Here is a 144,179-nt window from a genome sequence, read left to right as displayed (position 1 = left end):
CAATTGGAGCGGCACTTGACTTGAAATTTTGAAAGCCTAACTTGCTTGAAGAAGCTGATCCATGAGGGTTATTTGATGTAGAGGTATATGCTTTCACACTTTTTTTGTTAATCGGTGGAAGTTCCACTTTAGCTTTACCTTTGTCTGCAATTTTTCTTTGATTCTAGTGACTCGTGCAACTCTGAATCTAGAATTAACGGTACCTGTAATTGTTGTTGGCTACCTCTTGGAGAAGAGAGTATGAGCATATTATCTTCTTTCCAAGCCTTGTGTTGATCTAGCCATTGATTTCCAAGGATGACATCTGCAAGCATTTCCTTTGAAGGCTTCACCTGCTCTTCATGATTTTGGATGCTAAGGGTAGCAACCATTTCTTTTTTACTTGTATGAAACCTCGCATTTTTCTGCTATCATGTTTGCATGGAGTGATCTGGAGGATCCTTTGGATGTTCTCTGCAACCACATTGTATCTTGATTCTTTATCCAGTAGAGCATTGCATCTGACACTTGCTCCTTTTATACTGCTGAGAACTATAGCTATTCTCATTGTTGGTTCTATTGAAGGTCTTTGTATTTGTTTTGCTTTTTTCATGGTCTCATCTTGATCTTATTGTGTCTCTATGGAGAGTAGCTTGAGACTTTGTGTTCCAATCTGGCTTGCACCAGCTGATTCGATTGGCACTGTCTAATTGATCTTTGGACTTCCTATTTCTTCGTGTTTGTTTTCAACCTTATTCTTCTTAAGTTTTGGCTTTGGTGGCATTCTTTTCTCGATAGCTATCGTGGTTACTTTTTGCTCTATTTGATCTACACTTGCTATTGCTCGATTTGCTTTAAGCTCTTCTGTAGTTTTGTTTGAGGGAGATGAATCATCTTCAATAAGCTTTTCTTTGGCATCGGTCTCCATCTTAACTATGCTCGAGGACTTTGTGCTATCATCAGCGGGTGACCAGTCTTGGTCTCCATTCTTTGTTGTCTTTGAAGATTGCATCTTCATTGAACTCTGTATCTCGTGGACTTTTTGGACCATTGGCATTCCCATTATGATGTCGTCTAGAATGTCCTTTGCTATGATCACATGAAATTGAGATATGATGATCTATGGACTTACTTCAATGGTGGTGGAGATGATTCCCCAAAATTCTGCTTGTTTGTTTCCTGATATTCTCACAAATTCAAGAGCATCTTCTAGTTGTGGTTGACCACATCTTTTCCAAGTGCGAAAGGACATGAGGTTCTTATCTAACTGAAAATCTAGCTTTACTTCTTTTGACAACTTTTCTTCATTCTCACCAACAATGTTTCACTTGATCATCTCAGGATTTCTTTCTTTATTGACTACTTTTGTTGTGACAGTGTCCTTTGGTTGAGCTTTATCTGCATCTTCTTTGCTTTGATCACTTGCTTCAATTGACGTTGGCTCGTTTTGTTGTAATACCGCACCTTTTTCTTGAAATTGTTGAGCATTGTGTGCCTGCATTTCAGTAACTTTTGATCTTAGAAGATCCACTGCACTTTCTGGCAAAATTTGTCTCTTCGGAGGAGATTTTGGTGGTGACCTTTGTATATCTTTTTGGACTTTCGCTTTTCTTGATCTTGATTTTTATGTCAGCTGTTCTGGCAACTTGAGGTTGGCATCGTCTTCAGATAGTCTTTGACTTCAGTCGTGCCATCCACATGGGTTTGTACAAGGTCAGGATCTTGCTCATATTTGTTACCATGTGCATCTTGATATGTATATGCGAGCTTGGTCTCAAGCAACTGTTTGAACAGTATGGGATTTCTCGGCTTTTGACTTTGACTTGTGGAGATCAACTCAAACTTTTGTCCCTGATGATCTTCATAGCAGAAATTTTTTGCAAATTTTGATGGTTTGTGGGTCAATGAAAAACTTCCAACAACCATATGATCTTCCAATGGTTTTTGCTTTGAAGGGGTCTGTTGGCTAGAAGTTATTGGGATTCTAACTGGTGTAGCATTTTTTGGTACTAGAGCTGAGCTTGATGAATTTGCCGCTCCCCCCTTCCTAGGGTGATGACTATAGCCTGCTTCATTGTGAGAGCTCAGAATTGTTTGCCTATGGTTGAGTCTCACCTTTTGGAATTGTGAAGCTACACTTTGGGTAGCACTGTTGATGTTTGGAATCTATAAACCTTCTACATAGTTTTCTATGTATCTCCATGAAACATGACAAATTATTCCCCAAGTCAAGCTGTAGATAGCATTATCTTTACCCTGATATTGTTTATCCCATGGGTCTCCTATGATATGATCTTCTGTGGTTTCAGGACCCAAGGCATCATAGATGCTAGACTCTCATCTATATCTATGACTGTTTTGGTCAAAGTATATGCTCGTTTGGTCACAATATCGAAGCTTGATTTCTAAAGGAGGAGAATTTGTCTCTGAACAGATTTTTGGGTTCACTCGGGTAATATCCTTCACCTCTAGAGAGGATGGGCTATAATAGATTCTTTCCTCTGAAATGAACCATCCTTTCTGATCTATCACTGGACACACTTCTATGAGCTGGTATGTGGGCCATTCAAACATTAGTTGATCCTTTTTGTACAGTTTCCCTTTTTGGTCTACATAGTGTGCATATGAATTATGGGTACCATACAAAGCTAGCATCATTCTGTTTGATGTGTCTCTTAGACTCGTGAATGATTGCACACTTGTGATAGTGGATGCTGAATCATTTGCAAACCTAACAGTCTTTTCACCATTTGGTGATATCTCGACACCTTTACTAAAATTATGCAAGAATTTGTTGTTCAAAGAATCAATTTTAAGCTTTTCACGTGCCTGTGCATCTTTATGCTGATTTTGAACTTGCAGTGTTTTGAATTGTGCTTCTAATGGTAATGCAGAATCATTTGATTGCATTAAAAGTGACAAGTTAAATGCACTTACATCAAGATCCGCATCTCCAATCTGCAATGTACCTTGCTTAGTGGTTGATGTGTCCTTGTTGTCTGGGTTTCTTGGACAATCTTCAGAAAAATGTCCACCTTTTTGTCCACAATCTGGGCAATACACCATGAATGGTGGTATTTCATTTGGTTCTGTCATGTCAAGCTCTACTTGAGAAGTTTCTGCTTCTATGTTGGCCAAGTTGTCGGCATCTTCTTTTCAAACGCTAAGCATCAAGTTGTAGAATGCTCCATCTTGACCTTTGTATCGTCTTTGGCTCGATTCTTCAATTAGATTGGATTCAATTGGTTGATCTATTGGATCTTTCATTTTTGGTTCTCAATTATAGATCTGACCACTATAGTCCCTGTACAATGACCCTGAATGCATATGCACTAACTGTATGTTTTTCTGGCTTGTGCAGATTTCTAGATAAACAATTGGGTTGACTATCTGAACTTCTATGTGCACTTCATCTTTGAGCTTGCAATACTTGGCTCCACTGAAGTCTGTGAACATCTGGGAGTTCTCTAAATCTCGCTTTACTCTGATCAATAAGATCTTTGCTCTTGTGTTTCTTTTGCTGCTCATTAGATATCTATGGCCTTCTGAATCTGCATATAAGACTTTATCTCCATTGTATCCATATAGTTGTAAAATCTGCTCTGTTGTACTTGTACTTGTGTTACCACTGCTAATCGCTTGCTCTATTGTACTTGAACTCTCATGAGTCCATGTCCGGTTCTGTAAAAGCCGTCTCCTAGCAGATTTTGGTATTGATTAGGAAAAAACAAATTTTGGGTTTGATAAGACTGATTTTGCCAAAGTACTTTTGGCAATTGATTTCTCTTAAACTGACAAGAGTTGAGTAACTCTAGCTCAAAAGTGTCAGAATTGATTGCAGCCTTTGAAATGATGAAAATCTAGGTCTTGAATAACCTAACCTACAAATTAGATTGTTATCCTTTTTTTCCACTTGACTTGAATTCAGCTCTTATCAAGCTCCCAATACTTTACGTGCAACCTGGTTCTTCAATCTGATCTAAGTGAGTCAGCAATTGAGATTTCCAAATTCTATCCTTGCAAGGAGGTAAAGGACTAATCTGCAACTTGAAACTGAGTTAACAGGTACCAATTTAGATCCAATGGAACCCAAAATTGACCGGTGGACTTGTATTATGTTGTTCTAGCACTGTACAAGCTCAAAAGTCCAAAATCTTGTTTCTGGGGCTCAAAAGTAAATAATCTCGCTCATTTACTTTCCTTAGTTTCTACACTTTTTAGGCTTGTTTTGCCAAGTAATTACCTTGTCTCTGGACAAGTTTGGTTGAGTTTGATCAAGGTTTGTCCAAGTTATCAATTGTTTAGTGTCCGTAGACTCTGATTCCAAGAATCTGGCTTAAGTCTCAATTTTGTGATCCAAATTTCACCAAATTTGATTTGTGGAGTCTACTTGATGTGCTTGACCCTGTGGTATATTCGGTTGTAAAAAATTTCTCAATTATGGAGCAAATGTAACTAATCACAATTATTTACTACTAGGATTTGTTTTTAAAAAAAATTACTTTTTTTAAAATTTAATTTTTTTAAATAATTTTTTGCATAATTCTGGTCAACTGAGCATGTACACTTCTTTAACACATCAATATAAGTCTATCAGTCAAGTTTCACTGAATTTGAACAAGATTTACTAAGTCACACTCAACTTCTTGAGAATTAGTACAAATTTCAGTTTCTGTCAAGTTTTTGGCCTGTTTTGTGATCTAAACTCTATGAGCCTTCACAAAAGATGTTTGTAATCATGCATAGAGTCTTTGATATCAACCTTGATCAGTTTTGAGCCAAAAGTAAATAATCGTGATTATTTACTTTTGACCGAAATGAACAATTTTTTCAACTTTTTCAATGGATAGTCTTTTTATGATCTATTTTGAGCCTCTGAGTCAAGTCAAAACTTAATTTAAATAAATTTCATCAAGTTAGACACAATTTCTCAACAATCAGTACAAATTTCAGTTTTTGTCAAGTTTTTCGCATGATTTGTGATCCAAACTCTATGAGCCTTCACAAAAGATATTTGTAATCATGCATAGAGTTTCTGGTATCAACCTTGATCAGTTTTGAGCCAAAATTAAATAATCACGATTATTTACTTTTGACATAAAATAGATAATTTTTTCAGTTTTTTTAGTGACAGTATTTTTATGATCTATTTTGAGCCTCTGAGTCAAGTTAAAACTTAATTTGAACAAGATTTGTTCAAGTTATCAACAATTTTTTGTCCGCAGACTCGGTTTTCAAGAATTTGGCTTATGTTTGAATTTTGTGATCCAAATTTCATTAAAAAAAATTGATTTGTGTGGTCTACATGTATGCTTGACCTTGTGGTATACTCAAATGTGCAAGATTGTCAATTTTTGAAGCAGATGTAAATAATCGCGATTATTTACTCCAGCTAAAGTTTTGCAAGTTTTTGTCCCAATCTTGACACAGATCTATTAAGGAACTCAGCTTAAGGTCTCTAGCAAAGTTTCATCAAGTTTGGACGATTTTTGGTCAAATGGTCATCAATTTTCTGTTCGCAGACTGAAGTTGCAAATTTGGTCACAATCTTCAATCCAATGATCCAAATCTTACCAAATTTGATTTGTGGGATTATTACAACATGGTAAAACTAGTGGTATGCTAACTTAGTAAAAAAAGTTGAAAAATGGGGCAGATGTAAATAATCGCGACAGTTTACAACTCGCAACTTTTTGCATCTTTTTGGTCAAGTGATCATGTACACATGTTTATCACATTAATATAAGCCTATGAATCAAATTTAATCAAGTTTGGATAATGTTTTTCCAAATTTACACTCAAGTTTAAAAAAGTTAGTACAACCTTTAGTTTTTACCCAGTTTTTTGTTAGTTTGGTGATCCAAATCTTTTGTGCCTTTACAAAAGTTGTTTGTACACATGTAATGAGTCACTAGTATGAACCTTAGTATGAACCGCCATTATTTACTTTTGGCCCAAAATGAACACGTTTTTGACCTTTTTCACTACACAGTCTTTTCATGAGCTATTTTAAGCCTATGAATCAAGCCAAAACTTAATTTGTCCTAAAATGTCAAGGAAAAGCAAACAAGCTAAGTTTTGGCAAGCTCTTAAAAATTTTACATCAAAGTGTCCTTGAGCTTACCCACTGGTTCAGACACCTTTTAAGCTTACTCTCCAGTCAGATTGAGTGGTTTGGAGTCTTTTCGTGCTATTTCTAACCATAAACCTAAAATTCTGCAACTTCCAATAACAACTCACAATGATTCTTTTAGAGAGAGCAATGTTTTGAAATCCATCTTGGATCCTACTTACCCTACTGCTAGATTCTCATACAATGGATTTGTGGAAAGTGTCCACAAATACAAGTTTTCTTGTTTTTTATGGTTTCCTAAGCATTGATCTTAAGACTTGTCTCGTCTATCAATCATTCTCAAAATCCTACTCTATCTCTACAATCCTACTATTCTAAAGGCACTCGAGAAGTACGATTACTTCCAAGCTACCTCTACACAGCAAAAGACGACAATCTTAAGCTATGCAGTTTCTAAAAAGAAAGTTTTATTCTAGGTGAACCTAGAGGAAGTTAATGCATAACTACACAAGACACTCGTGTTTTCCCTAGTTTAGGTCTATTCATCCCCAACAACGGCGCTAAATGTGGGACACATGTCTAACCTCACCATCGTATCTTATTGCAGTATTAACGAGAACCACGACTAAATTGTCAATCCATGGGACGAAGCTAACTCGACTAGTGCATAGAGGCTACAAGAGGCTATCAATCTCTCAGAAAACAACTAACAACTTGCATCTAACTCAAGCTACAGTCAAGTGACTGAAATCACCAAAAGCCAATCGCTCATCGGTAAACAAATCCCATCCGTTACAGCATCAAATGACATCCAAACGTAATGAAACTTCTAGGGCATGTTTATAAGACCTAAGCACACATGGTTATGGTCTCAAACCCCACTTTAGGTCAAATTTCAAAATTGTGATTATTCACAGCAGTGGAGTTTTGACTTAGTAGTTTTCGACCCAGAATGCATCTAAATGCTTAGCAATGATGCCCCAATATCCCACCTATCCTTAGTTTTTTATTTGAAAGTGTAAATTCCTAGTTATGATGAAATTAAGCCGCGGGTCGGCGATACCAAAAGCTACGAAATACCATGATGTGTTCACGTCAATGCGTAGAGCACTTACCTGCGTTTGCAATGCAACAAACGCGACTGCAATGTGACAACTGGGAAGGGAGTAGGAAGCACCAGAAGAAGAGGAGTGAGCTCCATTAGCTCATGGTGTGTATTTCATTATCCAAAACTCGATTAAAACTTTACAAAGATTGCTTTTATACTTTAGCCAAGGTTTAAAATGTGTAATGTCTAGCACCCAAGTCCTTTGAGGATCCACACTTATTGTATTTGCAACCCAGGTACACTAAGTGACCTGTGCTCTACTCTTGGGACTCTTATTAACACTGTAACATGTTACAATTATCACAATGACTAAATAAATCGGGAAATTACAATACATGGCCATTTTGGAAATATGTGAAAAGCGTGTAGCTCCAATCTTCACTGCTTCTTCATATTCATCTTCGATGTGCATTCATAAGGATTTGATCTTTAGAGCTCCTGTTAACTGACATCGACGTTGTTAAACAGGTAGTTTTCTACATTTGAGAGTGATAGATTTTCTAGTGCAAGAGATGGTTTCATTCTATAGGTTCACTTCTTAAGGTTGACACCCTCAAAAGAGTCTCCGTGCCCCATCTGAGTCACTTCCCTGAGTATTGATAGTATACTAGTTCTAGATAGCTATGTTACAGACGTCTGTCATGGTGACCCACTAACATTGTCATCATTGCGAAGGATAGTGATCCATAGGTGGTGAGTGACCTAGTCGTAGCTTTTACTTTAGAGCACTTTGATTTTGATTCCCATTCTATTTACACTTTAGCAGTCATGCAGCTAGAGTCGGGGTTTAGTGTTGGTAGAGGTTAGGAGTTGGGGACTTGCTAGATCTATTCTTGAGAGGTATTGGGAGTTGTGAGTGAGATACAAAAGCATTTCATCCTGTATTGTCTTAAATGCTTTGAAAATATTGTTCTATCATCCGTTTTTCTTTCAATTTGGCACCATTTGTTGATTTTTGTTCATAGGATTCATTTTAGTACTTGAAGTAGGTTAAGTAGCAACCAAAATCATCAAATTGAGCTGCAAAGATAAAGGATTTTGTTTTTCAAAACCAAATTTGGATAGTTGAGACCATAAAATTTAAAATTTTAAAAAATTTGATGGTAAGAACTCAAAAGCTGATACAATCCCAAAAATAAGTGCTAAAAGGGGTAAACTAAGCCAAGGAAAAGATTTGAAAAGTTTTAAGTCCTTTTGTGTAGGAACAAGGATCATGATCCATGACCCCATGTGACATTTTGACTAGAAACTGATACTATTCGGTCCAATGAGGTTCTAGACTAGTGGATATACAATTTTGGTAAAAAATTGGCACATAAAACTCATCCAAATCAAGAAGTTGAGAAAACTATTAAATTCCTTAAAATTTGACCAAATAATTGGGATGTTTGACTTTTTGGAATCCAAACTCAAAAATAAATGAAAATCTAACCTCTATAAGGTGCAACTCACTAAATTTCATGGATCGTGATCCATGACTCCCTTAATCACATGAAGTAGAGATTTGAGCAGTGAGTAGCTGACAACATTTGGGACAACATTTATAAAGGTCATCATAGCACAAAACAAACAAAAGTTGACCAAATCAGCAAAAGAGCAACTACAAGTCAAAAAACCGCAAGGCAAATACAAAAATTTTCTTTCGATCAACAAAAAAGTTTTTCAAATCCAAAAACAAATGGTGAGGTGGACTCCTTAAACTACAAGTAATCACAATCACAATCCATGCTCCCTTGTTAAATTTTTGGATAAAGAGTATACAACCTTGTAGCATAGACCAATACAAACAAACTATCCAAAGCAAGGGTATCAAAAAACTTCAAGAAGTGGGTCAAAATAAGGCAAGAGCCTTTCAAGACAAAAAAACTCTTAAAAGAATTGGAAAATGATTTTTGGGTGATCTAAAGTGACTCAAACCACATAAAAAAACTGGGAATGATTTTTCGGTGATCTAAAGTGACTCAAACCACATAAAAACCACATAGCAAGGTTCAAGGAACAATGAGAGACCTATATGCCAAGTTTCAGTAAATGTTGACACTGAGGTACGAGAGTGAGCCCAAACTCATACCAAAGGTACCACCAGTCCTAGAAACATAGTGGAATTTTCAGATTTTAATTTAAATTTGATTTGTTCATATTGCAAGCAAAAGAAGATTTTGTGTCGAAAGTACGATAAATTTTTTATTTGAGCAGATTTTAACTAACAAAATGGATGTAGACTTTATAGCATACCAAGTGATTTTGGTACAAGTTGTGGAATCAGAGTTTGCAACTTAATTTTCTATTGATTGGAAGGTTGGATGCACCATAAAATGTAACAAGTCAGCATTTTGAAAGCGTAATTTTCTTGATATATTTGCAATTAGACAAGTTATATCTAAATAGAATTCCTATTGTTAGAGACCATTCAAGTCATATTTGAACATAAGGGAGTATCAATCAAGAAACTTTACCGACCTTAGAGCCAATTTTGGAGGAAATTCTTTCTAATACTTCTTTGGAGAGATCTTATGCCTATATGGCAGAGGAATCCAAAAGTGTGAGTTTCAAGGAGGAAACCAGAATGGGAGCAAGACCATTCCAAACAACACCAAATATGAAACTTTTGCACCTACAATACCGGTTTGAAAATGAAGATACTGATCTATCTACAAAGACAATATGGATCATCACTGTGTGAAAATAGAAGAGAGGTCTAGTGAGCTTAAGCTCATAGTACCCGTAGATTATAGTGGTGATTGATGCTTTGACAAGGAAGAAAACATCTATTTAGTTGTGCACAATCCCTTAATTGTGGACAAGTGGTGTTTGATAGGGACAAAGGAAAAGGTTGATAATGAGCATGAGGAAAAGCTGTTGAAGCTGGACATTCTGAGTGCAAAGCTTAGATACCTAAATGTGGCTACCCGAGTTAACACTGGAAATATACATGTGGGATTGTAGAAGTAGGATAACAAAAAGTAAATTCTCTATTACAAGTGTGATCAACCCAATATGAGAGAGTTAATAGAGGAAAAATGATTGTATTTGTTCATGTATGAAGTTTAGAGAGATACTCTGGTGATCATGCTAGACAAGTAAGATCAAAGATACTTTGTAGTAAGCCATAAAGAGCGTGAGGGATATACGTACTTTGGGAAACCACTCCACTAGTACTATGTCACCCCCATCATGCATAGATCAACTGTCTCTGAAATAACAAGACCAAAAACTACAAGAGTGAGCCCTCCAATGACCCAAGTGGAAGACTCCTTTAGTCAATTGCAATTTTTCAAACCTATGGTGGGAATGGGATTTTGCTAACTAGGGTGGAGTGAAAGAGAAACATTGTTCACACAAGTGAGTGTTTGGTGGATAGATCATCACTCAAGAAAATTAGGTTCCAAGATCAATAAACTTGGACTCATAAACAAGATCTTGAGTATTTGCTAAGCCATCACAAGCTCACCATAAATAGGGAGATGTAATGAGGAACGTCCGATCGCCGGTACGCAAGCAAGCAAAGCCACTGGACGGAGCGTTTGGAGACCTGTTGATGGTGGTGGACAAACCTAGGCCTTGTAATTGCAGATGAGCATGGAAACAAACCTGATGATGAAGCCTAATGCTAATTATCTTTGTAATTAGCTAAGAGAGTAGTGGACCAAGGGAATCAAACCCAAGGACATGCTCACACTATCTAATGGATGCTATTTAGTCATAAGGTATGCAAGAAAGAGAAGAAGATAAAATGCCAAAAGGTCCTAATGATGATTAGAAGATGCTAATCACACTAACATAGCAATAACCCTAGCTAGCACACCATAGCTCTGATACCACTTGATGGGAATGGGATTGTTGTTGTGAAATTTTGCTTCCATGAAGGGAAAGAGAGCAGAAAAATGCAAAATAAACTTCTTTGAAGGCTATGTATTTATTGATTAGTGGTCAAGGCTTGATAAGAAGCCAATTTTAAGCTAAAAGTGTGCCATATGCGACTTAAAAGGGACAAAAATTTCCTTGCTAATGCTAAAAGAGAGTATTCTTGAAATGGTCATAGCTGGAATTTTGTTGATTGGAATTTTAGTACTTGAAGTGCTCTATAGGCTTGTCAATCAGAGCTACCGATACGAAGTTATGTCAGTTTGAAGTTTGAGTTTGATCGCAGACCCGTAGCCAATTTGGGAAGCAGTTGATGAAGGGTCAAAGTTGACATAAATGCATGGTCTTGAAGTGCTCAGTTGGACGAGCGTGCTGGACTTTTCATGTTGTCAATCAAAGTTTTGGTTGTCAAGATATTGCTAGTTTAAGTTTCACTAGGGACCAATTCTATACCACTTTGGTCGCCTTGGTCAGTTCGTCATGTGGGAGTTTTGAGCTTCAACCATGGAATATAGAAGAATAAGTGCTCAAGGAGTATCTTGTTTAGAATTTTATCTCTTGTAATACATTGATAGATGGTGTTTGTTGGGTTTCAGGCTCGTGGCCAGTTATGGCTGGGCAAGTGACCGCCCACTTATTCTTTTTGTCATAAAGATAATAAGGAGGAGAGAGTGGATTACTCTTTCATGTTCCACCGAGAAACTGTGTACTTTTGCATCCCCTACCCCCTTCTCCTTCCCTCTCTTGAACTCTCCATCCGTGCACATCAAGTGGTATCAAAGCACAGGCAGTACCAGCATCCCCCCTACCCACGTGCGCGGAGACCTCAATTGAGCCATGGAAATGGAGCTGTGTAGGGAATAGGGGATTTTTTGAAGCCGATAGTATAAGGAATTCAAGGAGCAATTGAGTACAGAGTTTGGAACTGAGGAGAATGCAAGAAAGGTTGGGGCAGGTCAACACCAAGGCAGATAATCAAAAAAGGGAAGCAAAGGGTCGACAGTGGACAAAGTAGAGCTCGTGAGCTACAGAAAGTGAGTAAAAGGCAAGCTTGGAATTATAGGAGGTGTAATGAGAGCATCCAACAAATTAGTGCTGGGAGCTTGGAAGAGAGAGAGAGAGAGAGAGAGAGAGAGAGAGAGAGAGAGAGAGAGAGAGAGAGAGAGAGAGAGAGAGAGAGCCTGGGGATAAGCAAATCAAGTAGGTCCATGAGCGACAGAGCACAAAAGCAACATTGAGCAAGATGCACTTGGGAATAAGAAGGCAGAGAAGTATATTGATAGCTTCTTTCTCCCTTTGCTTGCAGACACACCCTTGCTCATTCTCTTGCTCTTCATGTTTTGCAGCTCATCAGATTGTTTAACCGATAGAGCCAATAATCAATTTTTTTTCTATAATTTAAAGATCACACATAACTTATGTGTGTGCAAGAGTGCACTCCCATCGATCAAATCAACCATTTCCTGACTCCTTTTCCCTGACTCTTACCAAGCCCTTGAGTACCTCGCTCAACAACACCTCAACTTCTCGACCGCGCTTACACCCTGATAGCTTGAGTAGAGAGATCGACCTTGAGAGACAAAGACAGAGAGCGAGCTTGAGAGAGCATGTGAGAGAGACAGAGTGAGCGAGTGAGAGTGGAGCAAGTTTTGTGATACCATATAGAAAGGTTCTATTATGTTAGGGCATGCTATGGTTCAAATCCCATCCGATTTGGTCAAGCTGGTAGGCCCCTATGGTCAGTTTTAGGTCGTAGGTCTTCGTGTACTGCTCGGTTTCTAGGGTTTTTTCTAAGGCTTTAGACTAGCTACCGGCAGTAAAAAATGGATCATTGTCGAGTAAAGAACATACCCTTCATGTCTCGTGTGAGATGGCATTGAAAATGGTCAATTGTGGACTCCGGAAATGTCGCGCGAAAGAGGCCGAAATCTCTCTCTGCAAAGGCTCCAAGTGGAAATGAGGTGGTTTTAGCCTACCATGAATATCTATACCCGAACTCCCCAAACCAAATTTCCCCAGATTCATCCATTAGTCCTACTAGGCCGTGAAATCTATGTTAGATTAAAAAATTTCCTTGATCGGATTCATGTAGCTCATTCTGCAAGAATTTTGCAAAAGTAGGCTTGGCCGCCTAATTTAAGCTTCCCGCTTCCATCTTTTGATTTCATTGGAAATTTTTGTGATTTTCCGACTTTTCTTTTTGAACACCATCATGTCTTCCATTTTTCCATCTGAGCTTCCCTGCTATTTATTATTAATTTTGACTTGTTTATTTACAAAAATCAAAGAAAATAGCAAAATGCTCTAAAAAAGTAAAGTAAAAATCCAATAATTAAGAAAATTCCTTGAAAAACACAGTTTTATTGTTTTTTTGTTGGATTTCTCTATTTTTAAGCCTCGTTATCAACAAAAAAGATGAAAAATACCCAAAAAATGACTTTTTTAATGATTTTCTGATAGTATATACACTATTTACACTCATCGGAAGATATTATTAGTGAATTTTCCCTTGATGATGAATTATAAGAGCATTATTAGGTAATTTTGCAAAAAATCACACGTTAACATCAATCTTTTTCCTCCCTCTTCAAACAATGCCCTTAATTATTAGTACTTAGTGCCCTTCCACCCCTCCTAGATGGCGTACTCCGGGATGACTGTATGCATGGGTTGAACAATTGTGTCTATGCATAGCCATGGTTGGCTCTACCATGATATGAAGATCAATGAAATTCAAATCAATATGCTAAGCAAGAGTTGGGTCTTGAGTAATTAACTCAAGGGTTTTGGATGTTGAGGTTTGTTGCTGATGTCTTCCAAAGAACAAATCTTGTAGCTTTTGTGCTCTCTGTTTGATTGTACCATCAGGGTGCTTTAGCACTCTGATTGCTTGAGCTGGTGGTAGCACTTTCGACTGTTGTCCAGTTTTTTCTCTCCATTGGTAGATCGGTCAGCTTGGTGCTGCATGGTGTGGTGGAGTCTGTTGAGACTTAACTTGCCATTGCTTGATTGTTTTTGCGGGTTGTGGAGAAGATAAGTCCTCCTTTTTCTTCCAAACCATTTTCATGTTTGGTTCCTTGATCGGAGATGCTCGTCTCTGTGTTTGAACCCTTGTAACCTTCTTTTGTTTCGTCGGTGAAGTTTTAGGCACCCAGATCTTAATCGGTTTATCCTTAAGCTGTGCTTTTGGTACCCAAATTTTCCTGACTCCTTGCATGCTACATGTAGCATTTGATTGTCAAGGGGATGGAGAAGATTGACTTTGTGGATTGGTCTGTTGATTGCTTCTTTTCCATTCCTCCTTGCTTGGTGCAATTGGAACAATGAGTTGCCCTCCTTTAAGTGATAGCTTTGGTTGATTCGTATCCCAATCTGATACTGCTTTGTATGTACGCATCCAGGGAATTCCAAGAATCATCGTCTCATTCATGTGTTCATTTGGGAAGCATACAAACTGATGAGGACATGAACATCCATGTACTATCACGTTCAAGTTGACTACTCCCAATGTTGGAGTTGGGTTCTTGTTGCATCCTTTGATTATCGCTATTCCTGCCGTCAATGCTTGACTTGTTGCCTTCTTGTATGTGGAATAACTAACTGCATTTACTCTAGCTCCTGTGTCAACCAAAGCATTGGTTCTATGATTGCTGAGTTGTACCTTGATGGGCTGGTCCATTTAATCTAACCAGTCATCATCTGTTGCAACTATGTCTTTAGGTAATTCCCATTGTCGATCATCTATTTCCAAAGTGTTGATGGGAATCATTATCTGTTGATTCTTGAGAGCAGATTTCTGCTTGAGTACACGAAGCCTAGCTTCCTCTTGAGCTTCATCAATAACCTGCTATCGTTTGATCTTCCTTTGTTTGGCTGCATGCATTCTCTCTAGCAATTCATTGGTTAGTGGAAGTTGTATTTCTTTAAACAACTTCCACTAATCCACTTAGCCATTGGTTCACCATCTAGGGTGGACAATTTTACTGCTCCACTTGGAGATATGTCTTCAATGAAAAATGGTCCGTTTCCCTTTTTCTTAAACTTGGGAATGTGTTTCTTAAGGGAATAGACAAGAACTAAGTCCCCTTTCTTGAAGATTTTTGTGATTAAGTGGGAATCAAAAAACTGTTTTTGTTTACGCTTTTGTGCATAGATATGAGCTACAGCAGTTAGACTTTGCTCGTCTAGGTTTTCCAAATCTTCAAGTCTTTCTGACAATTCATGTCCAGTCCACTCAAGATTATGTGCTACCCTTAATGTCGGCAATAGAAATTCTATTGGCAGTATGGCATCAAGGCCATAAACAAGGTTAAAGGGTGTAGCATTTAGAGTTGTTTTGAATGAAACTCGATAAGACCATAGAGCAACATGGAGATTCATTTTCCAGTCTGTCCTTCCTGAACTAACCACTTTAGTCAGCACCGAGCTAAGAATTTTATTCACATGCTTAGCTTGTCCGTTTGCTTGTGGGTGATAGGGAGCTAATTTGTTATGGATGACCATAAACTCATTAAGAAAATACTCTATCACCTCATTGAGGAAATGAGTTCCCCGATCATCACTGACAATCTCTATTGACAGTCCATATCTTGTGAATACATACTCATATAAGAATGCAGCAGTGGTTCTGGCATCATTCTTTTGAGTTGCTTTAGCCTCGGCCCACTTGGTCAAATAGTATGTAGCTACAATGATATATTGAGCTTGGGTTCTATAAGCAGGTGGCTGTATCGGTCCAGCGTAATCTATACCCCATTTTGCAAAGGCTCTAGTCCCCATCATTGGTCTTAAGGTCATTCTATCTACTCGTGTTGGTATTTTTGCTCATTGACAAGCATCACATCTTCGAACATATTCTTTGGCATCTGCAAAAAGTGTTGGCCACCATATGCTTGCCATCAAGATTGTTCTTACGGTGGTCTCACTAGAAAAGTGACCTCCGGCTAATCCAGCATGTGCTTGTTCTATAATCGGAATATAATCGTTTTCATTTGCACAAAAACGTAAATGTTGATCTTTACCTCTCCAATACAATTGGTTCCCAATAAGAGCATAGTCTCTTGCTTCAGTTTTAATTGCTCTTTGATGGCGCTTGCTCATAACCTCAGGAAAATGTTCAACTCAATAAGTAAGTAACCAAATAATTACTCCACTTAGGAATAGGTGACATTTGAAACAATACTACATGAGGAATGGGTGTTTGTTTTTGACATTGAGGGAAATCTTTTACAAAAGATCTAGCATCTCTTCTCATAGTCAACCAAAATACTCCAAGTCTCAAGATTCGTTGCATAGTTTGGTCTTCCGCAAAGTGAAATCCTGCTATGGTAACATGTGCTTGAATTAGGTACTGGTCTTTTTCTTCAGGGTTAATGCATAAGAGCAATATCCCGTCTCGATTTTTGTACAGCCTTTCAGCTAGTAATTAATACATAGTCAATTGATTGATTAATCCGATTGTGATAGGAAGTGGTATTTGTGAATCCACTTGAGCTATTGTCATCAATGACACAATGTTTTTCGACCATCTAGGTATCATTTCCACGAAGAACAAATAGGAATTTGGTAAATCATCGTCTACCCCTTTAGGTGATTCCCCTGAAACAATCCTTGACAAATGATCTGCTCATTGATGTGTAGTGCCTTTTTTTACAACCACAGTGAAATCAAATTCAAGAAGAATGATGAACCATCTCACTTCACTCCCTGTGTTGCATGGCTTGTTGACCAAATACAACAAACCTTGGTGTTCCACAAAGAACACAAACTTGTTGGCTAATAGGTAATGTCTATACTTTTTAAGGCATACATCATTCCTAGTCCTTCTCTTTCGGTGGTGGTGTAGTTCTTTTTTGCCATGTTCAATTGTCGGCTAGCATAAGAAATAGGAAAGTCAATTTTCCCATCTCCCGGTTGAGCTAGTATACAACCGATAGAAAAATTAGAAGCATCTACATGTACGTGGAATACCTTATCCCAATCTGGTGCTTTAAATATTGGAGATGAGGTGAGAGATTGCTTAAGCTTCATGAAGGATTCTTCACATGCCTCGGTTAATTCAAAGTGCGTAATCAAGCTATACATGGGTTTTGCAATTATAACGTACATGTAGATGAACCATCGGCAATATCTACAATGTCCCATGAAGGCTTGTACCCCTTGACTGTTGTTGGTCTAAGAAAATCAGCAATGAAATGAATCTTCTCAATATTAGTAGCTATGCCATTTTTAGACACTATATGTGCAAGAATTTTTCCTTGTCTTCCCATGAATGTGCACTTTTCAGGATTTAAGCAAATCCTATAAAGTCTAAATTTTTTTAATACCTTTTTGAGGTGTTCAAAATGATCAGCCTGGATTGATGAATATATGTATAGATCATCCATATATACTTCTAAGAATTTCTTAAGATATTCTTTGAAAGTATGGCTCATCAACCTTTGAAATGTGGTTGGAGCATTAGTTAACCCAAAAAACGGAATAACCCAATAAGCAAATATACCCCACTCTGTTGCAAAAGTAGTTTTATGTTGATCTTTTGGGTCAACCAAAAGTTGATTGTATCCAAAAACTCCGTCTAAGAAGCTGTAATCTTCTTTTCTTGCAACTCGCTCTAAAACATGCTCAGTTATCGGAAGAGAAAAATTGTCTCTAATGGTAGCTACATTCACCTTTTTGAGATTAACACACACTCATAATTTCCCATTCTTCTTGGGTACTACAACAATTGGAGACACCCAATCTGTGTGTTCAATTTTATAAATGAACTTGTCTTTTTTTAGTTTTTCAATCTCTTCTTTTATCTTCCTGGCAAATGTTTTTTTAACGTGTATGGTCTTTGTCTACTTGGTTTTGCGTCATCTCTCATGGGTATAGTATGTTGACAGATTTCTGGATCAACACCCTTGAGATCCTTGTAAGACCAAGCGAAGATACCTCCGTATTCCTTTAACAATCTCAGCAAAGCTTTTCTTCTTCTTCTGTTAGGTCATTCGCAATGTAAGAAGGTCTAGGCTCTTCTCCTAGTTCAGCCAAGTCTACTCTTTTATCGTTTTCAGGCCCTTTGTAAGATTCGGCTTGTTTTTGTAGTTTCCTAACAGGTTGTTCAATTATGATTTTCCGATCTTGGAGAGTATACTTTTTGATGTAATGGGATGGATGGAACATGCATTACATCCTTACCATCCTCTTCCATGGTTTCCATTTCGGTTGTGTATATCTCCTTTAGAGCTTTTTTCAACTCTTGATATTTCTTTTTCTGCTTCACTCTGTTCATGAGTGGTTTCTTATCCCGAGATTTTTCTTGGATACCCTTCCTTGTTTTTCTCGATGTCTGAGACATTTTTGAGTTGTTGTTTGAAGAATATCTGCCAGTTATTTTGTCCTTGACACAATCATTAGCATCTATCTGCATCAGGAACTGTGTTTTACTGGAGAATGATGGCATAGGTTGTGTTATCACAATTTTGGTGTCTTTCTTTTGTCTATACCACTTTTGTCTTCTTGATTTCTGGTTTGGAAAGTCAAAAAAAAATTCCTCCCCTCCCTTTAAGAGTAACTTAGCTCTCCTATGCTCTTTTTGTGACCCCAAATCCTCTGAGGTAGCTAAGTGTTAATCTAACTCATTAGTTGTGTCTAATAGAGATCTGAAAAGACTTGTTGAGCTTTCATTAAGTCCTTGGGTTCCTTATCTTAGTTTTCAATGTTGAGGATTGAAATCATTTGAATGGGAATTATGTTGTAGCCATCCTCATTGCAAAATTGAGTAGGCATAGACATATTCACACATACATCCATTGTCGCTAAAATTTGAGTCCACTTGAATGGCTCAAATAAATGCTCTCGAAAGGGTTCAGGTATGTAGGCTTCGTCTGTGAAGTCCCTTTCTGGGATAAATTCTTCTCGTCTTAAGCTTCCGTTTTTTGAAGCTCCACGCATCCAAATAGGAGTGTCTTTGTTTAAACAGGATGGGAATTTAGTTTCAGCTGAGGAGACTGAATCAAACTCTTGGATGGGTGTTTTCAAGACATCTCTATAAGTGTGATATTTTAAATTGACTCTTGTTATAGATCCCACTTGCTTCAAGTACAGATAGTTGTTTTCCCAATCTTGGATAAGTTGTACCTATCGCATGAAAGGTCTTCCCAATATGATTTCATAGTTGAACTTTTTTCCAAAGTTTACTATAGCAAATGTGTGTCGATATTCAATTCCATAGGAATTCACTATCACTTTTTCAAGCAACCCTAAAGGTCTCTCAATGTGTCCGTCAGCCAACTGCAATTTCATTCAAGTTTGTCTGATGGCTGGTTATTCCTAGGATTCCTATACTACTTTAGTGGCTATGGCTATGCCAGCTCCACTATCCAGTATTGCCATGGTTTCAATGTCATTATATTTCCCTGGGAGGGTGGTATTTCCTTCTTTCCCTTTATAATATTCTCCGACTTTGTTTATGGGAACTGATCAAATCTCTTTGTTTTCCATTTCAATTTTCAATTTTTCTAAATTCGTAGAGATTAACCCCATTATCCCCACCTTCTCTAGGGTTTTCTGTAAATCATTCCACAAGTATGGTCTGAGTTTCAACAGTTCTCCCAAGGTAAGAGTGCATTGGATGGGTGTAGACATGATCGAATGAATGTTGTCTACTTCTAGGGTCTGTTCAGCTCTTTTTACTTGAGTGGTCTTGCACACAATGGATTCATCTTCATTATCTCCCAAGTAAGATGGTAATGTTTTCAATGTCAATGGTTTTGACATTCCTGAAGCTTCCAATCTGCAATCCTCGTACAAGGATTGTAAATCCATGTTCATATCAGAAGGTAGGTTATCCAACTAGACTTCCTCTATAAGAGATGACTTTAAAGTTAGGCTCCCATCATTGATCTCTCTCACGTTTTCCCATAAGTGTCCTATCGAATGGAATTCCGCCTAAAGCATCTTCCCTATCCAACACTATAAGCTCTGGTTCATTTGTTTCAAGGTGGGGTTCCACCACCACATCGGATTTTGCTTCTGTTTCTTCTACCGCAAGCTCTTCAGGTTTTACAATACTTTCAAGCTTGGGTTTTGCAATACTTTCAAGCTCTTCAGGTTTTTCAATACTTTCAATCTTGGGTTTTTGTTTTTCCAGCATTTCTTGCGTGATTCTTACCAAATTTTGATAAGATTCCAGCTTAGCTTCTTCCATGTCTGGAGATGGATAGTTTTTCCACTTGTCTTTTATGTTTTGGCATGCTTTAAGTCGTGCTTGGTAGGCTTCCAAGGTAGCATTAATAGGCTCAAAACTTTTATCGATCAGAATGGATCCTCCAAATTTCACGATTGTTTCCTTGAATTCACTGCCAGTTTTTTCCAACTTGTCCTAGGCTAGCATTTTTGCTTTCTCTTTGATTTTAACCCGTTGTTTTTGTTTTGTCATCTGTATCTTCTGCTTCTGCTTCTTTTGATTCTCTGAGAAGAAACTTTCATGTTCTCCGAATCATCAGAGAAGTTGTGTTTCTTTTTCTTTGCCTCGGCTCTAGTGATTACCTTGATTGGAAAAATCCGTTCACTGTCTGATGAGCTACTAGGCATCACTTGGACTACATTTAATACGGTTTTACCTTGGGTTCAAAGGATTTTTTGGACAATCTTCCGAAAGTGTCCTCCTTTTTTGCAACATTGTATGCAATAGGCTTCAATTGGAGGTTTTTGTTTGGCTCTGGACATTTGTTTTTACAATGGTCATCAGCACCACAGTTATGACAAATTCCTATTCTAGGCTTCATCATGGGTCTTCCCATGGGAGGTCTGACACCTTGATTAGCTACACAATACACTGTTGCGAGCTCTGGTGGACATAAGTCACAGTTTCTTCCATTGGTGGTGGATGTGGATTATACCAATCTCCCTCTACCATTATTGTAGATGGACTAGGATCTGCATAGGATGTAACAGACACTAATGCTTGTTCATCTATGACTCCTTCAGAGTGCATGTATTTACAGGCACTGCATTATGTCCTAGATATGGAGGTTGTTGTCCCAACACAGGTTGAGGTCTTTCCATACCCATTGGTGGTGTTTGAGAATGGGCCATATTAGGCTGATATCTGTACATGGGTTGTCCTTGTGGCCTCATGAGCATGTACTGAACATTCCCATCATACTTTGGTCTGAAGTAGCACTCGTGGGTCTCATGGTTGGTCCATTTACCCTTGATTTCACACTATTTTTGTAGCCTAATTGGTTTTCCTTGTAAAGGTATTCCTTGTCTTGGTCCTCTCATAGGTGCATTTTGCATATTGTTCATCATGCCGTTCATCCTTTTTAGAATATCTTCTATAGCTAAGAGTGGTACCACAGCAACCCTTCCCACTTGTGCTAGTTTTGTGGATGCTGTTTTCTCACTTTGGTTATCCTTAGAGACATCTTCTTCGTTGAAAATTTTGCAATTGTCTCCTACGTCAATAGCATCAGATACACAAGCTTCTATGGTTGTATGCTTTTTACTATAGAGTATAGCATAAAGCTCTTTGTTTAGCAGTCCCTCCAGAAACAAAGATACAAGTTGTTCTTCTACAGGTATCTCCATCTCTGGGCATCTGGCAATGTATTGTTTCATTTGAGTTTCACAATCCCTAATAGTCTCACTATGTTTCTATTTAAAGCTGTAGATTTGAGCTACCGTATTATGTTTGATCTCCGTTTTGAAACAAGAAGCTACAAATCCTTGAGCTAATGTGTTCAAGTTCATGATTGACCTTGGTGGAATGTTTTGGAACCATGTCAAATATTTTCCTTCTAATGTCATTCCAAACCCCTCGAATTGAGTATGGAAATTGAATATACACTCTACTCTTAGCACTTGCTTAAAGCTTACTAGGGGTCGTATGGATCCCGTGATCCACTGTATTTTCTGACCCATTTCTCAAAATCAACTGGTCTGAAGCGTCTGTTTGGTTCAACTCCAGGTCTTTTGGGAATTGGTCCTGTTTTGAGTCCTTCAAACCAGTCTGTTGGAAATAGTGACTCATGTAGCCCTGGACTGGCCTTAGTTTCATCCGGTTTTCTACGTGATGAGATGGTTTTTGGTTTCTTCACATTACTCTCAGATGATCTCTCATGGTGTTCATCCCTTGGAATTGTTTTTGGTCCTTGCCCTAATATCCAATCCCAAATGGAATACCCTTGGTATTTGGTTTGTTCTACCTCCTCAAGAGTCATCATAAAAAAGTTGTTGTTATAACAATCCCTAAATAGGTAGGCTAGTAGGTCTACTGATCCCTTATCTTTGATGTTGAAGAGATAGATGATCTTCATGGCCGTTAATTGTCCTGGTTTGGCATGAGAAGTCCACAAAAGATCTTTTATGTTTCTATCTTCCCGACAATAGACTCCGATCCTAGGATTATCCGTACTAAGCTGTCTCAAGGCTTCAAGTCTACTTGATCATATCCCTCGAATTCTAAAGTTGGTGGTCCTTCTTCATACACAGGATTATGGTGTTTACTTCTAACCCCCATTTTTCTATCATGTCAAGGTTTTTGACTTCTAAATACTGAGTTCCATTTTGATCCATGTACATTTTTCCTCGTTTGTTTACCCTAACCTCTTCCTCGAACTCAATACTATGGTCATCAATGCGAATAGCGTACTCCTCGTTAGGGTCCAAGTAAACCTGGGCTCCATGATGTTTAGTCTTGTAAAATGATAGTATATGCGTATAGCGCACTATCGTTTCAGTCTTCGAGTGAGTCGAGTAAGAAGACAAGGAATTTCCTTGATTCACGCTTTCTTCGGTGGATACTCTACTGGAGGTTTCTCAGAGTATGTCCTGATTTCCTAGACCAGATCTAAGGTTCATATAGACTTATGAAGCCCTGGATAGAGTACTCACCTTTGAATTGACTTTCGTCAATTTCCACTTGATTCGATTGCAACTTCTCACAAGCCATTGACTCATCATCTGCAACCTAATTCCTGTACAAATTTGATCAAGTTAGCTATTATTTTATAAAGACAATAGAGTTTTTGCTAGCTCTTATAATTGGTCTTTGTGTATCACTTTAAATCGAACTATGAGAGTCAAAAATTTGACTTTCAGATTAGACTTTAGCAAAAATCAAAGGTTTGATCTGCAACCTGAAAACTAAGTGTACATGTATCAATTCTGATCCGATTGAACCCAAAATTGCCCTGTGGCTTTATGTTATGTTGGTCTATCACTGCATAAGTTCAAAAGTAAAAAATGATGTCTCTGGATAGCAAAAGTAAATAATCGTGATTATTTACTTTTGTTAGTTTTTTTCACTTTCTTGATTGGTTTGGCAAGTATACAACTTGTTAAAATCTTTGGAGAAGTTTCAACAAGTTTGGACAAATTTGGATCAAGTTTATCAACTATTTGGTATCCGCAGACTCTGATTTCGAGAATCTAGCTTAAGTCTCACTTTTGGGATCAGATTTCACCAAAATTGATTTGTGAGGTCTACTTGATATGGTTGACCTTGTGATGCACTCAAATTTTCAAAATCATCAAGTTTTGAAACAGATGTAAATAATCGCGATTATTTACTCCAGGTAGATTTTTGCAAGTGTTTGCCCCAACTTTGACACAGATCTGTTAAGCACCTTAAGTTAAGGTCACTAGCCAAGTTTCATCAAGTTTGGAAAATTTTTGATCAAATGGTCATCAATTATCTGTCCACAAACTAACTTTGCAATTTTAGTCACAAATTTCACTCCAGTGGTCCAAATCTTACCAAATTTGGTTTGTGGGCTTATTACAACCTAATGAAGCTAGTGGTATGTAGACTTGGTCAAAAAAATTGAAAAATAGGGAAAATGTAAATAATCGCAATTATTTACTTCTGACAAATTTTTACAATTTTTTGGTCAACTGAGCATATACACATGTTTATCACATCAAGATAAACCTATGAATCAAATTTCAACAATTTTGAATAAATTTTCCTCAATTTATACTCAAGATTCAAAAATTCAATACAAACTTTAGTTTTTACCCAGTTTTTTGCCACTTTAGTGATCGAAATCTCTTGGGCCTGTACAAAAGTTGGTTGTACACATGCAATGAGTCAATGGTATGAACCTTGGCCAATTTAGAGTAGAAAGTTAATAATCGCGATTATAAACTTTAGGCTTGAAATGAGCATTTTTTTGCAATTTTCCCAAGGACAGTCTTTATATGAGCTATTTTAAGACTATGAATCAAGTCAAAACTTAATTTGGCCTAAAATGTCAAGAAGAAGTAAATAATCTGAGTTTTGGCCAACTCTTGAAATTTTTTACCTTGAAGTGTCTTTTAGCTTACCAACTGGTTCAGACAACTCTTATGCTTACTCTCCAGACGGATTGAGTGGATTTGAGTCTTTTCAAGCTATTTCTAGCCGTAGACCTGAAATTCTGCAACTCCCAATAACAACTCACTCTTGATTCTTTCAGAGAGAGCAATAATCTAAAATCCACCTCAGATCCTACTTACCCTATTCCTAGATTCTCATGCAATGGGGTTGTGGAAAGTGTCCACAAACACTTGTTTTCTTGTGTTTTTTATGTTTTTCAAAGTCTTGATTTTAAGACTTGTCTTATTTACCAATCATTCTCCAATCCTAATCTAAATCTACAATCCTATATTCCTAAAGGTACTTAGCAAGTACGATTACTTCCAAGCTATCTCTACACAGCAAAATACGACAATCTTAAGCTATGCGGTTTCTAAACAAAAGTTTTGAACTCTAGGTGAACCTAGAGGAAGTTAAAGGACAACTACACAAGACACTCATGTTTTTCCTCAGTTTAGGTCTCTTTGGTCCCCGAGAGTGGTGCCAAATGTGGGACGCATGTCTAACCTCACCATCCTATCTTATTGCAGTATTATCGAGAACCACGATTAATTTGTCAAACCATGGGACAAAGCTGACCTGACTAGTGCACAGAGGCTACAAGAGGTTGTCAATCTCTCAGAAAACAACTAACAACTCGCATCTAAGTCAAGCTACACTCAAGTGAGTGAAATCACAAAAAGCCAATCGCTCATCGGCAAGCAAATCATATCTTACAACATCAAATGACATCCAAACATAACGAAGCTTCTAAGACAAGTTTATAAGACCTAAGCACACATGCCAAAGGTCTCAAACCCCACTTTAGGTCAATTTCCAAAATCACGATTATTAACAGCAGTGGATTTTTGACCTAGTCGTTTTTGACCCATAATGCATCTAAATGCTTAGCAATGATACCCCAATACCCCGCCTATGCTTAGTTTTTGATTTAAAAGTGTAAATTCCTATTTATAATGAAATTAGGGCGCGGGTTGGCAACGCCAAAAGCTACGAAATACTATGAATGGCTTACGTCAATGCGTAGAGCTCTTACCTGCGGTTGCAATGCAACAAACACAAATCGAATGTGACAACCAGAGAGGGAGTAGGAAGCACAAGAAGGAGAGAAGTGAGCGCCGTTAGCTCACAATGTGTATTTCTTATCCAAGAACTTACAAAAATTGGCTTTTATACCTTTGCCAAGGTTTTTGGGTAGTCAAAACTAATAATCTGAGTTCTACCAAAGTTGGGAAATGGTTGGCTGATACAACCTGGAAGTTTGTAGCCCCGGCTCATTAATTACAGAGTTTATCTGAGAGAATAAGAGTTATAATATTCTCGGTTCATCAAAATAATAAATGTTCTACAAAGACAACTCTGAAAAATGGTGTCCGTATTAGCTTGCTGCTAACAAATACAATAGTGAAGACCATAGATATGTTAAGGAATGTGATGAGTTTGATGAAGCTTACAAAAGGATTGTGGTTTTCTAGAAGGACAAGAAGATTCACCATAGGAAAACAAGTGAAATGCTCCGCTTGAACTTTGGTAGAGGTGGCATGAAAAGAAATACAGCATAATGTTGCTCTTGTGGAAGTAGCTACATATGGGTTGCAAGTTTGCGAAAACGGAGATGATGATGATGCAGGTGCAAAGGACCAGTTCTGGCCTTATGCTTTGAAGAAATCAAAAGTAGGTAAGGTAGCTTATGGAAAATTATGGCAAGTAGAGAATTCATTTTAAACAACCACAAGGGGAATTGATCTAGTGAATTCCCTCTTAGTATATGCATTTATTGCTAACTCTCAAGATAATGGAGGCTATGGTGGAAGAAAAGCAAAAAAGGGATGAAGAAGTTGTAGGGACATAAAAAATGGCAACGAGATCTGAGAACAAGAAAGAGGAAGGGCCTTCTCCCCTGAAGTGGTTATGGAGGAGGGACCCAAGGACAAAAAGCAAGGTAAGCCCAGGGACCCTCATATAAACTTAAATTTGATATTGGATTGGATACAGATCTAAATAAAGTTTTTGTAGGGCACATCCTAAATAGTAAAGTGGAGCTCACATTGGGTGATATTTTGGGAATTTCCAAATGCAAGTTCCATGAGGAGATCATTGATATTATCAAGATGAAGCGGCATATACCAAGTGTGAAAGGGAGAGAATCAGTTAAGAGAGACACATTGAAGCAATTCTAGATGATTATGAAGAAGACTTTGAAGATCTTGAAGATGGAGAGTTGAGGCATGTGGTGGTTTCAAACCTGATTGTACGTGAGGTAAGGCATGTTTATTTTAGCGATGAGGAAGAGAATGAAATTATACCCAGAATTCACTTTTCAAGGACTCATTGGGCAAGGGCACCAACTGAAATTGTTGTGAAGCTTGACGACATTGAAGAATCTGTGTTAGCACTAATAGATCATGGATCAGAGATAAATTTGATGACAAAAAGATTGCACAAAAATGGGAAATGACCTATTGATGTAGACCACAATTGGCGACTTGAGATTCCAACATGCTTCAAAGCGACCTCTATGGTGCATGTGCAAATGTTAAGGTAACTATAGGGGATGTCTATGATGAGAAAAACTTGTTTATACTGGAGCATTCCTCCTACCCACTAATTTTGGGACAGCCCTACATTATGGTTGTGTGGATGGAGACCAAGGTGCTAGATGATGGCTCAGCCTATGCTAGGGTTCTGAGCCAAGATGGTAAGAAAGCAGTTCAATTTTTTATTGTAGGTGTTGACCATGCCAGAAACAAAGATAGTTTACGTGATCATCCATTGTAGAGATACGCAAGGAGTTTAAAGAACACATGTTTGCACTGGATTTTCTTGAAGTGCCACTATAAAGCGGGACTATGGTGGTACAAGTGAGGAGAAGTTATCGCAAAGAGAAGCTTTCTCTTCAGGGTTTTTGGGGTTTACATATGAAGGTTCAATATCTTACAAGAAATTTAATGATTTTCCAGAGTGGGAGAAGTAGTATGTTTCAAGTATCCAAAGTGAATTGCAGGGATATGGTGTGCTTGAATCAAAGGATGTGATTTTAGGGAACTTTGAAGAGGTATCTTATGTAGATACTATGTGAGAGCTTGAGGAGATCAGGAAATATAACTTACAAAGTGAAACTAAAGTAGTAAGGTCCACTCAATGGACATGCTTGAAGAGCTGGGAATATATGAGGCACTTATGCATATTGAGGATGATTCAAGTAAAGTGAGGGAATCACATGTAGAGACGGAGTACAAGATTGTTGCAAAGAAAGGGAGACTAGTGGCTACACCTCTACCAAAAGGAAGTGATGGGGTGATCAAAGAAGCTTCTTGACATCTTATGCTTAGGAATCCTAAGAACATTGGGCATAAATTCACTAAGGAGACATTGGAGCAGCTGAAGATTGGAGAAGATGGTTTCCTCAGCAAAGTGGAAATCAAGTGCTTTCAAGGTATGCTCCAAAAACAGAGTAAAACTTTTGCTTTTGAGCCAAGTAAGATTGGATGTGTGGATTCAAGTGTTGATTCACCTATGGGTATATTCATTGTTCCTCAGATGCCATGGTGTTTATGTCCCATTCCAGTTCCTAAATCTCACTTGCCAAAGCTTATCAATTTTCTTAATGAGAAGATACAAATGGAAATTTGGAGCCATCATGTGTGCCATAATCTAATCAATGGTTCATTGTCTCAAAGAAAATGGTACGTTAAGGTTCATTCAAGATATGCAGTCGGTTAATAAGGTAACAATCTGCAATGTGGGTACTGGCCCAATTGTGGATGAATTTGTTGAGGCCTTTGCAGGTGGATCTATTTACTCCATGGATGATCTTTATTATGGATATGATCGTTTCCAGTTGGCTTTGGAGAGCAAGGATCTTACTACAATGCGTACTCTGCCACAGGGTGCTACTAATTCTATAACTCATATGATGAACACAATGAATAAGGTATTAAGGGACTTTATCACTCGTGTTACTATTCTTTTCATTGATGATCTACCTATTAAAGATTGTGAAGAAGGATCCAAAGACAAGGTTAATGTGAATGGGGAGGGAGTAATGATGTTCGACTGCAAATAGAGGAAAAAAGGGGGAGAAAGAGCTCGCAAGGAGTAGAATAGCGCTCGGATGATACGACCCAAGAGACAAAAGATAATCAGCAGGCCTTGGTGCAGCCATTCGGCTTCAAAAGTGGCCATTTTTGTGCACTTTGACCCCGATGCCTCCACATCATCAAGGATGGTACCCGCGCCCTCCACTAGCAATATCGCTAGTGATAGGGGAAGAAAAAAAAAGCTAGGGTTAATTTTAGCAAGGAAAGTTAGTGTATTCATGAATGGGGGGAATAAGAATTAGATGGAGCTCTGAGTTGATGGGAAGATCTCTCTGAAGGAACACCCTTCAGAGCCGACTCTCATGAAAAATCCATCACGCTCTCTTCTCTCTCCTTATGCCATAAGCCTTGATACTTCTTAGAGGCTAGACATTCCATAGCCACTCCAATCCCAAGCTCTCTCCCGTGCTAAATCCTTCAAGACCTCTCCTTCCTCTTCATGCTCAATCCTTGGAGAATTATAACCCTCCCACTATGATAGATATCTCTCTCTCTCTCGAAAAATAAAAGCTCATTAGCTTGATCATGATTAATCCATATTAATCCATATGAAATCACTCTCTACCTCTCTCACCTTCTTCAAAGCCAAGCTCATTGATTAAGCCATATATGATATCCCTCTCTACTTGAACTCAAGATACCATATCCCAAGTCATAATCTCTTTCTCAATCCCAAGATCATCAGCTTGGTTTTTCATAAGCCATAATTAATCATATCCCTCAAATCTCCATCTCGACCTTGAAGTAGCAAAGGAGTAAAGAATGAGAGGAAGAGCATCAAGGAGGGCTTGGTAGGCAGGCCAATTAATGCAAGGGGGAAAGCACCGTCATCCTCGGTACTATTATCATCGGCCTCAACATTATCAACATCCAGATAACTAAAGTTTAATTTTCTCTATTATCATGTGAATCAAGTTAGGTTAAAATCAATGTAAGGATCTTAAACTCCTCATTTAGCATTTAATTTAAGTAGAAAAGTTGTTAACAATGCTCTTTGGGTAATCAAGCTTCAAAATATTGTTCAAGTTGTTGAATTCAAGTGTTTAAAATTCATTGCTCAAATCCCTCGCCATTGTGCTAACTAGGGTGTATGAAAGAGAAAAATTGAGCACAATTGAGTGTGTGTTGGCTAGATTATTACTCAAGCAAATTAGGTTTGAGGATCAATTAACTTGGACTCATAAACACAATCTTTAGTATTTTTTGAGCCATCACAATCTCACCATAAACAAGAGAGATGCAATGCAAAAAAAAAAAAAAAATATTCATTAATGAAATGTAAGGTCTCCAATCCCGAGCTAAAAGAACACCATTGTACCATGAAACAATCATAATGGGAAAAGTTACTATTTTTAGCGGTTTTCCAAAATTTGTCGGTGCCATGATGTTTAGAATTTCATAAAGCTTTCAAAAGTGAATTAAAATAATTTTTGTAAGAATTTTCCAAAAATAGTAAGTTTTTGGTCGCCCAACCCGTCTAGTTTTGACCATCTCGACAAACTGCACCTGTAACCCAAATTTGAAAAAAAATCATTTTCGGACGTCGGGGGCTGCTAAATATGGCAGGTACTCGGGATTATGCACCTTAGTTCTAGCTTAGAATAACAAGTTTCAGGATCAAAATCTGATTAGAATTGCCCATCTAGGATTAAAAACAATTTTTCCTAAGGTTGTGCGGGGAGGCACCGGGGCTCGGGAGCTGTGTGGGAACTGGATCCATGCCACTGCTGAGTTGATATGGCAGATAGAGGGCACCCTCACACACAGATAGGGCTCGTGGGCCACTTTCCCAGCTTGAGAGATAGTGAGTGAGTGAGTTAGAATAGCAAATGGGACACTTTGCAGCCCATGCACCCCATGCAAGTAACCCTGCCCATGAAGGCTTGAGTGGATTCCAGACCAGCATAGCAAGTGATTTAGAAATTTTGAGCTTGTGAGCCTATATAAGAGCATGCTCACACACACACAAGCACATATATGCTCACACACACATTCAGTATACTATACACACACACACATACACACACACCTTGGGGAGGTGCTGCCGGCACACATAGCCTTTGGAGAAGGAGCAAAAGACGGAAGTGCTGCCCAATTCTCGCCACAAGAAGCTCCATTGGATCAGAAAATTGATTCAAATTCAGCCCAAACTACGGTAACATAAAGCTAATTTCACATTATGGTATAATTCCTTCTATGGTTCTCATAACTCCGCTGCTAGTATGCATAATCACAGTTAAATTTCTCATTAGACACTCTCTAAATTGCTATATGATTATTCCATTGCACATTCTTAATTCTAATTGTCAATTATGCAAAAAAATAACCTCTCCTAATCATAGATTAATGTATGATTAGCAATAAGAGAATTATCCACTAAGTCATTATAGTTAAAGAATGATAAAATCAAGCCAGCAATGTGATAAAGTTAGTCTATTTCATTCTATTACCACACAATGTTTATGTAGCTATGTTTAGATTCAAATTGTTCAAATATTAGGATGTAATTAGTGTAATTAATTCCCCATTTAATCCACTAGAAAAAAGGAATCCTCTCACCTATGCATGCGGTAAATCTGCAAATCTCTACTTGCATTAGGAAGTGATTAAGCATGCCTAATTCATCTCTAGTAAATATCATGTAGAAATATGAAATTCTTAATTATCTAGGCCAAATAATTAACCTTGGGGCCAATTCCCATAGAACAAGTAAGGGGCTATCAGAAATCTCTATGTCTTGAAGTAATCAAACCTCTCGTATAAAGGAGTTTGCTTATTGAAACTAATCCGTCATTTTGGTCATATGTGCTCTCGAATATTAGATCTCTTTTTCCAAGTTGTCAATTTAAGTAGTGAGTATAATATGGCCCTCGGGGGATTCACTATGTGTAAAACTACCATATCACGTGCGTTCAAGACATGTTTGTAAAACCCCTTATCTGTGAATTTTGTTAAGAATATAATGTACCCTTTTCTTTTAAAATCTATAAGTTTTTTTCAATTTTGAAAAAAAAAGGCCTTTTGTATATATATTTCTGTAAGTTTCAAGAACTTTAAATACCCTTCTGTTTAACTCACGTGATAGGTTACATTTTTATTAGGTGACCTCCCCGGGATACGGCCCCTGTAAAGAGAACTCGTTTCGGTGGTTCCCACCACCGCGACGCTGGGACAAGCAACACAAATGGGAAGGGAAAAGCTCCCATGGTCGACCAACTACCAGCCAACTCACGGAGCAATGACGAGGAAATTGTGGAGGTAGGTCACATTTTTAATTCAAGTTTTGCTTAATTTAACATTGCATTCGATAAGTTAGGAAAGAACATATCCCTAAACATGTTGGAGAAATCCAACGAAGATCACGGCATTTGAATTGAAATATATTTTAATTTCCAAGAAGGAAAGAATGATTGTTGGATATACTGTTTGAAATAGGAAATAATGTTTGCTAGGAAAAATTTAGTTCGGCCTGTTCATTTCTATTTCCAATGTTGATACTAGTCCGAACCCCCTCCTGATTTCACACGGGGCAGAGTTCCTGGTTAAGGGCTCTTGAATCCACAAATGTTGGTTAAGAGGTGGACACCCACGTCTGTTGGTTAAGTGGTGGGAACCCACGTTTTGCGTTCTATGCGGTGGGAATGTCCACGTCTGCTGGTTAAGCGGTGGACATACCTAGTTGTATGGGCAACTAGGCGATAACGGGAGGAGTAAACTCTTGCTGGAGGAGGGATGTTGTACCTCCAGAGAATTGGAATTTTAATGAATAAGTTTGAGTAGAATTTTTATTAGAATTACTGTCTTGGTGCCGCTTTGCAATACTGATTGAAGGGCTGTATTAAGGAACTTGTGAATCGAAAACTAATCAATGAACTTATGTGTTGAACAACCATGTGTGGTAGTAATTAGATAACAAAAAAGAAGTGTGAGTTTGGGGTGGAAAGTGGGGGCTTGGCTCAGGTTGCCAATGCCTATGAGAAGGGTGGTCCCGATTAGTTGGGAACTCTCCGTCTCCATAGTTCTATAAGTTGACACTAGTATTACTCATTGCCCCTAGAGCGGAAAAAGTTTCAAGTGTACGTGCCTCTGAAACATGGGTAAAAAGGCACTCGGGACTTCTCTCCTCTTGTAAGGTGGGTCTTAGGATCGCTAGATAAGTTAATCACGCTTCCCCTGCGAGGTGGAACTAAATCTCGATGCTAGTAGGCTCGAACTAGACTCACTTTGTGATGAGAGATCGTCCGCTAGATGAACCATAAACCACTTTGTTTGCTTCCACTGTAGATCTAGTGGCCACCAGGTTTACCATCAGATCCGTCGTCTGAGACGACGAGGTGGGGACCTCACATGAAATGAGCTTTAAGTATCTCTACAGCCTTGCACCACTGCATGTGGGATAATTCCACCTTTCCTCTCCTTGACTCATACTTGCATACTCTAGGACAAAGCTCACACCTCTAACCTAGCCCAATGGTATCCTTGAGTTCAAGCTTTCATATGTCCATGCATCGAGGTAGTGATATTCTAGAAATTATTTTCAACACAAGGGTGCCTGATCCTAGAACTGAAGGGTAGAGACATGCGACCTGAAGAGAGAGTAGCCATACAAACTCCCTCCATAGCCCCTGTCCACGGAAACGAGATAAGAAATGTTATGGTAGGAGGGACTAGAATGATGAGAGTGGTAGCAAAAACACAAATAATGCAACCTTCTCAAGTGGCAAAGTGTGTACCAATAATGTATAGCAGATCGACAGATCCTTACGTCCATGTTTTTATATTTAAGAAAAGTCTTAAGAGCTAAACAAGTCATGGATTTCCATATGCAGTACAAAGAATTTGGTTTGACTTTGGGAGGCACGTCGCTGACTTGGTTCCAACCAATAAAAGGTTGAGATATTCTAAACATTGATCAACTCTTGCAAGAGTTTTCCAAGGAATTCTCCAAACGAGGTATCAAGCACAATATGCTTTCCCAAATCTATGCTCTTAAGATAAAAGAGAATGAGAAGGTGAAGGAAGATTCACTTTGGTTCAAACAATACACTGAGAGATGTCTAGTGCAAGAGTTACCGCAAGACAACCGATCGTCAGTTCTCTTCATAGAGGTAAAGAAAAAATCTCAAAAAGGACTTACAATTGAAGGCATGCACCACATTTGAATAAGTCACTAGAGAAGCGTTGCATCTAGTCATCATTTGTAAGACGTACAAAGAGGTAACAAAGGACATAGACACAAACCACAACGGTGCCTCTTCTACCACCAGCAAGGGGAGAAAACACACCCGAGAAGAAGAGAGTTTTAACGTTGTAGGAAACTATCCCAAGAGACCTTAAAGATCTAACCAACGAGAAGTTGAACTCAAGACCTATTGAACAAAGAGAAAGAGAGAGAGAATAAAACACACACACCCGAGAAGAAGAGAGTTGAGACCTTAAAGATCTAACCAACGAGAAGTTGAACTCAAGACCTATTGAACAAAGAGAAAGAGAGAGAGAATAAAAAACCAAAGAGAAAGAGAGGGGGAGAAGACAAAAGAGAGAGGTAAGGGGAGAAAACAAAGAGAGAAAGAGATTATGTTAAAATTTAAATTAGATTAGGTTAGATTACATTCAGATTTATGTTTATGAGTTTAAGATTATGCTAGATTTAGTTTTATGTTAGATTAGATTTAGGTTTATTTAGGTTAAATTAGATTAGATTTAGGTTTATTTACGTGAGATTTAGATTTACGCTAGATTAAATTAGATTTAAGTTTATTTTGAGTTTAAGATTAAATTAGATCTAAATTTATGTTTGATGGACTAGATTTTTTTAGATAAAAGACTGAGGATGCCAATAGAAGACGGAGGATGCCAATAAAAGATTAAAATTAGAGAGAGAGAGAGAGAGAGAGAGAGAGAGAGAGAGAGAGAGAGAGAGAGAGAGAGCAAACGACAAATTTGAAATTTAGAATCATGTTATGAAGTGAGGCCCATTCACATCTATGCAGCTAGTAGCCCCATTGATACATCTTTTACTCTTGAATGGAGCGAATCACCACATGTTCAATTAAGTTAGATTTTGGATTGAGTTTTTATATTAGAGTATACCTTCGAGATTACGGCAAAAAAATTAGAGTTAGACCAACGATGATCCCTCTCTTCCTCTCTACGGATGCTACCTTAAGCTGAAAATCTTTCAATGACATGATACTCAGATTGGAGGCCAACATGTAATGTGTTAAGTAATCCATCGAACAAAGATCTAATGTGAAAATATGTTAAGATGTTGTAAAATGCTACAGCTAGAGAAGCGCCAAAGGGGTTTTTCCCACTACATGCGCTCATGTAGACGTGGGTGTGTAGATTTCTTTTACCCACAAATATAGGCATTGACCAATACAGACGATATTATGACTCGGTGGTTTTGATCTCCGTGCACCTCTAGACCGAGGTGTGCGAGGATTGGACATGACTAGAGAATGTGAGGTAGTTTACAGTGTGAACAAAGAGACAGAGAGAGAGAGAGAGAGAGAGAGAGAGAGAGAGAGATGAGATGGAGAATGCCAATAGAAGATTAAATTTTTTGTCCAGGTTATAAGGTTTTTACCCTCATTATGAGTAGTGACAAGGATGTGGGGCCGTCCAACCGAAACACCTATCTCTCAACGAGGATCTTATGTCCTTGTAATCAATGCAAGCATGCTATGCGACGGACAAGACGGGTTTCTTTGCATCACATTTGTGAATTTGGCGAGTTCGATCCATGTATTATAGATCGATTTGTTGCCAATTATAACTCGTCGGACTCTGACGTTGGCCAACAAGCAGCAATCTTGCAACCCAATAGACGTGTTCATAGGCGCTTTGGTCAAGTAGCATATGTGAGGCCACAAGATGTAGCCTCTGATAGCTCGGGGGATGATCATGCAGACCACATTCCCAGCAAGGCAATGTTTGAAACAGAGATCGATGAAATGATTGAGATGATCATGGATTCAGAAAGGCTTATCTATGATGATATGAAAAGTGAAGCCGATACGCCATTGTATGATGGAGCTCGTGTGTCTAGATTGAAGGCGCTTATGGTTTTTCTCAACATGCATACAAAGTTTGGATGGAGTGACACTAGCATCAGAGCACTTTTCAGGTGATCTATTACAATGTGTTTACTTTAATAAAAAACTCTAGATGTATAATAATCTGATATATTTTTACACAATTGTACCACATTTTTTTCGTTGTGTAGATTGCTCAAAGAGCACATACTTCCAACTGATAATGTGATTCCAGATTCCAGAGAGGAAGCAAGAAAGATCTTTTGAAACTTGGGGATGGATTACAATTCGATCCATGCTTGTACTAACGACTGCAATCTTTTTAGAGGGGAATACATGGACATGGAGAAGTGTCCGAAATGTGATTTTGAGAGATATCGAGTAGATCTCCATGGAACAAAAATTCCACAAAATGTTTTGTGACATTTTTCTCTGCTTCCTTGCATCAAGCATTTCTTTGAATGTAAGTCCATGGCCGCCCTAGCATCATGGCATGAGGAGAATAAATCTTTGGCTGGTGTGCTACACATTCCTACAGATTGCACAGCCTAGAAACATATAGATGAAACATCGTCGGGTTTTTCCAGGGAAGCTCAAAACTTGCACCTAGGCCTGGCTATGGATGGCGTAAATCCATTTGGTCAAAGATCAACATCTTACAGTGTATGCCCCATTGTCATCGTCAACTACAACATTCCCCCGTGGTTGCCTACAAAGAAGGGGCACTTATGGCTAAGCTTGATTGTGTCGGGGTGGTATAAAGTGAAGAATATGGATGTGTATCTTCATCCACTATTGGAAGAGCTATAGAAATTGTGGATTGGCATAGAAGTGGTGGATATGAGCCAACACACAGGGCCACGGAATGCTTTGATCAGAGGCATTCTAATGTGGACCATGCATGACTATCCCAGACTAACAGAATGCTCAGGTGATTTACACTTAATCTCAAACATTGTAAATATTCGTTTTTCTCAAGCTTATCTATTATCATGTGTATACATGCAGGGCTTCAAACAAGCGGATAGAGAGCATGTGTTACATGTGGACCTAGACTGAATGCACGTCTGGCGCCCTCATTGAAGAAGCAAATCTATGAAGGTCATCAAGCATATCTTCTAGAGAATCATGTGTTACGCGATGACTTTCAGAAAGAGAGCCACCGAGGATGTCTGCACAAGCATGGTTAGAGCAGAAGGAGATGTGTGATGACAGTTTGCCCCCAGGGATGAAGAGACTCTCTCTATGGTATGAGTTACCATATTGGCCCCGACTCATGATCAATCACTTTCTCGATCAAAGGCACATATTCAAGAATGTGGCTAATCTGCTATGGAACCATCTCATCGGCAAGAAAGATACTTTGGGATCCAGGGTTGACCTTAGAAATGTGGATCGTATGGAGAAATATTGGCCGCAGACAGCATCCGATGGATTGATAAAACTCCCTAAAGCACCACAGATTTTCACAGGAGCCCAAGAACGCAAAGTAAAAGAGACCATTCAATCTTTGCGGACCCCTACTGGTGTAATGCACTCGCTCCGAACGTGTTTTACTAAAGAAGGAAAGCTTACCGGTTTGAAGTCACAGGACTGGCATAAAATGTGTCAGGTATGTTCATAGTGGAATATATCATAGTGGGAATTGTGTAACAAATTCGTGTGTGAAATTTAATATCATTGTTGCACGTGTTTTTTCGTTTATTTTACCGGTGGCCATTGAGGGATGTTTGTCTGTGTGCATATTTGAGAAACAATTTCCTAGTACCAAGCTAACCATTTAGGTGCATCTTCTTGTTCACATAGTTGATGATGTGGAAATATTCGAGATGGATGTTCTTTTTAGAACGTTTCATGAAAACTCTCAAGGGATATGTGCATCACAAGGCATGTCCGGAGAGTAGCATGGTAGAAGGTTGGCTGGTATTAGAGTCCCTAGTGTACATTGGAGAGTGGCTAGACGGATTTGATAAATCCCGGGACACGCTATGGAAAACCATAGATGATGAGCACATATTTGGGATCTTCATGTGCAATCTCGATGTTGAGAAGAAGATGATGTAAGATCTAGAGGCTAAAATCAACCGATTTTGCATGCTTTAATATCCAGTGATGCAAAAGTGGATTTCACAATATGAGGATGCAAAGCAAGAGTGACAAAGGGCACGAATCGAGTGGAGATGGGGAAGATGACCAACGATGCACTATTTGACGGGTCTGGAGAGCCTACCAACATTCATGAGCTTAATATGGTTGCACAACCAATTGAAAAGCGTAGAATAGTGCAGTGAGGAAGTGACTGAGGAGGAGCGGGAGTACTCTCGGGGTTGCGTGACCAAGGTAAGTTTGCAATGTACGACTAGTGACTTTCTAGATGTTTGAATGGCCACTCATAATCTTTGTTGGTTGTAGTATAAGTCATAGATAGCAGCATGGTGTAAAGGTCTCCATTTGAGGGTGGAACGGATCGACAAAAAGCATTTTACTCAAGATTGTGGAATCATGGAAAAATTTGAACAGTCTAGTCGACGACGGTCCTCTGATGCAAATCCTGTGGTGGCGGAAGTCACTTACTTCGGCACGCTACAAGAGATTTTGAGGATCGATTATAGAGGATTTTTTGTTGACTTGCTCGACGTACAATGGTTCAAGATAATCATGGAGGGTCGTAACGCTACTATGCGTAGAGGAGAGTTTGGTTTTCTTGAGGTGGATTCAACTAAGAAATGGACTGACCTAAGAGACACTTTTGTACTACCCGAGCATTTTGAACAAGTAAGTATGTAAATAGTTAACATTCAATTTTAGAAGTTATGTGCTTGAAAGATCTCATGTAAGTTATGTGGCTCTAGCATGTGATATTTCATCCTACAAAGTCTGCATCAAACTGGTGGTACCTCATAGAGGTAGCCCCTCCTAGTGCACGGACGTATGAAGGCTACCATGTGCCAATCACAGTGGCATCAATGGAGGAGATTGAAGAATATGCTTAGTCAGAATCCGCTGAGGTGGTTCCAGATGAGCATCAAGTTGCTACTCTCTATGGGGTGCATGCACTGGATCTACAAAATGAAACGGAGGACATCTATTTAAACAAAGAGCTCTATATAGATATAGGAAGTTATGATGTGCTTTGGGAGGATGAGAGAGAGACCTCTTAAGGCCATAAATATATTGTATTTGGACAATTTTGCTCTATTTTATAATATATATTATATTCACCTGGCTTTTTGTCCATTTATGTCTATATGCGTCATTGTATTTAATGGTCTTTGCATCCACTCTAGGTACATATGCTCTAGGTATGTTCTCACAGGCAGGGACGATGAGGACTGCGCTCCGAGTGCGATGGAGACTAAAGATGCAATCAGGAAGGTCTGCTCAATATAGATGTTGTTCATCCCATCGCTAGATCTAGCTGATCGGGTGAAAGAGACACTAAGAAGCACTACTATTGCTTCTCAGTGTCTCTTTCACCCGATCAATTAGATTTAGTGGTGGGGCAAGCAACTTCTATGAGCATACCTTCGTGATGCAGCTTCAGTCTCCATCGCACTCGGAGCGCAGTGCTTTTACAAATTCACAGAAATTCAACGAAATCTCTCTACACAAGAATCCCTCCCCATTTATGAGTCCTCTCTCTCTCTCTCTCTCTCTCTCTCTCTCTCTCTCTCTCTCTCTCTCTACTTGTCCATGTTTTCTTCTCCATTCATTCAATATTAAGATTAAATGTTCGTGTGTTTAATGCAGGTTTGGATGATGATGCGTTTCTTTCTTCTTTGTCACCCCAGTAGAGATAGTGGTATGTGGACCTTCATCGCTCTGGATCACCATCACGTGTTCCTACTCCTTTAGCCTCTCTCTCTATTTCGAGGCATTCAGTGTGCTCTGAAGCTTCGCTGTGGATGAGATGATCTTCACACTTGTCTAGGCACTGGTGCTCTAGTGGTGGCGGTGACGGTTGTTGTGGGGATGCCGCCGCCAATGCCTCGACATTGCCTTGTGTTTGACGAGGCTCTTTACCCTCCCCTTATTTGCCCTCCCCCACACCATCCATGACATCGCCATCTACACTAGGTTTTGCATGGCTGATGGACGCTCTGAGCAGCCACACACCACTAGCTACTCCTCCAAGAGTCACCACAATCGACACTCCTCGCTTCGGGGCCCAGACTCCAGTGGAGACACGTGACGTCCGTACCCCCATTGACACGCCGCTAGAGACCCCTGCCGGGACACCCAGGTTCACGCGTCACCGGAAGAGGGCTTGCCTTACTTCGTCGACTTCAGTGGCGGCATCATCTTGGATGATGAAGGCAAGAAGGTGATCTTGCGCATGCGTGGTCTTTGCTCTTAGGTGTTTAGACACTACATACTAAACACTTGGAGTGAAGTACCAAGTTATTTAAAAGACAGCATCAGCATATTGCATGACGAGTTTCCCATTTCAACACGCGATGATTGCTTCAATGAAGACCTGATGAAGGTTCGAATGCACAAATACTGCAAGCACAAGCGTTCCGAAGTGCAAAAAGCAATTAAGAATGGGTGGAATAGACCAGATTGGCTGGCCAAAGAGGATTGGAAGAATGCGAAGAAAGTAGCGTGCGAGAATTTCGACAAGTGGAAGCAACAAAAAGAGGCAGCCAGAGCGCGAGTAGAGGCAGAGAGCTCACACCACTTGGGGAGTGGCGGATGGGCATCATTTGAGGCCGATTTTGTAATTTTTTTCGGATTGCTCTTTAGTTTTGATAGTTTAAGGTTTATGGGTTTTTAAATTCTAACATAATGGACTCTTTGTATGTTTTGACAGTGGTCGATGACAGGACGTGACCCCACATCGTACGAGCGCGAGTACGCAGGTAGAAAGGGCTCAAATGCCTTGATGGACATTCTAAGTTCTCACGGCGGCATGGTTAGTATCAAGGTTTACTCTTTTCTATTTGTTGTTGTATTGTTTTATAAATTCTATGTTTATACTTACAGAAAGTTGTCTTTTTGTTGTTTTTTTTGCACAATCCGACATACGTTGCTTGGACGCGATGAGACATCTGATTAGACGACGTCAGTCTAGCCGTAGCTAGATAACATTAGTATCATGAGATGACGTTTATACGTCTTTTTGTAACTATTGGAAAACCATGTATATTTTTTCAATAATGAAAATGGTGTCAAGTGATTCTGCCTATGATGTGTAAAATTGTCATTGATCAATTTAATTTTGTCAATTTTGTATCTTTATTCTGCAAACAATACTATGGATGATGGAGTTAATGGTTATACTGTCTTGTGGGTGACTACTTTGGGTCTATATCTAAGTTTGCACTTTCTTTCAAAGGTGAATCTGGGCTTATCTTGGATTCATTTAGGTTTACTCAATTATTGAAACATTCAATATGGTTGATGGATGAATGCCCTATCACCATCTTTTTTTTTCTCTCGAGCGTCACTATATAAGGTTGTGCAGCGTCACTATAAACGTCGCTATGATCGTCGTTATAGGCATCGCTATATAGCAACGGCTATAGCGATGCATATAGCGATGGTTATAGCGACACTCATAGCAACATGCCCGTAGCAACGTTGTTAGCGCGGTCTTAGCAACATCATGGAGTATAAAAACCCAATGTATTTTCTTGCTAACAGCGTCACAAGTGCACACAACCTCTTGTAGTGAAATGGAAATGTGCAAAAGACTCATAGATGTGGCTCAAGCTCTAATGCACCCAGACACATTGAAAACCCTTGAGAAAGTAGAACATGTGCTAGAAAAAGAAAATCCAAACACACCCAAGGAAAGAAACACAAACAAAACAACCATAGTGGCAAGAGAAGAACCCTTGGATACAAGGGCTTTGCAAATACGACCGATGAGGCCAAATCCCTTGAGATGCCACCAATTCTTAAAGTGGATGAGCCATGGCCACAATCATTATGGGAGACAAATAGAAACAGTAAAGAAAAAAGTTCCACATTGTTGTCCACACCAATTTTAGAGATAAACATGGATTATGAGATCCATCTTGGGAATATATAGTCATTGTACAAAGATACAAGAATGAAAGTATACGTGGAGAGTAAACCAGTGACCATAATAAACTTTACCTTGCTTTGTAGGGAACACAAGACAAACTCCAAAGTGACAGTAGTCCCATTGCAATGGAATCCAAGTCCACAGATAATGGATGCAAAAATCTTTCATGATCTGATGTCGTCCCCTATAAGATACACCATCACTCTCACCGAGCTTCTAAAATTTAGACAACATTTGTGGGGACAGATGATACAAAATCTAAAAAAATGGGGTTGAAAATCCATTCATAGGACAAACTCGAAGGTAAAGTCATAGAAATAAATCAACCAAAGTGACAAAAATCGGAGCCTGTAGTGAATAAGGTAGGTGACTATTACGAGGGCAAAGGAGGGAAGACAACCTTACCACTAGAGTACACGGGATTAAAGGAGATAGCAATACCTGATAGTGGGCCCGGAGTAGTCATTACTAAAACAGGAATTTGGGAGAAATGGGGAATACTAGCTCTCAATAAAACGTGCATGAAGCTGCAACTAGCAGAAGGATATGTAGAGAGACCCCTTGGGATTGTAGAACAAGCTATTCTATCCTCTTAGGGAATAGAGTACAAGCACACATTTGCTATAGTGGACTTTGGCAAAGGCAACAACTTTGAGGTTCTTTCCAGGGACAATCATTCATGTATGAACTAAAAATGGTTCAAAATTGGGGCTACAACCATATAGGGATGTGAACCAAACTCTAGTAGAATTCTTTGGTGTAAATATGATTTTGGAACACAATTTCATGAAGGATGCACGTATTTGGATGTGCAGAGCATCAAAGTGTGGAAGTCTGAGAAAGGAAGTGTGCATTCTAGAGCTCCCCTTAGAAGACAATTACCAGAGGATTTATTTGAACCCTTTGGATGGGAGCAAATACTAGCAACTCTAGATGTCTGCATAAATGAGGTAACCACCATGAACTTTTGTGGCCAAGATGGTAATGATATAATGCCCTTCTAGACGGTGAATGCTACCTTGGAACCAATTCAAATAAATCCTCTGGAAAGAGCCATTTCTAGAGGATTTATTTGAACCCTTTGGATGGGAGCAAATACTAGCAACTCTAGATGTTTGCGTAAATGAGGTAACCACCATGAACTTTTGTGCAAAGATGGTTACGATATAATGCCCTTCTAGATGGTGAATGCTATCTTGGAACCAAAAGAGGAAATTGAAACAACAAAAAGTAACAAAACAATCGATTGCAAATGAATAGTGGACAAAATCTTTGTTCAAGATTTAATGACAATGAAGAGAAAAATTTCCTTGATTCGTGGAGTGACGACTTTGAGAACGAGGATAAAGATGAGCTCTCTAGTGGCTCTGACAACGAATTTGCATCTAAAAAAGACGACCTCTCTAGTGGCTCTAAAAACAAATTTGCACCGAAACAAGATGAGCCTATTTTCTATGGGTTTCCTAACCAAAAATTGAGGAGAAAATTGAGATATCAAATGAGACAAACAAGAAAACAACAAAATAAATTTGAGAACACAATGCCAACATTGATTACCAAAACACATTATCTCATGCTTATGGGAGTAGATGATTGTGTCCGAAACAAAATCACCAAGGAAACCATTGAAATTGATGACTTTTTGAGCGAATTCAAAAAGGGAAAGCAAAACAAAAACCAAGGACATTGTCGAAACATCAACCAAAATGTCCAAAACTAAACGCAAAAGATAATACCAAAAGTTAAAATAGAAACTAGAAGAAACTTGGACAATTGAAATGGCAAGTGAAGAGGACTCTAACATGGAAAATTTTGACGCACCCTCTCACTACAAAAAATACACCATTCAAAGCTGATGTATTTTGATTGAGCAACCAATGAGGGGACCAAAAGAACCAGGAATATCATATGATGGGCGTGAGAGAGAAAAGGGAATTGATCATGCCAAACCAGGAGAAAAACCAAGACCGGCTTACATAGCCACGTATCTTACCACGAAGGAACAACAAATTTGGATAGCTAAATTACAAGTGTGCATAAATCTCAAGTACATAAACGCTGTTAAAATTAGAGACAACTATCCTTTTATTAGAGTAAAGGCTTATGTGCCTTGCCAAACCGCATAGGCGATGGGCATCCGCCCACTGACACCACCTTACTATTGTACATATACCAAGAATAAGGAGCTCCTCATTGAGAGGTTGACTTCACCTTCACACGGTCTACTCTCTCTTTCTCCCCTTCGCATACGCATACCGCACTGCGCATGCATGCATCCATGCACATGCACTCTTCAGCTAGTAATGGAGCTTTTCTTGCGACAACGACGCGATCAACACGTGTGATGGCTTCTTGATGAGACACAGAAGTGACGAAGATCAACACCACTGAGCCGGATCTTGGAGTTTTGAGTGCAAACAAAGCTTTGCAAGCTTGAAATCTAAGAAGCTAAGTGAGCAAAGGCTTAGCACATAAATTGAGAAAATTTCAAAGCAAGGCCAAAGGGGGAAATTGAATAGGCCCTACAAAACCAAGAGAAGGCAAAGATAAGGCAAGGAGTTGGGCATTGAGCAATAGTGCATTGACCAAGACATAAGAGAGAAAAGCCAACAATCAGCAAGTGTGGAAGAATTAGGTTGTATGTTGGAATTGGGAAAAATCGGCGGCCAATAAATCAACCATAACATTGTAGCAAGGGAATGAAGGGAGTTAGATCTCATAATCAAAGAAATTGTGAGCATCTTGGTAGAGTGAAGTAGCAGAAGTTGGGCACCGAGCAGAGTAAGAGCCTTGTGTATGTGGTGGCATGTCCACATACACACACACACACACACAATCATTGCCAAGCCTCATTCAGACAACATAACAAAGAGAAAAAATTATTTTTTTCTCTTAATATCTCTTTAAGAGTGCATTCATGCACACCCTCATAAGAGAGAGGGAAAGAGAAAGAGTGAGAGGAAGTTGGCATCTGAGACAGACAAGTAGTAAAAAAGTGAGAGTTTTGACTCTCTTGGTTGCGGCAAAGAGAGCAAACACGTATGCTCTCAATGCAAGTTCATTCACACATACAGACATCATGTGTGAGCCTCGGTAGTAAGACCGAGCACCCTTGCATCGCTCCGACATTGGTGGTTCTCTCTGCGATGGTTTCTTCTCAACTTCATCAATTTTTGTCTATTACTTTGCATTGACAGCTCTGTGCATCAAATCTGACATTGATTTAGGGGGCTATGGCTACGGCTCTGGCGTTTTTCCTCCGCATCGATGGCTTGGGCTATGGCTTTGGAAATCTCTTTCATCCTGCAATGCAAGGCAGTATTGACCTGGTTTTTCTCAGCTTCAACATAGCGAGAGTGAGTGAGAGAGATTTGGCTCCACTCTAGCATAGCTTCACCAACGACTTCCCTCCCACGTTCATTCTAGAGTGGCTTTTCTCTAACGGTCTTTCCCTTGGCATCACGGCTTTGATCAACCATTTTAACTTTGACGACTCCCTAGTTTCTAGCTTTGGTAGCACCTACCAATGCATAGCAGCTCCAACGATCCATTTTGAAGTAGTTTTTTCCATGAGGGCAACAACTCTTAACTGGTGATTATGAACACCAGTAGTTGGTTGTGCTTTTTGCTTCATCTTTAGTCAATGTATCAATTAGATAGTGTGCCAATTTCTAGGCGATTTTCTCGTAGTTTTAACTTTCTTGCAATGCAGACTATGTATCACTATGTCGTACATTCCAAGGAGTAGCTTTTAGCACAGTTTTGTGCAGTTCATGCTAGTTATGCATGTGTGGATACAACTTGATCTAGCTATAGCTTGTAAGTAGAAGGTTTACAAGTTCACAACATTTTTGGAAAGGTACAGGTCCAAAGGGCCACTCGTTCAAGAGTGAGCCAGTTTGTCATGGTTTTGGTTGTGCATGTATACCATTTGTGGATCTATTTTACAGAGACACTGAGTGTCCGTTTTGTTGTAGATTTTTGGTGAGAGTTTTTCAGATTTTGCTCAAAATACAAGGGAAACTCTATTTGTTTGTCCCCTAAATTCTCGCCATGTTTTGCAGGTATTCACAGCCTACTTTCTAATGGTTTGGTGGTTAAGCTTGACTCCCACTTTGATAGTGATCAAGTGTTTACTCTCACTGTGATAGGTTTTATCTTCTTGGAATCATTTTAGTGTTCTTGTACCCACTCTTGTAGGAGTGAGGGTTGCTTATGCTTGTGTGTCTACACATGGACAGTGACAGGTTTCACACTTTTTTGTAGTTTTTTGCAGATAGTTTCTCTTGTGGGATGCATTTTGGGATAGTTTTCTCTCTACTTGCATATATGGTTATGCGCTTTAAACTCATTTGAGTTGTTTTTACCAGATTGTATGCTTGCAGAGATAGCAGTTTATGGAGTTTTGTATGCATATATGAGCATCGGTTTTGATACATTTGATCATGGTTTTCATGATTGTGTAGTGGTCATGTTGTCTCTCACTTTGTTCCTAGTTTGACATAGTTTATGGTAAACATCATACTTGAGTTTTTTGCTCAATTATAGGGGAGATTTTGCCAAATTTCTTCCAGGTTTTCTTTCCATAGTTTCCTGACAATCACTTATGGTTGAGAGTCAACAATGATGACTCATGAGAGATGGCGGTCTTGCAGTTGTCGATATATGCGACGTTAGCATTGTGGTCACACAAGGCACATTAGACACCGTTGTTTCATACATATGAGGAAGTAGTGTAGATCTATGTGTGGTGCAGATGAGGCTTTGACACATGCTAGAGTGATGGTTTCATATGCCAGTGATGGTGATGTCACATTTTCCTTTAGCATTCCTCTTGATTACATGTCTTTGAGAGGTGACACTTCTCCACATTGGTTGCTAGATGAGGATGCATTCTTCCATGCCACATCACATCATGATTGGTTTAACACCTTCTCTAGTGGGAGATTTGGTTGATGCACTTTGTTGATGGCTCGGTGTTTGACATAGAGGGTGTATGAGATGTTTTTTTTTCATTGCCCACTGGTGCATCATATATGCCACAACATGTGCATTATGTTTCTCTCATGTTCCTTAGATAAGATAGAGCTTGATCTCAGTGAGATAGCTAGAAAAGTTTTCTTCTCAGACATTTCTTAGAGCGTAGTCTTTTCAGATGCATTGGGGCTCATTAGTGATTGCCAAAGGAGCCCGTAACGGCTTGGTATATCCTATGCATGTGTTTGAGGGAGGTTCAAGACAGCATAGGCTGAGCTTTTACTGGTATGCTTTGAACAAGAGACAATACGTGTCTACTTTGTGGGTGAGATCCACCATGCTCACAAGACAAAGCATTTAGCTATGCAGGATGTGCAAGTAGAATCTATAGAGACAAAGGTAGAGTGGTAGTGCTCTAGTGAGACACAGTAGGTGTTGTTAGAGTCTATGCAAGTAGAGGTAGAGTGGGTGTGCTCCATAGAGACACCGGAAGAGATGATAGACATGGAGTTCTTTGTTATACACATGCTAGAAGCTAATGAGTTGATGCCAGGATTCACAATTCTACCTATGGTTGAGAGGGATGTAGTCATACCACTGTTCACATTGACACATACATACGTAATGGCTAGTCCTTATGATGTAGTGATTGCCAATAGCACATGGGAGATGAGTACATATAGGTTTGTGCAGATTCTATCAGCATTCAAGCATCTCATGTACGACCTACTAGTGTCAACAAGGACCAAACTAGCAGCTATACAGTGGGAGAATTTGCATCAGGGATTGTCAGTCGTATGGTGACTGCACTACCATGATTCATAGTGGAGTTTTACATACCATATAGAGTAGTCTATAGGATTCATATACAAGATCTAGTGTGGGTACATACACTCGCCTACCACTAGAGCCGATACGACTGCATGTAGATCAATTGATCGAGCCAGTGCGTGTAGGTTGAGAGAGTCTCCACATATTTTCTTTACATAGTAGAAGTTTAGCTAGTAGGACCCACTTACTTGTACATTCATATTTAAGTGAGCAATTGTTAGGATAATGGTCTATGTGCCTTGCCAGGCCGCCTAGGTGATGGGTGCCTACCCATTGACACCACCTTATTCTTGTATATATACCAATAATAAGGAGCTCCTCATTAAGAGTTTGTCTCCACCCACACACGATCTAGGTGATGGGTGCCTGCCCATTGACACCACCTTAGTCTTGTACATATACCAAGAATAAGGAGCTCCTCATTGAGAGGTTGGCTCCACCCACACACGATCTACTCTCTCCTTCTCCCCTTGCCGCATGCACACTGCATTGAATTTGCATCATTCACGTATGCATCCACACACATGCACTCTTCACCTTTATCCATCATAAGTCATGTGATTGAGAGAGTTGTGGTCAAGGAAGCTTAGATATTTCTTGATGGATTTTTGGGCTACAAACAGCTCACCATAAAGCCAAAGGATGAACACAAAAATGCCTTTGCAATAGAATGGGACATATTTTCTTATTAGATGATTCCATTTGGCTTAACCAATGCACTTGATCCTACCAATCTGGTACTAATTTGTGAGTGCACATCAATTAAAATCCCAAGATTATTTTCTCATTAAGATAGGTATATACCATGATGTGAAATTGATGTGGGTAGTGGTTACCATCCATGTTAATTGAGACATTGGCTTGTCATGAACTAGCCATCATTTCTATGTTAGCTGTCTTTAGCTTAATCTTGGTCAGTTTTATCATGGAGTTTGAAATTTTTAGATATGTAGAATACTTTATAGCATTGACATGTGCTCCAGTATCTACAAGTGCTCTTTCTTTCCTTCCGTTGGTGAGTTGGACATCAATGAGTACATCCATACCTCCAGTCAACTTTGCTTGATTTAGACTGTTGCAATAGGAGGAGAAGGTGCTTGTACTTGTCGTAACGGGGTTGGATTTTGTCATTCTCTGCGCTTTAAAATCCACAACCAAACTTTCTCCTTTGTATGTTTTTGAATTTCTTGGGATTTCTGCTACCTTTCCTTTTCTTCCTAAGCATTTTCCAACATTTTTGTGGTGAGTGGTTGATGATACTTCTTCAATCTACATCCATTTATCCAATTAGGTATCACCTCTCCCTCTAATGTTGCAAGTTGTATGTCACTACTTAGTGATATGTCACTGATCACAACTGAGCGATTACCTCACTTTTGAAGTTTCTTGGATTGTTGCTTCAAGGTGTAGACTAATACATAGTCACCCTTCTAAAACTCCTTTCTTAGCACATGGTGGTCATGATATTATTTCATTTTCCCTTTATATGCATAAATGGATGCAACAGCCTTGAGTCTCAACTCATTCTAGAACTGGGTTAACTGTTCGAGTCTGCCAAACAACTCGTGCTCTTGGCTTGCCCGCTTGCTTGAGGCTGGTATGGCACTAATTTTGAATGACAAAACATAGTGGTGTGTTTGATTGAAATGTTGTGGATATTATGCAAGCATGGATCTCTCAAAGAGTGTAAATATGCTCGCTTGTGTGTAGCATAAGGTGCACGTTGTGAAAGTTGTATCGTTCTATAGGTGTTCTTGAGTGGATTGGGGTACTATGACTATCATGGGCTATAGAGAGGCAATCTGTGAGTGTTTCTGGGTGTGTTTCCATTCCTCCTCTCTAGAATTAGTTCTCATCCACAATTGATAACATTTCATCCGGGACAACTGAGAGTGGGAAGGGGGAAGTAGCAGCCTATTGCAAGATCATGAGTTTTAAGATGATGAGAAGTCACGTGTATAGTGTATAATGTATGCTTTTTTGCTTAATTCTTGCTTTTTATTTTATTTTTATGTGGTTTTAGCTCTTATCATGAATAATAATGAGCCATATTGACAAAATTTTGACAATTATGATGCCTAGATTGAGAGTATGTATATATGAGTGTGAGGAATAATTTTGGGTGATTTTTCGGCTAGATAATAATAATTTGAATAGTTTTCTTTGGTTACCCAAGAGATCAAAAATCAAGTTGTGAAAAAAAATTCCTAATCAGTAAAGCAAGAGCTTCTAGCATGCCAAGTTTCAAAATAATTTGTGTGAATCAATTTTTTGGCCAAATTACAGATATTTAAATTTGTAGAATAGAGGGAAATTAGCGACTAAATGTCCAAATAAAAATCTCTTTGAGCTGCCAGCTGATATGCCATGATCAATCAAGTGAAAGGAGATAAGAGTGCACTTGAGATTCAGGGTAGTTTGGATACATATATCCAAATAGGGAAAAATAGGACTCATTTGTGCATTTTTCGGGGGGGGGGGGGGAGAGAGAGAGAGAGAGAGAGAGAGAGAGAGAGAGAGAGAGAGAGAGAGAGAGAGAGAGAGAGAGAGAGAGATTAGCTTTCTAGCCACCTAGAGCACAAAACAAATTTATACTTGCTATGATTACGATCTACTTACCACCCTCGACAAGTCTATGTGAGCACCACGGCACAAAAAACACCAATCAAACCACACAAATCAAAATCAATTGAGGAATTTTGCAAAGTGTCAAAGGCTAGCAAAAGGAGTAAAAATTTCCCTACTTCAAAAAGATTTGGTCAAGATACTTAGCAAGCCAAGAGCTTTTCAACCATGTTATCATAGTTCAATTTGGTGGTGGAACATGGATCACGATCCCTTTTTCCATGCCCCTCAACATCTCAAAATTGGCCCAAATGTTGCCAATATTTTGGTTAGGGCTTGAATAGATCAACCCTTAAATTTGGGCAAAGTTGGATACATGTTGACTACAAAACACCAAATTATTGGAAAATCAGTCTTCAAATGGTCATTTTGACATGAACCAAGGAAAAGTGGTACAACCCTAAAAACTTGGCAACTAATCACTTTAGGGATCATAGGGAATATACAAGAATTTCCAATCATTACATCATAAACATAAATTAGCCCACAAATCTTCATGTAAACCGCCTGGATCATATGGCATATAAGGCAATTGCCCAGGACCATGCATATATATGTCACCTCCTGGGTCAAAAGCTAGCTCAAAATCCCCTACATCATAGGGTAGCATCAGATTCCATATAGCATCAGGTAGCACTATATACTGCCATATCCCTTGTGAAACTTGCTCATCCAATTGTCAATCATCAATCACAAGTAAAATCATTGGCAGTGCACCTTCACTCTCACTAGTATTGAAATTCTGATCATGCATATCTGAATACATCAAGTCTCTGATAAAATCCTCTTCATTAGGCTCAAAAGATGCATCAGAAAACAATTCTCTATCTTGTAGAGGCTTAAAATCAAGTAGTGCATCATCTAACAACTGCATAAGTTCATCATCTGCTAGGATGGTGCAAATGTTTTAAAGAAATGCTCACAGTGGGACAAATGATTAGTTTCCTGTTTGATCCTGGGGGCTACTAAATTGCTAGTTGCTGATTTGAAGAGTACCAGCTATCTGATATAGCATGTTGCATGGTACAAAGTTTTGTTTCCTAGATTTATGCTAAGTCAGAAGAGTTTTTGGTTATGTGTTCAATAAGATTACATGGATGGCTTCCAGTTGACATCTCCGGACAATTGATAAAGTATCTTCGCATCTTTTGAGTTGGTTCTGCTAACAGAACTTGAGGTAAAGGACTTGACGGCCATTCCGTTTGCAGACAGAGTAAGGCATACTTGAGCTTGACACGGTTCCTTAAATAGAGCTTAATGGTCAAGCCGTGTGCATCATTAACTGGAGCACTTGAGTCTGGCAGGGTTCACTAAACATGTTATCCATAATTGAATGCTTTGAAGATACGACAGATGTGGTTCAGAGATTTTTGATGGGCAGCTACCTAATGTTTAAGCTAGAACATTGATGATAGGGTATACGATTTATTTCATTTTTCATATGTTTACCAGTTACATGAGTCTGATGATGGGAAAGAGCTTAAGGTACCTGTAGTAGCAGATGCAGATTGAAGTGTTGTTGGCACAGACCAGAGGCTGTGCAGGTTCAGAGGGGGTGGATGTCGTGCAGCTCCGCTGCCATGATGAGAAAAAGATCAGAGAAATGCAAGCTAAGCTTCTTTGAAGCCTACACATTAAGTGAGTAGTGATCATGGCTTGATAACAGGCCAAGTTTAATTATTAGTGTATGCCAGATGCGGCTTAAAAGGGCCAACAGATGCCTCAATGATGCCAAAAATGAGTATGCTTGAAGTGAGCACAGATGGGAGATTATGATCTAAAACTGTAGTGCTTGAAGTGCTTTACCGGCTTGTCTTTACGGCTTGTCGATTGGAGCTACGGTGAAGAAGTTATGGCGGTTTGAAGTTTAAGTCGATTGCAAATCCGCACCGGATTGGGCCACTGTAGTAGCTGAGGTGAAAGAAATGAAATGAATGCACGCACCTGAAGTGCTCACTTTGTGGAGCGCGTCGGTCTTTTCAGATCAACGATCGGAGTTGCTGCTGCCAAGATATTAGCCGCCGCCGTTAAAGATTCGCCGGGGGTCGGCTCCGTACCACTTCGGTCCGCTCGATCAGTGTGCCATCTGAGAATTTTTGACTTCGATCAAGTTTTGGAACGTCATGCATCAATGCTTTGGCTGGTATATTGTGCCTATTGGAGATTGTTGATAACAGGAAATGCCCAACATGGCTATGGCTTAAGTGCAATCATCTATACTGTGTCGTGGAAAATGGCATCAAAATTCACGATGATAATATTAGTCAAGGACTGCTGAAGTTGAAAGCTGTACGAGACAATGCTTTGGTAGATATGCATGCCTAATGTGGTGCCGTTAAGAAAGCACAAAAAGCTTGATGAGCTCATCGTCCGAAATGATGTCTTGTGGAGTGCATTGAGTGCAAGAAATGCCAACCTTGCCGGTTCCTTGCTTGATATGAATGTCACATGTTGTGCGACGCAAGGCCTTGGTGGACATATATGTTCAATGTAGTGCCATAGAGGACAATATCCCCAAAATGCATTAAGTCTGCCACCCAAGCAACATAACAATGGCTGCCCGCCCACATTGATAATTAGAATGGACACCCACTAAAGAAATTAAGGGCTTTTGAGTGTGAAATAAGAAAAAAAGCAGGGAGAAAAGCGGGCAGGCAGCGTAGAAGGGCGCAGGGGGAGAGAAATGCGTGAAACATGCACAACAGAGACCTCTAATGGGCTTCACACAGAAGGCAAACAATCCTAGATCGCCATGGCGCTCAGTTGCGGCACCAACCGAGGCGGATTTTGTGCTGGTCCGAAAACGTCAACTGCCACGTCATAGGCTCCGCTCCCGCGCCACGTCAGTGACGCCCAGCGCCACTGCTTAAGGGAGGGTATACGCTATTATTAGAAGGGTAACAAAAGAAAACCAAGGAGCATAACAAAGGGTTAAGAAGCTCGAAGGCGAGAAGAGCTGGGAAGGAGACAAGAGCTTGGAGGTTCGAAGAGTTGCATGAGGAGAACAAGCAACCAAGGCGAGGAGGTGAAGGAAGAAAATCTTGGGAGGAAGGCTATTAAGGAGCGAAGGAGGAAGGCAATTCGAAGCTTCAAGGAGCCAAGAAGGAATCTCCAAGCCAAGGAAGCAAGGGCGAGCTTCTCTCTTGATCGGCAATTCAAGCTAAGGTAGGGCAAGTCCAAGCTAACGAAGGGCGAGCCTCTCTCGAGATCCAATCCGAAGGTGCTTCGGCTCATCCTCGGCACACAAACAAGGACAAGCTCTCTCTCTCAATCTCAAAACCAAATCAAGGGTGAGCTTTCTCTCTAAATCTCTAAGCCATGCAAGGGCGAGCTCTATCTCTATCGATCTTGGCAAGGCTTAAGCCAGGGCTTTGCAACCAAGGCAACCGAGGAGACTATTTCTCATCGGCTTAGGCAAGTAGAGATCAACAAGGGCTTGTAAGCAGTCATAGGAGAAGAAATACTTTCAGCATAGACATTGATTGAAGATAAATCCAATAGATAGAATCGACACAATAGGATTTTCCTCGTCGGAGCAGGCAAAAATTTCTTCACCGACATCAGTCCGAAGGTTGATTAATCATCATATTAAGCCCCGGTGTCGTTAACGGCCCGGTTAATTTTGTAAAAAGGGAGCTTAAACTCCTAATTTTCAGCTGAACCGAGTGACGATGCTGCTAACAACCCGCCTTGGCTATCGATTACATTGTACTAAAAGCTTGAATTAGTTAATTAAAGACTACGGTGATTGCCAAAGCCATATGCATTTGTTCTTCTTATTCTCTCTCACACCTCCCACATTCAGAGGCCCGGCTCACGATGGAAGACATATCCCCCGACAACGTAGACAAATTACATGTACTTACATGCCAAAAAATATTTATGTGTGGATTATCTCTTCTGAAAATCAGGGCAGGTGCAACTAGGTTCTACCTTAATGTTGTGTACATCATAACAACTCTTTGTCAAACCTCAAAAAACTATGTGTTGTTCACTTTCTAGTTTCTTTCGAAGAACATTGGAACCATACTTGCAGCTGACTCCAATCTCTTTTGGGCTTCTTTGGAAATACCATGTCTTCACTTATGCTTCCTGCTACTACTGGAGCCTCCTTGTGTAAGATCAGCAATTGTATTATTCATGCTTCATAGTGGTGTTGCAAATTTTCAAATTGAAATCCACTTTGCACCAAACTCACTCTCTTCCTTTGATAATTTGGTTTCAATATCCACTCGCCAGAATGTAGAAATGATAGGTGAGAATTTAACTTGCCTCTGTAATTTTTGTGTGTCGCTTACTTCATAACTGCAAAATCATATCCATTATGCAATTGTCTTGTCTTTAAAAGTTCTCTCGTACCAAAAAAGTGGAGCAACCATTCCCACTTGACGGCTCTATAACTGTTTACCACAACTTTTCTTCCCTTCCATTCCAAAACATTTCCTCATGAAATTGGCTAGCATCCTTCATAAATCCCACTCTTTGCCTTGTGCAGCTTTGACCTCTTGCATACACCTTGCTGAATTCTCCCACTATAACATATGCGCGATATTATCGCTCACATTACCGCAAAAAAAACAAACAAACTTGAAATATAAAAATTCCCGTATGCGGAAAACACTGCGGAAAAGTTTGCGGTAATGGTCTAGCGGTAACTTTCGCGGTAATGATCGTAAAAATATAGCCGCAATCGTTACCGCGTTTTTTGCTGCAAAAATACCCGCAAACATTACCGCGTGTGAGTTATCGCGGGCATTACCATGGCGGGATTTATTATAAAAAAAGAGATGACCGTTTGGATTGTCCTTTGCAGGACCATCCAAAAGGTCATCTATTTTTTATTTATTTTAGTTATTTTACAAAATTATTATTAATTACAAAAAAATATCACAATTGGACAATACATTGAGCCAAAAAAAGATTGATAATTTCATTTACATAAGTGGAATTACAATTGGGGGAGGTATTGAGCCAAAAAATGATATGTATTGCATTTACATAAAGGGCAAAAAAAGCCCACGTGTACAAAATAGAGTATGGTCATGTGGGATAGGGAAAACGGGGCCCGCGTATACAAAATAGAGGATGCTCATGGGGGAGTTGGTAGCATTTCGCATGGAACTCCTTGACTCTGCAAAACCATAAAAAAGAAACAATTAACACTTTGTTATTTAATATTTGATATAAAATCAACAATTTGATTATTTAAATAAGATTAAACTTACATGTTGCAGACTTCTACACGCATTTTCGAACACCTCTCAAGAGATCATTTGATTTTCAAACAACCAACACCAAGTTTGATACTCGGTATGGTTCTCTCTATATCTCTGCACATCTCTGGTCGGGCGACTCATGGTAATGTTATATTGACAAAAAATAGCAACCAATTAATTAAATAAAAAACAATAGATTTTTTACAATAAAACTAATATTTTTACTTACATATTTGTCTTTCCAAGCCGTTTTTCCTCCCGAACCATGATGCGTAGGAGTCTGATGGGATCTGGCCTCAACTTGACACGTATACATCCTCGCACCCGTTGCCCTTTCGTCCTCTTTCTCGCCCATAGCGGTCTCCCACTCCACATCATGGACATTTCCTGGCCGATAGCTATGCTCTGGAGACTCCATTGTCTTCTTTGCAGCTCTCCTCACACTAGATTTTTTGTTCTTTAGAAATGTTTTGACATGCTCTTGCAACCATTGCTTTGAGAATTGTTGCCCCTCAGGGTTGGGGAAACGCATGTGCATGGTTGTCTCTATATATGTGAGGTTGTAGGGATCTTGCTGATCAAATTTGAGAAAACAATTGATATATGTGGAGTGGATTAATTGGTTGACATGTGTGCAGAATCTCCTGCCCTGCGCTGTCCCGAGATCCACCATACCTCCTCTATGAACCTGGTAGTATAACCCGCGAGCATCTGGTGAAGGTATGTCATGGTCCTCATCTTCTGTTGGAGCAGGGAGCCATGACTATGGAGGAGAATCTGTAGTACTCCCCCCCCCCCCCCCCAAAACAACAACTAGCTCCGCTCCCTCGTCGAGATCGACCGGCGCTAGCGCGCGAGCTGCCCTGACGCTGACTGCCAGAAGAGCGCCGACGTGAATCTGGGGCAGAAGGTGGGATAGGTGATGGATAGGTGGATGACCATGGTGTCGGACCCTGTGGCATCGCACCCAATGGCGTCGGACCCTCGGGTGTTGGACCCTGTGAAGGAAAAGTTGAACCTGGAGCTGTAGCTGGAAAACTCTGTAGGTATGGAGTGCCACCAGTTGGAGTAGAGACCTCTGATAATCCAAAAGCTGCTAGCTGCGCCGGTGAATAGCGCTGTGTAAGGGTCTTCTGCGAACCTAACCACTCGGCCCAAAGACACAATGCCCTCTCCACATCTGGATCAGTCACAGGTACGGCAGCGGACCCACCTAGAGCGTCCCAAAACCAGCCAAACCCTGATGATGACTGTTGAGGCAACGACTGTGAATGATAGGCAGAGAGAGCGTCAGGATATGACATCCCGTCTGCCATGAAATCCTCAATGCTGCGAAAGCGTGGTGTGGAAGAAGAAGACATGGTCTGTATTTATTACGACAAAGATTAAACTAGGGTATAAAATTTGAATATATGATTAAAAATTTACACATTGATTTTTTTCAAGCATTCAATTCTCTAAAGATCCAATGTTGAAAGAATCCAATGTGTGTCTACAACCTATAAAAGAGTCTTGCAAAGCCTTGAGTGCTAATAAGATATTAGTGTGTGCATTGACTAATAAGAGATTATTGTGTTTATGATTAGTGTGACCGATTGCGCGATCACTTGGACAGCCATTGGGGCCTAATACGTCACCTACGACTTAATCATGGAGGTATGTTTCTGCTTTTGTGTTGATTGTTGTTTAATTTAACATAATTAGTGTGTGTTTTAGTGTGGGCCAATGTAATTGGCTTGTGCACACACTAATTAGTGTGTGTTTTAGTGTTGGCTTGTGTAATTGGCTTATGCACACACTAATTAGTGTGTGTTTTAACATACACTAATTAGTGTGTTTTAACATACACTAATTAGTGTGTGCATTAGTGTTTGCACACACTAATTAGTGTGTGCATTGGCTTGTGCACACACTAATTAGTGTGTGCATTGGCTTGTGCACACACTAATTAGTGTAATTTAACATACACTAAAACACACTAATTAGTGTGTGTTAACATACACTAATTAGTGTGTGCATTTGGCTTGTGCACACACTAATTAGTGTGTGTTAACATACAATAATTAGTGTGTGCACAAGCCAATGCACACACTAATTAGTGTGTGCATTGGCTTGTGTAATTGGACTGATCACACACTAATTAGTGTGTGCATTGGCCAATTCCATTGGTCAATGCACACGCTAATCACACACTAAATAGTGTGTGTATTGGCCAATCCAATTGGCTTGTGCACACACTAATCACACACTAAATAATGTGTGTATTGGCCAATCCAATTGACCAATGCACACACTAATCACAAACTAATTAGTGTGTGCATTGACCAATCACATTGGCCAATGCACACACTAATCACACACAAATTAGTGTGTGTTAACACATACTAATTAGTGTGTGAATTGGCCAATCCCATTGACCAATGCACACACTAATCACACACTAAATAGTGTGTGTATTGGCCAATCCAATTGACCAATGCACACACTAATCCCAAACTAATTAGTGTGTGCATTGACCAATCACTTTGGCCAATGCACACACTAATCACAAACTAATTAGAGTGTGCATTGACCAATCACATTGGCCAATGCACACACTAATCACACACAAATTAGTGTGTGTTTAGGGTTACTAATTAGTGTGTGAATTGGCCAATCCCATTGACCAATGCACACACTAATTAGTGTGTACATTGACCAATCACATTGGCCAATGCACACACTAATCCCAAACTAATTAGTGTGTGCATTGACCAATCACATTGGCCAATGCACACACTAATCACAAACTAATTAGTGTGTGCATTGACCAATCACATTGGCCAATGCACACACTAATCACACACAAATTATTGTGTGTTAACACATACTAATTAGTGTGTGAATTGGCAAATCCCATTGACCAATGCACACACTAATCACACACTAATTAGTGTGTACATTGACCAATCACATTGGCCAATGCACACACTAATCACACACTAATTAGTGTGTACATTGACCAATCACATTGGCCAATGCACACACTAATCACACACAAATTAGTGTGTGTTAATGAGCACTAATTAGTGTGTGAATTGGCCAATCCCATTGACGAATGCACACACTAATTAGTGTGTGCATTGACCAATCACATTGGCCAATGCACACACTAATAACACACTAATTAGTGTGTGCATTGACCAATCACATTGGCCAATGCACACACTAATCACACACTAATTAGTGTGTGCATGGCCAATCCCAAATTTAACATATTAGGTTATGCAAGTAATAAATTTAACAAATTTGACAAATCTAACAAGTTTAGATTTTGCAAGTAACTAATAATTAACAAATTTAGGTTTTGGTGTGTCTTTACTTACACTAATTAGTGTGTGTAAAGAACACATGCACTAATTAGTGTGTGTAATTAGTGTGTAAAGAACACATGCACTAATGTGTGTGTGTGTATGCATGTGTGTGCATGCGTGTGTATGAGTGTATGCATGTGTGTATGCGTGTGTGTGTGTATGCATGTATGTGTATGCGTGTGAAAAAATCAAAAAACATAACAACAAAACTTACATGGAACCTGGAGCGCTTGTTGGGAGAGGGTAGGAGAGGGTAGGAGAGTGGAAGAGTAGAGATGGTGGAGAGTAGAAGAGTAGAGATGGAGGTAGAGCTCAAGGTTGTGAGGTTCGCGCTCTCAGCTTCTGTGGAGAAGACCATGAAGTTCAAATTTTAGGGCTTTGAACTTCACGGGGCACACGGGTGCCCCTATTTATAAAAAATTTTGAAAATTGATTTGCCGCTTCTATTACCGCGAGCATTACCACGTGCGTTACCGCGCTTATTACCGCACCTATTATCGCGGCGCAAATTCGGGCCATATACACAGAGGGCCACGTTTTGACATTATTACTATTGATCCTCAAAATCTATTGGTACTATGTTTTTTATAAACTATATATAAAATGAAAGTATTCCTAGTACTTTGAAAATGACATTTTTACCTAAAAGTTTAATTTTTACTTTTTACTGATATTTTATTAACATTCTTTGGTAATTTGATTTTAATTAGTGTATGTAATTTATTAATGTAGGTTGCTTGGGATGATTTTGGCCCGTCCACTGAACCGGATAGATCACGGTGGTTGGCCGAGCAATTACCATGCCCATGCGTGCGGTGCAAATCCGCCATTGCTCGACTTCGACGGATATGCTTGAGCCATGTAGAAGATTATGGACTATGGGATGATCCTCGCAAGCGTGCACGGATGGAAACAAACAATCCGCGAATTATAGCGGCTATTGATGTCACCCCTCATTGGCGTGTGGTTGGTGGAGGAGGGGAAAGGAGGGTGGAAGAGCGCATGCGCCAGGAATCCATTAGAGAGGGAGGAAGCACATCAAATCGGCCAAGTACTGCTGCTCCCTCTTATCCGAGTGACCACATCCCATCTCCTTATGTGGATGCAGAAGACGACCATTTGCATAGAATGGTTGAGGATCTCTTTGCACGAGAGGAGGAGCATGAACCAGAGTGTGCATGCGAAGAAGCTTTTGAAAGAACGAGGAGTGAGCTACTCGATTCGGCACACACCGCACTATATGATAGATCCTCTTACTCCATTTTAAGTGCATCTCTCAAAGTCCTTAACCTTCAGGTGATGTTTGGATGGAGCAATGCTAGTGTCGACGCACTTTTGAGGTATGTATACATATTGTGAAGGATGCTTGTGGAGTGCATAAATTAACTTCTAATGTACTTTCTTCTTGTGATAGGTTGCTAGGAAAGATGCTTCCAGCTGGAAATTACATGCCAGAGAATAGACAAAAATCCCGCAAAGTGGTGACTGCATTAGGGATGGATTATGATCGCATTCATGCTTGCGTGAACGATTGTGTGCTCTTTCGTAATGAGTATGCTGATTGTGACACATGTCCATCGTGCGGGGAGCCTAGGTTCAAAGAAGGAATTCAGAGCAACAGAATTCCACATAAAGTTTTGAGGCATTTTCCACTCATCCCTCGCATCCAACACATGTTTAGATCGAAGGGTACGAGCAAGACTTTGAGTTGGCATGCAAAACATCGCTCCACAGATGGTATTATGAGAGTGCCAGCTGACTCACCAGCGTGGAAGCACATAGAGGACACATGGATAGAGTTCAGGGATGAGCCTTGTCACTTGATGATTGGGTTAGCTAGTGATGGAGTGAATCCATTTGGGCACCGCTCTACTTCATGGAGCACTTGGCCGGTGGTGGTTGTTAACTACAATATTCCGCCTTGGGAGGCAACAAAAAAGGGAAACATTTTACTATCACTTCTCATTCCTGGAAAGCACAAGGTAGAAAACATGAATGTATATCTGCAGCCTCTTATTGATGAGCTTCAAGAACTATGGAGAGGCATAGATGTCATTGACATTTCACGGCCACCACGAGACCGAAAAGTCGTCATCAAGTGCATCCTCATGTGGACCATGCATGATTACCCAGGATTTGGAGAGGTATCTGGTAAGTATGCACATGTTAATTGTACTCTTTGCTTTAGGTTTATCATCTCATGTGTAACGTTTGTTTACCTCTTGGCAGGATTGGCAACATCTGGACATAGTGCGTGTCCCACTTGTGGCCCTTCCCTTGTGACAGAGAGACCTCCTCTTCTTGGGAAGGTGATCTATCCCAACAACCATCGCTTCCTACCTCCTTCACATCGTAGATATGCTCCCCCTATCAATGGAGTGCAGCCATTCCATTGGAACATGGTTGATTGGGCGAAGCATTGGGAGGAGCATCATGGTACCTCCCCGCCTCCCAATGGGTTGCCAAAGGGTATGTCGAGGTACTCAATCTTCTTGTCGCTCCCCTATTGGGCTTCGTTGAAAATTCAGCACTTATTGGACCCTATGAATGTATTCAAAAATGTTGGGCAAGCTATATGGGATCACATAATTGGCAAGAAGGATTCATTGGGTGCTAGGGAAGATTTAAGAGCCATTAGACGTCTCCCCCCTTCAGCCACGCCCCGCATGGGGGAGCGGGGAAAGATGATTCTCCCAAAAGCACCGTGGATAATGTCAAAGGCAGTGGACAAAGCAAGTTATTGCATCCATCAGAACTCCAACGGGATATATGCGGTCACTCAAAGGTGCTTTCACAAAAACCAAAAAGGGTGGCTCCACTCAATTGTATGGATTGAAATCCCATGATTGGCATAAAATCCTTCAGGTAAGAGTAAAATAGTTTGTGGTGTCTATGTGTCCTTATATATAGGTTGACATTCACTAAGATGTTTTATTGTTTGTAGTTTGTACTTCCCATAGCTATTAGTGGTTATGGGGACACTAAGGTGAAGGCTGCAATATTCAAAGTGGGTGAGATTGTGAGGTAGTGGGTTTTTTTCAAGTACTATATCATGTTGTGCATGCATGAACTTTGGAAATTTTTTTCATCTACTATATAACGTTTGCCCTGTAGATTTATGAGCTCCAAGGATATAGAAGTAGAAGCCATACCAGTAGCCTATCAGCTAGCAATAGAGGCAGTGTGTGCTATTGAGGATGCATTCCCACGTACAATCCTTGTTAGCCAAATACACCTATTGCTTCACCTTGTTGAGGAGATTGCCATTTGTGGGGTGGTTCACTCTAGATGGATGTTCTTCTTGGAGAGATTCTTGAAGACTTTAAAGGATTTTGTTAGATTGAGGTCACAACCGGAGGTATGCAAAATCAATACAATATAGATAGCATTTATACTCTATGGAGTTACTAATAAAAATATGTGGTTTTAATGTTTTCAGGCAAGCATGGCTGAAGGTTGGGTGGTGCAAGAGGCATTTGTGTATGTCTCACAGTATCTCATCGCAGTGGATCCATCATTGCCTCGTCTGTGGAGTGAAGAAGAGGATCCTAGGAAGCACTCAACCATTCCCAGTGGAAAAGGATCACTCTTGGTCATGGATAGAGAGTTTCATGCCATAGTCAACAACTACTCTTTACTCAATGCCACTATCATGACCAAATGGGTCAATATGTACTTGGAAGCCCGCGCAGCTAGAGAAAGGGATAGAGATGCATGGAAGAGGTCCCATGGAGGTAGACGTGCACCTCCTTTTCCTAAAGATCTTGCAAAATATCTAGATTTCATTCAAGTAGAGTGGATCCATAATGCCATGACCAATGCCAAAGCACAAGGAGAACAAATAAGCCCTAAAGAATGGGAGTATGTGCGAGGATGCTTGCGCAAGGTGAGTGTGTATATGTTATGTATGCATGTATGAAAATCACTTAATGAAATGCGATGTAACCTCTTATGCATTGTGATTGTAGGGTCTCATTTTCAACTCCATTTGGTCCGAAGGCCGACATTTTCGCACCCGCAAGATAGATGAGCGTCGGACCACTAATGATTGTGGCGTGATGGGAAACTTTGACACAACAATAGATGAGGTCAGATATTGTGGTACTATAGAGAGAATAATCAAAGTGGATTTCAGATCTTTTCACAAATTCCTCTTTCAGTGCCGATGGTTTGCGTGTGAGGTCAAAAGACATGAAAATGGGCTCATTATGGTGGATTCCACCCAATTCCATCGGGGAAAAACTGACAACTTGGTGTATCCTAGTAGTTGCGAGCAGGTAATTTAGGCTATGTGCAATTAACTTAAATTAAAAATTTAAGTTATGTATATCAGCTTATTCTTTGTGTGTGACGTTGTCATGTTGTTACACGTACATAGTGGGAACGCATGCTACAAGAGTTATCTTGTAACTTTTTAGATACATAATTATCTTTCCTATAATGTACATAAGCATATTTAAGTATAATAATAAGCCTTCTATCTCATCCTATTATTTTTCTCAAGGGTAACCTATTCTTACTTTACCATCAGAAGATACTATGGGAAAAGCGTCAATAGCTCCGCCTCCTTAACTTGGGGCAAAAAGCATTGATTCTTTATTTCTACTATCTCATTATCATCTCACACCCTAGCTAGATCCTATATATAGGGTAAACTCCAATATATATATATTCTATGTATTTTTCATATTTTTCTTATATTTCTTTTTAAATAGCTACTAGGAGGGAATCATATCCTAGTCGGACACTAGGTGGCATGATTTCAAAGATACACTTATTTTAATGCATTATTGCAAGCATGATTACAAAACTTTTTCAAGAAGCAATGTCATGCTTTCATATGGCACGAGGTGTCCTTTGGAATCAAATGAAAGTCTAGGCTAAGGGGACCACATGAAGACTTTTGCTGCCAAAAATGGACCCTATTTTGATGAATTTTTTACACAAGGTTTCAATCCAAATTGGAATACGATTTTAAAATGAAAATCGTAGCTAATGAGCTGAAGTTCTTGCCCATAGTTTTACTTTTTTATTTGGAGCTACGGTTGAGGAGATATGATCAAAATACTGGACCCCAGTCTGCCCACATCATGCAGGGACAGCTCATTTCCAACTTTTCCAATTCCTGTTCACACTGGCTCCTCTCTTCTTGTGTAAACCCTTGGGGGTTCCCTTCACCTATAAAAGGGGACCTCTTCTTCCTTGGAAGGAACTCAAGCATTCAAGCCATTGATGAGAGGAATTCTCGAGGGAGTGAGTAGTAATGCCTAATTGTACTTAGCCATTAACATAAGCCCAAGCCTACACTTTCTCCTAGAGGGAGACTAGCCATTCTTGCAACAAGCTAACCTTGGAAGATAAACTCTAATCAAAGAAGTTCTTGCACTTGGTGTATCAATCAAAGTGGAATTATCCACTCTTCTTCTCTCTCCATCAATAATGGTGCCAAAGGGTTTGTCAAGTAAGATGTGTTCTACATTGATGTTTTCTTGATTTCTTGTTGTTTTCATTTTCATCTCTAATCCAACATATACATATATATGTATCTAATCTCATCTCCTTAACCAAACCTATCTCTCTCATTCATTCATCCTCTCTAGGTTCTCTTTGCTACAGGTACATCTCTCCCCGCAGTATCCTTATTGTCTACGGGCAAGAATAGGGCTTGGGAGGGAAAATTCTCATCTCTTCTCTTCTCTCATATCTACATTTCTCACATACTATCCTAGATGAATAACCCACATGATGATAATTTCTATCGCTTTCACTATGTACGATCTATTAGAATTAACGTATGGATTAGCCGTAAAATACACTTTCAACAACGTATAGTGTTTCTCTTTGGCCCAGAAAGGCTCAATGAAATACTTCTATCACCGGATCCCATCATACTACCTCTCATAGACTATAATTTTTCTTTTGATGTAAGCGTAGTTATCTTGCTATGAACCAAGAGGATTTATACACACAATTAATCCCAATCACTAGACAAAATATATATATTATGGTAAGCACAAAACTACAATTCCAAAGAACAATTCGTAGCCTATTTGGTCAGCCAAGATTGAATGCCATTAACTCATCCATTAACCCTTTCATATTACCCATGATACGATATGACCATAGCCTTGATGTTTTCATCTTCGTATTGTTTTGACATTCTCTTTTGCGTTCTTTCTTTGTGTGTGTGAATGCAAGAGAGAAAGAGTGAGTCTTCTTTGATTGCACTTCTTTCCAAACCCTAGTCTTCATGGCATCTATGGTTTAACTCCTTCATATAGTTTTTGTTGAGTTCTCTCACAAACTCTCACAGCCATAAGCCCGGTGCTTTCCTGGCAAGACCGCAAATTTCTCGACATATTTTTGGTGAACCCGACGCGAATCTGCTAGGGTGAGAGTTTGTGGGTAACCATGGGTGATCATGTTGAGCAACAGGGTATGCATTTTGACCCAGCAACAATGCAAATGTTTCAAGCATTTGCAATGTTCATGCAACAACAACATGCTACTGAAAGAAGGGAGATTTCAGCAACGAAGGCCATACAAGCGGTCGTCAACAGAATGGATCAGTTCAATGGCAAAGATGTAACCAAGTACTTACGCGAGTATGTGAAGGAGATGGAGTTGCATCGCGTGTCAGAAGGTGAGATGATTCAAAGCTTTGAGCTAGTTGTTGCTCCAGAAATTAGGGAGCATGTTAGGGCAATTAAAGATGGGCATGGGAGAAATTGGGAAGAACTCAAAGTAGCTTTAAAGGAGGAATATTTCATGGAGGACTCTGAGAGAGTGACCAAAAGGACATTCTTAGAATGGGTAGTCAAGCCAAAGCAAGGACTATCAATAACAGAGCTACTTAGGGAATTTGAGCGGCGCTATGCACAACTCACTAGGACAGAAAGGGCCACACTAGATGCAGAGAAGACAGATCTTTTCTTACAAGCTGCAGGTAAAGAGTTTCAAGAAAATTTGGAGCTTCTTCTTGAAGATAAAGATGTTGAGCAAGGACGAAAGACCGACTGGAATGAGGTTGAAGGTGCTGTCTCACTGCTTGCCAAACGACAAAGAAGAAGGGACAAGATGGTAGTAAACACTACAAGTCCTTCCACCTCAACTTCTGACAAAATGGTAAAGCCTACTTTTATCGCTGCTAAGTTTGATGAGTCCATGCTAGATGAGCTTGTGAAGGGAATGCGTGACTTGGAGGTGAAGTTTGCAAAGCTTGAAGAAAAAGGCCAACCATCAGGGCCACTTCCTAGGCAAAGACAACAGCCCAAAGAAGGGTTTGTTAATAGATGTATTTGGTGTGATAGTACAGACAATGTAAGAAGGGATTGTGATGATTTTAGTGATGCTTTGTCAAAAGATGTTGTCTTTTTTAAGGATGGTAAAATCCACTTAAGAGAGACAGGTTTATCCTTGAGAACTAACTTTGGGAAGGGGGGAATGCAAACCTTAGTTGAAGATATGGCAACCAAGCATGCCACCTCTTCAGTTGAGGCAGCTACTTATGGAGTAAAAATTGAACATTTTTGTGATGAAGAGGTGAGTGACCATCATGGTCAAATTTGGCCAAATGTCATGCAATTAGCTACAAAGGGGAAGCTTACAAAAGAGATTCTACATGAAGCAGGTGATTGCATACGTCTAGAAATAGGATGGAATGATCCAGTGGACTCATTGTCAGTGCATGCCTACATTACAAAATGCCAACAAAATGAGGCAATTGTAGAAGAGAAGCGCAGACGTGAGAATGCTGATGAAGGACCATCAAAAAGAGCTTCTAGAAGTGGGGGAAGAAGCGACTCAATGCCTTCTCAAACACTCTCAACACAAGGAGCATCTCCACCTGAAGTACTCATGGAGGAGTCTACAACAGGAAAGAAGAAAGAGCCAATGAAAGGTAAGACAAAAGGCCCAACTTATAAACTACAATCTGATATTGAGGTTGCTACAGATTTAAAGAAAGTCTTGGAGGAAAGGATCTAGAATAGCAAGATTGCGTTTACTCTGGGAGAAGTTCTTGGCATTGCAAAGCGTGAATTCCATGAGGAGATCATTGACATCATCAAGAGAAAGAGGCAAACCCTTGCTGAAGTTTCTCATCCACAGGTTGAAGGGGAAACCTCAAAGACACAAGGGATGCAACTGCAACATAAGGAGAATGATGGAGCTGTGGTAGGATGCTACCAATCTAGTGGGAGAGTGAAGCAAGTGCATTTCTCAAATGATGATGAAGAAGTTGAAGATATTCCTAGGAGTTACTATTCACGAAGTCATTGGCCAAGGGCTACTACAGAAACTTTGGTCAAGGTAGGTGATCTTGAAGAGCCATTTGTTGCCTTGATTGACCATGGTTCAGAAATAAACATAATGTCAAAGAGTCTCTACACCAAGTGCAAATGGCCAATGGACACAGATCATGGTTGGATGGTAAAAGTGGCAAACAATTCATCCGGTGAATTGTATGCAACATGTCCAGGTGTGAAGGTGACAATAGGTGATGTAAAGATTGACCAAAACTTCTTTGTACAGGATACATCTTCATATCATCTCATCCTTGGACAACCCTACATTGTGGGAGTTCAAATGGAAACAAAGGTTATGGACGATGGTTCAGCATATGCTAGAATACGTAGCAAAGATGGTAAACGAGCTGTCCAATTTCTCACAGTCTGTGTAAACCATGAAAGAAATCGTGACAACCTCAGAGAACATCCTCTACCAAAAGTAAGCAAAGAGTTTCATGATCATAGAGAAATGATGGATTTTGGCCAAGTACCATTGTAAAGCGGGATTGCAGTGGTACAGAAAGAAAAAGGGTCTCGCCTGATCCAAAAATAGGTGAAACTTTCTCGATGAGCTCCTTGGTAACAAGGAATGGATCAGTATGTTTTACAAAACTTGAAGATTTGAAGAGATATGAGAAGCAATATATGCATAATGTACAAATAGGCATGAAAAAGAGTGGGTTGCTAAAGCCTACTGAAAATGTTTTGGGTTTGTGTGAACAAGTTTCTTTTGTAGATACTATGGGTGAGCTTGATACTATAATGAGGTCTAGTTTGCATCTTGAAAATGAAGTTGTGGAAGTTTGCTCTATGGAAATGTATCAAGTAATAGAAGCCTTTAAAGAAAGCCAAACAGTTGGCCCAGAAGTCCATGTTGAAACTAAATACAAGAGTGTAGCAAAGAAGGTGAAACCAGTAGCTTCACCCTTACCACCCAACAACAGGGAAAAGATTGAACAGGCTTCTTTACAACCAAGTTTGCGGAATCCTAAAAAGATCGGGCATACCTTCACAAAGGAGTCTTTTCAAGAGTTGCAGATTGGTTGCGAGGAGTTTCTAACACAGGAGGAGACAAAGTTCTTCAAAGAAATGCTTTCAAAGCATGGTAAGGCTTTTGCATTTGAGCCACATGAGATAGGATGTGTTGATCCTTATATTGTAGCTCCTATGGTAATTTTCACAATACCTCATGTGCCTTGGAATCTGCGGCCTATTCCGGTTCCAAAGGCTCATTTGCCAAAGTTAGTAGAGCTACTGAATGAGAAAATCAAAATGGGAATCTTGGAGCCTTCTTGTGCTTCATACTCAAACAGGTGGTTCACAGTTCCAAAGAAGAATGGTTCTCTACGCTTCATCCAAGATATGCAACCAGTGAACAAGGTGACAATTAGAAATGTAGGTACAGGTCCAATTGTGGATGAATTTGCAGAGGCATTTGCAGGGAGGGCAATCTACTCAATGGGGGATCTCTACTCAGGGTATGATCAATTTCAGCTTGCAATCGAAAGCAGAGACTTGACAACCATGAGGACACCTTTGGGTTTGGTAAGGATGTGTACCTTGCCACAGGGAGCAACCAACTCGGTTGCACATATGATGAATGGGATGAATAAGGTCTTACGTGACGTTATTCCTCAAATCACAATGCCTTTCATTGATGATTTGCCTATCAAAGGATGTGAAGAAAGTGACAAAGATGAAGCTTTGGATCTCAAGGGATGTCGCAGGTTTGTGGTAAATCACATAAATGATTGTGATAAAATTTTGTCTAGGTTGGAAGAAGTGAATCTTACATTGTCAGGGAAAAAGTCTATGTTTGGTGTCAAAGAAGTGCTCATTGTGGGGCACATGTGCGGGCCATATGGTAGGAAACCTTGTCCATCAAAGGTAGATGCCATCCAAAGAATGAAAGAAACATGCACTAGCATCACTGAGGTTAGAAGGTTTCTGGGAGCATGTGTCTTCTATGTTATTTGGATTCCACATTATGCACATGTAGCTAATCCTCTTTATCAGCTGCTTAGAAAGAATCAAAAGTTTAAATGGACAGAAGCACATGTAAAATCCATGAAAAAGCTAAAGGAGTTACTCCAGTCAGCAACGACTTTGAGAAAGGTAGACTATGAGTGTCAAAGGCCACTGATTGTGACAGTAGATACCAGTCCTACAGGGATTGGATGGGCAATAGGGCAAGATGACAAAGAAGGACACAGGTATGTGGTAAGATTTGGAGCAAAGGTACTAAGTGCTCGTCAAAGAAACTATCCACAGATAAAGAGAGAGTTATGGGGTATGGTTTCAGCCTTGAAAAGTGGGAAAGAGTACCTAATTGGTGCATGTGTGGTTGTAGAAACAGATTGTCTACCACTTCTTGGGATGATTACAAGCTGCTCAACACCAGACATTGCTATGTTGCGGTGGATTGCCTACATTAAGTCCTTAAATCCCGAGTTTAAGCACATTGCAGGTAAAGACAATACAGTGGCAGATATGCTATCAAGGGCAAGGTATGAAGATGAGTCACAAATGATTGATGAGGGAGATGATGTAGGCACAAAATTCTATTCTCTCTCTCATGTCAAGGGTAACAATGTCTGCATGACTAATTTACTTGAATTGTTCTTGAAAGATCTTTATGAAGGTGATTGGCTTTCTATTGGAAGGTACTTGAGTACTCTAACAAAACAAGATGATTGGTCTAAACAAGAATTCAAGAGGATACGCAGGAAAGCATATGGGTACTTTTTAAGGGATGGTTACTTGTGGAAGCATCCTAAGCAAAAGGGTGCTACACCACAACGGGTTATATGTAAAAAAGAGACTCAAGTAAAGCTCATGCAAGAGTTTCATGAGAGTCTATGGGCTGGACACAGGGGTGTGTGGGCAACCTTCTCCAAGTTGAAAGAAAAATACTGGTGGAAGGGTATGTATAAAGATGTATCTCAGTTTGTAGAGTCATGTGTAACTTGTCAAATGTATTCAAATGTTCGACATCGTGATGGATTGCACCCTACATATCCACTAGCCATGCACTATAAATGGGTTGTGGATCTAGTCACGATGCCTTTAGGACTCTGGCAGATGAGGTACTTGGTTCTTGCACGAGAGGACCTAACTAATGAGGTTGAAGGAAGAGCATTAAGACCTAAAACCACATAAGCTGTGTGCAAATTCCTTCTTGATGAGGTGATTTGCCGTTATGGTTGTGTGGGAAAGATCACTGCAGACAGAGGTGAACTGGATACCGAAGAAGCAAGGGAGTTCTTTTCTAGATTAGGGATCAAGCTTTCTCTTACTACAGCTTACAACCCTGAAGGCAATGGAAAGAGTGAAAGAGGGCATCCTCCTATCATCAAAGCTTTGGCCAAGGCTTGCGAAGGAAGAGTTGGTGAGTGGCCAAAATTGTTACCATATGCTTTATGGGCTAATCATACAACACATAGCTCAGTAACTGGCTACATGCCTGCGGAGCTAATGCATGGTCAAAAGCCAGTGATGCCGATTGAGGATACAATTCTCACATGGAATGTACTACCTTGGCAAGAGGGGCTTAGTAGGGAAGATCTCCTTGCACTGCGTATAAGGCAACTAGAGAGTAGACCTGGAGACATTGAATCTACAAAAGAACGACTCAAAAATGCAAGGTTGAAAAACAAGGACTATTTTGATAAGCGACATCGACTCGGGAGCAAAGCAATTGACAAAGGTGACTGGGTTTTAGTGTATGATAGTAGCCTTGATAACCAGCACACAGTCATGCGTAAGTTCTCAAAAAGATGGTTTGGACCGTATGTTGTAAAGCATGTGCATGAAAATGCTACTTACAGCTTGTCTGAACTAGATGGTACAGAAGTAAAGATTCCCACTGCAGAAAAAAGGATTAAAATGTTTAAGAGAAGAGGAGACAATGATCTAGAAGATATGGATGAGGAAGAAGAGAAAAACACAGGTGAAGATCGAAGTGAACATGAAGCTCTGGAATCATCCAGTAAAGAAGAAGACAAGGAAGATGTACAAGAGGTCTAATCTTACAAAGAGACAATGTCGCACATACCAGAGGATGTGCAGGTTTAGAGGGGGTGGATGTCGTGTTAATACACGTACATAGTGGGAACGCATGCTACAAGAGTTATCTTGAAGCTTTTTAGATACATAATTATCTTCCCTGTAATGTACATAAGCATATTCAAGTATAATAATAAGCCTTCTATCTCATCCTATTATTTTTCTCAAGGGTAACCTATTCTTACTTTACCATCAGAAGATACTATGGGAAAAGCGTCAATAGCTCCACCTCCTTAACTTGGGGCAAAAAGCATTGATTCTTTATTTCTACTATCTCATTATCATCTCACACCCTAGCTAGATCCTATATATAGGGTAAACTCCAATATATATATATTCTATGTATTTTTCATATTTTTCTTATATTTCTTTTTAAATAGCTACTAGGAGGGAATCATATCCTAGTCGGACACTAGGTGGCATGATTTCAAAGATACACTTATTTTAATGCATTATTGCAAGCATGATTACAAAACTTTTTCAAGAAGCAATGTCATGCTTTCATATGGCACGAGGTGTCCTTTGGAATCAAATGAAAGTCTAGGCTAAGGGGACCACATGAAGACTTTTGCTGCCAAAAATGGACCCTATTTTGATGAATTTTTTACACAAGGTTTCAATCCAAATTGGAATACGATTTTAAAATGAAAATCGTAGCTAATGAGCTGAAGTTCTTGCCCATAGTTTTACTTTTTTATTTGGAGCTACGGTTGAGGAGATATGATCAAAATACTGGACCCCAGTCTGCCCACATCATGCAGGGACAGCTCATTTCCAACTTTTCCAATTCCTGTTCACACTGGCTCCTCTCTTCTTGTGTAAACCCTTGGGGGTTCCCTTCACCTATAAAAGGGGACCTCTTCTTCCTTGGAAGGAACTCAAGCATTCAAGCCATTGATGAGAGGAATTCTCGAGGGAGTGAGTAGTAATGCCTAATTGTACTTAGCCATTAACATAAGCCCAAGCCTACACTTTCTCCTAGAGGGAGACTAGCCATTCTTGCAACAAGCTAACCTTGGAAGATCAACTCTAATCAAAGAAGTTCTTGCACTTGGTGTATCAATCAAAGTGGAATTATCCACTCTTCTTCTCTCTCCATCAATAATGGTGCCAAAGGGTTTGCCAAGTAAGATGTGTTCTACATTGATGTTTTCTTGATTTCTTGTTGTTTTCATTTTCATCTCTAATCCAACATATACATATATATGTATCTAATCTCATCTCCTTAACCAAACCTATCTCTCTCATTCATTCATCCTCTCTAGGTTCTCTTTGCTACAGGTACATCTCTCCCCGCAGTATCCTTATTGTCTACGGGCAAGAATAGGGCTTGGGAGGGAAAATTCTCATCTCTTCTCTTCTCTCATATCTACATTTCTCACATACTATCCTAGATGAATAACCCACATGATGATAATTTCTATCGCTTTCACTATGTACGATCTATTAGAATTAACGTATGGATTAGCCGTAAAATACACTTTCAACAACGTATAGTGTTTCTCTTTGGCCCAGAAAGGCTCAATGAAATACTTCTATCACCGGATCCCATCATACTACCTCTCATAGACTATAATTTTTCTTTTGATGTAAGCGTAGTTATCTTGCTATGAACCAAGAGGATTTATACACACAATTAATCCCAATCACTAGACAAAATATATATATTATGGTAAGCACAAAACTACAATTCCAAAGAACAATTCGTAGCCTATTTGGTCAGCCAAGATTGAATGCCATTAACTCATCCATTAACCCTTTCATATTACCCATGATACGATATGACCATAGCCTTGATGTTTTCATCTTCGTATTGTTTTGACATTCTCTTTTGCGTTCTTTCTTTGTGTGTGTGAATGCAAGAGAGAAAGAGTGAGTCTTCTTTGATTGCACTTCTTTCCAAACCCTAGTCTTCATGGCATCTATGGTTTAACTCCTTCATATAGTTTTTGTTGAGTTCTCTCACAAACTCTCACAGCCATAAGCCCGGTGCTTTCCTGGCAAGACCGCAAATTTCTCGACAGCGTACAGGTCTTTTATGTGCCATGTATATATCAAAGAAGACGTTGGTATGTCGTTCCAGTCACGCCGTAGGGTAGATCTATCTTTGCAGAGACGGACATTGAGCCAGTAATTGATCCCATCATACCATCACCACAAGATGCAGAGGAAGATGTAGTAGAAGTTGAAGAAGGTCAGCCAAACCTTGCAAATAGTCATCTTGAGGAGGAGGAAGAGAGAGAAAGCGATGATGATTCTACAGGAGGTGATGGAGATGAGGAAGAATCTCTAAATATGTTTATTTATTTGAATACTATGTGTCTAAATATGGATCCTAGTGCTTGTAGAGATCTTATACAAGATGAGAATTAATAAAACTCTCCATTCTTTCACTTGGTGTAGTATATGATTAATTTGCAAATGTTTCGTTATGTGCTTATGAATAGTATTTGTAATTGTTTTGTTGTAAGTTCAATGATTAATGTATAGAATTTTTAGAGTGAAAGAGAGATTAAGTGAAGTGAGTAAGCATTCTAGAGAGTGTAGGAGTTGTAGTGTGTAAATACATTTTGAGTTGTATTGAATTTAAATGGAAACCCGCGGGAGAGGGAGGGGGAAGGGGGTCCAGCCTTAGCGGTAATGTGCGCGGCAATATTCGTGGAAATGCATGCGGTAATATTTGCGGTAAAGTGCCGCTTGAGCATCAAAAGGATTTTCTCTCCTCGTTTTGAATTCCTCTCTCTTGTTTTGCGGTAATGGCCCGCGGTAAACACCACGATCTCTCATAGTGTCCCTTGGCTGTACTAGAATGCTCTCTCCTACTTCACTGTTGTCAGTGTATACCTCTTCATTATCCTCTCTATCAAAATGTATACTCTGTGGTCTCCCTTTGGTTTTGTGTTTCGTTGCTTCCATTACATTACCACGTTCATGTGAGCTTGTACCGGTTGCATTAGTTTTCTTGTTTCGTTATATAATCTCTTTGTCACCTTTCATCACAGGCTTTGCATACAAAGGACTACTAGCAACCAAGCCTTCCAATGTAGTTGCAATATGAGTTGGATTTGGAGATCCTTTGCGTTTGGAATTGGCCATCATTGCTTCTATGTAAGGGCCAATTCCCATGAATCTGCCCCTGGTGTATCCCAATCTTTTTGCACATTGAATATATGCATTTAAAGAGCCGTTGACACATAGATCATAAAAAGATACTTTTCATTTTCCACCTTCAATCACCTGCCATCCAACTTGCATACATGCTCTATGTTATAATTTATGCTTGGAATTTGAGCTTTCTCCTGTGGACTCTTGTCACACCTATAAATACAATACGATAAAAACCATATATATATGTTAATCTCTATTTTCATGTATTTTATATGAATCAAAGACAATATTGATATACCACTGTCTTAGCGCTTCCCCAATGGGAAAGCCATTGCTCCCACCAATTAAACCATCTCTCTTAAGCCTTTTTATTATCTCCTATCACATTTTCCACCCACCATTTTTGTATTGTCGAAGCTAGAAGGGAGGCCTCATTTTTTGTCTCTGTGAAGCACCATGATTCACACATTTCAATATGATGCATTTGTCTATCTAAAGTGACATGTTTTTTAGTGTGTTTGTGTAGACATTGTTCCCAATGGAAAAGACACAAGCGCTCCCTTATGCTATCCTCTATTGTATAAAGCACGTATTGCCAACCAATAAGCCCCAGTTTCATCATACATAAATCCAACAAAGTCTTCTGGTTCATGCCTACAACTCTCCATCATTGTGTTTACATTTCTCCAAAACAAGATTTGTGTTTCTTCATCTTCTTTTTTACATTAACACATTGCAATTATCTGCAATTCTTGCATGTTGTACACATAGAAAGAATAAGAAATAAAAGGTGACCTTTACCAAAATATGCTATCTTAACCTGTTTTTATAAAATCACATACCCAAGATGACAAACCGAATAGGACATATTTGCTCATCCTTCAATCCAGTGAGTATGATCAAAGTGCACCCAAGCACTACTCAAATATTTAGTCCCTTCTCAACTCAGTTGAATGACTAGTTCAACTCATGAAGCAGGTCCTTTTGTGGACATTTTGAATACATAACACTTATCATTAGGTCCACCTTGGCCTAGAAAATGATTTCCATGAAAGAATGGAAAAATACACACTTTCTATAGAAATAGTATATTATATCCATCATTGACAACCAAACGATGGGCCGGGTTTGATGTTTCCAGGCATCTAGCGATAAGCTCAAAAGGAAGGCTTTGGTGCATGTAGGGCATGAGAACTATGTCTTGTAGACCCGCCTAGGAACTTTACTATAATTTATCACCTGGGCTTTGGTCCTCCCACAAGCCCACAAGTAAAAAACAGAGGGTTTGACCCACCAACACTAAAAACGAAGATAGAGAGCTACTTTGGGAGTTGAATGGGAAAGCTAAATGATATGAAATCTTTGCAATTAAAGGCTCTATGGAAGGGTGCCAGGAAGTAGTCAACACACACGCACATACACAAAATTCACAAGGTGATGATGGCTATGATGAAATTATGATGGCTATGATGAAATTATGCTTATACAAATTAGGTTGACACAAAAATTGTACAAAGATAAGTTTAAAGAAGAGTAGTGGCTCATTGGTATTCCCAAGAGTGTTCCCAATCCTAATCAATGATATTAGAGATTATGGGGAGAGAAAGAGAGGAATTAATTAAGCCTAGGAGTGAATTGTCTATTTTGATACCACTTGTTGGGAAGTGTGTGCTTAACCCTAGGCGCCCATGGTGTGAGTTAGACTATGGAGGATGGAGTCTTAGCTTATCCACGGTGTTAGGGTTAGGATTAGAGAGATGGAGTAGGGTTAGGCTATGCCAAGAACAATAGAATTAGGGTAGAGTATAGACACAAATGATAGAAATCAAAGTGCAGTTGATTCATTAGAGAATAGACTCTTAAGTAGGCTTAATGATTTACAATCATTGGCTAGAGTGGCTTCATACTTTTGCTATTGGACCATGCCATCATCTCAACTTTCCTAGGTGGCTAGAGGGCTTTCCCATATGAGCCACAAGTTGGCCTTACCCCAATAATTTATAAGAGCTATGTGCCCTTCTTGAGAGAGGTTTTTGGTTGTCTTAAATGTGGAAGCCAAACCAAATAGACTCTTGTATAGAGAATCTCATACGGAACAACAATTTCCTAAGAGGAGATCATTTTCTGTATGTGGTAAACCAAGCTTCCAACTACTTGCAAACAAGATCGGAGAGAATTTCAGATGGGGTTAATTCCATCCAGGTTTTTTAGTGTCCTTTAGGTGGAACATAGGTATAGTTATCCTAATAAGCAAAGCCCAATAGTCTTCAGAGGTAGCTTCTCTCATTATATACTTGGAGGATAGCTTGAGGGCAAGCTTTTGAATGTCTAGGATTCCCAACCCTCCTCTATCCTTTGCCATACAACAAGTTTGCCAACTATTTTATGATTTTTCTTTATTTCCTTATCTCCACCCCATAAAAATCTTCTTGCCATATTGAAAATCTTGAAGATGGAGAATATTATTAACGTATTGAACAAAATTATCAACCTAGTTTGTTTGCTAGAGTATTTGTGCTTAATCATTATCTCATGTCTTCCTTTTTCTCTTGAAGGATAAATTGATCCACCATTAGAGGATTTTTCTCTGATTTATTCATTTCAATGAGCAAAAGATTATGATTAGACATAAGAAAAGAAGTATCAATTTTGCAACTTATCTGCTAGTGGTCTTACATTAGATCTCCAAACATATAACATCTATCACTCTTGTAGCCACGTTGGAGAGGGGGAATCAGCTAAGTAAAATTTCTGCTGCTCCTCTTCAACTACCACCTTCTCTTTCTATTTTGCTTTCAATTGCTGGACATGCTCAATCCAATGCTCTCTTTCTTTCTTGAGTTTTTCCACCTCCATCATCAAGTCAGCTTCATGTGTACTGACAAAACTAGTTCTGACCATTTCCTAGGGGTGCTTCGAGGAAGTGGTCAATCTCTTCTTCATTGTTGTCCATGCCTCTTGCATTGTACTCTTCAATTGTTTCCTAAGTACCTACACATCCCCTTCTAACATCAATACTCCATGGACATCTAACTAATTTTGATTCAAACCATGCTTCTCCATATCTAACAAAGGTTTAAGCCTCTGCTCACACATCATATTATGAACCTCCAAATCTGCATTTTTGCTGACCAATTGCTCTAGCTCATGGTTCACTTTCTCTTATAGAGTCATTTTCCATCCCTAAACATCCCCAAAGACATTTTTGACCTTTGCTATTTCACCCTTATGCTGCATCAAAACATATTGCATGTCATCTTTATGCTTCAGCTTTAAATTCTCCATCTCCGAGTTCAAATTTTTCACAATGTCAAGTTGTTCTTGCAATAATACATGTGTATCCCCTGATTTTGACATGGACTGCACCTGATTTTCTAATTCTATTTGTTGCTTTCTCAGAAACTATTGAACCTCTCCTAGCATGTGTATAGCCATCCATGCATCCTCAATGGGAACACTCTATTGCACCTTCTTGATAGTGCATGGTTCAAAATTCAGTTGTCTTACTGCTTTGGGCACTTCTAAATTGACCTTTCTTTTCTTTGATAGTGTGAAGACCTTTCCCAATTTGTTTTTTGTTGGCACCTTCTCATTAGATGTAATGATTGGAGCATCTAGCTTCTTTATGGATTCATTGATCTCTATATTTTGTACAGCCTTCAATGCTTCCTCCTTTGAATATCCTGCTTGTACCAAAAACCTAAAGGAGACATCTTTTCCTGATTTTCTTGCACATCTACTGGAAGCTCTACCTTTTGGCTTGCATTCTTATCATCCTTAAACACCTCTGTTTTTCCCAACAATATTGCAACTATTTTCTCATCTACATCCTTATGCTCACTCAGGGATTTGTTTGTAAAACTAAACATAGCTGCTAAAAATGTTAACAATCTGCTGCAATTTTGAGCCTTTCTTTTGTCTGACATGTAAACCTCAGTTGTAATTTTGTCATACATGTAATTTGCCCAATTTACTATACACCCTACTCTACAAAACATAATGGTCCATAGTTTTTCTTTGACTTAAAGTCAAACTTAATGAGAAATCATGATCTTTCCAAATACCATTTGAGCTGCTCTCTCCTAGCATAATTTACATTCTTCAGCATGTAATACTTCACATTACCCTCTGTAGACCCAAACTCCTTTTTCAACAAAGCTTTGGAACACTTAGGGATTGTGAGGATACCTTTAAGTGGTAAATAAAATACACATGAAACCAATTCTGGGGTAAATGCTACTATGCTTGAAATCATACATCTAGTTTTCTAGTGTATATCCAGCTGGGATATTGCATAGTAGCTAGATTTCCATTCATCCCATGGCAGTGCTGCAAATGCATACATCCCTATCCTTACTAAACATGCCACATTGGACTCTAATGTCAAGACTAGAGATACCTTAAAATACATAAAAGGATCCATCAAGGATTGCTCTAATTTTGTTGTGCTGAGAGGAGTGTCTGCAGCCGCTTCTTATTCTCCTAAATATTCCTCCTCCTCAGGGCTGTTGATGTTGACAGTTGGCACTTGTCCCTTGCAACACAACCTTCTCGGTGGTTCATCAAGCTCCAACTCGGGTTGCATGGCAGTGGTAGACTTCCCTCTCACCATGGCTTGAGGTATGTGTAGGGTGGGTGTGTACTTGAATAAGTCTGGCAACAACATAAGAGAGTATAGATTTTGATAGAGTTGATGGTTCACACCTTTGGGTAGTGAACCCTAATTTTTACTCATGCCAAATAGTACTCGCTGCTCTATAATTTTAGCTAATGGAGAATCATCCCGCTTTTCGAAGTAAATTTTCAAATCTGCCTTAAAAATCCGACCCAAAAATATCCGATCAACAAAATTCCGACCTCATAGTATTCCAAATATCCGACTTGACCACTTTGAATGCTAATTCCTTTGTCTTGATATTAAAATATTGTGCATTGTACAATTAACCTCCTCACTATTGTTGGTCATCCTCTTTTGAAACTGATGAGCTCCAAACCTGCTTCCCATACCACTTTTGGCAAACTCTTCTGGTTAAACCAATCTTGCTAAAGGCCATTCCAAGTGGGGTGGTTCTCCTTGGAATTTCTTTAATCTAAAACCATTAATAGGTTTCTCAACTCTAGTACCAAAAACATTCGCAACTATGAATGTTCCTTGTCCCCAATCCTGGAAAATATTATATGGACCAGTTTACCTCAAAGTTAACTTGCCTGGATGTGGTCCTAATTTGGAATTATACAACACTACCCAATATCCAACCTGGAAAACTTTAAACTTAACATTCATACTCACCCAAGCTTTCCTCCTTCTCTGAATCACTTCAGATATATATGAACTAATCAACCTATCCTCTTCTAACAGCATCAAATGTTTGCTCTTGTACCTAACTGACAATTTGGGACTCATCTTTTCTACAGTTACTCTAAGTCTGGGAACCACAAATTCCATAGGGACCACAACTTCTAGACCATACAGCAATTTAAATGGAGTCATACCTATGGTGACCTTGAAAGATGTTCCAAAGGACCACAATGCTAAGTCAAGTTTTGGATCCCAATCCTTCTTGTTGTCTTGAATAATTTTCTTCAATATCTTCACCAAGGTCTTATTTGTGCTTTCAGCATGCCATAAGCTTGAGGATGATAAGCTATGGACTTTTTGTGCATAATCATATGAGCTTTTGTTAATTCAACAACCTCATTTAGAAAATGGCTTTCTCTATCACTCACCAACTCCACAGGACATCCAAACCTCGTAATCATGTTATGATAAAGAAATATCGCTACACTCTGAGCTTTATTGTCTTGGAGAGAAACAACTTCAACCCACTTGGTACAATAACCTATAGCCACCACAATGTATTTACATCCTTTACTAGTAGTGCGCTTGACAAGTCCAACAAAGTCCATTTCTTACTTTTGAAATGGTTCTAGAGGTAATATAGGATGATCATACATTCTATCTCGAGAATTTGGCTGACCCAAATTTTGACAAATCACGTAGCTTCTAGCATGCTGATGCGCATCCTTCAATACAGTGAGCCACCACAATCCAACATGCAACACTTTCTTACCTGTTATATCACCTAAAAAATGTCCTTTTGCTGTTCTTGAATGAGATTCTTGCAAAACAGCCCTTTGTTCAAAATCTAGAACACATCTTCTAATGACTTGATCAATCCCTTTCCTCTCTAATGCTCGTGCTATCACCAAAAATGGCCTACTTTTCAAAGAAAACTTCCTTCTCTGATCACCTAAAAATCCCATTGGCATTATACCATCTGTCAAAAAATTTAACATTTGATCATACCATGATTCAGAGACTGTATTCTATACTTCAAAAAAATTAGCATTAGGTAGGTCATCTTGAACACCTGTTGGTTCTTCACCAGTATCACTTCTACTCAAAGAATTAGCAACAGTGCGCTCTTTGCCAGGCGTATGAACAATTACAAAGTCAAATTCCTGTAGCAATAACATCCATCTTGCTAATCTTCCAGCCAACAATTGTTTCTTAATCAGGTAAAGCAATGCCTGATGATCCACATGAAAAATAACTCTGTTGCTCAGTAAATATGTTTAAATTTGATGAAAGCATATACCATGCCAAGTGTTTCTCTTTCTGTCACATCATAATTTCTTTCAGCTGATGTTAACACTATACTAGCATAGTAGACAGGTCTGAACCATCCCCTAACTTTTTCCTGCATGAGGATAGCACCAATAGCCATATCCAATGCATCAACAAATACATGGAAAGTTAAGGACCAATCTGGAGGTTGTAATATTGGTTCTATTGACAATATCGTTTTTAACATCTAAAATGAGCTCTCTTGAGGTTCTACCCATATAAAAGGTACACTCTTCTTTGTTAGATGAGTAAGAGGTAGACAAACATTTTCCTAATATCTGACATATCTAGCATGCCATTTCACCTTACCAACAAATCTGCTAACTTCCTTCACATTCTCTGGGGCTTTTTCTCTTTTAATAACTTCAATCTTCTTCTCGTCAATGGACATCCCTTCATGAGAAACCACATGCCCTAAAAGTACTCCACTTTTGACAGCAATAACACTTTTAAAAGGATTAAGGCACATCATGAATTGTCTACATCTTTCAAAACATAACCTCAAATGCTGTAAATGTAGTTGCTTCTTTCCAAATACTGAAAATTCATCCACAAAAACTCTCATGAAATCCTGCAAATAAGGCTTAAATGTCATGTATGTTGTTAAATTGAATGATGGTGGTCTATTTTTTCAGTCCAAAATTTATAATTGTAGATGTACAAGCACCCCAGTCTTTTATAAAAGCTATTTTGTGTTGATCCTCTTCAGCCATCTGAATCTGATTATACCCTCAAAAACCATCCAAAAAGCTATACATCTCTTTCCCTGCTACAACATCCAATATCGCATCACAAAATGGCATTGGAAAAGGATCTATGATAGTGGCTACATTCAACTTTCTGTAATCAACACAAACTCTGAATTTTTCATTTTTCTTGGGCACCACAATGATTTGTGACAACCATGTAACCTCATGAATTGGTTTGATAAACCCAACAGCTAATAGCTTATCTATCTCCTGCTTTACCTGTTCTACAAAGTTTGGATTCATTCTATACCTCTGTTGTAAAATCAAAATCGCATCCTCCTTTACATTAATGTGATACTGATGTAATCCAGGATCTATACCTTTCACTTCAGAATAGTCCCATGCAAAAATGTATTCTTTCAACAACTAAAACAACTCATGAAAAAAACATCCATCTATATGGATACTGAGCTTGAAAATTTTTGGGATCCTCTTCTATACCCAAATTGAGATCCTTTAACTCATCTTGCTTCACCCTAGCTGATCCTTCAAATCTTTTATCATAAATCTTTTCAGACAACTCTCTTACTTCCTTTTCCTGCATCTGTAAGGCTTCCTTGAGATTGGGATTTGAATTCCTATCCACCATCTGCACCAACTCTGATCCCTGTATTATCTGCCTAGGTAATAAATCAAAATCTATGTGTTCTTCCTCTTCATCCTTCTATAGGATACCTTCAACATCAACTTCAAATACTGGTATAATGGCTGGATTTTCTTTTAAATATGATTCTTGTTCATCATCCTCCGATTTTTCAACCAAATTAATTGATTACGCATACAATGGTTTTTCCTTAAAAGGAATATTCTTTCTCCCAAGCTTAGGAATTGAAATTTCTTACTTCCCTTTCTTTATGACAACTTCATTCTCACCCCAATCCTGCTTGACTTTGGCCAATCTGAACCAGGGCCTCCCCAACAACATATCATAAGATGTATCACCTCTCTCCACCTTCAACACAACAAAATTCACATGAAACTAAATTCCGGCAATGTAAATAGATTGTTGTCTCAATATTCCTGATGGTTGGACTCTCCTCTGATTTTCCATCTTCATCTAAAATGATGATGGGTGCAATTCTCCCAACTTCATTTTATAATACACCCTCGAGGGGTTCACTATGTGTAAAACTACCATACCAGGTGCATTCAAGACATGTTTGTGAAACCCCTTATCTATGAATTTTTTTAAGAATATAATGTACCATTTTCTTTTGAAATATGTAACTTCTTTTCAAATTTGAAAAAATAATGCTCTTCTGTATATATATTTCTGTAAGTTTCAAGAACTTTAAATACCCTTTTGTTGAACTCACGTGATAGGTTACATTTTTATTAGGTGACCTCCTCGGGAATACACCGACTCAACTAGAATGTTGATTGTAAATCCTCCATCCAATAATACTTTATCAAACAAATTGTTGTGAAATGCCAGTTTTATAATAGGAACTACAAAATTGACATCTGTTGGATCAACTTTGTTTACTACTGGCTCAAGTATGCTATTTTTTTGAATTTGATACTCCCTTGATAGCAATATATTCAAAAATTTGTATTTGAAGGCTGGAACCATACATAATAAAGGATCCAAGGACATATGTAATAAAGAGTTCATTAATGCTTCAAACCAGTCCTTGTCATCTTTTTTTATCAAGGGTCTCTCATACTGTTGATGCAAGTGATCCCCTTGAACATCTGAAGTACTATCATCCACATTCTGATTCTTTTGGTCCTTCTACACATGTTTTTTAACCTTGTCTGTGATTCCTTTTTGTTTCTTCCAATCAATAGGACCTTTAGCCTTAGACCTTGTAACAACCATGACATCTATCTCCTGGTTCTCCCCACACTCATTACAATCACAAGCCCATTCATCACAATTCTCTTGATATGGAAACTCCATATTCTTACCAAGGAACACATCTGATGTTTGCTACTCATCAATTTCAATTATGATGACATTTTCTTGAGCTGGTGGTTGATGTTGGTGCTGCTATTGTGGGTTAGCCTGCTTATTTTCTTGGTTGTAGGGTACAACTGTCATCCCTATCTCCTCTCTATGCTTGACCCCCAAAGCACAATTCAGACCAACCCAATGATCTGGTGCTAAATAATACACACATGGCATAATGCCTAGTGGTCTTCTTTTAATTATCATCCTGATTTCTCCAAGTTGTCCTTGGAGGTCTAGGAGGTCTCTGAAATGGTGGCCTTCCTCTAAATGGAGCTATTTGATTTGTTCCAACATCATTTCTCTCTCTGCCTGCTTGTGGAGTTGATCAAATCCTATTATTACGGTTGTATTAACAATGGGCTATGTTATGGCCTTCCCTTTTACAACTTTGACAGTACCGCTTTTCCTTTGGAGCTACAACAGAATATCCGATTTTCATCAATTGACTAAGAAAATCTTCTCCTTTATCTTTTTTTATCCTTTTCTTCTTACCACTTTGCTTCTTCTTCTTCTATATTCCTTTATTGCTTTTAACCTCACTATCAGAGGACATCTTGGAATCACTATCTTCATCAGTTCCAGACTCATCATCTAACTCTACTTCTGAATCAGAACTATGCTTGCTCGTAGTTTTTGACCTGGTCATACCAAGTCTTTTTTCAACCCTTGCTGCAGTTGTGACCAGATTGTTAAGTATGGAGCCTGATTTACCCTCGTAATTTTCTGTTGTAAAAGCGCACATTTGTAAGGCCCCCATTATGAGGAGAAGCCATTCTGCGTGAAGGAAAATCACTCACTCGAAACCAAAATTTTAACGGACAAGAATCAGGGGCAACTTTAAAGGCCTCGAGGGCAGAGGCCCCCGAGACTTTTTTTTTCGCCGGAATATTCTTTTTCTCCGGAATATTATGGCCGGATGGCGGCCGAAAAGTGGTCGGAAAACAACCGGTCGGTTGGCCGGTGGCCGGTAGTCAATGGCCGATGGCCGGTGGTCGGAAGTCAATGGCCGGTGGCCGGTGGTCGAAAGTCAATGGCCGGTGGCCGGTGGCCGAATTCAAAAGCGGACTTGTCTTCTCAAGGGCGGCCACACATGGGCGGATTGGAGGGTCTGATTTGGACTTATTCACACAAGGGCGGCTACACATGGATGTCTCTCATAAGAGAGGGCAGCCCTTTTGGCCTATAAAAGGAGGCCATTTCTACACACATTTCATAGTGTGAAGTTGATGCAACAAGGTGAGTGTGAGGTGGTGAGAGTGAAGCAAGGCGGGAGCTCCATTAAGGGTATAATCCCTTTGTAAACTACTTCTTGTTTTGAAGTACTAAAGCCATTGAGTGGCTGCTTTCCCGTGGACGTAGCCCACATTGGGTGAACCACGTATATCGTGTGTACTCTCTCTCTCTCTCTCTCTCTCTCTCTCTCTCTCTCTCTCTCTCTCTCTCTCTCTCTCTCTCTCTCTACTCTATAATCTCGTGTATATAAATCTGTCTCTCTCCATTAAGTAATCTACTCAATCATCTATTTAGCTACGTCTTATTTCCTAACAACTGGTATCAGAGCAAGGTTTGCTCGTAGCTAAATTATCTCAAGGAAAGGATTCCTTGAATTGAGTGGGAGTTATGGCGGAGGAAGGGAAGCTCAAGATTGAGAAGTTCAACGGCAAAAACTATCAACATTGGAAGATGCAGATTGAAGACTATCTCTACCAGAAGGACCTCTATTTGCCACTAGGCGGTCTTGCGAAGAAGCCCGCAACAATGGCAGATGAAGCATGGATTGTCCTTGATCGAAAGGCACTGGGAACAATCCGGTTAAGCTTGGCGTCAACGATGGCCTTCAATGTTTCGGAGATGAAGACCACGGAGGACTTGATGAAGTCACTTGACGACTTCTACGAGAAACCATCGGCATCCAATAAGGTATTTCTTATGAAGCGCTTGTTCAATCTAAAGATGGCAGAGAATGGTTCAGTTGCAGAACACCTAAATGACTTTAACACAAACATAAGTCAACTTCGATCAGTGAAAATCAATTTCGATGACGAAGTGCGAGCTCTCCTTATACTATCATCTCTACCGGATAGTTGGGACAGCCTTGTGATGGCTGTAAGTAATTCTATCTCTGGCACAAGTACTCTTAAGTTTGATGATGTTTTGGGTGTTCTCCTAAGCGAGGAAATGCAAAGGAGAAGCACAAGAGAATCATCAAGTGCTGCACTATCAATGGAAACAAGAGGAAGGCTTAAGAAGAGGTTCAAAAACCAAAAGGGTCGTGATCGCTCAAGGCGGAGCAAGTCACGCACAAAGTCAGTTCTTGAATGTTGGAACTGCGGCAAGAAGGGCCACGTCAAGAAGGATTGCTGGTCCAAGAAGAAGAAGGAGACAGAGTCTCAAGACAACAAGCCAACATCGGAGGCCAATGTGGCAGGTAAAGTAGAGCAAGATGCTCTAATTCTCTCATTAGACAATGTGTCTAATTCCTGGATAGTATATTCCGGGGCTTCATTCCATGCGACACCACACAAGCAACATTTCCAAGACTACACCAAAGGTAATTTTGGGTATGTATACTTGGGAGATGATGAAGCTTGTGAGATTGTCGGCAAAGGTACAGTTTCTGTCAAAACTGCTAACGGAAATGAATGGAAGCTTAAAGATGTTAGGCATGTTCCTTCTCTTCGCAAAAATTTGATCTCTACAGGACAATTGGACGATGAAGGTCACAACATTGCATTCGGAAACAAACGGTGGAAGATCTCAAAGGGATCTTTGGTGGTTGCCAAGGGTGAAAAAGTCGGTACACTTTACTTGTGTACTGTTAGCACGCAACCTTCAGCTTGTGCAGCAACTACAGAAGTTGACAAGGCGGTGTGGCACTACCGACTTGGGCATATGAGTGCCAAAGGAATGCAAATCCTTCAAACAAAGAAGCTTCTACCAGGTTTGAAAGAAGTGGACTTAGAGTTCTGCGAAGATTGTGTTTATGGTAAACAAAAGAGGGTAAAATTTCAAAAATCAGGAAATGAAAGAAAAAATAAAAAACTTGAGTTGGTTCATTCTGATGTTTGGGGTCCTGCAAGTACACCATCACTTGGTGGCTCATTGTACTATGTAACATTCATAGACGATGCGACTAGAAAAACATGGGTTTATGTCATGAAGAATAAATCCAATGTATTTTCCATATTTCAAAGGTGGAAAGCCTTTGTGGAGAATGAAACAGGTACCAAGGTTAAATGCCTCAGATCCGACAATGGAGGCGAATATTGCAGCCAAGCTTTTGAAATATTTTGTGCTAGCAATGGCATTCGGAGGCAAAGGACAACCCCAAGGACACCTCAACAAAATGGGATTTCGGAAAGGATGAACAGGACAATCATGGAACGAGCACGAAGCATGCGGCTACATGCAGGCCTACCGCTTGAGCTTTGGACGGAAGCTGTAAGTACGTCTGTGTACTTAATCAATCGGTCACCCTCAACAGCATTGGATGGGGGAGTTCCAGAAGAGGCATGGACAGGTAAACCGGTGAATTATGCATTTCTCAAAGTGTTTGGGTGTGAGGCTTTCATGCACATAGATAGAAGCCTAAGATCAAAGTTAGATGCAAAGTCCAAAAAGTGTTTCTTCATTGGCTATGGAGAAGGAGACTTTGGGTATCGCCTATGGAATCCTGAAGATGGTAAAATCTTAAGGAGTAGGGATGTAATTTTTAACGAACAAAATATGTACAAAGATTACTTGGAAAGAAAACAAACAAAAGAAACAGGTGATGAGTACATGGAGCTTGAGGATGGTGAAGACTCAAAGACTGCAAACGATGACAATGTGCAACAACGTCAACCAAATGAGGAGCCTCAACCTATTCCCCAAAGATCTACAAGAGCAAGTAGACCTCCAGAAAGGTTTGTTCCTTCCTTCAACCATCTCTTGATCTCAGATTCTGGAGAGCCGGAATCATATGAAGAAGCTATGCAACATGAATCCAAAGAAGAATGGACGAAGAGCATGCAAGTGGAGATGGACTCACTACATCGCAACCAAACATGGGAGTTGGTTGAGTTGCCTAAAGGTAAGCGGGCACTTCAAAACAAATGGGTGTACAAGCTAAAGAAAGAAGAAGGTGGGAAGAAAAGGTACAAGTCTAGGCTTGTGGTAAAAGGTTTTTCTCAAGAGAAAGGTATTGACTTCAATGAAATATTTTCTCATGTTGTAAAAATGAACTCAATTAGGCTTGTGGCTGCTCATGATCTAAATCTCGAGCAAATGGATGTAAATACGGCATTCCCTCACGGTGACTTAGAGGAGGAAATCTACATGCTTCAACCAAAGGGGTATGAAGTAAAAGGTAAGGAGAAAATGGTTTGCAGATTAAAGAAGAGCTTGTATGGTTTAAAGCAAGCATCAAGACAATGGTACTTGAAGTTTCATCGATGGATGTTGGATCATGGATTCACAAGATGCAACTCGGATCACTGCGTCTACACGGAGAATTTGGGAGATGGGAAATTCATCATCCTAATGTTGTATGTTGATGACATGTTGATTGCAAGTGCTAACATGCAGTACATCAAAGACCTAAAAGAGGAGCTGTCAAAATCTTTTTCAATGAAAGATTTAGGTGCTGCAAAGAGGATACTTGGTATGAAAATATCAAGGGACAGGACAAAGAAGACAATAAAGCTATCTCAAGAAGATTACATCAAGAAGGTACTAGAAAGGTTTGCAATGCAAAATGCAAAACCAGTTTCTACACCTTTGGCTGGTCATTTTAAACTAACGAAGGATATGTGTCCAAAGAAACAAGAGGAGATAGCCTATATGTCTAAAGTTCCATATGCTGCAGCGGTAGGTTCTCTGATGTATGCTATGGTCTGGACAAGGCCATACATTGCACATGCGGTGGGAGTTGTGAGTAGGTTCATGGACAACCTAGGTAAAGAGCATTGGCAAGCTGTGAAGTGGATACTTAGGTATCTAAAAGGGACAACAACAAATGCTTTGTATTTTGGAGGAACTGATATTTTTCTAGAAGGGTATGCTGATGCAGATATGGCAGGTGACAAAGATACTCGAAGGAGCACTACTGGCTGTTAAGGCGGTTACGCCGCTAGCGGAAGCTAAATAGCGAGAACTCAACCAACAACAGAATTTGTCAGACGAGGACGAAGCTTGACCCGCAGGCGCATGGAAACAACTAGGTGGGTGTCAAATCACCTACTCGATCTTCTAATGACAATCACTACCAAGGAAATCAAATCTAAGTTCTAAAATACGCAAGTGACTGAAATCCGTACTACGAACGAATGCTATACGAAACAGGATCTAGAGTCATCGAATCGATCTCAAACTCAAGGGGAAGTCTATACACTAGGTAAGAACAACACCCTAAAGACTTGAACTGCAAAATCAACCTATAACCACTCCGTGCGGTAAACGCGTATGAAGACAGGCCGAAAAATACAGGTGACCGAAACTTGACCCCGATGGTACCAATGCGTAGCTCTACTCGTTGTGGTTCTATAGATATGCTGCACGCTCTATTCCGACACACGAGTTGGAAGAAAACTCACACCGAAGCTCGTAGGAACTTACCACACATAGAAGCCGATAGCGCGCACTCTTGGTATCTGTGCGTAGCTCTCGCCGTTGCTAACACAATGGCGGTGTCGCTTCTCCAATGGCGGCTCCGTAGCTCGCGTAGCAAGGAGATAAGACTCTCTCTCTCTCTCTCTCTCAGACACAGTCACAGCGCTCAAAAACTCACCTTGATTAATAATTGAATCTCCTTTAGGTTACAAAACTTTGGCTTATATACCTCAGCCTTGGAGGTGAGAACATCTCTAATTATTTACATCAGCAGGTGAAATTATGTCGGAATTACAAGCTGGAAACTCAATTGAGTCCCGTTACTTAATGAATGGCTCAAATCAAAATTAATGTCGGAAAGACATTTATTACAATCAATGGTTACAAAATGATGGGTGTGAGCAAAAATGCGGGTGTGATCCTCTGCTGGCTCAACATCCCCCCCCCTCCGCGTTCATGTCGTCCCTGACATGACTTTTAGCTTGGTCAATAGAGTCCTGTCGTCTTGAGCATCTGCAAATGTGATTCATAGCGTAGGTTGCCGATGGTCAAGGTTGGGCCGAATATTTTGCTTTCATGAGTGAAAAAGCCGGTGTAGAAAGCTTCTTCAAATGTTAGCATGTGGAAGCTAGGCAAAAACATAATTCTTTGGTATAAGAGATGTAACACCTTTGGTGATGGCTGCAAAGAAAGATCATACATCATATCCGTCACTGTGTCGGCCGTCGATAGTAGACTCGAGGTCGTGGCTTTGTCTGGCGCGAACACTTCAATGCATGCTAAGAGAGTCCTGCAGATTTTCTTTAGCATCTGACACGAAAGGTCAGGAGAGCCAGTAAAGAGTTTGATGGTGCCCGTTAGGGTTTTCACCATGTAGGCTTTACCTATTCTCTCTCCTTCCTTTGGTCCTGGCATCCTTGGGTAATTAAGCCAATTTGGCTTCTTTTCTGCAATCCTGCCATGCTCTTTCCAACTTCTGACTCTTGGCACCGGGCAGAAGGTTGCATCCTCCCGAATCTCCTTTGGAGCCTCTACCAAGTAGATGAGGTAGGCTTGGTATTTGTTCAGCCAACCTTTCCTCCAGCTAGGTTGAGAATCTACAATCTTCTTTGATTGTTCATCCTTTGTGATGTCGCCTTCGTAAAGAGCGACATACTGCTCCTCCTCTATTCTCTTTTTCGTCTTTATCACTTCAAATTTCATCAGAGGGAAAGGCAGGCTTGGTTGCATCCACTCTTCATGGAGCACTTTTGTGTCTAAACCTTGAAGTCTAATGGAGATGAGGAGTCTCCTTTCCCATTCCATTTCCGCCTTGGCACTTTCCTCTGTTGACTTTTCTATTTGGTCCTGGAGCTTTTGTTCTTCTTCTTCAGAGATTCCTGAAGTTGAGGCCACTTCTTGAACTGGGGTTGGATCTTCAATTGTGGTTGCCTCTCCAGTTTCTGGTAGCTCTATGGCTGCTTCCCCTGCTTCTTCTTGTGGTGTCTCTGTTTCTCTTCTTTGTTGCTCTTGGAGGTCTTGGAGCTGTTTGCGGAGGGCCTCATTTTCTGTCCTTAGTGTTTGGTTTTCTGATGTGAGCCTCTCCTCTGCAGCCAATGATCCCTCCGCCATGTGCAATCTTTGTACTTGCTCTAACCTCAGCTCTCTTTGCAAACTTCTGACCTGCTCTTCCAGAGCTGGTACGAGGGTTCCCTCTTGTTCTGTTCCTGCTCTGCTAGCTCTAGGGGTGGTCCTGAGTCTCATGATTGTCCTTTCTTGAAGTTCAACTCTTTCCCTTAGCTCAATGAGCTCATCCTTGGCTGCCTCCAGCTCATCTTCTATTCGCTCCTTTGCTTCCTGTGAACTTGTTACCTCTCTTGAAGCTTCGGCTAGTTGGAGTATCAAGCCGTCCCTCTCGTTTTCTGCGTCATAGAGTGATGCTTTATGACTTTCAGATTCAGTCATAGCATTCTCTAACTTCTTCTGCAACTCTGCTTCCTTTTGTTTTGTTGTCTCAAGTGCTACTTCCTTTGCTCTGGATCTTTCTTTAATCTTGCTGAGTAGTTTATGCACCATGTGCATGTCTTTTTCATCTTCATCTGTCAACTTGACAGCTCTTTCTGCCACCACCTCCAATGGCTTCGGCTCGACCATTTTTTCTTCACTCTCCATTGTACCCTTTGTCTTTTCTTTCGTCCCTTTCCGATCATCTTGCTTCCGTAGGGATATCCCATAAACTGCCTCCAGGGCCTCTTCTTCACTGTATCCGATAGCGACCAGATCCTCATAATCATCTTTCTTTTGCTTAACTGGATCTATCTCCTTTTCCTTGGTCCCGGCCTCCGGCTTTTCCATAACTTCTGTTTCTATTTCTATTGGGGTTTCCTCCACAATAATTTCCATTTTCTTCGGGCTTGGTACAACAGTAAAAGAGGGCTGATTGTCCTCAGTCATCTTGGCTTTCCCTTTGTTTGCTTGCCCGTCTTTCTTTTGAGGTTCAGTAGACTCATCTACTTTCTTCTTCCCCTTGTCGTCCTTTTGCAGCTCAGCTTTTAAAAGCCGTACTTCCTCTTCAGTATAAGGCTCGACAGGTTGTTGCTCCAGTATGGCCTCCGACTCCTCATAAGCTCTAATATATTGATCGTATTGATCAACATGTGGCCTGGCTGAGCTGGTTCCGACTTTACTGGGGTCTGGCACCCACATTTCTTCAAAGTCCCCCTTTAGAGCTCTTTCCGCTCTAAACTGCTCCACCAGCCTTTCCATTCTTGCGGCTTTTTGACTTTTGGTTTGCTTGGGATCGGCCTTCTTCTTCACTTTCTTCTTGAGCGGCTCGTCCACGGCCTCCTCAGGTTCTGAAACTATTTCTAGTTTTCGGCGTGCTCTTGTGGATGCCCTCTTGGATACTTCTTGTTGTTCTTCCTCCTCATCGGCTTCTCTAAGCCACTCATTCTGGGAGGGAATCCGTGGCCCTTGATCTCTAGCTCCAATAGCTTCATAAGCTATTCTTGTTAGGATTTCTCCTCCTCCTATGTACTGTGGTTTCTGGTTGTGCATGGCGATTACTTGCTCGTGGATGTATTGAGCATAATTCACCTCTTTTGGCACGTTGCTCTTCAGTGCCCATGTGATGGTTGTCGCAATGGCATGGGGTGGTGTAGTATACTTCTGCGGTCTTTTGCTGCACACATGGAAAAACTGGTTGTATAATCGGCAAAGGGTTGCCGCTCGTTGATCTGCCATATCTCCGTAGGTTGTATTTTGTTTCTTTGATCCATAGACCTCTATGGCCTCCCTTCTTTCTCTGACAGAACTCCCTTTGTTGTGCAGCTTCAATGCATCTGCAATGAGCTGTGGAGTGATCTGTACTTCAACTGTTTCTCCATCCATGGCTGTCAACGTGGCTTTCCCATCCTTCTGAATGGATGTTGCCAATTCATACACTCTTCTTGTGTCTACACCTGATGGTCTCGAGGTGAAGAACCTGTGTAAGTCAGCCTTTTCCAGGTATCTGCTTATGTTCTCTGTTCTGCTATAATCCACTAATTCTCGTGGGATCATAGGTACATCGACCGATTGCCCTTGTGGATCTCTGAAAGTCCCCTGGTAGATCTTTATTCCCTCTTTTTCTAGTACTGCTTCCTCCACCCAAGTCTTGGTTGGCTTGAGGGTTTCTGTTGGAATATCAAAAGGTTCTGCCTCTGCAAGAGCATCCTTGATGGTTGGTCTTTTTCTCTTAGTTGCCGATGACTTAGCGGAATCCATGGATCCTGTAACTCCAATTTCAGAAGTTAGCGTCTTTTTAGTACTGAAAGCCGAAATGAAGCTTTTAACTATTCAAATGACTTGAAAATTGAAACATGAGCTATTCAGGGCCTAAGGATGCAATGTAGGTGAAAAAATATGCAAACTGGGCTCAAAAACATGCTTGAGACATCATACGCGTATGATGTCTTTTGTGTCAGAATGACTTCATATTGGTTGTGCTTGTAGCTGATAGTGTATACATGAGTGTCATATGCTTGGATTTGAGTTTGGATCCTATTTGGTCAAGTTTTGGTCAGTTTAGTCCAGTTCAGGCTCTTGGCAAAATTTTGAATGGGAAATGGATTTTATGATCCATATTGGGTAAAACTTGGTGGATTACTTTCAAATGGCATGTAGAACACTTCTGTTTTGAGGTTGAAGCCCTTAGGTGCCAAAATCACATAGTGAGACATCATACGCGTATGATGTCTTTTAGTGCATTTTTGGGCCAAATTTCTCTATAAGCTTGGATTTGGCTTTAAATAGGCTTATTCAGTGGATTTATGAAGTTTGGATAGATTTTGGGCTAAAAATGGCTCTCGAGACATCATACGCGTATGATGTCTTTTTCATCAATTTTTCATGGGATTGGTTCTGTGGACTCTCCATGTGCTATTGAAGGACTGTTTATACTCAAATCTTGGTTTGGACTTGAATATGTTGGATTTGGGACAAAAATAGGCTTTGTATGAAGGATTTTCTCTTAATTGGGCTAATGGGGTGATCCACTTGACCAAATGGTTCCAAACTTCATATGTAGCATGTATTAGATATATATAATGGATGTATGATGACAAATGAGCATTTTTGGCTCTGTAAGTGCAAATAGACATCATACGCGTATGATGTCTTTTGTGTCAAAATGGTGCTTTTTGGTTCCAGATAGCTTGTAGATGTGTTAATCAACAATCCTACAAAGTTTCAATGAGTTTGGAGTTATTTTGACAAAATTAGGACCAAAAATCAATTTTATGGCCTACTTTGCGTCTTTTTGGTTTTCCTTGGGTTTTCTAACTCCAATTCTCATGATACTTTGTTCATAGGATGTGATTAACATGTTGAAATGGATGTGAAAATCATGCTGTGAGACATCATACGCGTATGATGTCTTTTCTTGAAATGTTGGTCTTTTTGTGCAAAGAATGCTTTGTGCTAGTGCCCTAAGCCCTGCTAACTAGTTTTCAACTTAAACAGTCATCAGTTTAGCTAAAAAGCCCCCTTATAGGCATTTCAGTCTCCGAAGTCGTCTTTTTGCCTTGGAGTTGAATTTCTTCAACTTTTCTTCTTGAGAGTTGCATTTCCAGCTCATTTGATATGTTGCGAAGCCATCCAGTTGGTTGGACCTGACTTTGGCTCCCCGTTCTCCATCTTTCTCCTTTTGGTTGCCCTAAAGCGTCTTTTTCACCATCGGTAATTGGATCAGCTTTCTTTTGGGTTTTGCTTGCAAACATAAGTCATCCATGTAGATTTGAAGCTGCTTGTGAAGTTTCATCTCATTCGGTCGTCAATTTCGGCCGTTATGCCAAAATGACGCTTTGTGTGTCCGCAGCCGAATCGGTTGTTCCGACCTACTTTTGGTGGTCCAAACCTGGAGATACTCCATGGTTGCATTGTCCTCAATGTTGTTAAGCTTCCTGAGAAGTTTTGTGTCGTTCCGACAACTTTTTTCTGTTTGCCTCTTGCAGGCTCTGTTGACCTAGGGTTTTTCCAGTCGTTCTTTCTTGAGCTTTGAGTGCTAGAAACTCATCTCCTATACTAGGGTAACCCACCTCTAAGTTCTTGCAAGGTTTGGTTAGGCGGTTGTGTCCCTACCTAGAGTTCTTCCCCATTCCCCGTCTGCTCTTGTTTCTTGGTTTTGGTGAGTTTTCGCGACAAAAGTTAACGATAAGCATCAAAAGCTTATGGCAACGAGTCTACCTCTCATGTCTGGTGTCCTCTGAGCTCTCGTAGCAGTCGTAGAAGGCGGTAGAAGGTCGGATGCTTCTTTGTGCTCTTTGCTCTCTCCAAGAAGGTAATAGTGGAAATGATCTTGATAGTGAAGTGAAAAATACTTAACTTCGGGCTTCCCGGATCACTTGTTACCAAATTTGACATGTGCTCCTATCTCATCGTGAAATGCACTTTAGGATTTGAAATTTCTCAATTTGGACTCCATTTGACCTGTTTCTGAGAAATCTGTCCACTTTGCCAAAATTCTGTCATTTCGGGCTTTCCGCAACTTTTTCAGAATTGTACCCAATTTTTACCATGGGTTGCCCTTGTCATTAGGATCATCGCCGTCTATTCTTTTCTTTTTTCCGATCTCATTTCACCTGCTTTTTTATTTTTCTTTTATTGTTATTAAGAAAATCATAAAAATAAAGGAAAATAGCAAATTGAAGCCAAAAAATTCCAAACATACATGATAAATAGCTGGTAATCCTGTGTATATGAATATACACTTCTTTGTGATTTCTGGACTTGGATTACCACTTTTTTCCACTTTTTAGCTCCAAAAACACTCTTATTTAGTGATATTTACACATATAGAGACCCAAATTCATCATTTGATCTCTTCTTGTTGCAAAACAAGGTATATAAGGGCATAAATATTATCAATATCCGCAATCAAACATAAAAATTACAAAATCATGTAAGACACTGTCCTTGTAATATAATTTTTGTTTTTCTTTGTTTTTTCCGCTTGTAGCTGCTTTCCGACGTATTCATATAGAAATTGTGCCGTGGTCCTGGCATCTGCTTTTTGAGTTGCCTTTGCTTCGACCCACTTTGTTAGATAGTCTGTAGCCACAATGATGTATTGTGCATGAGTCTTATATGCAGGAGGTGAAATGGGTCCGACATAATCAATCCCCCATTTTGCAAAAGCTCTTGCCCCAATCATTGGTCTAAGCGGCATATCGTCTCTTTTAAGTGGTACTTTGGTCCGCTGACAGTCATCACACCGTTTAACGTATTCCTCAGCGTCCATATGTAATGTTGGCCACCATATTCCTGCGGCTAAGACAAGTTTTGCTGTCTTATCACCTGAGAAATGGCCTCCACCCACTCCTCCATGAGCTTGCTCTAGGATTATCACATACTCAGACTCTGATGCGCAAATCCTAAGCTGGTTGTCTTTACCTCTCTTATAGAGTTGATCTCCTATTAAATCGTAATCTCTAGCTTCTGTCTCTACAGATTTCTGACGAGCTTTTGACGTTCCTTCTGGGAAAGTTCTATTTGTGAGATATTCAACAATATACTGGCTCCATTCTGGAGCGATCATTATCTGATATAATGTCGAATACTCGGCTGGAGGTTTTGATGAACATACAATACATACAGTGACATATTCATGTACGCTTTCTTTCATTCCTGGCCAATAGACTCCCAATTGTAACAAATTCCTATATGTGTTCCTTCTTGAACAATGAAATGCACATTCCTGAACATGTGCTTCGCGCAGATATATACTATATTCCTCAGGATTGATGCATAGTCGTAAAACATGATCATTTCCCAATTGATACAACCTTCCTGCAATCAATTGAAGATTCTTGGATTGCTGAATAGCAATATGTTTCAGGTTGTATTCTCTTCTATCGAACTCTCCTCCATAGGTTAACAGGTTAACGACATGTTGAGACCACCTTGGTATCATTTCTATGTTGAACAAGTACGCGTCTGGCATGTCGTCATCTACTCCTATAGGGTCTTCTCCATTCGTCAATCGCGAAAGATGATCAGCTCTAAGATGTGTTTTTCCTTTCTTTACTACTACCGTGAAGTCGAATTCCAGTAAGATAATGAACCATCTCACTATTCTCCCGGTATTGCATGGTTTATTCACTAGGTAGAGCAAGGCTTGGTGATCCGTAAAAAACACAAACTTGTTGGCTAGAAGATAATGCCGAAATTTCTTCACAGCATATATCATTCCTAATCCCTCTCGCTCTGTTGTGGTGTAATTCCTCTCTGCATTGTTGAGCTGTCGACTGGCGTAACAGATAGGAAAATCCATGTTTCCTTCTTCTGGCTGAGCCAGAATACATCCTATTGCATATGCCGAAGCATCTATATGCACATGGAATATCTTCTCCCAATCTGGTGATTTCAAGACGGGAGCAGTAATGAGTGCCTCTTTCAATTTCTTGAACGATTCCTCACACTCCTCTGTCCATTCAAAGTTCACTATTAGCCTGTAAAGTGGTTGGCCTATTATAGCGTACATGTAAATGAATCGTCTATAATATCCACAATGTCCCATAAAGCTCTGTACTTGTTTCGCATTGGTTGGTCTAGGCATATCCACTATAACTTTTATCTTCCCTAAATCCGTGGATATTCCGTTTTGTGAGACAATATGTCCCAGAATTCTGCCCTGTCGGACCATAAACACACATTTCTCAGGATTGAGACAAATGCGATATGTCCTACATTTCTCAAATACTTTTCTTAGGTGTTCTAGATGTTCATCTCTCAGTAGAGAATGTACACATAAGTCATCCATGTAGATTTCTAGAAACAGCCTTAAGTATTCTTTGAAAGCATGAGTCATCAGCCTCTGGAAGGTTGCGGGAGCATTGGTTAGACCAAAAGGCATAACCCGATAAGCATAAATTCCCCACTCCGTTGCAAAAGCTGTTTTATGTTGATCTTCTGGTGCTATGGCTAGCTGGTTATATCCTGAAAAACCATCAAGAAAGGAGTATGCTGTTTTCCCTGATACACGCTCTAGAACATGATCAGTTATCGGCAGGGGATAATTGTCCCTGATTGTTGCAGCATTCACTTTCTTTAAGTTGACACACACTCGGAGTTTTCCGTTCTTCTTAGGTACTACCACAATCGGAGATACCCAATCAGTGTGTTCAATCTCGTATATGAATTCAGCTTCCATTAGCTTATCTATCTCTTCCTTGATTCGCTTAGCAAAAGTATCATTATATGTGTATGGTCTCTGTCTGCTAGGCTTTGCGTCTTGTTTCAGTGGGATTGAGTGTTGGCATATCGATGGGTCAACTCCCTTTAAGTCCTTATAAGACCATGCAAACACATCCCTATACTCTCTGAGAAGACTCAAAAGTCTCTCTTCCTCGCCTGGAGACAAATCTGTGGCTATGTACATCGGTCTAGGTGGCTCACCTGGAGCTGCTAAATCAACTTTTTTTGCATCCTCCGGTCCGTCATAAGATTCGTTCTCCTTTCTCTCTCGAATAGGTTGGGTTAATACCACCTTCCTATCCTCTATTGTGAATTTCCTATAGTGAGAGGGAACATCCATGTTTTCCTTGATTTTGACGTTTTCGTCCTCTCCACTCTCAATTTCTGTCGTCCAAACTTCCTTCAGAGTTTTCTTGAGCTCTCTGTACTTGTTTCTACGTTCTAGCTTGGACTCCGTGTGTTCTCTGTTGCACTTGTTCTTTTCTGATTTTTCTGTTTCAGTTTTCGTTCCATTCTTTTGAACTTGATTTCTTGAGCCTCTTTTGTCTTTTCGTAAGCTCTTTTGATCACTGCCTTTCATTCTTCCAGAAATCTTATCCTTAACACAATCTTCAGCCTTTACTAGCATTAGGAATTGATTTTTTCCTCTTATTCTAGGCATCGGATTGGTTCTAACCCCTTTTGTTTTTCTCTTTGCTCTATAGTGTTTCTGGCGTTGTTTAGTTTGGTTCGGAAAATCATAAAATCGGACATCCGTCATAGTTTCTTCGTTTTCGCTTGAATTGTCCGTTGACTCGTTGTCTGCTTCATTTCCCCACTCAGGATGATCGGGAATGTCGTGAAATACCTCCTCTTCATCTTCCTTTTCCAGTGTATCGTTCTTTTCCGTTTCTTTTTCGAGCACAGTTCTCAACATGAAATACGGAACCACGTCGTACCCGTCCTTGTCGCAAAATTTCGTTGTGGGACCATCTGGAATTGCACAAACATCTAGGGTTGCTAGAATGTGTGTCCATTCTAATGGTTCAAACATGTCCTCTGGAAAGGGTTCTCTTACATAAGTTTCGTCTTCGATAGCCCTTTCTAAAACACATTCTTCTTGTTTCAGACTTCCACATTTCGAAGCTCCACACATCCATAACTCCTTGGGTTTACCTAACCAAGCTGGAAATTCGGATCCCGCCAAAGTAGCTGAATCAAATTCCTCTACCGGTGTTCGGTTCACATCTTTGTAGCTATGGTCTTTCAGGTTCACACGTGTAGTGGTTTCCATATTTCTCAGGTATATGTGATCGTAGCCCCAATCCTGGACTATTTTCAACTGTCTCATGAATGGTCTTCCCAGTATGATATCATAGTTATTCTCCTTGCCAAAATCGACAATAGCGAAAGTATGTTCGTATTCAATGCCGCAAGAAGTCACTACAACTTTCTCTAATAACCCCATAGGTTTCTCCATGTGTCCATCTGCTAATTGGAGTTTCAACCTAGTCTTCCTTATTGCTGGTTTCCCCCATTTTTTCCAGATTTCTTTTGTAGCTATGGCTACCCCAGCTCCGCTGTCTAGTATTGCCATTGTGTTCACTCCTTGGAATTCAACTGGTAAGGTTGTATTCCCCTCTTCACCTTCGCAATACTCTCCGACCTTGTTTAAAGGTACAGGCTTAGCGTCCTTTTGTGGCTTGCTCAGCTCCTCTATGCTCTCTTGCAATCTCGATGTTGGATCTTTTATCCCGAATTTCTCCAAGCATTTTCCTACAGTGGTCCACATATGTGGTCTTAGCCTCAAAAGCTCAGCTAGAGTGATAGTGCATGTCACTGGTGTTGACAAGATCTCTATCAATCCTTGTGAGTCCATGACTTTTTCTGGTGAGATTTTTCGTGAGGGAAGTGCTCTAATTTCAGATTTTGCTTCATACTCTCCTAAGTATGAAGGTAAAGTTTTCAGTGAATGAGGTTTACTCTCCATTGTTCTAACAGAGCCCCCATCTCCCCAGTAAGATTGCAGATCCAAGTCCACTTGAGATCCTGCCTCAAATTCCACTATGGGAGGAGTCCTGATGTCCTTTTCCCAATTTGTCTGATTAGCTTGGCAACTTAGCTCGTTTGCAAAGTTTGCCTCTCTCACTTGTTTCCAAAATTCATTGTAATCCTCATCTTTTCCGTAACTCCTCTGTATGACTGGATGAAAACTCTCTATCTCCTGATCGGTTGTGTTCAATACTATGCGATCATCCTTTTGTGTATTTTCAGGCTTTTGTGCACTGGGAGTCTTTTCAACTACCCGTGAAACGATAGTCTCTTGCTGAATTGGGTTTTCCTTCCCACAATTCATTGTTTCTTTTGGTGGTTCTAATAAAGCTTGTGCAGTCTCGATCATTCTCTGGCACATTTCAAGTCTCTGCTTTTCCAATTCCGCGTTTGGGTATGTCATCCACCTCTGTTCTTGTGTTTGGTTGTTCTTTAACCTAGCTTCATAAGCTCTCATCAGTGCGTCTAATGGTTCGTGTACTTTGTCGACTAGCACTGATCCCCCTGCGCTTAAGCTCGTTGTTTCTTTGATACTCTTTTGTTTCGTTCTTTCCGGGCTCAACTCTCTTTTCCCGTTTTCACTCTCAAGTTTTTCTAATCTATCTTTCGTTCGCTTTAGTTCCTCAGCTAGAATAGCGTCTTCACGTTCTTTTCTCAACTTCATGCGTGCTTTTCTAGCTTTCCATGTGTTTTTCTGACTCCGCGGTCCTTGACTAACCACCTCAGTCGCTAACCTTCCATTCTCAGGTTCTCTAGTGGTTTTCTTAGCTTGAGCTCTAGTAACAACTTGCGTTGGTATCAGAGTTTCATTTTCAGACCCACTGCTGGTAGGAATAGTTTCTAGCATATTCAATGTCGTCTTTTGCACTTTGTTTGGATTCTTTGAACAATCCTCAATGAAGTGAGTAACCCCACACTCAGTGCAATAAGCGTTAATTCTAATGATTTCCGTATGTGGGCAAACATTCATCAGATGGTCACCTCCACACTTGTAACAGGGTCCTAGTGCTGGTCTTGGTCCCGCTTGATTCGTCCTTTGTGGATATGATGGTCTTTGTCCTGTTAACCCTCCATGAGCTATGAACATCAAGGTTCTTGCGTCCAAATTGTATCTCTCTTCATCAAAAGCACTTGTAACTGTTGGTGTTCCAACATTCCCCATCATGCTCCATGGTTCTGGTTGTTTAGGTTCTTCTGGTGGGTAATACACTGTCGGAGACATGTGTGCACCCGATTCTTCGTAATAGGCTTGAACAGGCACTAAGGCTTGTTCTTCCTGATTCTCTAAAGTTGGTGCATATCTAATGCCCACTGGTCTTGCTCCTGGTAAAGGTGGTTGTTGTCCCAATACCGGTTGCGGTCTTTCTATCCCCATAGGTCCTGGTACATTTCCCGTTGGGTATCGAGGTACTGGATGTATCTGAGGTGGCGCTAATTGAGCAGGAGGTGCGTACTGGCGCTCCCTTACATACCCTTTGTTGTAATAGCACTCCTCTGTTGGATGATTTGTCCATTTTTGTTCGATAGCACACCATTGCAGTGTTTTTGGCAATGGTTTTTGGTATGGTGCCATCCTTTTTAGAGCATCTTCTATCATTTGCTCTACATTTGGCATGGTTGTTGTTTGAACATTCTTTTTAGTGGTAGTCTCGCTCGCTACGGAGGAGGAGCTACTGGATGCAAAATCTGTATCCGCTGACACCTCTCCATAAACCGTACAGTTATCCACTAAGTACAATGCCTCTCTCGTTACTTGCTCGAAACTTGTATAAGCTTTCAAGTGCAAGTCTTTCTTGAGAGTGTCGTTCCTCAGTCCCTCAATAAAAAGAACAGATAGTCTGTCATCTTGTGGTCGTTCACGTACTGGACATCTCTCAATGTATTGTTTGAAGCGAAGTGAAGCTTCCTTCACTTTTTCGTGTTCTCTCTGTTTAAAAGCATATATTTGTGAGACCGTATTGTGCTTAATCCCTCGTTTTGAGAATTCCTCCGCAAACTCTCTTAGCAAATGGTCAATGTCATGGAATCCCCCTATGTTCATTGGTTGAAACCATGTCAATGCAGTACCTTCTAGAGTAAGACCAAATCCCTCGTATTGTGTATGGAAATCGGTTATCTGCTCAGCTCTTAAGACTTGCTTAAAGAGTGACACATGTGCATACGGATCTCCTGAACCACCATACTTCTTTTGCACACACTTGGCTACTTGAGATGGTCTCATACGTCTATGATCTGCTACCAATCTCATTGCTCCTGTGTCTCGGCTAAAGCTTTCTCTAGCACCATGGACTTCATGGGTTACCCTTGTCGGTTCCTGCGCCCTGAATCTACTACTGGGAGGTAAATGCGATGGTTCCGCTTCAAACCTTGGACCTGGCGTGGTATAGGTGGGGATTGGAACTGCACTACCTCGATTCGTCTCCATTGACTCTCTGGAATGTAATGATCCCATTGGTCCGAGCTTCGAGTCCCAAGGTTGACTGAAAGAATCAGCAACCTGAGTTCTTTGTCCTCCTGTTGTCATTGAGTTTTGCACTCCAGTTGTTGGTGCTGGTCTATGTGAGCTAGAAGTAACATAATACTGATGTAGTGGTCCCCCAAAGTATGTATATCCTTCTAATTCTCTCTTGCCCATTGTTGAGTATTGCCTCCCATACTTATCGTAAGCGGCAATTTTCACTTCCGATCCCTCTGTGTAGGTAAAGACATAGAGTCTTTTTTTGTCTGTCAACTCTCCGGTGTAGGGTTCTTCACATCTATAATAGAGATCTTGCTCCCCATTATTATATTTGTACAGCCCCACATAGATGTTATCAGTGTTGATCCTTGTAGTTTCATTCTCTCTTCTTAACCTCGCATTAGGGAAGTTCATTATTGGTGCTTTCTCCTCAAGTTCTTCATCTATTTTGGCTTTGGTGCCCATCAATCCCCACTTGTCCACAATGTTAGGGTTTAGGACTACCAAGTACATGGTACCCTCGTCATCGAGATATCTATCTCCGCTATAGCTCACAGGCACTAAGTCCTTGAACTCACTAGGTCTTTCTTCTATCTTTACACAATAGCGGTCCATTCCATCTTTGTAGATCTTTGCACCTTGCTCATTGTCGTACTGGTATTTTATGAACAATAGCTTCATGGTGGCGGAAGGGTTTGATGATCCTGCTGCCATATTTTCTTTGTTGTTCAGGTTCAAGTGTTCCAAGTTTTCGGTGAAAATCTCGTAAGATCTCTCCGAAGAAGTATCAGAGATACTTCCTTCAAAGATCGGCTCTAATGGTTGCACCCAACTTTGGTTTACACTTCCCTCGGTTGATATGACACTTGCTGGTTCCCCTTGTTTTGGTTGATTATTCCGGAGATTCCTGCCCGATCTCAAATTCATCAATTCCCCTAAAGGACTGTAACTTTTCCGTCTAAGCAATTTGTTTTCCCCAAGTTTTTGTGGTCAGAATTGATCCAAATTGACTGATACTTGGTCAACTGTTTAATTTTGTCAGTTGGACAACTTCTGTTTCATCAAGTGAGAATTTTGTTGCAGTTATGCTGAAAAAGACATTATACGCGTATGATGTCTTTTTTCACAGATTTTGACTATTTTGGTTATGCTCACTCTCAGTGACCCCTTTATGCTCTGTTCACTCACAAAATTCAGTTTGAACTCTGTTTGAGCAAGTTATGGCTAATTTAGGCTTTTCTTGGCAATTTTCCGCTTTTGACTTGTTTTTTGGGTCAATTGTGATCCAAATGGGATGAAACTTGAAATATAGCCTCTAGATAGCTATTACAATGGATCTGTGTTGGCAAAGTATCAAAATATGTCCAAAATTAGGTCAAAGACATCATACGCGTATGATGTCTTTTTCATCAATTTGGGTCCAAACTTGATATTTATGCTTTCTACAGTGTTTGTAACAATCTTGTCAGGTCAGATTTCAAAAATAAGCAGTGGAAGTGCAAAAAGACATTATACGCGTATGATGTCTTTTTTCCCAGATTTTGACTATTTTTGGTTTTAAGCCTTCTCCAATGTTTATAATTGAGTTTCAGGTGTTTTTGTCAGGTTTGACTGTAAAAACAAGATCTGAATCCAAAATTTCTTGTTCTTTGCGTTTCTTGGACTCCGACTTGTCTTTTTGGGTTTCTTTGAGTGTTAATGCCCTTGTTTTAAGTTGATCTTAGGGTAAAACCCCCCTTCTAAACACTCTGGCAATGTCAAATTTTCAATTTTAGTCTCTGTTTAGGTCCTTAGACATCATACGCGTATGATGTCTAAAGTTGCAGATTTCCAGTTTTTCAGCACAGAACTCTTCCAATAGCTCTTTTAAGTGCTCAGCAACAATCAGTTACACAGAAAATTTTTCTGAACTTGTGTATTGCATATTTCATTACCAAAGCGACTTTTTTCAGTGATCTAACATGCAATCAAACACATCAAGCAAATAGAACACCAATTGATAGCTCTAGATCAGGATCAAATCAGGCCCTACCTAAGCTACTTCTAATCATAAAATGGATTTTTTGCAATTGAAAATATAAAGAGATTTACTACCACACAAGGAGTAGCAAATGCTTTTTATGTCAACAACCACTTAAACACCATCAAAAACAATTTAACCTAAGCTAAACTAAAAATACTGTCAACGCGAAAGACCCAGGAATACCCCACTTCCTAGTATCTCTCGAGATCTTCGGAGTCCACCACTCCTAGATCTTTTCTAACTAAAGTATACAAAGTAGTTTATACGACTCACCTCGTAGGATTAGTCTAAGGTCACCTACTTAGGGCTCTCGTCCCCGGCAGCGGCGCCAAATGTTAAGGCGGTTACGCCGCTAGCGGAAGCTAAATAGCGAGAACTCAACCAACAACAGAATTTGTCAGACGAGGACGAAGCTTGACCCGCAGGCGCATGGAAACAACTAGGTGGGTGTCAAATCACCTACTCGACCTTCTAATGACAATCACTACCAAGGAAATCAAATCTAAGTTCTAAAATACGCAAGTGACTGAAATCCGTACTACGAACGAATGCTATACGAAACAGGATCTAGAGTCATCGAATCGATCTCAAACTCAAGGGGAAGTCTATACACTAGGTAAGAACAACACCCTAAAGACTTGAACTGCAAAATCAACCTATAACCACTCCGTGCGATAAACGCGTATGAAGACAGGCCGAAAAATACAGGTGACCGAAACTTGACCCCGATGGTACCAATGCGTAGCTCTACTCGTTGTGGTTCTATAGATATGCTGCACGCTCTATTCCGACACACGAGTTGGAAGAAAACTCACACCGAAGCTCGTAGGAACTTACCACACATAGAAGCCGATAGCGCGCACTCTTGGTATCTGTGCGTAGCTCTCGCCGTTGCTAACACAATGGCGGTGTCGCTTCTCCAATGGCGGCTCCGTAGCTCGCGTAGCAAGGAGATAAGACTCTCTCTCTCTCTCTCTCTCAGACACAGTCACAGCGCTCAAAAACTCACCTTGATTAATAATTGAATCTCCTTTAGGTTACAAAACTTTGGCTTATATACCTCAGCCTTGGAGGTGAGAACATCTCTAATTATTTACATCAGCAGGTGAAATTATGTCGGAATTACAAGCTGGAAACTCAATTGAGTCCCGTTACTTAATGAATGGCTCAAATCAAAATTAATGTCGGAAAGACATTTATTACAATCAATGGTTACAAAATGATGGGTGTGAGCAAAAATGCGGGTGTGATCCTCTGCTGGCTCAACACTGGCTATGTGTTCACGGTTGGAGGCACAGCAGTAAGCTGGGCTTCAAAGTTGAAGAAAGTGGTTTCACTTTCTACCACGGAAGCAGAGTATGTAGCAATGACGGAGGCAAGCAAAGAAATTATGTGGCTTCACAGATTCTTAGAAGAGCTTGGATTCAAACAAGACAATTGTGTCTTGTACAGTAATAGCCAAAGCGCTATCCATCTTGCGAAGAACTCAGTCTTTCATTCAAGGACAAAGCACATTGAGGTGAGATATCACTTCATACGCACCCTTTTCGAAGAGGGACAACTAAAGCTAGGAAAGGTGCATACAAGTGAAAATCCTGCAGACATGTTTACAAAGGTGGTCAACAAGGAGAAGTTGAGCTTTTGCTCATCTTCAATCGGCATTCAAGGATAAGAAGCCAGAATGGAAAGCAGTCACAGGTTTGGTTTGGAGATCAGTCTCCAAGTGGGAGATTGTTAAGTATGGAGCCTGATTTACCCTCGTAATTTTCAGTTGTAAAAGCGCACATTTGTAAGGCCCCCATTATGAGGAGAAGCCATTCTGCGTGAAGGAAAATCACTCACTGGAAACCAAAATTTTAACGGACAAGAATCAGGGGCAACTTAAAAGGCCTCGGGGGCAGAGGCCCCCGAGACTTTTTTTTTCGCCGGAATATTGTGGCCGGACAGCAGCCAGAAAGTGGTCGGAAAACAACCGGTCGGTTGGCCGGTGGCCGGTAGTCAATGGCCGATGGCCGGTGGTCGGAAGTCAATGGCCGGTGGCCGGTGGTCGAAAGTCAATGGCCGGTGGCCGGTGGCCGAATTCAAAAGCGGACTTGTCTTCTCAAGGGCGGCCACACATGGGCGGATTGGAGGGTCCGATTTGGACTTATTCACACAAGGGCGGCTACACATGGATGTCTCTCATAAGAGAGGGCAGCTCTTTTGGCCTATAAAAGGAGGCCATTTCTACACACATTTCATAGTGTGAAGTTGATGCAACAAGGTGAGTGTGAGGTGGTGAGAGTGAAGCAAGGCGGGAGCTCCATTAAGGGTATAATCCCTTTGTAAACTACTTCTTGTTTTGAAGTACTAAAGCCATTGAGTGGCTGCTTTCCCGTGGACGTAGCCCACATTGGGTGAACCACGTATATCGTGTGTACTCTCTCTCTCTCTCTCTCTCTCTACTCTATAATCTCGTGTATATAAATCTGTCTCTCTCCATTAAGTAATCTACTCAATCATCTATTTAGCTACGTCTTATTTCCTAACACAGATTGTTGAAGCCACCTACAATGTCTATGCTAGCCACAACATTCTTCAATCCCTTTCTTATACCTTTCAAAAAGTAACCTGCTAATATCTCATCTATGGATCTCTCATCTTGTCTACTGTCCTTGATTTTCTTTAGAATATCATTCCGAGTTTTCTCTTTTTTGAATCTCTGTAAGAATACTGCTCTGAGTGCAGCATAAGTTGCAAAATGTGCAATTCCATATTGGCTAAACCAACTCATTTCTTTACCTTCCAGTGTTGTTGTAATTTTATATGATCACCATATACTGCTTGATGTCCACTAGCTTTCCATTTGGTCTCAAATTGAGACACATGACAATCTGCATCTTCACCTGACTTGCCTCTAAATTTTGCTACTTCAACCTTGGGATTAGGATGTGGTTGAGCCATAGGGGGAGGATGAGGTGCTCTCCTAGGTCTTTGCCTGGTAGATACCTGTAGTGGGTCAAAGTGGAGTCTTCTTCTACTTCTCATAGATCATGATGTCAAGAGTAGAGCCTCAACAAATTGACCCACCTACCTTCCTGTTGATGATCATGTACTCTCCCCTACCTGATTACCTTGATGCACTTTTGAGACATCCACTTTTACCTCTTCCTCCATTGTATCTTCATAATGGGAAGGATCAATATTCCCTGCTTGGATCAGAGCCCTTGTGTAATAGACCCAAGATACCCTTCTTGGTCGCTCTGACGTACATCATCAGTTAATGAAACAGAGATATCCACAACAATGCTGAAACTGAGAGAGTTTTGACCAAGCCCTAACAATGTTGTAAGCACAACAGATCACCAAATGTGTTGGGGTTCAGCAACACAATGATCTCTTTCAACGATCATACTCTCCCCAGAGAATCAAACTTCACTCCATAATCAAACATATCAAAGAACACAGTCAGACACAAATCTGAACAGAGCAAAGTCAGAGCAAAGAGAATGAGATCAAACACATTAATAAAACTCCATTGATCAAACCTTGGTTACATCTTGACTCTTTTGTGTTTGTTATCCACGACTTCTACCATAAAAAGAGTTAAAACTATCTAACTGAATTTACTTGGCATACATATCCGATTGAGCAAAATCTAACCTAACCAATTCCGACCAAGATCAATTTCGGCCAGCATTACATAATCCGATTGAGTTCTATTATGATCATTCTATTACCCATTCAACATCTACAAGAGCAAGTAGACCTCCAAAAAGGTTTATTCCTTCCTTAAACCATCTCTTGATCTCAGATTCTAGATAGTCAAAATCATACGAGAAAGCTATGCAACACAAATCCAAAGCAGAATGGATAAAGAGCATGCATATGGAGATGGACTCATTACATTGCAACCAAACATGGGAGTTGGTTGAGTTTCCTAAAGGTAAGTAGGCACTTCAAAACAAATGGGTGTACAAGATGAAGGAAGAAGAAGGTGGGAAGAAAAGGTACAAGTCTAAGCTTGTGGTAAAAGAAGGTATTGACTTCAATGAAATATTTTCTTATGTTCTAAAAATGAACTCAACTAGGCTTGTCTTCATCTTTGTGGCTGCTCATGATTTAAATCTTGAGAAAACGGATGTAGATATGGCATTCCCTCAAGGTGACTTGGAGGAGGAAATTGGCATCCTTCAACCAAAGGGGTATGAAGTAAAAGGTAAGGAGAAAATGGTTTGCAGATTAGATAAAAGCTTGTATGGTTCAAAGCAATCATCAAGACATTGGTACTTGAAGTTTGATTGATGGATGTTGAATCATGGATTCACAAGATGTAACTAAGATCACTGCGTCTACACAAAGAATTTGGGGGATGAGAAGTTCATCATCCTAATGTTGTATGGTGATGACATGTTGGTCGCAAGTGCTAACATGCAGGACATCAAAGACCTCAAACACGAGTTATCTAAATCTTTTTCAATGAAAAAATTAGGTGCAGCAAAGAGGATACTTGTATGAAGATATCAAGGGACAGGAAAAAGAAGACAACAAAGCTATCTCAATAAGACTACATCAAGAAGGTACTAGAAAGGTTTGCAATGCAAATGCAAAAATGGTTTCTACACCTTTGGTTGGTCACTTTAAACGAACCAAGGATATGTGTCCAAAGACACAAGATGAGATAGCCTATATGTCTAAAATTCCATGTGCTACAGTGCTAGGTTGTCTTAGGTATGCTATGGTCTAGACAAGCCCAGACATTGCACATGAGGTGGGAGTTGTAAGTAGGTTCATGGACAACCCATGTAAAGAGCACTAGCAAGCTGCGAAGTAAATACTTAGGCATCTGAAAGGGACAAAAACATATGCTTTGTATTCTAGAGGAGCTAATAGTTTTCTTCAAGGGTATGTTGATGCAGATATGGCAGGTACAAAGATGCTTGAAGGAGCACTAATAGCTATGTCTTCACTCTTGGAGGCACAACAATAAGCTGGGCTTCAAAGTTGCAGAATGTGGTCTCACTTTCTACAACGGAAGCAGAGTACATAGCAATGACAGAGGCAAGCAAAGACATTCTGTGGCTTCACATATTCTTAGAAGAGCTTGGATTCAAACAAGACAATTGTGTCTTGTACTGTGATAGCCAAAGTGCTATCCATCTTGCAAAGAACTTAGCCTTTCATTAAACGACAAAGCACATTGAGGTGAGATATCACTTCATACACACTCCTTTCAAAGAGGGACAACTAAATCTAGGAAAGGTGCATACAAGTGAAAATCCTGCAGACATGTTTACAAAGGTGGTCAAGAAGGAGAAGTTGAGCTTTTGCTCATCTTCAATCAGCATTCAAGGATAAGAAGCTAGGATGGAAAGCAGTCACAGGTTTTGTTTGCAGGTCAGTCTCCAAGTGAAATACTGTTAAGTATGGAACCTAATTTACCCCTTGTAATTTTTTGTATTAAAAACTCACATTTTTAAGGCCCCCATTATGAGGATAAGCCATTGTGGATGAAGAAAAATCACTCGTCGCCAGAACACAATTTTTCATTCACCTCCTTTTTTTCGGAATATTATGGCCGGACGACAGCAGTTGGAAAGTGATTGAAAAACAACTGGTCATTTGGTCGGTTGGTCAATGTCCACTCGTCAATGGGCAATGTGGTCAGTGGCCAAATTCAATGGTTGATGGTCGATTTCAAATAAGACGTCTTCTAAAGGGCAAACACACATGGGCGGCTTGGAGAGTCCATTCGAACTTGTCTACACAAGGGCGGCTACACAAGACTGCCTCTCATGAGAGAGGGAAGCCCTTTTGGCCTCTTAAAGGAGGCCATTTCTACACACATTTTGGAGTGTGAAGTTGATGCAACAAGGTGGGTGTGATATGGTGAGGTTGAAGCAAGGTGGGAGCTCTAGTAAGGGTATAATCCCTTTGTAACCTACTTCTTGTTTGAATAATTAAAGCCATTGACTGGATGCTTTCTCTTGGATGTAGACCACATTGGGTGAACCATGTATGTTGTGTATGCTCTCTCTCTCTTTCTACTCTATAATGTCTTTTGTGTGATAATTTTCCTCTCTCCATTAAGTAAAAAACTCATTCATCTACTTAGCTATGTCTGATTTCCTAACAATGCACACACACCAACACACAAACACCCTCACCACAGCTATCCACATGTGTTTCACAATTTTCTTCAGACCGCACACCACTTCCGCACACAAAAACACTCTCTCACTTCCATTTTGCACACAAAAAAAGGGTCCAAGAGCACACCTGCTTACACATATCGGCACCACACACAAAAGTAGAAGAAGTAGAGAAGGGGGGAAAGCAAAATGACACTTGAGAAACTGCCTCTTGAGGGGGGTTGCACCTACCATTTTCATTTTTTTAAGCTTTATTTTTACTCTTCTCTCTCTCTCTTCTTCCATCTTTAGAACCCCTCCTTGGTCAACTTGCCCTTGGTCGGCTTGAATTTTCCCCTTTGATGGGCCTTGGAAGTTCCACTTTAGATCACCCTTGATTTGACCCATTTGAGCTTTCTCTCGAGCTCTCTTCCTTGTTCATCTCCAACTCCACACAGCTCCTCCCTCTTCTCATGTCTTCTCCCACTTTACACACGACCCCTCCCCGAGCACTAGCGACCTCGCTAGTGAGGGGGGATTTGCTTGCTATATTTTAAACAAAGGGTGCCCCTTAGAGATGTGGGCATGGGCTTTCCACTTCAATCGAAATTGTGCTCAGAGGCTGTCTAACATCCATGGCAACTCTTGGAGATGCTCTCGGATCATTTCATTATCCAATTTGAACCCATCATTATTTGTTTCCACATCTCCTACCTCACGATCATACAATGGAAAGCCAAAAGTCCTTCAATATTATGTGTGAACCTGGACAACACCAAGGTCTTGACCTACAACATGGTTAACGCTTAAAATAGAAACACACCAATATCTACCATGAAACTTGTGGAGGAATGGTTAAGAAACTGCTAGGTTTGAGAATTCATCTGGAGGAATACAGTGCAAAGATGGAAAAAATTGCACAAGTGAGCCTCCTCGGTGATGAGTGCCAAGTGGTATGCTAGGCACACCAGGACTACTATGCCATCCCGTAGTAAGAACTCTATAACTAGGATGAATATACTTGCAACAAGATTGAGAGAGAGAGAGAGAGAGAGAGAGAGAGAGAGATAGAGAGAGAGAGACATATAGGCTTGAGGTGAGGTGTCGTTTATGGTTAGGTCAATGCTATTTTGTGTTAGTATGTTAGTGGTTAGTGTTCGTAGTTTGTAGTTAGTAGGATGTGATAAAATTACATGGCATATGCACTCAAGGTGCATTATATGATCTATACAATGATAAAAAGTAAGAGAAGAATGAGAATATACACAAGTTGATGGGAACCACAAGATGGAAAGGGAATTTTCCACCTATCTTCTCGAGTGAATGAAGCGGTTGTAGAACTTTGCCGGTGTAGTTTTTGTGACCATGGAAAAGTTTAATTTTTCCTAATCAAAACTCCTCCTTTTGCAGAACTTGCTTGATTATTTGCTAATTTTTTCTATTTTTGTAAAAGCATAAAGAGGTTATGGTAATATGAGTTTGAGCCTAGAGAGAAATTGAGCTATATGTGTGTAGAGATGATAATTTTTGAGCTATGGAGTAAGGGCGAGATGGGAATGGTGAAGAAGATGAAAGAATGCATGAAAGTTACAGGTTTGAGTTAGGGATGGAGAGGAATGAGTTTATGTGTGTCTAGAAGTAGGAAAGGAGGTTTGAGTGAGGGATGGAGAGGAAAGAGTTTGTGCGTGTGTGGAAGTAGGAAAGGAGGTGAGAGAAGACTATGGGTTACTTTATGAGAAAAGTGGGCAGATTGGGGTTCACACAAAAAATCCTATCTCATCGGTGGTAGCTCCAAACTTTGAGATGATTATTCAGCTTGTGCACTACATTTCCTCTATTGATCACTTCTTTAAATTCTGAGCAGAGATAGGTGCCAAAAATCTCACCAAAAAGCCTGTTTTTTATGCTGCAAAATTCTTTTAGTGGCCCCCTCCTTTGTTGAATTTTTTCACAAGTCATCCAAGAGCGAGCCCCTCCTTTGTCATATCATGATGCAAAGCATCCAATTTACCTTTACACATGCATGGAGGAGGATTATTGGTGAATAAAGGAATATGTACATGGTGGGGACTAGTATATGGACTATTTACGGATTTTAGTTCAATGCGCACATGGTGTTAGAATATTGAGTTTAAAAAAAAAAAATGGAAGAATTATGGATATGCGAAAAGATATTGGAATCATATAAATCATCGTGTTTCGTATTATTTTGGGTGAAAGAGGAAAAGGTATGCAAGTAAATGAAAATAATATAATGAACGTGAATAAGGGAGTGGAAATCGATTTTTTGTTTCCACAAGGGTGAGGGTGAAAATGTGGGGGTGATTTGTATAAAAGAAATTAATGAGGTTAAAGTATGTACACATTGGCAAAAAATTTACTTTTGGTGCAAGAGGATGAAAGAAGGAGTACATAGATTTAATAAAATACACACCTAGGTATAAATATTTAAATAAAATAACAAAATAATTATTAAAAATCCCTATATTTAGACCATATATACAATGAAATATTTACACACAAAAAAGGCCATAATATACTTTTCTTTTTTATTATTTTTATTTTTTTTGGCTCAACTAGCCTAGTGACTAACTAATTGAGGGTTTTTAAGGAGATATGGGGAAAGTCCTCTAGCTCACACACGCCTATGTAAACTAAAAGGGTGAGGATAACCACAGTGTTTGAGTTTACCTTCCCCAAGTGCTCTTTACCATTCAAGTCTATAAGCTGATAGTAACTTGAATTGAAAGCCTTCTTGACTATGTATGGACCCTGCCATCTAGTTTCAAACTTGACATCAAAACAATTATCGAGTCAATTGTTATACCTTAGCACAAGATCTCCTTCATTGATGCCTTTGTCCTTCAATTTCTTGTCAAGCTTCTCCTTTGCTTGTGTGTCTTTCCTCTTGTAGCACTCGTAAACTGCTTCTCTTTTCCACTCAAGCTCTACTAATGTAAGAGGTCAATCCATCCATACCTCTTGATCATCTTGTGCACCTTTTTCATGAAGCCATATTGTTGGGATGTTGAGCTCGATAGGCTACAAATCCTCTTGACCATAGACCAAGTGAAATGGTGTGAACTCCGTGGCCTCCCTATACGTGGTTTGATATGCCCACAATGCTCCATCCAAGAATTCATTCCACAACTTTGTCTTGTTTTTCACCATTTTTCTGATGATACCTGCAATGACACCATTAGCTTTTTCTACCAAACCATTTGACTGGGGATAGTAGGGTGTACTATGACGATGTAGAATGTGAAGTTCTTCACAGACGTCAGTGAGCAAGCCCTTTCTAAACCCTAGACCATTATCAAATCCAAAGGTTTACCAAATCTACAATAAATATGAGTGTAGACGAATTTTGTCACTGTCCTCTCATTTACCTTTGCCACACTTTGTGCTTCCACCCACCTAGTCATATAGTCTATAGCCACAAGAATGTAGATTTTACCATTTTTTGTCCTAGGCAGAGGACCCATAGCATCAATGCCCCACTTTTCAAAGGCTCCATTTTCAAGCACGATTTTCTTTGGACCATAAATCAATCTTCTATTCCCATTTACTTGAGAATTGTGACAAATTTTACGCCAATGTTAGGCATACACATGCAGACTTGGCCAAACATACTCCACAAGCAAAATCTTCTTCACAGTTAATTCTTGGGCAAAATGACCGCCACATGCCTCTTCATGCAAACCTTTCAAAATGGTTGGAATTTCCTCAATAGTTGGTACTCTTCTACACACTTGATCCTTTCCTCTTTGATAGAGAGAGCCTTCTAGGGAGAGATAGGAACTTGCCTTCTTAATGGGTCTCCTCTTCCGAGCTTTTGTGAAGTCTTGTGGAAACTTTCCTTCTAGAATGTAGCCAATAATCGGAGCCAATGACTGCAATCCCCGGTACCTTGGTTGCTTCACAAGCCGCCACAATGATGACCTGCACTTCTTTCTCAACACATGCAACTTCTTGTTGTGCAAGTAAATCAACATCCTCATTTTTTTTTCTAGGAATATGATATAGTTTCACTTCTTCTTCAAACTAATCAAACAAACTACAAATGGCATGAAATTTTGTCCTTAAGCTTTTGTTCTTGCATGCCCAAATGCCTAAAATCTGCTTCACAATGAGAAGTGTATCTCCCTTTACCATGAGACATTGTATACTTTGGCCAATGCACATCTTTAAACCATGAAGTAGTGTGTCATGTTTTGCTTCATTGTTGCTACCAAAACTTGGTAGATTGACCTGCTGTTTCATGATCACCTCTCCATTGGGGTTGAGCAACACTAGCGCTCCTCCTACTTTTCCTGTGGCTCGTCAAAAAGCTCCATCAAAGAACAAGATAAAATCATTAGGAATACTTGTTTGTGGTGGCAATGGTAGGGTTTTTACTTCATGCACATTAATATCGTTCTCATGTACCCTATAAGTGAGAATCCATGCCAACTGTTCACGCACACTATCTTCTACCTTGAAAGAGTATGGGAACTCTTGCAACTCCATAATCCACTTTGAGATCCTAGTACTAAGATTCATTTGAGATGACACCAAGGGAACAAATTTTTTGCAGTGAGAATTACAAAAGGTCTTGGTAGCAAGTAGGATCTAGACTTTCTCACCACAAACATGAGAGAAAGAATCATGAATTTTTCCATTGTGTAGCCTTTCTCCAAGGAATTCATGACCCCCCTAGCAAAGTAGATGGGTCGCATCCTGGTACTGTGGAGATCTTGTTGTAATAAAACTGCACCAATTGTTTCCTTTTCAACAATAGACCATACAAAAAATGTGTACTCCCAACAAGGAGGCATGAGTGTTGGTAGCTCTGACAAAGTGACTTTAATGTTACAAAAGTACTCTTCAAGCTCATCAAACCATGCAGATTCAACTCGTTGTGTCAATTTTTGCAAAGGATGAAGAGACTCTTAAGATAAGTGAATAAAGTGTGACATATACTTCACCTTTTGAATGAATGAGATGACCTCTTTAAGTTTCTTGGGTGATGGGAGCTCAATAAGAGCCTTTGCCTTTGAAGGATCCACCTCAATGCCTTTACAAGAAACCTTGTGATGGAGAAAGATCACTTCATTCTCACCTATGTGGCACTTGTCGGGGTTGAGTTGACCTCTCATGTCACAAAGCTTCTTCTAACCTTTGTAAATGCAATGATTTTGAGCTATAAATGAGAAACACCGTGTTCATGAAACGTTGGAAAGTTGCAGGAGCATTTGTCAAGCCAAATGGCATGACTCTAAAAGCATAACTGAAAGGGCGGCGGTAATGTGTATGCTAGTCTCCACCCAACCCTACTATCTTATAGCCTCCCCCTAGCGTACACAATATCCAGCCGTACCGGTGTCCTTGCCTGTAGGACCCATGTCCTTACATTACCCCCCCCCCCCCCCCCCCCCCCCCCCTTGGAGATTCGTTTTTGTCCTCGAAAATGAATGTAGGAAAATGTTTCTTAAGTGCGAAAAAATTCTTCCATGTAGAACCTTCTTCAGGTCTATCTAGCCATTTTACCAACACCTCTCGTGTTTGACATGATGTCTGTTGCAAAGCTCATGAGAATCCAAAATCTTTTTGGGCTCATGATGGATGCTTGGTGGTTCAATAAGGTCAACTAACACATCGGTGTCAATGATATCATCATTTTGTCCTAGATGCTTTTGTAAACGGCTAGCATGAAAAACAGGGTGAATTCATGAGTGCTCTAGAAGAGATAGCTTATAGGCCACTTGACCTATACGTTTGAGAATGGTAAACAGTCCACAATAGCGTGGTGAAATTTTAGCAACTTTTCCCGTCTTTAAACTTTTTGAATGCTCCGGAACTTTGAGGAAAACCTTGTCTCCTTCTTTGAAAGTAGCAAGATGATGATGCTCATCTACGTGCTTCTTATATCAATCTTGAGATTGCTTAACATTCTGTCGAGCAACTTGAAGCATTTCAAATGGTCTTGGAGAAAATCCTTCACTTGTTGTATCTTCTCCTTAGCCAACCCCACCGTAATGGGTGATCTAGGTTGAAATCCATACAAAAGCATAAGTAGACTAAACCTTGTAGTCACATGCTTTGAACTACTATAAGCAAATTCCAATATAGGTAGTTAGTCTTCCCAATTGGTTTGCTTCTTGCTAACGTACACTTGAAGCATATTCTCTAGCACTTGGTTCACTCTTTAGGTTTGACCATCTGATTCTAAATGATCAGCCATACTTAGATTAAGTTTAGTTTCCAGCTTTTGGAGCACAGCTCTCCAGAAGTGATTATCGAACTTTCGATCTCTGTCACTAATGATACTAGCTGGAAGATTGTAGAGTTTATATATATTCTCTACAAATAGCTGTGCTAATTCCCGTGTCTTAACCGTAGTCTTAGTGGGAATGAATCGACCCATCTTCGTGAGACGGTCTAGAATTATCCATATGTCATCGTGACCACTATTTGTAGTAGGTAGTTCTACTACAAAATTCATAGAGATAAGCATTTAATCCGCGATAATCTACACACATGCGCATAGTACCATCTTTCTTTTTTACCAATAGAATTGGTGATGCCCAAGGCGAAGTTCTAGGTCTAATGAAACCACGAGCAAGGTAGTCAGTCAAATGACTCTCAACCTCCTTGGCTTCTTTAGAACTCATACAATAAGGTGGTTTACTCACCGGTTTAGTTCTTGGAAAGACATCTATGCCTCCATGTTGCACATCACGTGTAGGGGGTAAACCCGGTGGTAAATCACTTGAGAACACATCACTATACTCCGTGAGTAAGTGAGTCAGCTTTTTCATGCAAAAGGGGAAAGTAGACTAGAGTTAGGGTTGGGATGGAGAATCTTGTAATTCCTATGATGTTTGTTTTACAACAGCTGCATGTTGCTCTATAGAATTAAAATTGGGAGCACTTTACTCGTTAGATTTGTTAACACTTTTCTTATCATTAGAATTCTTTGCACTTTGCATACCATTACTAGAATTCACCGCACTTTGCTCTTGAGAATTCACAAGACTTGGAGATAAGCAATAGCACAAAAAGACTTCATCTATTAAATATGCTTTTTACAAAATAGAAAGCTTGGCTATACATATAAGAGGTGCAGATGGTATATTTTTCTCTCCAAGCAAAAGCACATGTTTACCATTGGCCATGAAGGATAAGGAGTTGTGTCCATAACTAATGTGCAATGTGTTTCCTAAATCATGCAACCACTCCCATCCTAAAACTACATCAGCACGGTCCACGTTCATAACTTGGAAGTCAAGGGTCATTGTATGATCTTGAAAAATAAGCTCAACCCCTTGAACTACCGTGTCCCATACTTCTTTATCATTCCCAGACATCTGCTCCACCACGTACTTGTGGGAGCAGGGAGTTTGTGTAAGCTTCAGTTTATTGACTAGCTTATAGTTCAAGAAGTTATGAGTTGCACCATCATCCACTAAAATACAAAAATGTTGTCCGTTAATAGTGCCATGCATGCGAATCAAATCATGGGGACCAAAGGTGGGCTGCCACAATGAAGTAGGCACACAACACTTGTGCTTTTCTTCAAAATGAAGGACCTGTACATCACAATATTTAGGAGGTGAATCTAATGTGAGGCGTTGCACTGTGTGCATGGCCTTTTCCTTGCCTTGCAAAAGAGGACAATATTTCTTGTTATGTTGGTCCGAAATACATCTAAAACACAAATTGTGCTTCTTTGCACGCTCAAAATCAGTAGTGCTGAGAAACCCACATGGAGTATCTCGTGAGTGATTAGGATTCTTAGCCTCTTGTGGGCGTGGAGAGGTAGATTGTCTCTTATTCCTCTTGGAATGTGTGGGAGATCTACCTCAACATTGGTTCTTAGCCACATTGCTTTTAGCAAAAGTATTCTTAGAGTAAGGAACATTTTCTTTTCTCTCTTGGTTATCATCATATCTTTGGGCCTGACTGATGGCTTCTTCCAAAGTTTTTGGATGTTAGGTCTTGACATCAAGATGATAGTCTTTGTCAAGACCCCTATTAAAACGCCGTATCTTTTGGAATTCATCCAGACCTTTTAGTTTTAATATGATTTCCTGATACTTCAAAAGGTACTGTGAGAGAGAGATAGGCCTGACATGTGGCATGCATCCCATGCTAACCAATTCTTATCTTCTTCATTAGAGTCCAAAAATTCTTTGGATAAAGAATCTTGAAACGCAGCCCAAGATGGAGGACGAGCATCTATTGGAAATATCATCCACCACTTATAGGCCTTGCCTTTAAGAGATAGACTTGTTTCCATAGCCGTCTTTATATCTGGGGTGTGTCTCGATCTATGAATATCACTCCATTTGTGTAAGAACGTATTGACCGCATCCTTTTTGCAATCACGCTCTTCCTTGTGAAACTCGTGAATGGTGATATTCTTTAGTAATGCACTGCTAGCTTCTGCATCTTCTACAGTACTTGTCTCTTGGACTCCTTGATTTCTGCAAGCTTGGTTTCCTTGACCCGTGCCACTTGTGGCTCCTTGAGCCGTCTGTGAACTCATAAATTTCACAAGTAACTCTATAAGATTGGTAACATTTTCATTGAGTCCAAAGAGGTTTCTTTCAAGTACACTTTGGTGATGTGCCAAAGTATTGAAAGCAGTCATATCTACAATCCCATGATCTCCTAGATCATCATAGTCATGTATATTAGTGTCAATAGCACCCATGGTGCCTTGATTTAGATCTTCGTGCTCAAAATCAAAAGTGTGTGTAGGTGGGATATCCTCACTGACCATGGTAAACACACACTAATGTAAAGAGAGAAAAAATGTCGACTTGTACCTTGTGAAATTGAAGTCTTTGTGTGCTCCGTGATTTGTGTTGCATGCGAAGCTTACCTTGCGAGAATTGTAGCGCTTCACGTGTTGTTCGTTGTAAGAATATTTTTGTTGACTCTTCACAAAAACTTGTCATTTTTGTGAAGGATTTTGCTCACTTTGAAGCTACCTCCTTGAGGAAAAAATAATTTTTGGAGGAAAATTGCCTTCCTCTAGGAAGTGAAAAGGAAGGGTGAAGCTACTTCCTTGAAGTTTGAAGCTTTTCCTTTCCTTTCAATACAAGTATGCTACTTTTCCTTGATATACACAACAAAGGTCAATAGCTTGATGGTAAAGTGTTAGCCTCTTACCCTCATGGGGTGGGTTCATCCCTCCTTCATGCAAGGGTTAAGCAGGCCTTTCTACGCGCACATCCAACAGCACCAACGAAAGCCTTTGGAGCCTCGGTGCCGTCTAGTTACCGGTCGAGTTTACCTTGGTTGCCCACCTTAGTCGTCCGCTGTGGGTATCATAGGTGGGGCTGTCGTTGTCTGTCCACGCGTACTGCGCACAAGAGACTGTGCCTGCCTTTTTTTGTTGCACAACAGAGAGGTAGATATCTACAGAACGTGGGAGAGAAGCAGCACGTCGCATGCACATGCAACCCGCTTTTTCCCTCCTTCGAAAAAAAGCTCTGATATTAGTTAAAGGGTGGTGGTAATACCTGTGCTAGTCTCCACCCAACAGTGCTATCTTATAGCCTCCCCCTAGCATACACATTGTTCGGCTATGCCGGTAGCCTTGCTTGTAGGACGCATGTCCTTACAATAACAACCCCAAGGAGTGATGAAGGTTGTTTTCAATTGATCCTCCAAAACTGATTTATCCAATGTTATATCTATTTGAAAGTAACCTGAGTAGCCATATCACACAGTGTACTTCTCATGACCAACTCCTCATTTAGTATCTTATCCTAAAATGGGAGGGGAAAGTGATCTCTTTTTGTTGCCTCATTTAGTGGAAGGTAATCTACACACACCCTCCACTTGCCATTCTTCTTGGGGGTGACAACAATGGAAGAAATCCACTCTGAATTCTCCACTGGATAAATGAAACGTGCTGCTAGAAGCTTTCTTACCCACTTGAGTAGAGCCTGCTCCTTGATAATTCCTAGCCTTCGACGTAGCTTTTGAGCCTTAGGTGTGGCCTCAGGCTTTAACTCAATCTTGTGTTGAGCAACATCTACCCCATGCATGTCGGTGTAGTCTTTAGCAAAAAGCCTAGGAATTTTTCTTCACACACCTTTGAACTCCTCTCTTTCATCCTTTGTAAGTGTTGTAGACAACATACCTTCTAACATTCCTTCATCTTCCACATTCTGGCTCTCTTGGGAACCTACCTCCTCCAAACCTTGACAAGAGGTCTCTTGGTTGGTTAGATTTTCTCTAGTGGCACTATCAACTGTTCACTCCCAACCATGACAATGGCATGTACATCACTAAATTTTTGCAACACAACATGCTCTTGTAGATATCTAACCCCAAAAATAATCTTCCTATTGGTAAAGGAAAAAAAATCTTTTGAAAGACGGAAAGACTATGGTGCATAACATGATAGTAGAGTTGAAAAAATAAGCAATAGAGTGAAAAATGAGAGTGGAAGTGTCTAATTGTGCTTAGAAGAGTTAAGAGTAATTTATTATAAATTCTTACAGTTATTAGCATTATTTAATCAATTTTTGAAATCCAAAGTAAATTAATATTTTTTAAAGATTGTATTCCCTCTCCTCTCCCAACACCTACCTTCTTCCCTTTCTCTCTCTATGTCTCTCTCTCTCTCTCTCCCCAACCTTCTCTTGTGGAGTTGAATGCTTTGAAGGAGCACATGAGCAAAGTAGAGCGCGACCATGTATTGAAAGAGGAGACATGAAAAATGTACGCACAAAAAAGTCTTAGGCTAATGTATGTGGCTCAAACAAAGAATGTCAAAAATGTGGATGTGGAGGAGTTAAGGGAATGGGAGTGATGTTCCAAGAACATTGTTATTCATGAAAATCCCGAAAAGAAGTTAGAGATGCCTCCATCTCTTGCCATTGTTATAGAAGATTTCTTCAAAATCCACTTTGGCACATTTAGAGCTATGGTCTATGGAGCACACTGAGTGAGTAAGCAAGGAGCTCCTTGATCAGGAGAACAAGCACCATGTGGGGCTGTGTGGCCTTATCTTTTGATGATAATGACAAAGTGGTCAAGCTGATGGGTACCACAAGGGTACCAAAAACGTGGGTATGATTTTTGGAAAAAAATAAAATATTTTTTTAAAAAAATGTAAAAAAATATTATTTTTTTGGGAAAAAAAAAGTTTGACGTTTAGACATAGAGATTGCCTCTATAGTGCTCACGAAGTGCTGCCACTTCTCTTACAGAGAAGGCGTCCACAAACCACTAAGAGAGAAAAACCTCTAGTGGACTAATAAGGTGCGTATTAATTAAGCATTCAATTAGTTTTAAGAAGGATATGTGTGGATGCATCCTATCTCTTACTGTAATCTCTCTAATAGATTAGTAAGATTCAATTAGCTATGTGTGTGTGTGTGCTATCTCTTACTCTAATCTCTCTAATAGATTAGTAAGATTCAATTAGCTATGTGTGTGTGTGTGCTATCTCTTACTCTAATCTCTCTAATAGATTAGTAAGATTCAATTAGTTTTAAGAAGGATATGTGTGTATGTGTGCTATCTCTTACTCTAATTTCTCTAATAGATTAGTAAGATTCAATTAAGTTTAAGAAGGATATGTGTGTATGTGTGCTATCTCTTACTCTAATTTCTCTAATAGATTAGTAAGATTCAATTAGCTTTAGAAAAGGATGTGTGTGTGTTCTCTTTTACTCTAATCTCTCTAATAGATTAGTAAGATTCAATTAACTTTAGAAAAGATTCAATTAGTAAAAGGATGTGTGTGTGTTCTCTTTTACTCTAATCTTTCTAATAGATTAGTAAGATTCAATTAACTTTAGAAAAGATGCGTGTATGTTTTCTCTTACTCTAATCTCTCTAAGTATACCTACTCTCTCTAGTTAGTACATCTTTACTATTAACTTATGCATAGTTAATTGAAAGTTAATACATAAGAGAACTCATCATATTCTTATTATACATGATAAATTCTCATTCACCAATTTTATTGTCAATTAGATTAAGTAGAATTTTGAATAATACTAAAAATTGATTTAGTTGAAGTATAGAAATGGAAGTTAGAATTGGATTAGAAATGTCATGCATAAAAGTAATGCATTCCTAAACTTTCACTCGTAGTTTACACGCTTAATTTTTGATTAATTAAGATTAATAAATATTTGATGTATAGAAATTAGATGTAGAAAAACAACACTAAGTGTGAATCCGAGTTGGCGAGGGTTCAAATTACAGACTTTCTTTGGAAACAAGGAGATTACTAGGGAAATTGACCAATTTAAAGTTCTAAGTGTATAATATAAGTGTAGTACAAAAAATTGGCTCCAAAGCGTGCTCGAACCCAAGGCGCTAATGATCATGAAGCCGGTACAAGTAACGGGAGAACTCCTGCGGAACATGCTATGTCTCCACCAATCAGACCAATGGGAGCTATGGTACAGGTTAGTATTGCAGTTTCAAGTTATGCATCATTGCATATGCGAGACCATAGGAATATATTATTTACCTTATGAAAAGAAAACACGGACCGAAACCACGGGGCTTAACGCTAAGAAACTCGGCATATTTTTGACAAGTAGGAAAGAATGTCTAGTTAAACTGGTTTCTATACGAAAGAATGTTTGTCCAAAACCTTTGGTTTCTCTCAAGTCTCTCTACTTATTAGCGCTGGTATTATGTGGCAGTTTCCGAGGCGTGAGATGACGCCCAGGATGGCACCGCTGATGCTGTATTGGGAGTACACCCAGATTAGCCCAGCTGGATACTGTAGTTTTGTTTTGTCGTGGCGTGAGGATGACGCCCAGATTGGCACTGTTGTTGCTGTGGCGTGAGTACGTCCAAATTAGCACAACGAGTACTTGTCGAGCGGTATGGGATGCTCATGAGGACAAGGGTTTTTATAAATAATGTATATACCGATTAGACATAATAGCGCCAGTAGAGATTCTTGAGTGAACCTAATCCAAGGGTTGTTGGTTTGATATTGGATGACTTCTTGTTTGACTATTGTTTGTAATATTGTTTGAAGGGCTGTTTTAATGAACCAGTATCATAAATAAAGTAAAGGAACATGTATGTTTAAACAGTATGGTAGTAATTAGATAACAAAAGAAGGGTGACTGTGGTGTGGAAAGTGGGAGAATGATACCCCGACGGTATCATTCTATGGACGGGTGGACCCGATGAGTCGGGTAACTTTCGAAAGCTAGAAATTATTTTTTTAAGTCATAAATCTTAAAAGAGACAAACCTTGGCGGCTGTGCTTCTAAAACATGCGAAAAAAAGTGCACAGGTTGGTCACTCTAAGATTTATACTTTTAGATATAATTGATTATATATAGTTTTTAGATAGGGTTATGGTGGTCACACTCCGCCATAGCGAGATAGGACCAATCCTTCACTAACAGTTCATGCCCGTGGCTACGTAATAGCTAAGGCAATGTCCATTGGTTTTTCCTTCTCAGGATTGGAGACCTATCAAAGGTACTCCGCTCCTCTCAACAAGGGGTAGGGACCTCACACTGGTATCAGAGCCTAGGTTAAATCTTGGGGAGATTTTTAGATTGATGTTTGGATATTGAAGGATGGGAATGTTTGAAATAATAGAAGAACCTAGAAAAATTGTTTTGAGTTTTTATATGGTATTGAAGATTGAACTTTCCTGGTACAAGAAAATGTTCATTCAGCCTACCAGAAATTCCAGGTGTTCACCATCATGTTTGAAAATGCATGCCAATCACCAAATTATCAGTTTCGAAAAAGGGTGATGATGATTTTGGATAAGGTGTTTGCACCACCTATCCCAAGGGTGCATAGAGGATGGGACATCAATTGGAGTCCATCTGGAAGAATCTATACCATCGATGCTGACAAGATATGGTGCATGGATACCAATCTCAAGATACCAATCTCAAGAAATAAAAGTCATCGAAGTTTATCTTTTCATTGGTACTAAGAATCCGGATGCTACTATTACCTTGGGAGGAGAAAAGATATCTCAGACTCAATGGGTCTATAACCAAGTTACAAAAGTTATCCATGGTGGTAGGATTCGACCCATATGTGTATCTCGTAGCTTTCAAGGGTCAAAAGAAACTTATTATTTTGATCCTTTATCCTATCCTTTTGTAGTCACTAAACTCAAAATATAGAGACATTACAATCCTTGTACCTAAAGACTACCAACCTTGGTAGCAAATAATGTGTATATAAATAAAGTTTGGATTAATATTATCTTTTGTTTGTATTATTGTCTGATCAAGTCTTGCCCTAAAGTGGATTAAAGTTAGATTATCCAATAAAGTTTCACTTAATCTATATTGCACAGAGTGCGGTGTACACATCTCTTCAAGAGAAAAATCTACTTCTCAAGCAAGCTAAACTTCCCTCTTTCAAAGGGGAAGGAGCCCTAGTTAAGCACAATGCAGAAGTGTGGCTCGAAGAGATGGAGGATTATTTTGCTATTGCTGGTACTACTCCCGATAACCAAGCAATGTTGGCTATGTTTCGTCTCACGGGGGATGCCAACACTGCAAAGATAATCAAGAAGCTCAAAACACTCAAAGTTGGGAAGATATTAAGTATGCTGTCAAAGGACGTTATCTTCCACCTGCACACGAATCCCTTAAGATGAATAAATTCTTCAACTTACGTCAGTTTCATCTTACAGTGGAAGAATACTAGTCCAAATTTGTAACTCTTAGGCACTATGCTCCGCCAATGACCGAAAATCAACAAGTAGCCCGTTTCTGCCAAGGGCTAAATGCTCCTTTAAATACTCGTCTAGAAGCCATGAGGCCTGTAAATTTGCAAGATGCTCTTTTAAGAGCTAAACCCTTAGCTAAAGAGATGTCAAACTCTCAAAGGGTACGAAATGGAAATACAAGGAATGCTGGAAGGAGAGGACGGCCTATGATGTGGAACCAAAGGCAAGTTCACCCAGTTCACCAAACTCATCCAATAGTTGCAGCTTCAGCAAATGGAGCTCAAAATGCAGATCTTAGATGCTATGAATGCAACGAGCTAGGACATTTTAGGAATGTATGTCCTAGGCGAGTCTCCGCAACAAATACACCTAATCGAGCTAGAGGACGAGGCCAAATAATAAATCGTGGAGGAAGAAATGGAGGACGAGGTCGAGGGCGCGGAATGGCTGCCAGAGTGAATGCTATTATAGGAGAACCAACATTGGAAGAAGAACAAGAGGAAAGAGCGAGTCTACATGTTGCAATTGATAACCCAAGAGAAAGACAACAATATGCTGTCATTCAAACACCTGCAAATCACCAAGGTGAAAAATTTGAGCTTCTTATTGATTGTGGCAATACTCATTCTTTCTTGTCACATAAATGTTTAAGGAGGTTAGGACTTAATCAATACCCTGCAGGAAAGATGAGAGTTGAATTAGCCAATGGAAAGGAGGTGTTATCTCAGTACACCGTGGGAAAAATAGATTTCAAGTTGGGAGAATACTCTACTTATGCTACTTTTCGAACCTTACCCATAGGAATCTATGACGGAATTCTTGGAATGGATTGGTTAGCCAGTCATAATGCCAATATCCATTGTGCCCAAGGAAGTGTTACTTTTGTGGACAACCAAGGTCAAGAAGTCACTATTCAAGGCCAGAATGGACGACCAAAAGCTTACTTGGTCAAAGTTAATCGTCTTTTGAAAGGGTTGCGCAAGGGTCAACAAATTTTTGTAGTCAAGCTAAACAAAGTAGAAAAATCTTCTTCCAACCCTGAACCAATGTGGCTAGAAGAATTTTCAGATGTTTTTCCCACTGAACTTTCTGAACTACCACCACCTAGGGAGGTAGACCATGAAATCAAAAATTTTCCAAGTAGTGAACCAATCTCAAGAGCGCCGTACAAGATGTCACTTCTAGAGGCTATATAACTCAAGGAGCAGCTCAAGAAGTTGATTGATCAAGGGTTTATCCGACCTAGTACATCTCCATGGGGTGCACCTGTTCTCTTCCAAAAGAAAAAGGATGGCTCTCTTCGACTTTGCATAGATTATAGGGGCTTAAATCAGGTTACCATCAAGAATAAATATCCAATTCCTCATATTGATGAGATGCTGGACAGATTACATGGAGCCAAAATATTCACGAAGATTGATCTTCGATCTGGCTATCATCAAATTCGAATCCAGGAGGCTGATATTATCAAAACAGCTTTCAACACTCGTTATGGTCATTACAAATTTACAGTGAGGGCTTTCAAACTTACGAATGATCCTGCAACTTTCAATCGTCTGATGCACAATATCTTTAGAGAATTCTTCGACAATTTTGTCTTAGTATTCTTTGACGATATCTTAATTTATTCCAAATCGGAGGAAGAGCATGAAGGACATGTTAGGAAAGTGTTAGAGTTTTTACGTCAAAATAAGTTGTATGCAAAGAAGAGCAAATGTACCTTCTTTACCTCTAAGGTCTGCTACTTAGGGTTTATCATTTCACCTGAAGGAGTCTCTGTTGACCCTAGCAAAGTCAAAGATATTGTGGAATGGCCTCAACCCACTTCACAAACCGAAGTCAGAGGGTTCTTAGGTATCACAGGATGGTACAGGATCTTTGTAAAGGACTATGCTCTTAAAGCTGCACCACTAACTGACTTGCTAAAGAAAGGAGCTACGATACTTTGGGAAGAAAAACATGAATCTTGCCTTAAATAGCTTAAGGAGTATCTTGCTTCAGAACCTCTCTTAAAACTTCCAGACTTCACCCAAGAATTCATGGTGATCACAGATGCTAGTAACCTTGCATTAGGAGGAGTTCTTACTCAAGAAGGAAGGATTGTAGCTTATACTTATCGAAAGCTTAGGATTCATGAAGTGAATTATGCTACACATGATTTAGAATTGCTAGTAGTTATTCACGCTCTCAAGCTATGGAGACATTATCTATTGGGACGCAAATTCCAATTGGTAACAGATTACAAGAGTCTTGAGTGGATTTTTACCCAACCTAACCTTAACATGAGACTGAGGAGATGGATAGAGCTCATGCACGAATATGATTTTGATATTAAATTTAGACCAGGTAAGGATAATGTTGTGGCAGATGCCCTAAGCCGTAAAGCTTTTCTGGGGGCAATTTCCATGGCTAACAACCCTATTTTAGACAAGGTCTCGGATGCTGCTGTCAGAGATGCAGATTATGAGATGCTTGCTAGTATCCTACGTGAAGAGAGGGTATCATCAAATCAACCTAAACCTCTACATTACTCCTTAGAAGATGGAAAAATTTACTATAGGAATCGACTATGCATACCTAAGGATTAGATACCCTAAGGAATGCTATCCTATATGAAGCACATGATGGCCCAACTTCAGGACACCCAGGCTATGCCAAAACCATCAATGCAATTCGCAGAAGTTACTATTGGCAAGGTATGAAGGGTGATGTCCTTCGCTATGTCAAACAATGTTTGTCTTGTCAAAGGATTAAGGCTGAGAGACTAAAGATGCCAAGTAAATTGCATCCTTTAGATATTCCCCAAATGAAATGGGAATGTATTAGCATGGACTTTATCACCGGTTTTCCTTCTGTTCAAGCTCGCTATGATTCAATCATGGTCATAGTCGACTTGCTTACTAAAGTGGCTCACTTAATCCCAGTCAAGACAACCTTTACAGCTTCAGATATTGCTCGTCTGTTTGTGAAGGAGGTTTTCAGAATTCATGGTTTACCCAAGAGGATTGTCAGCGATCGTGATGCCAAGTTTACTTCTAAGTTTTGGGTATAATTGTTTCAAGCTATTGGAACCCAGTTATGTTTTAGTACTGCTTATCATCCTCAAACTGATGGCCAAACTGAAAGAGTCAATCAAGTAATTGAAGACATTCTCAGAGCCTACTGCAATAGAGAACCTCGCAAGTGGATTCAATACCTACCCTTGGTAGAGTATGCATACAATTCTTGTACTCATGGAAGTATTGGAATGACACCTTTTAATGCTCTTTATGGTCAAGAATGTTTATCACCTCTTAAATTTTCTGACCCCACTATAAGGGTACAAGCCTCAAATAAAATGCTTGAAGAAATGGAAGCTCAAACCAAAGCTATTCGAAGGGATATTCAAGTGGCTCAAGATCGACAAAAGAAGTACGCCGACTTAAAAAAGATCTGATCGGATTTTCAAAGAAGGTGACAAAGTTTTCTTACGAGTAAAACCCAGAAAGAGCAATCTGTCTCTTGGAAGGTATAAGTGTAACATTCAATGGCCTATAATCTTATGTGTAGCGGAAATTAGCATGAACATAGTGGGCATTTCATTAGAATAGATTCCTAATGAGAATTACAAGAGTGCTTGGGTGGAGAGAGCAACAAAAAGCATAACACCTAGTTAGATAGCATCGACAATACTTTCAAAAGAGAGAGAGATTAAGCTATTGACAACAGTTGAGGACCGGATTTGCATGGAGCCGGTCCCCCCTCCAAAAGGCTTTGTATTATGGTTTCTCCCATCAAGAGAGACATTGTACAATACAATTCTTTGTGTTCCTTCAAGACTAGCTAGTGCAATGAAGATGGAAGCTTCATACACCAAGCAAAACACTTAATCAAACACAACTTGAATTATCCCCGTTCTCAGACCCAAGACCTCACACACCTTCGAAGATGGTGAGAGCTAGCAGGGTATGAGAGTAGATTGAGAAGAAAAAGAAGTATCTTACAAGAAAGATGTACATCTCCTCACATAATCACTCATATTAGCATAGCTTAGCTTAGTAATTAGCTTGGTAGAGAAGATGAGCATGCATTGAAGCTTGGCTCTTGGTTGGATTTGCATCCACATGCCAAGAGAGTGTTGATGTAGGCTTCTATCTCACAAGCTTGGAGTAGGTGATGAGCTCTCCATTAAAGCTTGGGAGGAGATAGAGTATTTTCCCTTCACACATGGTCAAGTGTGAGAGTGTGTGTATCAATGCCAAGAAAAAATCAGCCCCCCCTCTCTCTTGGGCGAGCCCTAGCTGCTAATTAGGTCTGGCTTTTGCCTCATTGGACCTCCCCAGGTCAAGCCAATAGGAATTAAGCAACATAAGTGATAGCCTTCTGACATGTGTCCCCCTTTCCCTTTTTGTGAGAGCTTTAGGTAATTAAATAATTAAACTAAACTCTCATTGGACCCCTTTGCCTCCTGGCCAATAGGAATCAGGCAAGCCATGGGGCTCCTGAATGCTCATTGGACCCCTTGGGAGACTGCCCAATAGTCTTCTAGGAGACTTAATTCTCATTGGTTTCTTTTATTAAAGGTTTTTAAATTAATTAAACTAGATTTACTCTAGCTTAATTCTCATTGGTCCACTTCAAGGGTCTTCCAATAGGAACTGGGCACACCTTGTGGGCATCTGGCCTACGGAGCTGACATGTGTCCCTCATTCCCTTTGTGTAAAGGGAGCCTGTGTGTGTGTGTGTGTGGCTTTCTCTCTCATCCCCTAGCTTTGGGGCTCGCCCCCTCCCATGTAGGGATGTGCAAAGACTTTTAGGGCACACACAAAGCATCCAATTTTTCCTAGGGTTGACCTTTGGACACAACCTTTGAATTTTGGAACCTTAGCATTTTGGAAGTCTTAATGGGCTGAACCTTAGGGTCTTTTTGGCCCATTGTTTCACATGGATCTTTTGCAGATGGCCCCCCCTTTGGATCCCTATTTTCCCTCCTTTGGATCCCTACTGTGGCCGGTCTGCTAGCTTAACCAATATTCTAGCTTTTTCTCCCTTGGCACTTCCCCACATTAAATGATCAGTTTAATATGAGAAAATCATTTAGGAGAATTAGATATTGATTATTATGACATAAGAAACTTAGCTACCGATATTGTGGACCTTACGAAATAATCAAGGTTGTAAGTGATAAAGCTTATAGACTAAAACTCCCTTGTCATCTCAAAGTGCATGATGTATTTCATGTAAGTCTATTAAAACCTTATGTATATAACCCTAACCATGTCCTTGATGATGAGCAAATCATTTTACCTGCTCAAGATGTTCTACAACTCCAACCTGATACTATCCTAGAAACTCGGAAGAGAAAGCTTAGGAATAGATCCATCAAAGAACATCTTATCTTATGAAATAATTTCCCTATAGAAGATACTACTTGGGAAGATGAGACATCCCTTCTTAAGGATTACCCTTCACTGTTCTTGAGATGAGGGCATCTCAAATTCTAAGTTGGGGAGATTGTAAGGTCTCTACTTTCAAATTTCGCACAAGTTCTATTACGCATTTGAATTTTTTTAATCATCACTCATTATTTAAGATATTTGAGTTCAAATTATGAATCGTAGGCTGAGGAAACCTAGAATTTAAAATTTACGCTACAAAATTCTGACATGTTTAGCTATATGAATCACTAACTTATTGCAAGACTTATTTACTGATTGTAGAATTTTCTTTTACTACTGTAAAGTTAATATAAGACTGTAAAGTTTAACTTAAAAATGTAAAGTAAATTATCATTAAGGAAATAAATAAAATCGTTATAAAGACAAAAGAATACACACGGATGACAAATGAAGGCACATGGACTCACCTGGACTCACATAGCAGGGGACATGGACTCACCTGGACTCACATAGGAGGGGGCAAAGTGGGATACACTGTCACATGAAAAGGAGAGGCTAGTCTGGACTAATCTTAAGGAGGGGAGGCTGTGTGGCCTTATCTTTTGATGATAATGACAAAGTGGTTAAGCCGATGGGTACCACAAGGGTACCAAAAACGCGGGTATGATTTTGGGAAAAAAAAATTTTAAAAAATTTGAACAAAAAAAAAGTCGGACGTTTTCTTTTCTGCTATAAATAGAGCATCCATGCTCACACTTTAGACATAGAGATTGCCTCTATAGTGCTCAAGAAGTGCTCCTACTTCTCTTAGAGAGAAGGCGTCCACAAACCACTAAGAGAGAATAACCTCTAGTGGACTAATAAGGTGCGTATTAATTAAGCATTCAATTAGTTTTAAGAAGGATATGTGTGTGTGTGTGCTATCTCTTACTCTAATCTCTCTAATAGATTAGTAAGATTCAATTAGCTATGTGTGTGTGTGTGCTATCTCTTACTCTAATCTCTCTAATAGATTAGTAAGATTCAATTAGCTATGTGTGTGGTGCTATCTCTTACTCTAATCTCTCTAATAGACTAGTAAGATTCAATTAGTTTTAAAAAGGATATGTGTGTATGTGTGCTATCTCTTACTCTAATTTCTCTAATAGATTAGTAAAATTCAATTAATTTTAAGAAGGATATGTGTATATGTGTGCTATCTCTTACTCTAATTTCTCTAATAAATTAGTAAGATTCAATTAGCTTTAGAAAAGGATGTGTGTGTGTTCTCTTTTACTTTAGTCTTTCTAATGGATTAGTAAGATTCAATTAACTTTAGAAAAGATGCGTGTGTATGTTTTCTCTTACTCTAATCTCTCTAAGTATACCTACTCTCTCTAGTTAGTACATCTTCACTATTAACTTATGCATAGTTAATTGAAAGTTAATACATAAGAGAACTCATCATATTCTTATTATACATGATGAAATTCTCATTCATCAATTTTATTGTCAATTAGATTAAGTAGAATTTTGAATAATACTAAAAATTGATTTAGTTGAACTATAGAAATGGAAGTTAGAATTGGATTAGAAATGTCATGCATAAAAGTAATGCATTCCTAAACTTTCACTCGTAGTTTACAAAATATTTGATGTATAGAAATTAGATGTAGAAAAACAACACTAAGTGTGAATCCGAGTTGGCGAGGGTTCAAATTACAGACTTTCTTTGGAAACAAGGAGATTACTAGGAAAATTGACCAATTTAAAGTTCTAAGTGTATAATATAAGTGTAGTACAAAAAATTGGCTCCAAAGCGTGCTCGAACCCAAGGTGCTAATGATCATGAAGCCGGTACAAGTAACGGGGGAACTCCTGCGGAACATGCTATGTCTCCACCAATCAGATCAATGGGAGCTATGGTACAGGTTAGTATTGCAGTTTCAAGTTATGCATCATTGCATATGCGAGACCATAGGAATATATTATTTACCTTATGAAAAGAAAACACGGACCGAAACCACGGGGCTTAACGCTAAGAAACTCGGCATATTTTTGACAAGTAGGAAAGAATGTCTAGTTAAACTGGTTGCTATACGAAAGAATGTTTGTCCAAAACCTTTGGTATGGTTTCTCTCAAGTCTCTCTACTTATTAGCGCTGGTATTATGTGGCAGTTTTGCCGAAGCGTGAGATGACGCCCAGGATGGCACCGCTGATGCTGTGGTGGGAGTACACCCAGATTAGCCCAGCCAGATACTGCAGTTTTGTTTTGCAGTGGAGTGAGGATGATGCCCAGATTGTCACCGTTGTTGCTGTGATGGGAGTACGTCCAGATTAGCACAACGAGTACTTATCGAGCGGTATTGGACGCTGATGAGGACAAGGGTTTTTATAAATAATGTATATACCTATCGGACATAATAGCGCCAGTAGAGATTCTTGAGTGAACCTAATCCAAGGGTTGTTGGTTTAAAATTGGATGACTTCTTATTTGACTATTGTTTGTAATACTATTTGAAGGGCTGTTTTAACGAACCAATATCATAAATAAAGTAAAGGAACATGTATGTTTAAACAGTGTGGTAGTAATTAGATAACAAAAGAAGGGTGAGTGTGGTGTGGAAAGTGGGAGAATGATACCCCGACGGTATCATTCTATGGATGGGTGGACCCGATGAGTCGGGTAACTTTCCAACACTAGAAATTAATTTTTTAAGTCATAAATCTTAAAAGAGACAAACCTTGGCGGCTGTGCTTCTGAAACATGGGGAAAAAAGCGCACAGGTTGGTCACTCTAAGATTTATACTTCTAGATGTAATTGATTATAAATAGTTTTTAGATAGGGTTATGGTGGTCACGCTCCGCCATAGCGAGATAGGACCAATCCTTCACTAACGGTTCATGCCCGTGGCTACGTAGTAGCTAAGGCAATGTCTGTTGGTTTTTCCTTCTCAGGATTGGAGACCTATCAAAGGTACTCCACTTCTCTCGACAAGGGGTAGGGACCTCACAGTTATTTAATATATGAAAGTTGTGAATGTATGTGCATTCAAACTGGTAAATTATAATGTTTAAATATGTACAGTCTATAATTTAGTGCTTGCCAGTGGAATTTGTCATCAAATTTGGCAGGCCATTTAATTTCTAGATGGTGGTTCAAAAACTGCATTTAATGCAGTCTAATAGTGCCTCCATCTTGTGTGTGTGTGTGTGTGTGTATATATATATATATATATATATATATATATATATATATATATATATATATATATATATATATATATATATATATATATATATGACTGTGTGTGTTTTAAAAACATAGCATTTTTTATAGTTGAGTTATATATATGCCTCAATCTTGTGTGTGTGTGAACAAAGTTAAGTTATATATATGCATCCATCTTGTGTGTTTGTGTGTGCATATATACAGTCATATATATGACTCTGTGTGTGTGTGTGTAAAAAACGTAGCATTTTGTTTAGTTATGTTATATATATGCATCCGTGTGTGTCTGTGTGTGCGCATACACACACACACACATATATATGACTGTGGATGTGTGTTAACACAGTTTTTGTACGTAATTGCTTTTGTGTATGTGTGTGTATCCACGCGTGTGTGCACATGCGATGCATAATTAAAATGTGAGGTCCCTGCCCCTTTTTGAGAAGAGCGGAGTACCTTTGATAGGTCTCCAATCCTGAAAAAGAAAAACCAACGGACATTGCCTTAGCTACTACGTAGCCACGGGCATGAACCGTTATTGAAGAATTGGTCCTATCTCTCTATGGCGGAGCGTGACCACCATAATCCTATCTAAAAACTATCTATAATCAATTATACCTAAAAGTATAAATCTTAGTGTGACCAACCTGTGCGCTTTTTTTCCCATGTTTCAAAAGCACAGCCGCCAAGGTTTGTCTCTTTTAAGATTTATGACTAATAATAAAAAAAATTCTAGCGTTGGAAAGTTACCCGACTCATCGGGTCCACCCGTCCATAGAATGATACCGTCGGAGTATCATTCTCCCACTTTCCACACCACTCACCCTTCTTTTGTTATCTAATTACTACCACACTGTTTAAACATACATGTTCCTTTACTTTATTTATGATACTGGTTCGTTAAAACAGCCCTTCAAAGAGTATTACAAACAATAGTCAAACAAGAAGTCGTCCAATTTTAAATCAACAACCCTTGGATTAGGTTCACTCAAGAATATCTACTAGCGCTATTATGTCCGATCGGTATATACATTATTTATAAAAACCCTTGTCCTCATGAGCATCCAATACCGCTCGACAAGTACTTGTTGTGCTAATCTGGACGTACTCCCGCCACAGCAACAACGGTGCCAATCTGGGCATCATCCTCACGCCAAAGCAAAACAAAACTGCAGAATCCAACTAGGCTAATCTGGGTGTACTCCCACCACAGCATCAGCGGTGCCATCCTGGGCGTCATCTCATGTCTCGGCAACTGCCACATAATACATGCGCTAATAAGTAGAGAGACTTGAGAGAAACCATACCGAAGGTTTTGGACAAATATTCTATCCTATAGCAACCACTTTAACCAAACAATATTTCCTACTTATTATCAAACATATGTCGAGTTTCTTAGGATTAAGCCCCTTGGTTTCGGTCCGTGTTTTCTTTTCATAAGGTAAATAATGGGTGAAAGCATGTTAACATGTCATGCTTTTTCATGTCCCGGACAATGCTAACTAGCACAATTTTGACATATGCTAACTAGTACAATAACTTGAGCTACATCTCCAAGATCTATGACATATGATATATCAATAGAAAGCACTTGGAATTAACAATTGCTAGATTTGGGCTTTCAATTAACAAAACATTTAAATTTTACAAGCGTTAATGTAAAGTCAAATAATGCTTTACATTTAACCTTAAATTGGGAGGATTTCAAACATTATTTATAAAATCTAGTGGTGTAATTTATTTTCCATGGCCTAAATTGAGAAATCTTGGACGGACTTGAGGTTACCCTTGAAAAAAGTGCTTAAAATTTAAGAGTTTTAGTGTTAAAACAGGAAAATGCTTCAAATTTTAACTTAAAACTTGGAGATTTTCAAGTGTGCCTTTTCTATATCAATGGGGAACGTGCCTTCTTTTGACCCTACAATTTTGAAGTATTCCCTTTTTTACATTGGTTGATTTTTTCTTTTGGGAAAATTATAGAACTTCCACAATAGTTTTAATGAAAACTATCTTTAGGAGCATGCACCGGCTTCAAGATGACTCGAGCTAGGTTCAGTTTATCCAAAGCCTCCTCAAGCGTGCTTTGAGATGGGGGGCCTCTAAAACATAAGGGAGAAGGTTAGTGAAACCTTCTCAAATTTTTTCCCAAAAGGCTTTAAGAATGTTCACTTCAGCTGCAAAAGAAAAAGAATAATTTGTATTTACGTTGAGGACGCTTATATATATATATATATATATATATATATATATATATATATATATATATATATATATATATATATATAAAAAGTGCAGGATTCACTGAGACTCCATATTCAACCATTTTTTCAAAGTAATTGTCCAATGGCAAGAGGCTAGACAAATTAGAATGCTTTAGAATTATTCAATCTAGATAACGTACACTCTGTGTGTGCGTGTGTGTTTTCTCATGTGCCTCGAGAGGCGGTCACAAGATATGGCCGCAACAAATTTGCACACTTTCAAGTTACGGTAGAACGTGAGGCGATGTCCCCCTCACAAAAAAAAAAAACTCTTACAAGTTCTATCCTCAAGTTTAAATAAACCTACTAGTGTCAAGTTGTGTGGCTTTACTTCTATTGGTTTTCGTCCTCAAATCTTAAATCAAACAAGTTCTTCTATTCTTTTATGCTAGGCGTATTGAGTTACTACCGTCCTTATGTGAATAGGAGCTCAAACCTTTAATCAAACAGGTTCTTTTATTCTTTTATGCTAGGCATATTGAATTACTATCATCCTTATGTGAACATGAGCTCAAACCTTTATTCAAACAGGTTCTTTTATTCTTTTATGCTATGCGTATTGAGTTACTACCGCCCGTGTGTGAATAGAAGGGTGGAATGTAGTGCTTGAGAAAAGTGTGCCTCAACTTAACCATATAATAGAGAAGGAGAAAATCCACTTGAAAAGTTTAAGAAAATGTAGTTAAGTTGCAAAAAATATAGGTTGAATTTCCTTTACTCGAACACTGGTGGAATGCAAGGATAGGGAACCTTCTCTGAAATGGACTCTCCTTGCGCTCAAAGTTGGCGGCCTCCACATGCGTTGCCAAAACTTCCCGGCACACGCGTGTTGCAATTCATCTTCCCCAACGATTTGTATTTGGCATCATTTTTGTCGCAACACATGGCTGCCATCTAAACTACCTTCAAGGGCGCACGCCGACACGTGGAGAGAGAGAGAGAGAGAGGGCTCTCATGGCGGTTTGTATTCGGCAGCTTTTTTGCCGCAACACCTGACTGCCATTTTAATTGCACCATCTAAAGTATCTTCAAGGGTGCACGCCGGCGTGCAATGGTAGAGAGAGAAAGAACGGAGAAGGCAGCATTGGGCAAGCAGAAGAAGAAGAAATAGAGCAAAGGAAAGCAAAAGGAGAAGGTCCACAATATTATGCTTTTGTTTGATGAGGTTACTTATGATAAGTTTCTTTCTGAGGTTCCAAAGTACAAACTTATTAGCCCATCCATCCTGTTAGATCGACTAAGGATGAATGGTGGGTCACGTTCTCGCAAAGCTATTAGGGACTTGATGGCCATAGGCACCATATTTAGGCTTGTAGCTGCTCATCAGTATTCAAGAAAATTCATTTTTCCAAACATACAAAATTCATTTCCTTGAATTTGCTAAGAGGAATTTTTAGCAAATAAGATTATCTTTTTGGGTTTTTGCACTATTTTTCTCAATTTTGGGGTAGAATTTCTCCTTTTCCTCTTGCTCTCAACCGGCATTTTTGAAATTGAAAACGGCACGATATTAAGCTGAGACACATTTTTCCAAAACATTACTGCTCATACAAATCAACAAACTTTTTTACTAGTTCCTCTATGGAGATTTTAACTTTGTCAATTTTGAGCGGCAAAGGTTACTGGCAAAATTTTTCTTTGATTTTTGAATGGAGATGGTTTTGCCTAAAAAGAGAGAAGAAGAAGAAGAAGAGAATTTGAACGTCGTAGGAAACTATCCAAGAGACCTTAAATATCTATTCGACGAGGAGAGTTGAACTCCAGACCTGATATTCAAGTGGGAAATGGCATAACCAATCTACCACACTTGGGTGATTGAAAAGCTATACCATTTTCCTCTTTTTATTAGCGCGCACACACCCACACTCACACACCCACACCCTCTTTTTATTAGCGCGCACACACCCACACGCACCCCCTGAAAAGAAGAGAATTTTAACGTCGTAGGAAATTATCCCAAGAGACCTTAAAGGTCTATCCGACGAGGAGAGTTGAACATGCCCTTGAACTGCTATAAAGTGCGAGAGACAGAGAGAGAGAGAGAGAGAGAGAGAGAGAGAGAGAGAGAGAGAGAGAGAGAGAACCTGCCTTGAACGAGTGCTAAAAAAAAACCTAGGTTTAATGTAATCGCACCTATAAATTTTAAAATATACCTCTAAATTTTATATTTGAAGGTGAGAAAACCTACAAAATTTTGAAAAAATTAGTGTAATTCGGTGTAAAAACCTTCAAATCTTATCAATTTAAATTTTACTTTTATTGTTTCACATACGTGTAGGTCATAGCCATCTTGAAAATTCTCGTTTATAGGAATCTTGCAAGATCCACTGTGGAAAGGTGAGTCCATGTTGCCGGTAGGGACAACCTCAAGCACGGGTTAGCGATCGGAGCAGGAGCATCCGTCGCAACAGGACACATTAGGCAAAGATGCAGGGGGAGCCGGGTGTATTCTGTTTTTTTATTAAATAAAAAACTTCTACAGAACGGCTTCGAAGGGCGGTTGAGTGGCTACTCGATGTGGCACAGATTCAATCACACGTATGTGCGCTCGTTCGAGAACCATGTTTGACTTTTGTAATGCCCCAAGATTCCTGTTGTGTAAACTTAGTAGCAAAAGGGCTGTGCAGAGATTCCATTGAATAAAACCGAAGATGAGCCATTACGTAGTAGGTCTGCTAAGTTTTTGGAAAAAAGTTGTTTTCGAGCACTGCCTTGAACTGCCGTAAAGTGCGCGTGCCTGTGCGTGGTTCTAGAGAGAGACAGAGCGAGAGAGATAGAGCACACGGCCCTTTGCCGCTCTTCCCATTGATTGCCTTATAGAGCCCCCCCATAGACCCGCCAGAAGCGATTCTAGAGGAGTTAAAGCATCACTTACCCACAGGTTGGTTTTGCAGCTCCATGAAAGAAGCCGCCTCCTTAGGCGCCTCTAGGCTAGGGACCCTCCAGAGGTCGTGATTGAACGTCAACCTGTCGTCTCTCTATGTGTGTATTTAAATATTGCAGTCGTTGCTGCAGCGTGCACTTGAGTTGGTGTGCTACTTAATTAGTAATGCTGCCGCTACTTTCTTCTTCTGAAGTGCTATCGGTCCAACCTTCTTCCGTCTCACTTTGAGATGATTCTTCATGGAGCTCCTCTTGGCGTTGCTCCTTCATGTCAAAGACAACCTTCTTGTGATTTTCATTCCTGCAAATTAGCTTTCCACTCTCCCAATCCTGCAAAGCTCGCATTTTCATTAGCCATGGTCTTCCTAGGATAAATGGGTAACCATTTCCCTTGGTAGACATGACATAGAAATCCACTGCCTTCTTAATGCCAAAGGCCTCCACAAAAACATTTTTACAAATGCCTACGCACCTAGCCTTGCTATTGTTTGCCATCTTGACCCTAATTTCAGGTGTCTCATGGATGTGCATGCCTAGTTTTTGCATGAGTCCCTCTGTCATGATGCAAATTTGTGCACCCCCATCCACTAGACCTTTCCTAACCAATCTCCCTTTGATGTAACAGTCTAGCACCGGTGTAATGTCCTCATTCATTTCAGCTTGTGCAATTTTTACAACAGGCACACTCTCTTTTACCTTTCTCCTAGTGCTAACTGCCCTTGTTAAATCCCTCCTAACTTGTGGACATAATGCAAGAAATTGAGGCCATGAAATATCAGGACCCTTACCTCTCATGTCTTCCAACAAGTTGTACGGAGCCATACCATGTCCAAGAGGGAAGTCTTGGAGGTTGATACGACGTCGAGTCCTCTTGGTTTCCTTGGTTTCCTTTGCCTTCTTGCCTTGTCCATGGTCACTCTGTGATGTGACTCCTTCTTTCTCTTTACCTTTCCCTCGGCCACGCTTAATTCCATTGGCTTCCATGTCAACCTCATTTGAATTTGTCACCTCTACCACATGCACATTTGGATCTGGCAAAGGTGGATTTCCTTCTACCCCTTGTGGAGGTGGTCTTGGTCCATTTGGCCTTTGTAGAATCCTTGGTTGTTGACCAGTTCCTTCACCTGCATTCATCACTGGGTAATTCAAGTTAGGCCTCCCTGGCTCCCCACGAGGCCAAGGACAATTATACATCCCATGTCCAGACTCTCCGCAATTCCAACATTGCAAGACTCTCCTAGGTCGTGGGTCTCGCTCTTCAGACTTCTTTGCTTGTCCCTTTGGACCTACAGCTTGTGCAAGGTGAATTGACAGGCTGCTTAAAGATTCGTTTAACTTCTCAATTACTTCCGCCGTTACCTCAGGAAGCTCCCTAGATGTTGATGCTTGTGACTTACCTTTGGGTCTAAGACCTTCTATTGGAACCTCTCCCCTTAAGCACTTGAGTTTCCTATACTTCTCAGCAGCCCTAGTTTCAGCTGCATCAAAAGTAGCAGGTGCACCCGCCTCAACTTTTACCTTAAGGTCAGGAAAGAGTCCGGCTATGAACCTCTCCTTCTTTAAAAATTATGCACCATCACCAGGGTTAGCAACATTTCGTATCCATAGAGCCCAAAGACGTAGAAACTCTTGCTTGTACAAGTAGTAGTCATCTAAGTCTTTTTGCTTATGAGAAACAATGTCTTGCCATAGTTTTTGAGTGTTTTGGGGATCAAAGAAGTATCTCTTAAAGCGATTCAAAACTTCTGTGTAATTCCCCTTAACTTCCTCAGGCAAAGAGTCAAACCAAGTACTAGCATCTTTCCTAAGGACCACCTCAAACATTTCTACACGTTCTTGATCGGTTACTATCCTCTTGATACGGCAAGACATCTTGAAATTTGCTAAAAATAATTCTGCATCCTCTCCAGGCTCTCCAAAGAAAAGAGGATATCCAGACATTTGGCATTGGCTCTCCATTATTATGAAAGATTACAACACGAGTTTCAATAAGGGATACAATAGAGATCTAGAACGACTCGCCTGCAAATGAAGAAGTGAGAAAATACCACTCTAGGTTTTCTTCTTCAGCTATCCAAGCTTCAATAAGGTCTCGATTTGTTTGATCAAAACAAAAGGGTAGACTATTGATGAGCTCTAAGAAGGGTTGAAATTCTTCAAAGCTAAGGCGATAAACAGAAATCTCTAGAACTTCATTTTCTGGATCCAAAAGAGCAACCACGTCCCAAGTGATAAATTGCACTTGCTCTACAATTCCCAATGCACAAGCGGTTTGTATAAAAACTAGATCTTCATGCTCGTCGAAGGCCGTGAGAAAGTAGCAATTGACTAGGAGCTCCTTTCCTTCGAGTTCCACACAGTCGGAGTGAGGCAACCTTCTCACAATTTCATAAAGAACATCCTCATCAAGTCCAATCAAGTTTTCAAGATTTAAAGACTCCACTTGTGCTACAAAATTCCTGGACAAAAACTCCTTAGGATTATGGTTAAATCATTCAAAAGCATAAAGAGATTTACAATGTCTCTATGAACAAAGTGTCATAGAAAGTAGAGAAGGATGAGAATTTATACAAATTTGCAATCTTCTCTATGCTCTCTTTATTAAGACAAGCTCTGAATAGCTCCCTATCTCCTTTGTTGAAAGCGAAAGGAAGACTATTAATAAGACGCAAATGAGGGAAAAATTCACCAAATGTGAGTCTATGAAGCATGAACTCTGGCCGCAAGTTTCCTGAAGAGTCTTCCTCAATGGTGAAATGCACTCGCCAAACGCCAAATTTCACTCTATTTACCAATCTTAGGGCACACACTAGTTGGATGAATGCGCGGTCTTCCTTAGTGCCCAACAACAAGAGGAAAATGGAATCCACACGTAGGACCTTCCGTCTTAACTTCACCACCCTCTTGTTATGAGGGAGACGCCTTACTACTTGCTCCTGCAACTCAATTGGTAATAGAGCTAGATCTCTAAGGATTGAACTTTCACTGCACACACATTCCCAGTTAGAACAAATGATCGTTTTTTTGTTTCTTGTAACAACTTGGACAAAGAAAAAACAAACATACACACTACTTTGCCGGGCTGCACTTCATTTTAAAATAAAATGAACACATGTACATCAAAAGAAGTGTGGTAGTTGATGAGAGGTAGAATGACAGGGTTTGGTGATGCAAGAATTTCTCCTGCTCTTTGGGCACCAAACATGAACACCATTCGTTGTTGAAAATGGATCTTTCTACTAATTGCAACGTTTATTCTAATGTGTGGAGTAAAATGAAAGGGAAAAACCTCTATTCCTGGGCCATTATCCATGGCCTATGCATGTCCTAATGCTTAAAACAAAACAAAAATATAGACGTCCAAACTAAGGTCGTACCTAATGAGAGGCAAAATAAAAGGATTTACTGAAGCGTTTATCTCGGCCAACCTAAGAGGACCTAAAATTCTACAAATGACACGTTGAAATTGCAACTTAGTACTAACAATTATGTGTACCTTTTGCCTTGCAATGGGAATGAAGGGATCATACAAATCTTCGTGATTCATGCAAACTACTTGACTATGCTAAAGGTTGATTCTACACAAAAATACACAAGCCGTCCTCCGTGGGGGCACCAATTTGAGGCAGTCTGGGGCGGGCAACAAGAAGAGTGGCCTCTAGACACCCTTCAAGGCTCCCGTGCTGCTCAATGGGGCTGGGGCACAACACAACACAAACCAAAACAACAAACCCACCGCCAAATCCCGACTACACAAGGGGCACCACCTAGTTTAAGAGCAAACTAGGACGCAAAAGAGGAGAATCGTTAGAGCAACCCACAAACAAGCAAGGAATTTACACTAACCCTAACACCAATGGAATACTCTCACACACTAAAACACGAGAGAGAGAGAGAGAGAGAGAGAGAGAGAGAGAGAGAGAGAGAGAGAGAGAGAGAGAGAGAGATAGTGCTCGGGCTGCTTTGAAACGTATCGGCAATGATCAAGCAAACACAACTATATATTTAAGAAAGAGAGAGAAAGGGGGAGGGGGTGCTTGTTGCATTAATACCTTCTTACAAATCTGTCATGACAAATCAAAGTGAGATTAGTACTTGTTCAACATAGCTTGCGTAAATTTCACCACAACACATCACAAGAAAAGCCACCCCAATCACTGTCTTAAGGCCAGGGGAGTCCTCTCCACCCTGTCGCCCTCTTACAGTATGTGGGATTTATGGCTAGATTGATGACAACACCAGAGACAAGCTATCAAAAAAAAAAAACACCAAGACACTTACGCATCATTGTTGTCCATTACTTCACGTTGGAAGGGAGACAAAGTATCCAAGCTTAGTCCAAATCCACCCTCCTTGATTCAGCGAATGTTGGGCTTACACTAGTAGGAGAAATGATAGATTTCCTACTCTCAATTGAATGATCACTCTCTCTCTTACAATGGCATAGATTTCCCTTGCTAATCCCCTATTACAACACATGCACATGCATAAGACAATGAGCTTCCACTCAAGAGCTCCTTCTAGAGAGGTTGAGCTTGGCTTCTCAAGCTATAGCATAGTGCTCTTGCTTATGGTTCCCCCCATTTTATGCTAGCTACACCCTCCTTTTATAGCAATTTTGAAGGCTAGGGTTACTCCTCTAACCATGGTTGGGTTAGATTTTCAGCAATTTATCTAATTTCTTTTGCTTGGAATTATCAAGAAGTTGGTGGGGAAAGAGAGAGGAGAGAAATGGAGGTGATAGGAATTTTGATAGTGGGTTAGTGTTAGTAGAGTTAGTATTAATTTACAAATGGAATTGGATATTTACAATGGGAGTATCCATGTAGGATACAAATACGGAAGAAAAACTCTTAAGAGGTAAGAAAAGGTGGATTTCTTACAAGGTTGATGCTCCAAGTGTCTTGAGTAGGGCCAATTTTGACGCTTGTTGACGGTCCACTAGCTTTGACGGTACATTTTTTCTCCTCTCTTGACCTTCCTTGAGAGAAAAGGTAATTAAAGCTGAGTAATCAACCACCATGATGCTGTCTTTTAAGAGAAGAGGCTGAATTTTGTGGTTTTTTGATAGATATGGGTAATTTGGAGGAGGAAAAATGAGACTAGGTGGTCAATTTTGGAATGGAATTGTGTGTGGGAGGTATGAGTTCACCATGGTTTCTCTTATTCTTCAAGGTTGAGGAGAAGGTGAGTAGTGTACAGAGAGGAGTGGTGAGAGAGATGGGGATGATGAGTGGAGAAGTGTGTGTGAAAGAGGAAAATGATAAAGTGGAAGAGAGAGTGTGGCTGCATAGCATGGGAAAACTGGGGTCCACTAAAAAAATCATAGCTCACAGCTGGTAGCTCCAAAAATTATGAAAAAATTTTGGGTGATTATTTAGGGCGTGGGCTACATTTTCTCTTTTGACCACCGCTCCAAATTCAGAGTGGAGATAGGTGCCAAAATTCTCACCAAAAAGCCTATTTTTTATGCCTGCAAAAGTCTTTTAGT

The sequence above is a fragment of the Adiantum capillus-veneris genome, chromosome 8, assembly GCF_014529385.1.
Source record: "Adiantum capillus-veneris isolate H3 chromosome 8, ASM1452938v2, whole genome shotgun sequence".
In the NCBI taxonomy this organism is placed as follows: domain Eukaryota; kingdom Viridiplantae; phylum Streptophyta; class Polypodiopsida; order Polypodiales; family Pteridaceae; genus Adiantum; species Adiantum capillus-veneris.
The sequence above is the reverse complement of the archived record's forward strand: the minus strand, read 5'-3'. Positions refer to the sequence as shown.